General features: G+C 37.2%; 6 protein-coding genes across 10 annotated transcripts; 2 read left to right on the top strand and 4 right to left on the bottom strand.

Annotated features, from left to right (window-relative positions):
- Positions 1-49,929: 49,929 nt before the first annotated feature.
- Positions 49,930-57,176, bottom strand: cep76 (centrosomal protein 76). The gene is made up of 12 exons (XM_079445032.1): positions 56,757-57,176; positions 55,873-56,031; positions 55,665-55,746; positions 54,915-55,139; positions 54,643-54,828; positions 54,190-54,287; positions 53,594-53,722; positions 53,274-53,462; positions 52,993-53,159; positions 51,410-51,743; positions 50,500-50,717; positions 49,930-50,335 (listed from the first exon to the last, which is right to left on the bottom strand). The coding sequence occupies exons 1-12, from the start codon at positions 56,817-56,819 to the stop codon at positions 50,197-50,199; spliced, it is 1,989 nt and encodes a 662-aa protein (XP_079301158.1). The 5' UTR covers positions 56,820-57,176; the 3' UTR covers positions 49,930-50,196.
- A 2,082-nt stretch (positions 57,177-59,258) lies between these two features.
- LOC306887757 (tyrosine-protein phosphatase non-receptor type 2-like) lies at positions 59,259-65,081 on the bottom strand. 4 transcript variants are annotated; one of them, XM_079445764.1, is made up of 9 exons: positions 64,816-65,081; positions 63,747-63,837; positions 63,233-63,333; positions 62,844-62,942; positions 61,758-61,895; positions 61,462-61,671; positions 61,136-61,309; positions 60,465-60,649; positions 59,259-60,184 (listed from the first exon to the last, which is right to left on the bottom strand). In XM_079445764.1, exons 1-9 carry the CDS (start codon positions 64,870-64,872, stop codon positions 59,992-59,994), a joined length of 1,248 nt encoding a protein of 415 aa, XP_079301890.1. In that variant the 5' UTR covers positions 64,873-65,081; the 3' UTR covers positions 59,259-59,991. The 4 variants fall into 4 exon arrangements, with proteins under 4 accessions (XP_079301890.1, XP_079301891.1, XP_079301889.1 ...); XM_079445765.1 differs by having other exon boundaries at positions 59,265-60,184; positions 60,465-60,646; positions 64,816-65,074; XM_079445763.1 differs by having other exon boundaries at positions 59,265-60,184; positions 63,732-63,837; positions 64,816-65,062.
- Positions 65,082-67,154: 2,073 nt separating this feature from the next.
- Positions 67,155-72,323, top strand: LOC306887450 (nucleoporin SEH1-like). Of its 2 annotated transcripts, none has more exons than XM_079445175.1 (8): positions 67,155-67,371; positions 67,512-67,562; positions 68,539-68,685; positions 69,017-69,228; positions 69,620-69,718; positions 70,337-70,477; positions 70,746-70,900; positions 70,989-72,323. In XM_079445175.1, exons 1-8 carry the CDS (start codon positions 67,261-67,263, stop codon positions 71,126-71,128), a joined length of 1,056 nt encoding a protein of 351 aa, XP_079301301.1. In that variant the 5' UTR covers positions 67,155-67,260; the 3' UTR covers positions 71,129-72,323. The 2 variants fall into 2 exon arrangements, with proteins under 2 accessions (XP_079301301.1, XP_079301300.1); XM_079445174.1 differs by having other exon boundaries at positions 67,512-67,634.
- A 186-nt stretch (positions 72,324-72,509) lies between these two features.
- On the top strand, positions 72,510-101,276 carry LOC306887303 (centrosomal protein of 192 kDa-like). The gene is made up of 48 exons (XM_079444936.1): positions 72,510-72,648; positions 73,419-73,634; positions 75,128-75,238; positions 75,679-75,833; positions 76,008-76,069; positions 79,143-79,287; positions 79,396-79,508; positions 79,588-79,662; positions 79,837-79,986; positions 80,095-80,248; positions 80,349-80,557; positions 80,882-81,001; positions 81,075-81,474; positions 81,603-81,755; positions 82,147-82,211; positions 82,340-82,558; positions 83,098-83,239; positions 83,320-83,411; positions 83,497-84,610; positions 84,770-84,887; positions 85,109-85,268; positions 86,164-86,887; positions 86,974-87,122; positions 87,411-87,641; positions 87,817-87,942; positions 88,993-89,136; positions 89,211-89,274; positions 89,503-89,642; positions 89,777-89,869; positions 90,609-90,727; positions 91,525-91,710; positions 91,785-91,875; positions 92,591-92,770; positions 92,848-93,108; positions 93,202-93,323; positions 95,669-95,778; positions 95,864-96,026; positions 96,116-96,285; positions 96,425-96,548; positions 96,686-96,791; positions 97,894-98,101; positions 98,220-98,296; positions 98,389-98,484; positions 98,573-98,692; positions 98,845-98,954; positions 99,057-99,186; positions 100,101-100,159; positions 100,608-101,276. The coding sequence occupies exons 2-48, from the start codon at positions 73,450-73,452 to the stop codon at positions 100,738-100,740; spliced, it is 8,178 nt and encodes a 2,725-aa protein (XP_079301062.1). The 5' UTR covers positions 72,510-72,648; positions 73,419-73,449; the 3' UTR covers positions 100,741-101,276.
- A 161-nt stretch (positions 101,277-101,437) lies between these two features.
- LOC306887406 (uncharacterized protein) lies at positions 101,438-105,028 on the bottom strand. The gene is made up of 3 exons (XM_079445101.1): positions 104,647-105,028; positions 102,947-103,063; positions 101,438-102,014 (listed from the first exon to the last, which is right to left on the bottom strand). Exons 1-3 carry the CDS (start codon positions 104,861-104,863, stop codon positions 101,797-101,799), a joined length of 552 nt encoding a protein of 183 aa, XP_079301227.1. The 5' UTR covers positions 104,864-105,028; the 3' UTR covers positions 101,438-101,796.
- A 968-nt stretch (positions 105,029-105,996) lies between these two features.
- On the bottom strand, positions 105,997-115,363 carry LOC306887405 (lipid scramblase CLPTM1L-like; the record flags this gene model as incomplete). The annotated part of the gene is made up of 17 exons (XM_079445100.1): positions 105,997-106,081; positions 107,162-107,277; positions 107,968-108,012; positions 108,119-108,174; positions 108,304-108,338; positions 108,844-108,926; positions 111,058-111,108; positions 111,202-111,246; positions 111,353-111,456; positions 111,558-111,642; positions 111,757-111,851; positions 111,958-112,075; positions 112,170-112,257; positions 112,354-112,475; positions 113,562-113,710; positions 114,964-115,075; positions 115,163-115,363. The coding sequence occupies 17 exons, from the start codon at positions 115,361-115,363 to the stop codon at positions 105,997-105,999; spliced, it is 1,590 nt and encodes a 529-aa protein (XP_079301226.1).
- Positions 115,364-144,179: the final 28,816 nt, after the last annotated feature.

Genomic DNA, 144,179 nt, shown 5'->3' with positions numbered 1-144,179 from the left:
ATGTATATCCTACACATACACTTATATCATGCACGCACATGCAAATATATCTTACCCTACTAACCTAGTTGGATATTCGCATATGCTAATATGGTAATAGTGCATTAATAATTGATGGTCATATAAAACGCACTTCGGCGTGCTGAATCAGCTGAAACAGAAAGGCTGCAGGAAATGATTCATCTCAGCCGTCTCTGCTACGGCTTCAAAATTCATACACACAACTCTCTTTTTTTCTGAGAATAGACAGCTGCTGGATCTAGAAGGCTGATAATATAACAGGCTATGGTAGGCACTCGATAGAGAAATGCAATATAGCAAGATCTACATGCAGATCTTCTACACATGGACTTTTAGATATAATCAGGACAAACCTCACATACAGGAAACACTCACAGGACCATTTTTATTTATTTCCTGTTGGGAAACAAAATGCAAATGAGCATTAACATTTCTTTTATATCCAAGTTGGTTTTTCATAGACCAATGATTTCCAACCAGGTTAACTTAAGCAGCTTCTATAGGGGTACTTGGAAAGATTTCCGAGTCCTAATTATGATAAATCTCATGACTTTTTTTAGTTAAGTAATGAAAACAAAATATGTGGACCCTAGTAAAAAAGTCATATATTTAAAATAAATGTATTTCTTACTAAATATAGTTAAAATCTATTATCATATTTACTGACATATTGCTTGAGACCTAATTATATAAATTCATAATTAAACTTTATTTGGAGTACTACTTGTGTACAATGCACTTTTTAAAAAATATTAAGCCTAAAATATGTTTTAATATCACTATTAAGGAGGATTGTATGATCTTTGAATAATATCAGTCTTTAATTGTTATATATTTAAAGTGTACCTGAAGTATACTTGCAATAGTTCCGCTTAAGCACAATCAAATATACTTCAGTAAATCTTAAGTTGGACTTCAACACTACTTCCGCACAGTTAAATTGCATTAAGCATGAAATTCATTGTTCCAATTTAGCAGACTTTAGCATTTTAGTATACTAAAAGTACAACTGCATTAAGTACATAAATATGTAAAGGTATTTTTAGTATACTTAGCATGAAATAAATGTATTTTATACATTTTAGTATATTTATTTTTGCAAGTTTTTGAAAATTTTTAATGGATGCCACTCATGGCCAAATGGTCACATGTTAGTATATACTTATATAAATTATACTTGGTGACTCTGTTTTTTTTTTTTTTTTCAAATAATCTTTTTTTTAATAACACTAAATGTCATTTTGCTTCACATTTTTTATATATAAATTAAATAAAGTAACTATATTCACATTAATTTTATAACTCTGCACTCTACATTTCTTCTCATTTGTGAGAACTGTTAGAAGAAACATCTTAGACAAAGTAGATGTACAATAACCTTTACTCAGAACTGCTTTAAAAGGAACTGTCTCTCAAAAATGAAAATGAAAATTCAGTCATCATTTACTCACCTGTCAGCATGTCGTTCCAAACCAGTATGACTCACGTTCTTCCATGGAACTTAAAAGAATAATGTTTTGAACTGTTTGGTTACCAACATTCTTCAAAATATCTTCTATTGTTTTCTGAAGAAGAAGTAATACAGATTTAGAACGATAGAATTATAGATGAACAATCTACTGTATTTCCTATAGTGTTAGAAACTCTTTAACAAACATATCAAGTGATGCACGTAATGTACATTTTGAGGCATGTATCATCATAAAAAAAATAAATGCTGAATATGAAAATAGACTTTTTTGCACGATCATTATGGTCATGTCTGACTCTGCGAGTTGCACCTGAGACCTTTGTTTGCTTTATCTTACTAATTTGGAATGCAGAAAACGCTGAATCCAAGCCCAAAGGATTTTTATACTGGAAAGTTCCAGGCCACCAACTTTTATTAATTGTGAGTGTTGTTTATTCTGTTCTTAAAGGAGAACGGCTAATTGGAACACCTGCTCTGTTTCCTGCTGAAGAAGCTCGCTCCACCTCATTTTACCTTTTTCCCATGACCACAGAAGCTGTCTAGAGGTGAGCCTGCGGTTACAGGTACAGTTTCAAGTGCTTCAGACCACACACACACATAGCCACACTAGCACCTGCAAACACTTATACATTAGATGCAAAACAAATGACCACTTGTCTTTGTTATGCGTAATAACGTCAGGGTTTGTTTTTGCTGGTGAAGCGGTTTTAACGTTCACGGCTCTTCTATCTTTTTATTTGCATCGCTTAAATGAAGTTTCACACCTAAGCAAAGCTGTAAGTTCAACCCAGAGTGAGAACAAACCTGTTCTTCAGCTCAGAGAATGAAATGAATCTGTCAGCACTTCGGTGTGCTTCACAAACACAGCTGTGTTACAACTGGAAACTTGCAGAGCTAATAAACTTTCATTTTCGGGTCACTGGTATGCTATTTTGATTGTCTGCATCTAATAATTTATTTAAAATAAACTTTAAAAGCAAAAAATGCAATTAATACATTTTTGATTTTTTTTACATTTTTAATTACTTAAAGTATTTTGGTATAAAAAGTATTATTGCAACAAATTCATGTCTTTCATGGTTTATTGATATTTGGTTAGTTTGAATATGAGAATATTCAACATGCAGAAAAAAAGATAAAACAGTAAAAGATCCTACAGAGCCTCATTATCGTGTATTAAATCAGTTAAAATATCAGATCCTTTATGACAATGTTATAGAATGTTATGTGGTATGACTTCCCAAAAATATAATGCTTTTTATGAATTATTAAATCAAAACATTAAAAACTAAAATGCTTATTATATTGAAAAACATTTTTAAATATTATTAAATTTTTCACATCTGGAAGGTGTAAGGAAAATCACAGTTTTTCTTGGGATAACAACTGTCAAAGCCAACATGAATACAAACATTACATTCTTAGAAGTAGCCAACACAAACTAGATTTTTAAAGGATTTTTTACTTTTTTTAATGTGGACATTCTTATTAGTCAGTGACTGTTTCACATGACCGTTTCTTTCAAAGTTCATATTGGTAACAGCCAAGACACATACAGACTCTGCACAAATACGCATTCACAATCATGCTCACACACGCACAAATGCACATACAGATGCTGTCCCATGGGCAACGTCCCAAAAAAAGCTTTAGACAAGTTCTAAAATACATTGAGCTGTCAACGGTCAGGACTGAGCTTACTCTGTGCCTGGGAATTTCCGTTCTTTTATTTTATATGCTCTGATAAGAACACATTCTGATCTATAGCACAATAAAATACCAGTTATATGATCCAGTGACCCATAAAAGTATTCGGAAACTGAAGCCACACATATAGTAATCTAATCATGAAGCATCTGCAAAAAATAAAGCTAAACCAACGCTATCTCACGACCAATTCGTACATATTTTACGAGGTGGCTAATTCGTACGACCTCACTCGTACGATTTTGTACGATTTATCTAAACCCCGGTGACGGGTAGGTTTAGGGGCGGGGTTAGGTGTAGGTCATTCGTACAAATTCATACGAACGTAGAATTTAGCAAAAATCGTATGAATTTGTACCAGTCAGGTCGTACAATTAGTACGAATTAGCCACCTCGTAAAATATGTACGAATTGCCGTGAGATCGGGCTGGCTAAACCATTTATCAAAACTCATGATTATGAGCCATTATTTTAGTTGTTGCATGGTAATTTTAATGCATGTATGAAGTCAGTTTGCCAAAAATCCACACAGACTTTCAAAATTTGAAAGTTTCAAATACTTTTTTTTCTTATTATTATTCTTTTAACGTGCACTGATGTTAAAAAGTTTGAGCTCAGTAAGACTTTCTGAAAAACAAAAAAGTTATTTTTTCAGCAAAGACACATTTATAAATGCTCTAAAAGATATTTCTATTTCAAATGAATGTTGTTCTTTTGAACTTCTATTTCATGAGGAAAAAGTATCATGGCTTCCACAAAAATATGCAGCAGCACAACTGTTTTCAACACTGATAATAATATTAAATTTGACTTAAATCAGTAAATCAGCATATTAGAATGATTTCAGAAGGATCGTGTCACATTGAAGATTGCAGTCATGAGTGCTAAAAATAAATGACATTTTAAAATATTAAGAGAAAAATTCACTATTTTATTGATTATTATTATTAAGTAGTACTAATCATTTATTGTAATTATTTTTATAATAATATTTCACAATATAAAATTTTTTCACTGTATTTTTGATTAAATAAATGCAACCCCACATTTTTAAAAAGTAGTGTATTTTTGAACATTAATGTTTTAATTGAAAAGTGCTGATTCTAAAGTTATAGTTCATCTAAAGTGAAAAGTCTGTCATTATTTCCTGAACCCACATAGTTTCCAACCCATATTACGTTCTCTCTTTCTTTCTTTTTTCCATGGAACAAAGCATCAGATATTTGCCAGAATATATTTGATACATTGACATGACCAATAAGCTCCAAACATGTGAAAATTCTTCGGAAATGTTCCTGTTATGTTCCGCGGAAATAATAACACCATACGGGTTTGAAATGACATGAGGATGAGTAAATGAAAACCGAATTTTCATTTTTAATAAATAAATGTCACTTGGCTTGATATTTTGTCATTTAATCTAATGCCATACATATTTAAGTCTGGCTTAAGTGTCCAAATACGTTTTATTAAGCAAATGTCCAGAGAGATTAAAAACTAAAATTGCGCTGAAAATAAGCCAAAGACAGACAAGTGCATTCCCAATGACCTGCTAATACCATCTCAAATATCCAACAGCATAGTGTGTCAGCCAGCATTATTAGTTCAAATATACAACAGGAAGGAGTGAAAGTGATATAACCTTACATTATACATACTAGATTGGAAGGTGGGAGACTAAATCTGTACATTGAGAAAGGATGAGGAAAGGCCCCTTCATGTCACAAGTCGCTTTAAAGCACAAACCCTGTTGCAAAGCTATTGCATCATTCATCACACGGAAATATGCAATACTCAAAGTCAAAAATGGAAGAAAATCAAGGACTCACTGGGTTTGATCACAAGGGAATGTGAAATGTACCACGGTTTTGTTGATCCAGGCTGTGCATTTATTCTCAGGGCCTCTCTCTGTCTCACTCGCACATAGAGAAGCATGTGGCTAATAGAGACATCCATACCTGACTGGGAGCTGGCAGGGTACATGTCTAGGTGGCACTGGGAGCCGACTCATGCCTGGCATCATTAGGAGCTGTGCCAAGCCTCTTGGCTGGCAGCCCCAATCTGCTTCACAGCCTGTTTTCTCGTTCTCTCTCACCCTCTCAGTCAGTATGAATGTGTGAAAAAGGGCTCAATTCATGCTTTTACAGATGAAAACACTTGTGCGATTCCCAGCGTAATTCATTCGGTCCTAGCCTGTAGGCAGTGTGCTCTTGGCACAGTTCTGTTCAACATACCTACAATTATATTGTTATATTGACACTGTTCTACATATTGAGTCATGTTAAATATGAATCATGAGATGCATTAGAATAAATAAATGATATGACAGCCAACATTTTTACTATTTTTTTATGATATTTTAGAACTTATTTGAAAAAAAGTCAGATATAATGATGTTAGTCATCAGTTACTGTATAAAGTGTTTCAGAATGCCCTGAAAATTGGTTGATCAACTTGCTTTATTGAAATGAGTTAATTCTTGATCACTTAACTGCACGCAAAGGAACTGAGCATGCTCAGAAGTGTTATTACTAGCTAGTAGCCAGCTAGTGGAGGTTAATGATATAACTGAGTAATATATATATATATATAGTCACACTTTAGTTTGGGGACAAATTCTCACTATTAACTAAGTATTAACTATGACGTTTGCCTCAATAAACTCCTAATTTGCTGCTTATTATTTGTTATTAATAGCATTAATATGTGCTTTATAAATATTCATAAACAGACAATAAGCTAATATGCATGCTAATGTAATAGGCATGCTAATAAGCAACTAATTAATAGTGATAATTGGTCCCTAAACTAAAGTGTTACCATATTTGTGTGTGTGTGTGTGTGTGTGTGTGTGTGTTTGTGTGTGTGTGTGTGTAAGTGTAATTTCGGGGACACATCATTAGATCATTTAGAGTCTTTTTGAAAATAACTTTATTCCATTATATTGAATTTACGTTGAACATGTTAAGTTCCAACAAAGAATGTTTGAGCTAAACCAAGACCAAAATTTTTTTTATTATATTGATGCACCAAATATACATTTGCCATCATTAAAGTGTCTAATTTTTGTGTCACTAGTGTCATCAAAAATTGTTTCAACCAGATCTCATGGCAATTCGTACATATTTGACAAAGTGGCTAATTCATACAGGTTCGTATGACCTCGAAAAATGGAACGTATTTTACGAGGTGGCAAATTCGTAGGAATTCCGGTAACACTTTATTTTAGGGTCTCTTAACTAGTTGCTAATTAGCATGCATATTAATAGAATATTAGCCATTTATTAGTAGTAATTAATCACATATCAATGCCTTATTCTACATTACCTTATTCTACATCCCTAATCCTGCCCAATACCTAAACTTAACAACTACCTTACTAACTATTAATAAGCAGCAAATTAGGAGTTTATTGAGGGAAAAGTCATAGTTAATAGTTAATAAGTGTTCCCTTTTCTAAAGTGTTACCGAATTCCATAAACTCCCCACCCCTAAACTTAACTGTCACAGAAATTGTACAAAATTGTACAAGTGAGGTCGTACGAATTCGTATGAATTAACCACCTCTGAAAATACATACGAATTGGCCATGAGATAGCGTTGGATGTTTTTTTGAGCACTCCCTCTGTCTACCATTGGTCAGGCAATCAGGTAGCTCTGCCCCAAGTTGAAGCCATTGGCTGATTAATGTCTCTGTGTTGGGCTGTTTGAGATATTCAAACAAACAGCAATGTTCTCAAAGTAGCCACAGGGCTCTAACTGGAACAGAAGTAAGTAATTTAACATCAAAGAAAATATATACATTTCAAGGTTAAAACCAACAGGCAACCCATGCAAAACTCCAAAAATATGTCTACACATACAATTCACTGAGGTTTGCAGTGAAAATGAACACTTGTGTGAGTAAAAACATCAACAACTTTTATTTCTTTTCACACAAATTATGATTACAGAGGCAGATTATTGATAGATGTTGATTGCAATACTATATTATGACCTCAAAACTCATTTTTTTTCAATTTCGCATCACGTAACCAGCTCCAAATTAATGGCTTTTCTGACAGAGTAAACTTGCTCGGTAGCTCACCTGGTACAGCTATGCACTTGCTATGCGGAGCTCTCAGATACGAATCCTGTGAAACAAGAATTACAATTAAACAGCGTAAAGACTTGTAGAATCAAGCTAAAATTGCGTGGTTGCATCAGGAAATGTGTTACATATATTTAAAAAAAAAATACATAATATACTTTTATTGTTAACATTATCAGAAATTTTGCCATGGACACATTTTCCCAATGAACCACAGTTGGTTAAATCACTAAGAAAGTAAATCTAACACAGCATGAGCATCTTTGCATCCTCTGTCTCCTTAATGTAAACAGAATGAATGAACATAAGAGACATTAATAATGATAATAGTGATAATAATTTAGAAACAGGGGATACACATATTTTGTCAGGCAATCAGTGCTCCATCTGTGAGAGTGTTAATATTGAAAAGATACTGATGGTGGAAGAAGCACGGCACCTGAATCAGTAATGAGACAAGAGCCCATAACAAACATCTCTTTTATGTAGAATAGTATTATTTATTAACACCCTGCCTTAAATATTAATCATCAGATAAATGGCCTCCTCTGTTTTGCGATTTTATTCTCAACAGACCAAGAGGAGAGAGAGGAAATGAAAGAAAGAGAGAGCGAGAAAGTGTATGAGCTACGATGCTGCGTGTGAATTGAAGAGCAAATCACTCTTTTCATTCTTTTCAAGAGACAGATCAGAATCACAAGCGCATGATGAATTATGTAGAGAGCTATGAGGAAATTAAAAGTCGAGAGGTTGTTTTTCATTTTTAATTTTAGTGCTTAGGTAAATGTTAAAGCACAAGGAGCCACTCTCCCTGAATAAATAACATTCATCTCTGAAGTATTGCAGTAGTATAAGGCTCACATGTACTGCACAGCCAAAGATGCAATCATATATACTGCCAAATTACATTTAGTCAAACGTTTTTTGTCAAATGTTAAACAAATGTTTACCATTCTGAGACCTGGTCACATCTTAAGCTCCTACCCCATGACCCAAATCTCTCACCTTGATATAATGATATTAATAAAAATATATTTTGATGTTGTTTTGGGTAATTTAGCCCTCTACAATACTTTCTCTCTACAATCTCTTTATTTTTCCCCGAAAATGTGAATTTGGTGGAATTTTGGAGTTCAGATGAATGCAAAAAAAAAAAAAAAACAACTTCCCGTGTTGCGGGAAGGACGCAGGAGACTTGGGGTAAGGAAATGTTCTTCGTTTTAGTAAATCAATAACGTAGTACAACAAAGACTCAAGACTTATAAACACATGGGAAGTAATTAAGGAGAACTGAAACAGGTGCTAGGAATAATCAAATTAACTTAACAAGAACAGGAAAATAACCAAATAAGGAAACTCAGGAAGGACAGGGGAAGAAACAAGGAACAAAGAGTCCAGAACCCTGACATTATCCACCCCTCCCAATAGGCGCGTCCCGTGCCGTAACATATCCATCGGGGAGGGGGGGTGGGCGCCCTGGAGACTAGTCCAGGACGGAGACAAGGGAGGCCTCCAGGGTGAAGCAGAGAGCTCGGGCAGCTATGACAGGTCCGGGGACTCGGGGCACCATGGCGGATCAAGGAGTCCGTGGCTTTGGCCCTCGGCCCAACCACTATGGCCATGATGATATGGCCCCTCTCCCAGAAATTTTCTTGGGGAAGTCTATAACATCTGGAGGGCGCTCTGGAGGCGCTGGCACTTGGGAGACTGGCCCTGGAGGAGCGGGCTCTGGAGTGTGCTGGCGAGGAACGGGTTCTGGAGGAGCGGGCATTGGAGGGTTTTGTCGTGGAGCGGGCTCTGGAGCTGGGCTCCAGCTCATACCCTCATATGCCACCAGTAATCCCAGGGGCACATGTGCATCCGTTGGCGGGTCTTGCCATTGGGACTGCCGGCGGGTTTGCTTTGGCTGCGGACAGTGGCGTTAATTTCCCCGCAAATGGCGGTGGGCTTGCGTTGGCCGCGAACAGTGGTGGGCTTGACTTCGGAGCCGAGGACGGCGAACAGCGGCACGGTTCTGAGGACACAGGTGGATCTCCGGAGAATCAGGGGGTGTTTGGATTTGGGCAGGCAGTCTGAACCGTTCCAGCGGGAGCGGGAGGGAAAAGGACGAGATCAATATACTCGAGGAAATCCTTCACATACCGTTCCAACCTCCGACCAGCCTGCCGCAAACCCCACAGTGCGTCCTCAGCTACAGTCATTCTTCTGTAAAGGAGTCCGTTCATCTGTCACGGTTGTGTGTAGCAGGAAGGACGCAGAAGACTTGAGGTAAGGAAATGTTCTTCATTTGAATAAATCAATAACATTTTACAGGAAACACAACGTAAATGAACGAGTGAACGGACAAAGACTCAGGGAGAACTCAGGACTTATAAACACATGGGAAGTAATTAAGGAGAACTGAAACAGGTGCTATGAATAATCAAATTAACTTAACAAGATCAGGAAAATAACCAAATAAGGAAACTCAGGAAGGACAGGGGAAAAACAAGGAACCAAGAGTCCAGGGCCCGTATTCGTGAAAAATCTTAGTACTAAGAGTTGCTCCTAGTAACAAAATTCTAAGAAAATTCTTAGAAATGTGGGTGTTTTCCTCTTAAAATTAAAGAAAAGATCCCAGTAAAGAACAAAGTAATTCAGAAAGCATCTTAACCCTTAAAAGAGGTCTTAAGGTCCAAAATTGTTAGGAGTACGGACGAGGACTTTTAAGGGGCTTAAGAGTTTCTTTAGCAGTGGAGAAAATGGATGAAACATGAAGAGGGAGAAGAAATGTGTTGCACACCATGAATGAGTTAATAAGACGCTACACATTAGATCATGCAGGGATCATGTTTGTGACCGATCTTATTAAAGACATGCTAACATCTCAGACACCACGCTGAAATGCCATAGCGCCAGAAATGGACGTAATCACTCCATTAACATTTTTGGCAACTGGAAAAATGCAACTATGCAGCAGTGATGATTTGGGTCTGTTACAGCACTTATTAGGCTATGTCTCTGTTAATTTCCTATACAACACGGTAAGTATAACAGCATGGTAAATAAAAAATAAAGAATATATATACATATATCATGTGTGTGTGTGTGTGTGTGTGTGTGAGAAAGAGAGAGAGAGCGAGTATGGTAAAACAGGAAATATTACGCCTGTAATTTCAAAGTGAAGGCTTATAATATACCCTAGTCTTAAAAGCGCTCTTTTATTTCCTTCTTGATAACCAAGCAATCACAGTCTTCAAAAGAATGTGTCATAGCTAGCAACGGGGCCTCCTCACTATGATAAAAGTTTTTGTCTTTTCCTCGCTCAGAGTTGCTCTCAGATTGGTCCTGAATCACTTTTAAGCTAAGACTCCTAGTTAGAAATTTTTCAGCTAAATTAGGAGCTCTCTAAAAGGATTCTTAGAAGCTTTAGGAATACGGGCCCAGAAGCCTGACAGTACCATTATATCAAGTGTTTTGTGAATATGTGAATTCTGGAAAGAAACGCAATCATCATTTTTGCTGTGGACAGTATCATACTGCTAAAGTAATATTTCTTATTATCACCAATGTTGAAAACAGTCTTGTTGCTTAAAAATTTTGAAACCATGATACATTTTTTTTTTCAGGATTCTTTGATGAATAATAATTTAAGAACAGCTTTTGTTTGAAATTCTCTAATTTTATTTTATAATAATTAAATTGTATGCATCCTAGCAAAACAGTACTAAATATATATTCACTTAGTCATACTTTTCCTGTGTCAACTTTTTCTGCAGTTTGCAAAATTATACATTAAATTATACATATATTGCATTGTAAGTGACAAGAGTTCCTAGAGTGTTTGGAGATCACTAAACCTTGATTAGAAAAATTCCAGTGCATAATCACTTCATGTCTTGCATTTCTTTGCTCAAGTCTATCATTACCATCTCATTCTTTCCCCAGGATGATTTCTGTCTTTCTCTCACTCGCAGGAGTGGAAACGCTTCAGCGAGATCGCGTCACTGCAGCGGTTATAGAGATAAGTAAAATAGCATGGCGTAAGAAAAGACCATCTCACTCTGTCAGTCGTTTTCTTTCTCTATTGTTAGCAGCTGCATGCCTCACCGCACTGCAAATTTTCCCTGTCACACTCCAATAAGCCTAATTGTCCAAAATAAATGAGCTAATTTCAAAAGTTGCGTGATGATTGATTGGGGGTTTAATTCGTTTTCCTTACATTTTGAATGTCTGTGACTGAAGGGTAAATGTGAGTGCGTTTTCTTTTGTGTGTGATTCTCAATATGGATTAATTTGGCTCCTGATATTCTTCCATGTTAAGAAAACGGGATTGGGACCTCAGGTGGGATGTTGGGAGCTCTAGGAAGGGGGAATGTCCCAGTGGACTAGAGCGAAGTGCCCACAAAATCTTATTAAAAGTGTCATTTATGGCAGGTATCCACAGATGAGCCAAAGAGGTTTTCAGTATAAAAAGACAGCATAAATTAATCATAAGCTGAAAATGGAGAGAGGCTTAGGCCGATGGATGAAGTTCATATGAAGTTGTTATTGTGATGGAATGCATTTTGTCAACATTTATGATATGCCAAGCAGCCCTGAGCATATTATACTGATTCTACGTAGTTGTGAAAGAAATTGAAATTAAAATTCATGCCAAATTTAAAATTAATTCATCAATTTCTCACCCTCATGCCATTCTAAACTTGTATGACTTTAAGATGAATACTTATGATTTAATAATAACAAACCGCATTGGTTGTTACATGCCCTGTGACTTAATGTCATTACATCATGACATGCATTATTAAGGTTTGATGTTATTAATGTACCAAATTTGATTTGGGCTCTCTATACACAAGTCAATTATTTGATTTGAGGGTGAATAACCAAAGTTATTCTGCAAAGGTTTTTTTCAACATTTTTGAAGCTTAAAACATTTGGAGACCATTGACTTTCATTGTATGGACAAAAACAGCTGAAATATTCTTCAAAATCATAGTTTGATATGACATGAGTGTCAGTAAATGATGACAGGATTTTCATTTTAGGTGGACTATTTCTTTAAGGGAGTTATGTATGTGTATAAACTCTGTTGCACTTGCATTTAACTATATTGCCAGAAATACAGTATTTCCTCTGTCCTTACCATGTGGCTTACAGCTCTGCAGGATAAACATGAACTGTCTCTTGAAAGACATAAAAGACAGCATTCAAGCAACAATACAATTTCATAATAAAGCCAGGTCTATGAATTATGCAGTATGAGTTGTAGGGGAAAACTCATTTTAAGTGTTTTTAATTCAATCTTTATAGGACCTGAGTGGCAGGGGATTGTGGGATTGACAAGTGGAGCACATAATGAGAGCATCAAAAAGTTGAAGCAAACAAGCTCAAATCCACATTTCCAAATATGATTCTTTCCCTATTCCCAATTCAGCTTGTCGAGGTGTTTATTTCATATAAAAATTATGAAAACGTGAAAATAAAGTGCCTAACTGGTAATGCATCTAATTACTATTTACTCTCAGTGCAAAGCAATTACTGCTATTTTCACCCTCATACCCTCTGCCATATATATTTGTACATTCTAAATTTTTGTTTAATTTTAGTACAATATGACATTGTAATTTAAAGTTAGCATTTTCCCCACTGTAACTGTGAATATATAAACTGTGAATCTGTCTTTATTGTCACTGTATTGAAAGCTTTTCACACAGCATAATGAAAACAAGCACACACTCTGTACTGTACTGTATATTTCACAGAAGCACTTCTAAAGTGACAGATTTGGCATTTTGGGCGGTATCGAACAGATTTCTTCTGTGGGAACGGACACATAGGGTAAGAGAAACAGATTGTGGGCCCTCTACTGACACCGAATGATATGAGGAATAAGCCACGTCATGTATTAGGTGGCCTGGTGCCACTTTATATGTGTGTATGTGTGGAAAGAGAAGGGTGTGGGATGGTTGTGTGGTGTTAGGGGGAGGGGGTGATGGGACTCAGACAGCCAGACACTGCAAAGGTCATTTTCATGAATTATTCTGGACCTGCGCCCAGATGCTACTGCACAGCTATCTTTCAGGTACGGGTTCTTTTTAGCTGACTCATCATGGCCTCCCATCTGCGGTGCACCAAAGAGAAGCACCCTGGGATTGAGAAGGTTATAGCAGAATGAGCATATGACTGTCAGCTCCGTGTTTCGTACATAAAATGCGACAAAGAGAGAGAGACAGAAAGAGAAGACGGTGTAAGAGAGAGAGAGTAGGCTTATCGTTCTCTTTGACCCATGCCAGCTGTTGCTCAGCGGTGCATCGAGGGCAAATACTCATTCATTTCCTCTCAGTCATACATCTCAATTTACAGTCTAGTCTAGTGGGCTTAGAAGGACACAATGAGGCCTCGCAGACACAAGCATATTGATCTGACCCTCTGATCAATTCATCCGGAAAGAGGAAGAGAACTGCATGACAAATAGCATTAAAAGAGAGCCACTTCATTTAGCCTAGCGGTCAATGAACCACTTGTGTGCTCCGAGCATTATTCTTTGGCACCACAGGGACAGATATTCTGTAATATTTCTGAGGCAATTTCCTGTTTTAGTGTGTTCATCGAAAAGTCTTAACAATCAATGCTGGGAAGTAGCTAACTAGCTACAGTTTTTCACTAGCGTGACAGTCGCTAAGCTGTTTTTAAAAGTGTAGCTTTTAGTAGCAAGAACTGTAGCGTAGCTTTTGCAGTAATTAGCTATTTTTTTTTCACAATGACAAAATGTTTTCACGCATTATATGGCATCAGAGCTATACTGTTAAGCAAGCAGACAACAAGTCTTCAGTAATGAAAACTAAATTACGCTTGGTTATGTTACACTACTACAATTTGCTTAAGATGTGATTAGTAGCTAGTTTTGTGATCCAGATGCTGCAACCCTAAAGGTCATTGCACACTGAGTCACATATACTTGCACATATACTTGCACACATATACTTTATTTTAAAAAAATTTACTTGCAGATAATATAATATTAATTAAATAAAGATCTACTTAAGCGCACTTAAGAGTACACTTTCATGACTATGCTACTTAACACACTTAAGTATACTTTTAAGTTTTGTAATAAGGTTAAAAAATTTTTTTACTGTAAAGTACATTTAAAATCATTATGTTGACTGACATGCTAAAGCAATGCAAAGTACTTGAATATAATTTTAAATTGGTGTGTTATTCGATATTACATTTAAAGTTAGTGTTTTAAATGTACTAAATTGCTTTCCTTGCTTAACTTCATCATTACAAATGTGTAATTACAAAATAGTTTCAATAGAAACTATATTTTAGTTTACCACAAATGCTTTTCAGTATATTTGGCAGTACACTTATATTTGCATTTCAAAGACAATTGTGTTAGTTTTTCATTTATATATAAAGATGTTTTTAAGTAACGCTAAGTTTAGCTAACTGTATAAATATAAAATAGAATTCATTTTCATTTAATTGCAATTAACATGCAATTAGGTGCCTGAAACATTACATTCAGTTTGCACTTAAGCATATTATTTTAAAATATATTATTTCTGTAATTAAGTACTTTTAAAAATGCTGAAATGTACTTCAGTTTCACTTCAAGGAGTAGCTTGGCTACTTACAGAAATTAGCAGTAGCCATAACTATAATGCCAAATTTGTGTCTCCAAAACTATCCACACAGCAGATGCAACAGCAGATAGTTTCCTTCTCAACAGTTTTGAACATATTTCCACAAAACATTGACAAAGAACACATTTTTTTCCTTGATTTTCATTCCTACAGAGGATGTTGGACAGTCGGTGCGCATTTATGAGTCATACAAACACACATGCTCATACACAGACACATAGACTAAGAGGAACCAAGGCCTGCCATCTGCTCCAGGCTAAATGAGGAGTAAATGGAGGAGGTGGTGAGAGGAGTCACACCATCAGGCAAGCTCAAATCTCATCTAACCACACACACACACACACACACACACAGCTCCGCTCTCCTATGTGTATCATCCTGGCACTTTATAGCTGTTACATGTCTCACATAATCTCCTACCCATCAAGTGCCTGACTGGAGTTTAAAGAGACGAGGGTTTGCCCATGTGGACTAGCAATTACACACCCAGAGACTGTGCCTTTGGTTTGATGCGTTATTGATGTGTTATTTCAAAACGAAGTACGGATTTGTCACACTGGATCTCTTTTTATTTAAAAAAATCAATACTAGATGTGTTCTGAAGAATTTCTAAATTTATTTCAGACCAGCCACAACCAATCAGATTTGGCTTCGCTTCAGACTTCAGAAAACCAGTGAAACGCCCCAAATGACATGCTTCAAACTGTGGCTGCTTTGTCATGATGATGATGATGATGATGATGGCATCTCCTTGGAGAACTAACATCTCTATTACCCCAGAGAATTCTAGAATTTTTTTCTGCCCCCCTCTCCTTTTGTTAAAAACTACATCCTAATTGCTATATCAATTGCTTTTCAGTCTTTTGTGTCCCCTGTCAGTCTTTTGAAACCTTTTTTAATAAAGACTTGCTTGACCTTGGGTCATGAACTTTAATCTGTTTGATAACTTAATTACACCTCTATTCAAAGACCCTGTCCTACACGAGAAGACTGACATGCAGTCAGATATGTTTGTCCCACAATGACACCCACAGAGAGAGAGAAACATTTTATTGCTTTAACTCAAATCTTTAGTTTAACAACAACAACAAAAAATCCATGATTATAGTGAAAACACAATAAAAAAACATTGTGGAAATTAATGACCAAAATATTTGTTTGAAAAGTGTTTTGCTTGTTTTCCATTAATGATAAAGATAAAAAGTGCATCATGATTAGTATTAAACAACTGTAATTAAAACATAAAAACAACATGAAGGACCATATTGATTAATGAAAGCTAATCTTCATTGTCTTTGCCATTATATAAATGTTTTATCGTGAGCTATATTTGGAGTTTACAATGAAAACTGAATTGCTTTACTAACAGGTTAATAACTCAAACATGCCCTATTCATATGATTAATCTGATATATTCACATCATAAATGTAATACACAATATGAAAAAATAAACACAATATGACATGAATGTACAAGTAAACTTAAATCTACATGCTAGTCAGAATCTGTAAGTCATATTGTTTCTGCATCTACTTTATTAATTTAAAGTACTGACATTGTTATAACAATGTTAGTAATATGTTATTACAACATTATGCATAATATAATTCACATTGTTTAATATTAATATATGTTTAAATATATAATACGATTAGCATAATTTTACACATTTTTACTATAAATTTTAACTAACAATGCATATCACAAGAAGCTGGTTACGTGCAATAAAATAAATAATCAATCAAGAAAATCAAAAATATTCTGGAGTAAATCGTTCAAGATTGTTACTACCCTCAGTATACAGAGAGTTGTCATGTTTCTGATTATCTTCACATTCTCTCAAAGTCAACAAGGTCTCAAACACCCTTGCAAGTCCTTATCTGACTTTGACAAGCACCAAATTCAAGAACAAGCAAAGTGGGTCAATGTTCAAAGGCACCAGAAGTCAGGTCCATGTTAGACATCGGCCTGACAGCCCACCTATGGTGCCATGCTGGGCAACACGGTCAAATTCAGCAGGTTCACACTCCCCGAGCCATTCCTGGGCCAAGCGAAGCTCTCCGCTGGGCCAACAGATGGAGAGGCATCCGGTGTTGACAACCAAATGCTCTCGTGGCGGTTGCTAGGTCAGTGCGGTTACAGGCGCAGGTGTGAGTTCTTGTGTGTGCCGATGGCACATGCATCTCTCATTCTCACCTGGTAGGCTGGCAGATCATATCACTACGGGTTATGACCAGGAATACTGCTTTTTTTGGAGGTGCTAAACTGGGGGAAGTGCAGAATTTAAATAATTGAGAGAAAAGAGTCATTAGTTTACATGAATAAACTTTACATGGTCTGCAGGCATCAAACCAGGATTAGAAAAATTAACAGGTACATGATCCAAAAATCAAATTGAACAAAACTGACCCCCAAATTCAAGAAAATGGCAATGTCCATGCACAATTAAAATAAAAAATCAGATTTACTTTTACAATTTTTTGCAACATTGTGCATTATAACCAATCACACGTTTTTGTTGAGCTTATGAATGCAATAGCCATTGAGAGACATTTAGATTAGTCACCGATGAAAGCAGTCCTGAAAGCATTTGAGTTTTGTTCACTTAGCCTACTGCATTCTGCACTCTCACAAACTCTCTCATCGTAAACAACAAAATGCAGAACTTATGCTAGACTGAAGTCATGGACTGCTTCAGTGACGAGGAACGTTCTTTGCACAATTTGTATACTTTATAGGCTATTTAAATTACGCAATTGTGTAAAAACATGTATGCTACCTTTAAGCAGCATTTAACTGTCTTCTGTTCCACCTTTGTAGTGTCTTGCAGTATCTGACTTTTGCTGATAAAATTTAATGGGTAACAGTCTATAGTATTATGATTAAATGTAAGTAATTGGTTAAATTTAAATATTTGACATCAAAGACAGTACACATACAATGAGGTGATTATAAAAATTGCCCTTACAAATATATGCCCATTTCCTGAGGACAAATATTCATTCCTTTCTGACCCTGCATCAAAAGCAATGTCCTTGTTAGAGAAGCTCTTTGTAGCCAAATCCACAGGAGGGGCGGTTTTCTGCAGGGCATGACCTGTGTGCAGACAGCAGGTGAAATGTCTGCCGCGTGTTCATCTTCACATGCCATCCACGCATGGATTTATGAACATGTCAAGAGCAGTTGAAACCATGCAGGTCAGGTTGAAGGTCCAGTGTGGGCAGATTGAGGTGTGCTGACCACCTACTGATGCACAGATGCACCAGAGAACAATAGGACTGATGAGAATCCGCAACAACCTCCAAGGCATGATTGTAGGACACAAAACAAGACTCAATTATGAATCACAATTAGTGAATATGCCACAGTCGTAAGAGAGGAGGAAAGAACTAAAGACAAGCCAAGGTCTTTGAAATGGCCATCGGTACAAACCCAATGTTTCAATGTAGACATTTGTCACTTTGCTGCAGAAATGAATTATCCAGTGGCATTGAACTTCTGCTGGAGGCGGTTTGAAATGAAGTTCATAATAGCTGTTCTGCCCAGTGAGTCTTAATGACCCATGTTAGCCACCGGTGTAATAGATAAGTGTTTGAATATGGGTGGATAGGAATTAAATTCTTAACAAAGGCAAAGGATTTGTAGGGAAGAACATTCTTCTTTGTGTTGAATATTGAATCGAAAATGACAAATTGGTATTTTGCCATTGATTAGTCTTATTGAGGGTAATGTTTGAAATCCAATATTTTTTATATAGCTAAACTATAATAAACTGTGCTGCTAGCAATGCTAACATCATGAGCTTGGCTAACCAGGATGCAGATACTGATACCTTGAAGAAAGTTTATCATTGCTTTTAAGGTCACCATAAAATTGTCCGCCTGTTCTTATGAAGAGCTGACTGGTCAATGTTATTCCAAAGAAAAAACAACATCATCAAAATATAATAACTTGCTTCACCTTTGGCATTATCAAGGCTTCTTGTTTTTCATCCCCTCATCTTTAACCACCATATAGTGTAAAGTACACTGTAAAAAGTATGGTTAAAACTGTAAATTTAATCATATTATATGTAATTGTACTGTAAAATACTGTCGAATGTATATTTTGGCAAGGAAAAGCTATGAATTACCATATAATTTATGGTGAAAGACAGTGAAATGACATTCCCTGAAGTCTCTGTGACACATCACATATTATTATAATTTTACATTATTATTATTATTTGTCATCAGTATCGCACAAGAGAGTGTTTTGTGATCCATTTTCTGTTCCATTATTTTAGTTACACTGATGGTGTTTTGTCTTTATTGTGCATGTTTATTGACATTTTAGGGTTAAAAAGATTTTGGATTATAATAGTACAGATTGGAATAATAACATTATTTAATTTAGTTATAAGTTAAACTATGAAACATTGTCACTGTTTTTTTTACTTTGAATTTCTTGCAACATTTTATATAAAATCTTAATTGAACAGGATATTTTTTACATTGATGTTGTATTTGTGTACACTGTATATTGCACATGGATATTGACTGTCTGCCAAATAATGCATTTAAAAGTAAAAATCTGTATTTTGTACAATGGAAATACAGTTAATGTTTTGGATTTTTGTGGGTCTAAATCTGTGTCACAAGTTAAGAGGTCGGAAAAATCCATCTGACCCATCAGTCTGGCCTTCACAAACAGAAATGACTAATGCAAGCTGACACGAAGAGGAAAATCAAGGCCCTTCAACTATGTTGCACAACTAGAGGAATCCAGCCTGGGAAAAAGAACAGAGAATTGACACTCAAAGACAGAAGCCAGCACTCTTCAGATGAGAGCCCTTTCTGAATGCATTGTGCTCGCTCTGTGTGTGCACGTCTGTGTGTGTGTGTGTTTGGGGGGTCTTTAAGCTGAGGGGCAGTGTTTGGCTCACTTGCTGGGAAACAACACTTCAGCCCCACAGCTGCAAGCACAAGAGAACTCCAGCGCTCTGACATAGAGTTCAATAGCAGAGCGCTGGCAGCTAGAGATATGCTTTCACTGCAGGGATCACACACACTGGGAAGAATGTATTTTAAACTCTCGCTCTTCATCCTATTCTCTCTCGCTCAGCATCTCCCCGTGCATAAACTTGAATAAACAGCCCTTGCTTTGTGGCTTGTTCTCTCTTTTAATTCTCTGAATGAAATGCCATCACCAGGCGTTTTATCGCTGTGGTAACTGAGAATTTCAGCCATGTTGATCCGATGAGGAGACAATAGCACAGGCTGTGCTTGATTGCCAATTAATGAAATCATTCTTTATGGGACTGGTAAGAAATACAGCGAATGTCCGGATCGTTATTTACTTCAAGGAGTAGTTCACACAAAAACTGAAAAAAAAGGTAAAATAGTAAAGTGCATGCAAAACTGTTATTTTGCATTTCAAGTTAATATTTTAAATGTAATTTCATCATTACAAATGACATTTTGAAAATATGTAAATGCATGATATAGCCTGTGTTTCAAAAGAAAACACATTAGAGTTTCCCATACTATATTTTAAGATAAATGGGTGGTGAAAAAGCAAACTCTAAATTATCTTCTGTGTTTAGCAGAAGAGGATGAAGATGATTAAACAATGATAGAATAATCTTTTTTTTTAATTGTCCCTTTAAATGTAAAATGTAATGTAAATATGTATGTGCAAACCAAACATCCATCAAACAAAGCTACCAGGAATTGTTTTCATCTGCATATTTGTTTGTCAGAAAATGAATATGTGAAAAATTACAGGCTTATGCCTTGTGATTCAACCCTACATTAGCAAGCATTTAAAACGCAGCTCTTGGAATGAAATATGGGTAATATAGTTCTCCCATCAGTGTTCCAATATCATTTAAGCAGCATAATCAAACTGTCTTCGTGCCTTAGAACCGAACGCTTTAACTGAACAACAATATGCCACTTGTACACACATGAACTGAGACAGACACTGTTCCTCTTGAGGTTTGCTTAAAAAACATGAATCTAATTTTGAATTATTTCTGTCTCACTTGCTCTCTTTGTCTCTCTCTCGCTCTCTCACTTAGCTTTGCCATTAGAGCCATTTGCATGTAGCTGAGAAGCCATTAGAATTTTAATGAGGCTGACCCTGGAGGCAGGCCTTTACTGGGTCCTCAAAAACACACACACACACACACACAGCCCTGAGGCAGCAGCACTCAGTGCTCTCATACACACACATTTACACACATCTATCCTTATAATCAGTATCACAGAATAGAAATGTAGAAATGTTTGTGCAACGGTCACTATTCACAACATTCCTTTGTTTTACATTATTCTGAAATTCCACTGATCATCTCCTCCTGTACCAGCAAAAACCTCTCAACGTACACAAACCCATACCCATAATACGGACCTTCAAAGTCAATATTGTCTTTTTCATAGCCCCAGCATTACTGTCCACATATTTAGTGAAAAATGAACATCGTTTTCATTTGGAGGGGCTGCACTAATGTGCCTGATTTTCTGTCTCATTATAACATTAATCTTCAAACCTCTCTTATGTGCTAATTATTCATTTTTGAAGGCTAAAATAATAAAAATTTAATTGCTTATTGCAGCACAGAGTTGGAGGTTTTTGTTGTCTGAGCTCCGGAGAGACAGAAGCAGCTCTCGCTGTCTAATTAGGATCCAGGGACTGAATGGTGGATGTGTGTCAAGTGAGTTTTGGTTATTTGACTCTGAAGACTGGTTATTAAAAACAGGTCATATGGTTACGTCAGCGGGATTTGGCTGCTGTTTGTTTCTTGGTATGTTATGCAACACTGTTATTGGGAAGTTTGACCTCTTTGAGAAGAGTCTTGGTTAACAGTGGCGGGTTAACTGAACATACTGACCTAATAACACAACATACACTCGGTGTACAAGGTCAGAGAACTTATTTTGTGACCCTTTGAAACAAGATGTTTGATGTCAAGGAGGTTTTCACTAAACCCTTGTGAAAAAGAAGTGTGCTTAATTGTACTGAATATGCACTTGTAGTGTACTTCAAATCTTAAGAGCATATATATATGTATGTATATATATGTGTGTGTGTGTGTGTGTGTGTGTGTGTGTGTGTATACTGTACTTGCATATAATATTAAAGAAATAAAAGGCCACTTAAGTGCAGACTTTCAAGACTGTTTCTTAACACACTTAAGTGCACTTTTAAAAAGTACTTGTTTTAATAATCTGTCGTGCTTTAAAGAAGCACACTTATTATTGTATGTTGACTAACATACTGAAGCACATGTGAATTACTTGATTTATCATTTTAACTGTAGTGTGTTATTTTGCATTTAAATTTAATATAATTTAAATGTCCTTAATTGCAACTGAATTAATATATTTAAATGTGTGACATAAGCTTCAATAGAATTGACATTATAGTATTATATATTATATAAATATTTTACCATAAATGCTTGTCAGTAATTCGTCAACACACTTTAACCATATTTCAAAAAGAATAGAAATAATTATGAAATGACAAATAAAAATGTATTTAAAGGGATAGTTCATCCAAAAATGAAAATTCTGTCATAATTTACTCACCCTCAAGTTGTTCCAAACCTTTATGAATTTCTTTCTGCTGTTGAACTCAAAAAAATATGTTTTGAATGTTGAAGAATGTTGGTAAACCAAACTATTGATGGTAGCCATTGATTTCCATAGTATGGGAAAAAAATACTATGGAAGTCAATGGCTACCAGTAACTGTTTGGTTACCAACATTCTTCAAAACGCCTTCTTTTGTGCTCAACAGAAGCAATAAAAGATGTTTGGAATAACTTGAGGGTGATTGACATAATTCTCATTTTTGGATGAACTATCCCTTTAAGTGAGTCAAAACGCTCTAAAGTTCACTCTACTTGCATTTTAAACCAATACATTTAACATTCTTCTTTATTATAAGCACTTCATTCATATTGTAGTATATTTCAAGCATTTAAATGAACTTAAATAAAAAAGCAGCTGTTTAGTCCACTGTTGTGTACAAGGTAGATGTAAGCTAAGCAGCCGTGCTAAAATATGAATGACATGGGGCTGAGATATGCCGGGCCGCGAAATGAAGACGTCTCAGGAATAAAGCCAGAAGGAAACAGAACATAACACTTAGCACTCGTGTGTGTATCTGGTTTACGGCAGCATATGTACATACATAGTCGGCTGTCTCTGCGTGAGTGAGTCTGCGCTTGCATATCTGCGTGTGCGTTGCTGTTTCAGCTTCAGGCAGAGAGATGATTGGCTCCCCCCTGAGGGCCTCTCTCTCCCTGCAGCATGTGGAAACCATGGCGCGTTGCCAGGATACAAGCCCCCAGTCTGTACTGACAAGTAGACATGAAGAGCAAAGATTAATTATTTACAAGCACACCCCTGTACGCTGTGACGACTTGGCACTTTTCCTGCACTAAATGTCACTATCTATGAAGCCATCACCCTTATTACTTATTTTATTTGGGTATTAATTCTGACCTCCAAACAGCGGCTTTGTAATCGAGCGCTGAATGCAGACAAACAGTTTTATGTTTACAGAGATAGAATTTTATATAATCTGGGGCTATTACTGCTACTAGTACTACTATAGATGATGATTATGATAATAATTGTTATAATAATAGCAGTTCTGAATATAGCGTAATCATATCAGTCTACTCCAATCTCCAGTGTTCATATATAATTCATGCCTTTCCTCTCTCCAATTTAAGAGATGTCCCTTCAGATCCATATTTACCAAGCACATGAAAAAGTTTAACAGTATTTGATGTGCCTTTCCTGCACACCAGCTGTCTAGTGAGCCATATAAAGGCTTTTGTAGTACAGATAATGGTCAAACACACACACACACACACAGGTCTCGGCAGGTTTCGTGCTCCGTTCGCCCTGTGATGATTCTGGGAAGTGATGGCATCCGTGCTTCTGATGCTTAGTGTGAGCCTTTCCTTTGTTATCCTCTTCCTCAGAGGCCTTAAGCGTGCAGCGGTGAAGCAGTTTATTTGCATTCGCTCTCATACATATTCATGCGCGCGGGGTCAGCTCACGTGGAGGGGAGAGATTTAATTGGGCTTTGGACGGAGAGGTTCCTGAGTGACAGGTGGAGGAGGAGGTGGAGTCCCGCTGCTTGCGGCATTACTGACCCTGGGCTGCTTTTCCTTTGTTTGAGTCTTTCTATGTAGAATTAGAAATCCTTTCATCTCAGATAATACGTGAAATAATGGAATATCAATTTGCAGCACGTGTGGGACCGCTGACAGATGTGCAAACTCATATATGCAAATACTGTATGTATATATAGAGAGAGAAAAAATATATATGCACAATAAATATAAAAATAACGGTGATTAAAAGGTTCTTCGCAGCGATGCCATAGAAGAACCATTTTTGGTTCCACAAAGAAGCATTCAATGGAAGGTTCTTGAAAGAACCATCTCTTTCTGAACTTTTTATAATCTGAAGAACCTTCTTTCACCACAAAGAGCCTTTTGTGAAACAGAAAGGTTCTTCAGATGTTAAAGGTTTTTTATGGAACCATTTAGACAAAAAGGTTATTCTACTGCATCGTGAAGCCCCTTTATTTTTGAGTGTATATATAAGTAATACAACACAAAATAAGAATAAAATGTAATAAAATGTCTGAGCTGCTCTTTTCCATACACTGAAACTGAATGGGGCCCAGTGCTTGTCAGATTCAACCACAATGTTGTTACAACTAATAAAAAAAATCTGTTAATTAAAATAAAGCAAACAAACAAAAAAACAATACAAATATTAGATAAAAAATCAACAACAACAAAAATTTGAATTAAAAACGCTGCCAACTAACTGAAATAAAATCTGTTTAAATTAAAGTACTATAAAATTACTAAACCTATATGCTTGAAATATATATATATATATATTTTTAAATAACAAAAATGACAAAAGAACATAACAAAATTACTGGAATTAAAACAAGGGAATATATATATATATATATATATATATATTGTAAAGTAATATCAAAAAATATAATGGGTACTATAATAGTACATGAACAATACTAAAATGGCATTGCTCAAAAATGAAAAACAAAACAGCATAATAAAAGTTTTATAAGACTTTTGTGCTACACTCAAGCCTTCTTAAATCAAATGGTATGTTTGTGTGAAGAACAGACAGAAAATAAAGTCATTATTTACTGAAAATCTAATCTTGTTTGACAACCGTGGTCACCATTCTTCGTTCATCATATTTCATTGCATGGAGAGAAAAAAAAAACATTATACAGCTTATACAGTCTGCTGGAAATATCTCCTTTCATGTCCCATGGAAGAAAGTAAGTCACACTCGTTCTTCATACACATGAAGAGTGAACTTCATCATCATCAGAGTGAATAAATGATGACAGAAATATCATTTTTGGGTGAACTGTTCCTTTAAAGTCTATTCAAAACAATGCTTCGCTATGACATTTCAAAGGCTCATCCATCTCAATATCTCATATGATCTCACACATGAAACAAACTGTCTATGCAGTCAGATACAAAGCTGACACCTCTGACCTTTCTGATTGTGTGCGTGTCTATATGAGCATGTGTATAGTTAAGTAGGCCAAATGCGAAAGAGACAGTCTATATTCTGACTTCAGGGATGTTGTTAGGAAGAAGCATGCGGTATTGCTCTGGTGTGTAGACGGCTTCTGATTACTGGCCTCTTGTATTTTGTCAGCCCCCCGTTTCCCAGCAGAGATGTAATTGCACTGTTCTTGGCGAAGGACATGAGGCGGTCAGAGAAATGTGCTGTTTATCAGGTCCTCGATTGTTCGGAATAATTGAAATTCATGTTGTGAGTCTAGTTTCAATAACATTGCAAGGCTGCAATTTGCAGTTCCAGTGGTTAGTCCTGAGCACTTATTTGTGAAACAATCACCAGTACTACCCACAATTAGAACGATTGTGTTCATAATTACTGACATTTCTGATTGAGCAAATCTGTGCTGAAATAATGCTTCACAAATTCAGAAACACGGTTAAAAAAAATAACACAAATGACAAAAAAAGTCAATGTGACTATCAGGGGTTTAGAAGGTATTGTTCACCTAAAAATGAGAATTCTGTTCAATTCTGTTTATATATGTATTATGAACAATATCAAGTCAATGAGGTGCAAAACAACATTGGATGGAACATACTTTAATTATATGGACAAAAAACACTGAGATGTTAGAAAATATCCAAATCATTTATATTCCAAAGATGAAAGTAATACATACAAGTTTGAAATGACATAATTCAACAGTATTTTAAAGCATATTTTTTTGTTACATTCTAAAGATCCACGGTGCAATCTGAATCACATTTGAGTTGGTCTGTACCTTGAAGTGTTCTCTTTCTCGTCTCAAAATATGAAAAATCTCCTGGACCTGTCATACATTTCCTGTCTATAGTTTGCAGTATTATGATACAGACGCAAGGTAATTTCATCTGCCCACTTCCATTCAGGCTCACACAATTAGCGGCCGGCTCTGATGAAAGAAAGATCTTTAAGGAGCGATTATAGCGATGGAATTTTATATTGGTTTTTAAAATCCAATTAACTTTTGAAAGCGTGTGACTTTTGGACAAATGATGTGTCGCCGCAGTATTGTTGAGAAACGCTGGGCGCAGTGATAATTGGCAGCTGTACAAAAAGCCTCTGACAGCTTCAGAAACATCTCTGTGAGCAATCAAGTGCCCGGCGAACAGAAACATGAGCTAGCAATCTAGCCTTTTTTTTGTGTGCCATTGGTAAAGACTTGTGGATTTATTATTGACAGCAATCATTTTTGTTCCTGATTATTCAAATACCAGTATTTATGTAGTTGAATTGATGCCTGGAATGGCTCTGCGTTTCAGCATTCAAGAGCCTTGAGAGCTGCAGTGCATTTTATGCTGTAGACCAGAGATGTCAAAGCTATTATACAGTACTATATAAATACTGCACTACAATAACTTAACAAAATAGTTTCAAATAACTTAATATTTGAATAGTCCCTTGTGAAAAAGATGTGCTTAACTGTATTGAATGTGCACTTCAAATCTTAAAAATATATTTAAAAAAAAAACCTATACTTTGAGATAATAAAGTAACGAGTTATATGACTGTTTCTTAACACACTTTACTACACTTTTAGAGTGCAATTTGTTACGTCAAATAAAAAAGTTTTATTTTAAAATATGGTTACACTTTATTTTAAAGTGTCCTTGTTACAGTGTAATTATACATATATGGTTAGGGTTACTTGCATGTAATTATCCATCATTTATTGTTATTATAATAGTAAGTATATGTAATGTGTAACAAGGACACCTTAAAATAAAGTGTTACCTAAAATACATATTAAATCTTGTTTTAATAATCTTTTGATGTGCTGACTAACAATGCATAACTGATTATAATTTGAACTGTAGTTTTATTTGATGCTCTATGCAAATTTATTATAATTGTAACTTCACTGCAAATGTGTAATTATACATGAAATGCAAGTTTTAATAAAAATGGCATTAAAGTATATTTTAGTTTACCTTAAATGCCTGTTAGTACATATAGCCTTCACTTTAACCATATTATAAATTAATATTGTTCTTTGTTATTTTATGTTCATTATCCAATGTACAACTTAAAAATACGTAAGTATATAGAACTTTTTTTATTTTTACTTTGAATTATTATAACGAAATGTATTATTCCTGTATGTGGAGGAGATGATTACAAATAAAAATATATATATCTGCAGTTAACTGCAGGTCACTTTGGATAAAAGCGTCTGTCAAATGCATAAAATGTAAAAAAAAAAAAATGTCAGTGTACAACTGTATAATTATTCTTAAATGATTGTTCCAAAGCGCTCTCTTCCAGTAAGCCTGTTGAAATTGAAAAGCTTAAGTGAATCATCGCTGCACATTGTTCAAATGTACCATCATGATGGGGAATTGTGGATGAGTTTCCGGAATGCATTAGTTATGAATGCCATAGATCCATTTTCTGTGTTAGACAAAAGATCATATCTCTTACTAAAAACTGATGATGTGTGACCTAGTTAGAAGGTGTCATAAAGGATGTGATTCAGAAACAATAAAAATGCGTATTTTACCCGTCAGCTCGACATCAATTTCAACACAATTAATTCTGCAACCAAACCTAATTGAGGTTTTTCAAACGTAAAAGAAGTCTGGTGACCTTAATGAACAACACAAAGTTTTGATGAAAGAGCGGCAAGGACATGAAAGCTGTAATATTTTTTGTTCGGCTCGATCTCTTCTCTTTGACTGCCTCTTTCATCACGCCATTACAAAGGAAGTCAGTGAAGAAAAACAACACATCAATAAAAAATATCAGTCGTAAAAAACAGCTAATTACTACAGCCTTGCAGTTGTACTCTCTGGTGTTGTGCTGTCAGATTTCAGCAAGTTCACCCCAAGGCATGAACACTAACATCAAGAATAAACCTTTAATTTCCCCTGCAAACAAGCTCAAAAGTTTTGTTTTTAAAAATCTGCATTATTGCCAGCATTTTGCATTTTGAGGGACCTAATACCCGATGCAAGATAAATACATTAAGAGAATGAACGTGTAAAAATACACCATTACCACCAATATACCATTTGTGAATAATTACAATAAACAGATTATATGTTTTTAGTAACAGATTTATGGATTTATGAAATATAGATTTATGTACAAGATATATATATACATACATACATACATATATATATATATATATATATATACATATATAATTAATTTTTTTTTTTTTTTATATTTTAATATATAAATTTGAATAAAAAATACTGGTGTAGAAACAATTTGCACTGAGTAAATTTCACAAACATTTACAAATAAATGGCAAGTAACACATTGATTTTTTTTTTTTATTTTGTAGTAAAAAAAAAAAAAATCTGTAGTGGTTTCTTGAGCAACATACTCCAATAATGTTTATTTTATTTGCAATTTTTTTAATAAATTATAGTATATAAATAAATAAGATAAAATACAGTGTAATTGTGAAATAAACCTCCAATTCACTGCTTATTACAATGTAATTACATAGTTACTAATCATGCTGATTTAAAGAGTTTCTTTTGGAATGAAGAAAATCGTCTTTTTGGCTTGCAGCAGTGATGTGAGCGCTGAATCAATGTCCCGAACCACCATCATAATGGGGGGGGAAACAGGCGTGTGTGTTGGGAACGGGGCAGGAGCACAAGCCAGCCCAGGACTGCATTAGCATACTCCCAAACAGGCTGTTAGCTGAAGAGGATTTTAATTAGCTATTTTCCCGCTAGCAAATGAGGAAATTATCGACCGAGCAAAACAAGCCAGAGACAACTGGCCCACCACCAATAAACACATGGGCTGGTACACACACGCACACAAACACATGCACTTAACATGCACGGCGAGCGCGTGCGGCAGGCCTGCACATGCACATTAATGCCTCATACACTCATACAATCATAATAAATGGCTCAGATGATGAGAGAAAAACTATCATTCCATTTTTCTAAAGTCTCTCTCTATCTCCCTCTATAAACTTTATATTAAAGTGTTGCACTAATGCTCTCTCCAAGTGTTTAATGGCTACTTCAGGTGCACAGATCTCCCCATAAACATAAACAGGAACAACAACATTTAAAACGTGTTTATTTACTAACACATTCCCTCTTTGTAGCAAGACTTATCAAAGGCTTATTTAGGTTATAATTGCATCCTCGTCATGCTTGCTTACTTCAGTGGAGGCATTAATATTTAAATGAAAAGGCCCATGTTTGCCCTACGGCCTGCTGAGGAAGTGAAATCTCTTCTCTTTACTCTGGAGACTGGAAGACTCACAGCTCCTGAATCTCAACTGGTGCACTGCCAGAATTTAGCGTGAATTTATTGTATATTGCTGGCCACTATAGTTGATGTATTTGCACAGTAACGTTTACAGTAGTACTGTAAACACATACAATTAAATGACCTATATTACTGTATAAAAGATATAATAATGCTATTATTAATTTTATTATATTATCTTGGTACCTGTTGCTATTAAACTTCTGTCAAACGATTAATCGTGATTAATCGCATCCAAAATAAAAGTTTTTGTTTACATAATATAATGTGTACGGAAGCGTATTGCATTCACTTGAGGAAAAAAATCTACTCTGTTTTTCTGAATTAACGAGTTAATTATCTCAGAATTACAAGATAATTAAGTCATTAATTCAGAAAAACAGAGCAAAAAATTTTTTCATGAAAAATTATCTCGTAATTCTGAGATAATTAAGTCGTTAATTCAGAAAAACAGAGCAAAAACGTTTTTTCATGAAAAATTATCTCGTAATTCTGAGATAATTAAGTCGTTAATTCAGAAAAACAGAGCAAAAACTTTTTTTTTTCATGAAAAATTATCTCGTAATTCTGAGATAATTAAGTCGTTAATTCAGAAAAACAGAGCAAAAACGTTTTTTTTCATGAAAAATTATCTCGTAATTCTGAGATAATTAAGTCGTTAATTCAGAAAAACAGAGCAAAAACGTTTTTTCATGAAAAATTATCTCGTAATTCTGAGATAATTAAGTCGTTAATTCAGAAAAACAGAGCAAAAACGTTTTTTTTCATGAAAAATTATCTCGTAATTCTGAGATAATTAAGTCGTTAATTCAGAAAAACAGAGCAAAAACGTTTTTTTCATGAAAAATTATCTCGTAATTCTGAGATAATTAACTCGTTAATTCCGAAAAACAGAGCAAAAACGTTTTTTTCATGAAAAATTATCTCGTAATTCTGAGATAATTAAGTCGTTAATTCAGAAAAACAGAGCAAAAACGTTTTTTTCATGAAAAATTTTCTCGTAATTCTGAGATAATTAACTCGTTAATTCCGAAAAACAGAGTAGATTTTTTTTCCTCAAGTGAATGCAATACGCTTCCGTAAATGTGTGTGTAATGTGTTTAATTTTTATGTATATATAAATACACACACATACAGCATATATTTTGAAAATATTTACATGTTATTTTATATTCATATTATATATAAATATATATAAAATATAAACCTAACATTTTTCTTAAATATATATATATATATATATATACATGTGTTTGTATTTATTTATTTATATATATATACATATATTATGTAAAACAAAAACGTTTATTTTGGATGCGATTAATCACGATTAATCGTTTGACAGCACTAGTTGCTCTATATAATGTATATTGCAATTATGATCAAACTTAAAAGTAAATTTTATCTACTAGACAAAGAAGTGTGCTTAATTGTACTAAAAAAATGCATTTAAATGAATTAAAAAAATTATATAATATATCCCAGTACATTTATTTCAATAACAATAAAAGCTAAATAAAATATAAATTTAAACTAATATGCTTTAAATTACTTGCAATTAACATGCAATAAAATGTCTGAAGACATTAAAATACTTAACTTAAATATTGTCTTTCAAAGTATGTTATTTCTATATTAAGCATTAAAAATATGCTAAAGTGTTTTATTTATTTATTTGTTTATTTATTTTTGAGAGAGGGAGAGAGAGAATGAATGAATAAAATTTTTTTTAATAATGTTCAACATCAGTGGAAACACTTTAAATGAAACACAACTATTGTTGACTGTTATCCCACAATGCAGCACTTTTCACATGTTTTTAAGTGTCATTAATGTGTTGTTATGGCAGAAAATTGAAAGTTCTGAATACTTTATTGTACGAAAACTGGAAGTTTCTTTTTACAATGGAGTCTAATGACAAGAAACATCAAAATAGGCCAAAATAACAACAACTGTGGAACTTGCAGTAACATTTTAGCTCAAATATTCTGTAGACTTTTCTAGGACATTGTTAAAATGTTTTCTGTAAATCTTCCAGCCGACTATTACTGACAGATATAGTGGGGCTGTTATTCTGCCGCTTGTATATTTCAGAAGACCCAGAAATATCCAAAAGGAAAACATGCCACTTCATTCCAATGAGACCTCGTCATGTTTAATATTTCACAACCTTTCTTTTCCCCTCCACCGATCCTGAAAATCTTTGTCTTGTTTCTGTCTCCCTGTGTCTTTAGGGAGGCCTTTTCTGGCATGTTTTCAAGGAGGATGAGAGGAGAGAGGAAGACAGAGAGAGATGCATGAGTTCCATCAGTAATTGGAGACTGGGCTGGAACTGCGAGCACCGAGAACTCGGGCAAGGCCTTCACTCCTCCGTGTATCCCATCAGCACTGACCTACAAACTGCCCGCCTTTCCCTCCCTGGACGCGAGCCAGAGTTCACCTGCTTCACTTCATTCCCATCCCCCCTTCCGTGCTCGAGGATCTGTGACTTATCAGAGGGGGTTTAAGGAAGGCAGAGGAGTGCAGTGGCACCCGCTTCATCCAAAGAATCCCCGGAAAGGTGAGGGAGTAGAAAGAGAGATAAGTATGAAAAAGAAAAGGCTAGGGGGTTTTCAGCTGTGAAACTTTGACTTTCATTTGGTTAAAGAAATGAGTAAATAAATAAAACAAAACAATTCATATTTTTCGTCATTTACTAACCCCGCTGTCATTCCAACATAGCAATATTTTCTCTTTTTACTAAACAAAAATTAGGTAAAGCACCATAACAGTATTGTAAAATGCTTCTAAAAATATCACCCATAATCATGTGACACACATAAACGGTCACTAAATGATCAAATTCATCCAAAAGCACCACAGGTACCACAATAAAATTAGAATATCAATGCAAGATTATTTATATAGCACATTTCATACACAAAGGTAATTCAAAGTGCTTTACATAGCCTAAAAATGAATTAATTAATCACAACCAATACACGAGAAATAGAAAATAAAATTATTAAAATTATTTTAAATGAATTTTTAAAAAATAAAATAAAGTGGAGCAGCTTAAATTTCATTTTGGTCCACACACATATGTAATATGGGCTAATTTATTATACTTTAATGTTGCTTTTATGTTCTTTTTCTGAGCTTTGCCGTAATATATATATATAAAAAAACTAACTTTTCTAATCTTTTTGTATTCTATCTATTTGTTTTCGTTTTATTTATTATACAATCAACAAAAGCAAAACAAAAAAGCCTCTAACACAAGCTTGCTCTATTCTTTTTCTATTCTATCTGTTTTATTTTTATTTATTATATATATATTTTTTTAAATGCTACGTGTACTGTGTTAAGCTAACTGAGACTTGGTATTGCAATTTAATATTATTGCTCTTTTCTTGATTTTGATTGCTTCCATCGCCCTCATTTGTAAGTTACTTTGGATAAAAGCATTTGCTAAATGACTAAATGTAACATTAACCCCCCCCACCACCACTGTCATTATGGCTTGGATATTCTGCTTAATATCATATTTTCTATTTGCCAGAACAAAAATGCTGTAAATGCTGACAATTTTTTATTTGGGGGGAAATATTTGAGATAGATGAAACTCAAATGAGTTTTACTGTATAAACAATTTTAACTTTTTTCTTTAAAGCTCTAAAAACATTTACATTAACATTTCAAAGCTCTAAAAACCTTTAAATTGTCACATGACCAGAGCAGTTTATTTCCTGTTTGCACCTTGAGCAGATGATGGATGCATCAAAGCTCCAGAACAAAAGGCAACATAAAGATATGACAAAGATTTTTGGTACACATTATCTTTAATGTGTCTAGTATTAATATATGAATTCACATATATTCAGTTTTGTTGATTGTGGTCATAGAATGAGTAAACATGTTGATGGTCACAATAGTTACCGGTGAGATAACAGTGAACTTAGGTATACAATATAAATCCAATTGCAGTTGTTAGTGAAAGTTACACTAAAATGTTGCAATGACAAAATATCGCACTAAATAAAAAATTCAAATGTTACAAAAAATTTTACAATATTGATGTTGTAATACTGGTAGCACTAAAATAAATATTTAATGTTATATTTTACAAAAAAGTAACAATTTTGAAATGCATTGATGTTTTTTTTTTTTTTTTTATCTCAGTGTGTTCCTATCAATGTTATATGTTTTTTTTTTTAGGAATAATAGTAACCCCAGAATGTGATCAAACAGTTGAAATTATTAAATTGATTAATGATTAAATGTTAATATGGAGTAAATCTAATACATTTTCACCAAACTTGATCTTTGGAACACAGCGAAATGTGAAACTTCTTCAAATGAATGGAAGTCTCATCTAAATGAGATGTTATGACTTTCAAATCACTTCAACTGTATTTATTTCAAAAGGAGAGTTTAAAGGTTTGGCAAAAGTAAGATCTCTTTTTACAATACTGTAATTGGTCGTATGTAGCACTGAATCACTTGTGATCAAAAGAAATGTAGGACAAGAGAAAGGTATTTGCTTTGGTCTTGCTGAACAATCTTGAATTCTTTGGGTAATCAGACAGCAGAATATATATGTGCCTCCTCTTCTGCTTAGTTTTAATTAGCAGAGCCAGACAGGAGAGAGAAGGCCAGCAGAACAGCTTCCATTAGAGAGAAAAGAAGAGGAGTGATACAAAGAAAAAGGAAGGGATGGAGGAAAGGAAAATAAAAGAGAGAGAACTGCCGCTGTGCTTCCCCTGGTCAATTAGTGTTGCCAGAATAAGAGAGAGAGAGAGAGACTGGGAAGAGAGTGCTGGTGAGGGAGAGGCAGCGTATCGGCCCCATAACTATCTCCTGCATTTTAATTAGCTGAGTGAACAGTCCTCCACGGGATACTCCACATACCGACCCATCACCATGACAGCCACAGAACAGCGTTCCGGGTAGCCAGACACGGCAGGAATATTTAGCGAACAAATTTAGTGCCAGGCTGAGTGTTTGACTCCATCTGAAGGCTGTGTTTTCCCTCCAGTTAATGACCAATCGGACTAAAAAGAGACCCAGACTGTTTGAGAAGCTTCCAAAACCATCATTGCGCTGTGCCAATGTGGAAGTCGTTTAGTAACTAAATAGAAGACTCTTTCCTCTAATGGCATTGTAAGTTTGTATACATGTTTATCATTTCAGATCACTTTTTAGTAGGATGAAACTATGTAATAAAAACTTGTATTTTTATTAGAAATGATACAAAATTATTTTTATATATATAAATGATTTATGAATATTTACTGAATTAATGGATTGATAATTGTTTATTATTTTTTTTTATTATTATTATATTCATATTTATTGTAATCTTTCAGCCTGGCACACACTACCATACAAAAATTAGCTGTTTTTGACTGGTCTAAATTGAGAAAAAGGTGCATTTATTTAATCAAAAATAAATAAGAAATAGTGACAGGTGCTATTCGCACAAAGTACTGTATAAATAGAAGTTAAATATGTGACCAATGGTGAGTTGAGTCAGTGTAAATAGTCTTTTGCTCTCAGTATATACAGACATATATATCATTATAAAATGCAGTATTCATTGATAAGACTGTCTGTGTATTTTGGAACTGATACTTGGCTTCATGACTTGTTAATCAGCCAAATCTCATATAGTTACCGGCCAATGCAACCACAAAATGACTAGCTGGATAGGAGTCTACCACTAGTACGTTCATTAGCTTTTCTCTCCGTTAAGAAAATGTTCCATTTTCTTAACCTATTTACAAAAACAGTCCCAGTGGATCAGTGAAGCCAATTCCCTTTTGTTCTCTTCTTTTCTTCTTGTAGCAGGTGTGTCAGGTGCTACCTGTCAGACAACGTCCCACTGTTCTGTCCTGTCTTTCCCATTTCCGTGCTTTACAGCTTCCACATTAATCACTGCTCTGTCTCTTCTCTCACCCGTCGTCATTTGTTCACGTCCCTATCTCCTCCTTTGCCACAAATCACTGCTAATTGGGTTCTCCTGGTTTGTGCTCTTAGAGCAGTGTATCTCCTCTCTGCAGAGACCTTCGTTTGAAGACTTCAAGCTGGAAATGGGTGCTGACGGTAAAGGTGTAAATACAGTTTTACGTTTTTCTGCACAGATTTTCAAGCAGCTCACCCAAAATTAAAATTATTAATTAATCTCCTCACATTGTTCCAAAACCACACTCTTAACTCTTTCCTCACCATTGACGAAATTTGACATAATTTATGAGACAACACTTCCCTTCCACTGACTAAATTTTCTGTCATTTATGAGATGCTTCCCTGCCAATGATGGAATTTTCCGTCATTTATGAGACAACTCTTCCCTGACATTGACAAAATTTTTCATCATTTATGAGACAACGCTTCCCCACCATTGACGCCATTTTCCATCATTTATGAGACAACGCTTCTCTGCCATTGACAAACTTTTCTATCATTTATGAGATACTTCCTTGCCAATGATGGAATTTTCGATCATTTATGAAACAGCTCTTTCCACTCCACTGATGAAATTTTCTGTCATTTATGAGATACTTCCTTGCCAATGATGGAATTTTCGATCATTTATGAAACAGCTCTTTCCACTCCACTGATGAAATTTTCTGTCATTTATAAGACAATGCTTCCCCATCATTGACAGAATTTTCCAACAGTTATGAGAAAACTCTTCCCTCTCATTGACAAAATGTTCTATCATTTATGATATGCTTCCTTGCCAATGATGGAATTTTCCATAATTTTTGAGACAACTTCTCCCTGTCATTGATGAAATTTTCTGTCATTTATGGGATGCTTCCCCGCCAATGATGGAATTTTCCATCATTTATGAAACAACTCTCTCCACGCCATTGACAAAATTTTCTGTCATTTTTGAGACAATGCTTCCCTGCCTCTAACAGAAGTTTTCTGTCATTTATGAGATGCTTCCCCGCCAATGATGGAATTTTCCATCATTTATGAGACAACTCTTCCCCGCCATTTATGTAATTTTTTGTAATTTATGAGACAATGCTTCACCGCCTCTTACGGAATTTTCCATCATTTATGAAACAACTCTTCCCTGCCATAGACAGAGTTTCATGTCATTTATGAGACAATGCTTCTCTGCTAGTGACAGAATTTTCTGTCATTTATGAGACAATAAGGAATTTTATGGTATTCAGTGTTTTCACTGTTATATGGTAGGAGCCGCTATTAAACATCTTCTGAAAGACTATTGAATCCCTAGGTCAAGACATGGCAAAGAAGAAGAAGCAAGCCGCCGCATACGTAAGCAGATGCATATGTAAAATAACACAATTGTCAAGCATTAAACAGCATGTAAATCAAAACGTTTCCAAATGAAATGTCGACCCAGGCAATGGTTTAGGACTGTTAAGCTTTAGGGGTGTTGAGGGAAGCGCTCTACTCCATCTATGTTTTGATCATCATTCTGAATCCGATCCATCCGTAGTCTTTGACAGAAAGGTAGTTTGGGGAAGTTGTGGCCTAATGGTTAGACAGTCGGATTCGTAATCCGAAGGTTGCGGGTTCGAGTCTTGGGCCGGCAGGGATTGTAGGTGGGGGAGTTAATGTCCAGTGCTCTCTCCACCCTTCAATACCACGACTGAGGTGCCCTTGAGCAAGGCACCAAACCCCCAACTGCTCCCCGGGCGCCGCAGCATAAATGGCTGCCCACTGCTCTGGGTGTGTGTTCACGGTGTGTATGTGTGTTCACTGCTGTGTGTGTGCACGTTGGATGGGTTAAATGCAGAGCACGAATTCCGAGTATGGGTCACCATACATGGCAGTATGTCACTTCACTTCTCAAATTTTTGTTCAAAATATTGCTTTTTATACTTACCCACATTCAAGTGTTAATAAAAAAAAGAATGCATGAAGCTAGAATAAAACTTGTTTGTTTGTTTGTTTAAAAGCAGAGGTTCTGTTCTTTCCTTTGATATATTGCATGTTCAGATGTTCATACAACAAAATATTCTGGAGGCCATGAACATTTTGTGAAAATTATCTAAAATGCTGGTGGTGGCTGGCAACTTAAAAAAAAAAAAAAAAAACCCCGCTGGCAAGGCAAGAGTTCAAAACAAATGGTTCCTTATTGGCATCTATGGTTCCATGAAAAATCATTAACATGCGCAACACCTTACCATTTCACAAAAAGGTCTATATAATGTAGTGATTTGTTTTTAAAACTTGAATCCAGATGAATCATAGATCCAACCCCACAGAATTATTTGTTCTTGAATGGACCATTGCAATCATTCTTTTTTAAATAGAGCATTTCTTTGATTAATGACAATCTGGTTTAAATTATTTACATTTGCAGCTTATGAATTGCATTATAAAATGGCACGAATGTAATTTATGTCTAAGCCCCAAGTTTAATTAAATCACTTATAATTAAAAAAGAGGAATCTGACCATTTCAAGGATCTTGTAAATCATCCTATGTAACATCATTTGTGGACACACACCACAAACCCCTCTGACATGATATCTAAACACGTATTTTTGACAAAGGAATCACAGCGGTTTACTATCATTGCCTTTCACAAGTCAGTATCAAACAATGGCTCTGGCCCACTGCCCAGGTAACCCTCAGGGACCGGAGCAGAACGCAGCGGGGTTCTGGAGTGGTTCTGGAGGTTAGAGGCTATTCATATTCAATACGGCCTGAGCCTCTGTTCTACAGAACCCCCCTGGATCAGACTCACCAGCTCCAGATGGCAGGGATTCTATTACTAAGGACCCCACTGTGAGGGTCCAACCCTCCAGCATCTTTAGAAAGAGATTAACCAATATCAACATACGCCAGGGTAGGCATTCCTTCAGAGATACACAAAACACTAATGGGCTCAAAATGTTAAATTGAGAACATTTTTAAATAGCTTGTCAAAATGTATTATACGAGAGGTCGTGCTAGTCAAGTGCAGTAGGGCAGGGTCTTGGTTCTATGCACTGGTTGTTAATGTCAAGCTTGCAGTTGATTATAAGAAAGATTTTAAGTGGACTAAATGATTAGAATGATGAAATCTGCCCTGCGTCCCAGTGTGTATACTTTCCACCCTATCTGCCCTAAATAATATTGAAAATGACTAATATCACATAGAATTTAGGATGGATAGTACGCACATTGGGACGCAGGCCTGGTGTTTTAACAAATCGGGTCCTTCATCAAAATCAAGGCTCCATTAGGACCCCAGAAGATGCCATTGGCTCAAAGAAGTTTTATAGGTACTCTATTTAGTGCCAGATTACAAATACTACAAAATGACATTATTAGCTAAATGATAGTTAATGTCTGTTTAGTTTGCTTATGTATTAGCATGGAATACAAATGCCAGATTAAAAAGAACAATGTAATTATGTTCGTTTTTATTATTATTATTATAATTAACTCTCTATCAAGTGAAAAAATAGCATTGTTTTTTTATTATAATGTACTGTGTATAGCAATCAATTATGTACATATTTTAAATGAATATTGTTTGTGTGCACTAGGTTTAACTGGTAACTGATGGAGAGCCGATTTCGATGAAGGGTTTGTCCCGACACCGGTTTATATCACTAGAGAGAAGTCTGATGTTTCACCAGAAGGTCCAGTTATGACATTTTGATTAAAAATTATGAGGTCTAAATAAATATATAAATAAACAAACAAATGTGGATGAACTTTAAAATATACAGACCTTATTTTTTTTATATAAAAACTACACTGTAAAAAAAATTTAAAATAAAATAAAAAGTTGAGCAAACTTAAAAAGTTTAAGGCAACCAGCTTCAGCAGATTTTTGAGTTTTCTCAACTTGTTGTGTTTATTCAACAAAAAGTTGAGAAACCTGACAAATCTCCTACACAAAATAAGTTGAGAGAACTCAAAAATCTGCTGAAGCTGGTTGCCTTAAACTTTTAAGTTTGCTCAACTTTTTTTTTTTTTTTTTTTACAGTGATACTGTATATAAAACTTTAAGACAACAAACACACCCACACACATCTATATACTGATACATTTAGACTATACACACACACACACTCACATACATATCTATATATAGTCTTAAATACAAAATATAGCCTGTTTTAATATATATGTATATATTCAAATGATTATATTATTTTACTTATTTCTATATTTGAATAATATTTAAATATATAACAACATTACGTTATGTGTGATCTTCAGGGACAGTATGTGAACAGGTGTTTCATATGATACATGTTTCTATATCATCTATGTTAGAACAGATGGAACACTGTATCAACCAATGAACAGTTTTATATTTAATAATAATAATCGTTCTTCAGTATCACAAGTGTTGCTTCATTACAATGACAAATTGACAATACCTCTAAATCTCTGCAAAACATTACAAATAATGTATCCCAGTCACCAGAGATGATATTTATCTTCCTTTAACATGCCTAAAACTGTTATACCATAAACATGTGTTTTGAATCCTCTGTCACAACATCAAGCAACCCGAGCGGAGAACTGCGAATGCTGCTTTGTTTCCGTCAAGCTCGACTTCATTTCCTCCCAGCGTTTCTAAGTCAGTTAGTAATTGAGTGCATTGCAGTGCACAAATATAAGCCCTTTCTTCATTTACAGACTCTGCTGCTTATTTCCCCTCTCCCCGTCCTCAGCAGCATCTGAGGGTGATAAATTATTTACACAGGGTATGGATCTACAAGCACTCAATCCACTGCAGTCACTCAGCCATATTGCCCCGGGGAGAAGAGTGTGGCCAGGCATTTTACGAAAGAGCAAGCAAGCGTGGCGATAATGCACCGGCCCGATAAAGGTCAGCATCCCCCCTCTGGGTCTCCTGTGATATTTTCATTATTGAAGGGAAGAGGCTGCTGTACGCCAGCACTCACTGCACCAACCACACTAAGACTGAGGGATAGATAGAACTGTGAAATGAGAGAACAAGAGAAAGAACGGTTAAGTATGGAAAGTGATTATATTAAAGCTTAAACCAATAAAAAAAATAGTCCATTAGAATGCACAAACATTCAACCAAGAAACAAGATTAAGATCCAACAATATTATGCTAAAACTAAGTGCTATCATTAACTGAATGCAGCCGATTAGAATCAAGTATTCTAAAAAGCACTGTACAAATTTCCAAGTAACCTTCAATTTAAAAAAAAAAGTGTGCTTAATTGTATTAAATGTGCACATATAGTGTTCTTCGAATCTTTAAAGTATATAAAACTGTACTGGGAAATAATATTATTTAAAATATTATTATTTTTATTAAAAAGATAGATTCATATGAATTAAAAGGTAACATTAATATTGAATAAAATGTGATATTTTAAACCATTTTTATTCAAAATGCTTATTCAATAATTTATATGCAATTATACAATTACAGCCACATGTAAATAAGAATAGTATTAATAAATTAAATTTGAATCTTTATGAAATTACAAATAAAGATTGTAATAAAAAAAAAGAAATGAAAAAAGAAAAAATTAAGCTAATTGCATTTAATAATTCTATTAAACTAATACCAAAACATTAAACTATTAAATATACAAATATTTTCAAGTGAAAGTTGTTTATTCATCCTCATGTTGTTTCAAACCCATAGTCTATTATGTTTTTCCACAACACAAGAGGAGAACTTTCAAATAATTTTCAAAAAACATTCTTATGGTTACACAATGTCACTTTTTACAGTGAAAGCTCTCTTAAATAGATCAGCTGAACTAATGTGAGATCCAGGAACTGTTTTACAAAATCATTTCATGTACAAATATGACCCAAGTGCTGATGTAATACAAATATTTAATTACATTTTGTCATAAAAAAGGCTTTAAGTTAGTGTCTTTTTTCATTTTCTATGGCCTGGCCCCGATGCTGTCACTGCTAAATGATGGATGTTTAGATTGAAATTAGCTTTCTGTGCTGTCAGCAGTGATTGTGCTGCTAGTGTAAGAGAAGCTGAGCCCAAGAAACAGAGTTTTGCTTCTTAATATCAACGCGTATACCTCACAGAACCTCAAAAGGGGGCTGTGTTTCCTGAGAGGATCTCTGAAGTCTATTTTAGTGACCCAAGGGCCCTCTTAAGGATGGGTGAGAGTGTGTACCAGTGTGTCTTCAACCAACAGTCTGGACAGAATATAGTGTATCAATAGTGTTTTCTTTATTATAAAGCATTATATGCAGCAGTGCATTATTTATTTAATTATTTATGTACAATAAATGTCTTGCATTATATTAAATTACAACATTATTATACTAGTCTATATTTAAGTATTTGTCTAAATACCTTCAATTTAATCCGTTAAATCTCCATGTCTTAGATTTCAAAATGTGAGTTATTTTAAATGAGCAACGCAAGTCTGCAACTATATAAAGCGAACAACAGAGCACTGTATTATTTAGTGCTGTTTTCTTATGCAGGTTTAGTAGTTCGATGATCTGCTGGGAAGTGTAATGCTGAAATGTGTGCAGAATGTCAGTCAACTCAAAATACAAACCAGCAGAGACCCATTGCTAATTCAACAGATAACATTCTTTTAATGGAATTTTTCATTCTTTTGAAATTACTTCCTTGCCCAAGTGTGATCACCATCCCATAACTATTAAACATTAAATGGAAGTATCACTCTGCAGCCACTAAATGACTAATGTTCAATTCGTTTGTAGCCGCATTACATAAATGCAGAAGTCTGATGTCGAATTAGATTAACTCCCCAGCGTTCTGCCATGTTTAAAGTACAATCACAAAGTTACACACGCTCTGTGGATATGAAAATGCGGTGGGCTATTAGGACTTGACTTGTGCCTGAAGCGAACACGCCACTCTTGCTTCCCTCCTGAGATGTACACAATGGAGCACAATGCAGGTGGAATTGAAGTTGCGTGAGGTCACCACCGCTCCTGTGAGAGGCATATCAATAGTGCTGCTATAGTCAGAGAGCTGATGAAGTGCAGAACAGCCTGTCAAATAAAGAAAATTCCTTGATTGGGAAATTAAAAATGCCTGCATCATTCAGACCTGGACTACCTGAACTACTGTCAATGTAACATAATAAAATGATCAAGTGGATGTAAAACAGATCTAATCACATGCTAATCACATACTAGAAAACTTGCATAAGCAATGTAGAGCATTAATGTTGTTAGGTATTATTCTTCTCATATCAATGCAAATCTTTTAGTCTAGTTTTCATTTCATTTCGCAGCTAGTTATTTAAACATTAGTGTACCACTGCATTGTCATAGTTCACTTTTTGTGTTATTGAAATTTGGTATGTGGCCCACTATTTTGTTATGCACTTCTTAATTTGACAGTTGCTCTTAAGCTGAAGTCATGCATGCTTTGAGCTACTTAATTGGGATTGTTGCAATTTACGCATAATGCAGTACAACATCACTAGGTCAAGTTTCCTCTAAAATAAAGTTTGATCGTTCATCTTGCATAACTATCTATGCAAAACTAAAAAGTGGCTGTTGTTATCTAATTAGGCCATATGCCTGAATTAACCTGGCTTGCTTGCATTCAATCAAAATAAACATGAACATAAGGGGGAAAAAATGTTACAAATAGTTGAAGTTTTAACAAATCCTTAATTAACTAAAATATAAATAGCTCAAACAATAGAGCATGATGCTAGCAACACAAAGATCATGGGTTTGATTCCCAAAGAATGCATGAACTAATAAAATGTATACCTCAAATGCAATGTAAGTATTGGATAAAAGCATCTGCCAAATGCAGAAATACTAACATTTCAATAAAATCTATAAGTTTGATTAAGAAAAGACCAGACCTGTCTAGTTTATCATTGTAAAAGCAGTGACATTTATAAATGAAATGAGTTCCATTCATTTAAATATGGAATTCATTTAAATTTATGTGAACTTAATTATTTTTTCATCATATTTTCTCACTGTAATTTTGATCTTTTAAATCGAAATGGTTCATTCTTAAGTTAAGTTTCAGCTGCGTATTGTATCTGTATAAAGTTTAGTTATTAAATATTTTTTACAAATCCTGGACTCAAATGTAATTAGTTCATAAATATTGAATTTTAAACTCAATCTGCAATCTCAAGCGAAGTGTGGTAAATCATTGGGTTTAACTGGGAAAATTGATATTTTATATGTGTATTAAGTGATGTAAGTTCTTATTATACAACATATATAGAGTGCTTTAGCTAATAATTATAATTACAGTGTTATTAAATATTAGTTACAATTAATATAATCTTATTACCAATATTGCCTGAACTTGTAATTTATCATTTCATCAAAATGAATTCTCTGTCATATTTTAATATGCAGCTCTGGCAAGGTTTTTGCCACTGAATTTTAAGCAGCTTAAATTAAAGCAATAAGGAAGCCCCTGTCAAGCAAGCAGCACGTTTTGACAAGTGAATGCAGGCATCTGTTATCCTGGTGGTCTTTTCCGAATGTGACCACCATCTCGGCTCTGAATTGTCATGATCGACAGGTCCAGGTTGCCGTACCCTGTCAGTCAACATGACGTGCCTGTAAAATGTCTGCGCCGCTGTCACTCAAAACAAGAGCTCTGGACGCGCTCACAAAAGATGGGGAGGCAGGATGAAGGACACGGCTGATACAGCGGGCAAATCAGAAGGGCTACAAGATCTATCTGTTGTCATCCGCTGTCCCCTGACTTTGCCATCGAGGGAAAGAGAGCTCCCTGACCTTGTCCTCTGAGAGAAAATGGCATGAAGCAATCTTCCACAAAGCCCTCTCGAGAGATACAGGTTGCCTCTATTAAACGGGGAAATAAAGCAAAGCCCGTGGCAATTTGGAGTCTTCAAGCAAAGCATGATGGGTCAGTCCTTTCGATGTTTTTCGCTGTAGTTTTCTTTCCCTCGCCATGCTCGCCTTTCACAACAAGCTCATTAAAACCGTGCATCAACTGACATTTTACCCCTCTCGCTCTTGCTCTAGTTGTGGATCATTAGTTAGCATCGTGTGGCTCCGAGGAAGCGCAGTCTTTGAGATGTGTGTGTGTGTGTGTGTGTGTGGTTTGATGAGCATGTCACCCCCTCACCCCCAAAGATGTCTCATTAAGAGTTCAGTAGAAGCACCTCTCTGTCCCCCCAATCCGTTGTTCCCTCCCTCCGTGCTCATTCCCTCTCTTTTCGTCTGCTAATTAGCTGGCATTTTCGCCTCTTCTGTGCGTCCCCAGTTACATCTGAGAAGGAGACGGATATGATTTTTCTTTAACCCAAAGGCCAACTTAATCAGCTGAATTAATGACTTTATTACCCATACTGCCCTGGGCAATGCAGCATGTTTCTCCTGTACCCCACATTCTCTTTTTTTTTATGTCACATCATTTTTTTTCTGCACACCCATACACATCACATAATATTTACGTATTTAAAATAAAAATACACACAGATGAAAGATGGACATGAAAAATTGGTACAAAAACCATCTGTGGAAGATACCTTGGCACAGAGATTTTTTTTTTTTGCCCTGCTTTGGTTGTAAAAATCACTATTCATTATTATATATTAATTCTACACTATCAATTATATATATATATATATATATATATGAGAGAGAGAGAGAGACAGACTTTATTATTTGATTAAAAATACAGTAAAAAATGAAATTACTGTGAAATATGAAATTTAAGATAACTAGTTTCTTCAGTTTTTTTTAAGCATGTGATGGCAAAGCTTAAGTTTCAACAGTCTTTGGTGTCATTTCCTTCAAAAATCATATGTGGTGCTCAATTTTTTCTTATCAGAGTTGAAAACAGTTTATATGAATATATTTTTGTAACCGTTTATTTGATTTGTTTTTTGCAACGTGACAATATTTACTGTCACTTTTGTTGATTAAAAGTATTATTTTCCTACAAAAGTCTTACTGATCCCAAACTTTAGTGTATATTGTATTCTTTATTTATTATATTTAACCTTTTTACGCTATCTAAAATATTTACATTATCATATACATAGCAAACATCTTTAAATGTTTATTTTCAAAAAGTATATGTGCACAGTCTGTAATATAGCTAAAATAGTTTAAAAAAAAACATGAATAATACCATTTATGGCTTAATAAGTGTAAATTTCCATGGTCTGGTATCAGAAAACATTAACAAGACAGAGGGCACTGGGGGGCTTATTTGCTTACACCGGTTTTGTGGAACAGGTGTTCACAGAAATTCAATTTATTTGAGCATTTAATATCTTTAAATATTGTTTTCACATGTCGGTTCTATAATTGCCTTTGTTCCATTAATGAGAAGAAAAAGAAGGGTTACAGGTATTTGTTTCATTAGGTCTTTCTTGCATTAGATAATTGAAGCCATTTTACCTTTTATGCTTTTTCACTCTGAAGTATCTCATTTGCCATTTACAGTGTATGTAATTGGATAAATGCATGCTGTGTAATTACAAACTGGCACAATTTTTTACTCTGTTGTAAATATTCATGTTTCATCATGATATTTTTGAACATATTTGTAAATGATCTGTGGATGAGTTCAAGTAATTCATGAAAATATCAATGACATGTTTGTTGAAGATATCAGTTTGAAAACAGCCACTTTTGTCAGTGTTTTTGTCACTGGTCTGGTGAGATGATGTTTCTGTCCCTACAGACCCATTAGAATATTGCACCTGCAGACTTTTCATATGCAGTGAAGACAATACTTGTTTGGCAGCATCAAACACTTCCTCTCCCAGACAGGAAATGTGATTAGAAGTGAAGGTGGGATTCAGTCAAAAAGGAACTATTCATTAACCTAAATCACCCTTTCCACAACTTCAACCCCCAATGCCATACACACTCCTTGTCCTCGACACGTTCAGTAGATGAACGCACAATAATTGTTAACGAGAGATGGGAAAGACGGATATAATTGGATGTCACCGTTTCCACAAAGTTCACAAGTTATTTGTAATGTGCAAGTGGATTAAACAGCAAAAAGAAAATGAAACAAAAGATAAGCAAAGCCATTCGGTGCATTTTGAGGCTCTATGACTAGCAATGTCTTGTTCATACTAAGAATCTTATTGAGTCACACTAACTAATTGAGTTATCTAACTACGTGTCAAAAATCCACGTAACTACGTTTCATGGCCATATCCACTTAGCGCAATGTGCTATTTTTATTTGAGAAGCTGTATGCCTATTACATTTTCTATATACATGGTTAAATGTATCTTGATCAGCATAAATGAATTCTAATAACTTGCACAATAATTACTCATCAGACCACATTTCAAGATTTAAACGAAATAGCATCTGTTTGTAAAAGCATATTTGTTTCAGTGTAAAACACAAATTTGCTTCCATTCCAAGTGGAACTGGGTGGCAGCCATGGCAACTAGTACCTGTTAATTAGAAGCTTATGGAGGAGACAATGATGTAACCTTAGAGAGATAAATAATGAATTGATCATGTGCACTTGTGGTCTAGTGTGGGTTCTCTGAATACTTGGCCAGATTTGCTAATGATTCTTAATACCACAAAAGGAACACGATCACAAAGGTCATCTTAAAGAGAAATCAAGCTCATCTCTGCTCTGGTTTTAATAAATGTGCTGTATCTATTATCTATAGGATCAAATCTACAATTGTGCAATTTTTTTTTTTTTTTTTTTGTAAGAGTATGTTGCCATCTCCTGGCCAAAAACTGCATAGACATACCGGTATTTGTTGTTTTCACTTGTATTTTTATTCTCTAAAAAGCCTTGACAGTTTCATTTACCACTGTTCATTAAAGTGCCTGTTTACATTTACAAATATATATATTTTTTAAACTGTCATTAGGAAAAAATATATATTAAAAATGAAATCAAATACATTTTAACATTTAAATACAGTACATTGGGGTGCCACTAACAAGGTGAAAATACTTTGGTTTAATACATATTTTCAGCTGATAAAACCCAGTGCTAAGAAGCTGAAGCTCAACTAGTATTTTTGAACCAACTTCTTCTGATGTAATATGAAAAATGTGCTGCTTAATATTTTTATGAAAGGCATGATACCCCAAACTTTTGAATTGTAGTGCAAGTAAGATTTAAAAATCAAAAATCTTTGATCTTGACAAAACTAGAACAATCAGCAACCAGTTCTCAACTCCGCAGGACCTCCGATCACCCACATCCACCGCTCTAGCTCCCATCTTCTCCTTCTGTCACCTCACCGAGGCAGAAGTATCCAAACTTCTCCTCTCCAGCCATCCTACAACATGTCCTCTCGACCCGATCCCCTCACATCTTCTCCAAACAATCTCTCACACACTCTTACCGGCACTCACACACATTATCAACACATCTCTCCTCACAGGCGTCTTCCCCAAAGCATTCAAGCAGGCTCGGGTAACCCCACTGATCAAAAAACCTACATTAAATGCTTCTCTTTTGGATAACTACAGACCTGTCTCTCTCCTTCCATTTGTAGGGAAAACACTCGAACGAGCTGTCTTCAACCAGCTCTCGCGGTTTCTTTCACAGTACAACAAGCTGGATGCTAAACAGTCAGGTTTCAGGAGTGGCCATTCAACAGAGACTGCGCTACTCTCAGTCACTGAAGCCCTGCGAACTGCAAAGGCTGATTCCAAATCGTCAGTCCTCATTCTGCTGGATCTCTCTGCTGCTTTTGACACTGTCAATCATCAGATTCTCCTGTCTACCCTCTCTTCACTGGGCATCACTGGAATTCCACTTCGCTGGTTTGAATCCTATCTCACCGGTAGATCCTTCAGGGTGACCTGGGGAGGGGAGGTATCCAAACCACATCAACTGATCACTGGAGTTCCTCAGGGATCGGTTCTTGGACCCCTCCTCTTCTCCACGTACACTACATCGCTGGGTCCCATCATACATGCACATGGCTTCTCCTATCACTGCTACGCCGATGACACGCAGCTCTATCTCTCTTTTCAACCTGATGACCCAACGGTAGCTGCACGGATCTCAGGCTGCCTGGCGGACATCTCGGCGTGGATGAAAGAACATCACCTACAGCTCAACCTGGCAAAGACGGAACTTCTGGTCTTCCCTGCCACTCCGACTCTACGGCATGACTTCACGATTCAGTTCGGCTCATCAATGATTACCCCATCAACTTCAGTCAGAAATCTTGGTGTAATCTTTGATGACCAGCTGACCTTCAAAGAGCACATTGCAAAGACTGCTCGTTCCTGCAGGTTTGCACTACACAACATCAGAAAGATCAGGCCCTTTCTGACAGAGCATGCTGCGCAACTTCTTGTCCAGGCCCTGGTTGTTTCTAGACTGGACTACTGCAATGCTCTTCTGGCTGGTCTGCCATCAAACGCACTCAAACCTCTACAAATGATTCAGAATGCAGCGGCACGACTGATCTTCAACGAGCCCAAAAGAGCGCATGTTACACCTCTCTTCATCTCCTTGCACTGGCTACCAGTGGCAGCTCGCATCCAGTTCAAGTCACTGATGCTTGCGTACAGATCTACCACAGGCTCTGCACCCTCCTACTTCCACTCACTATTACGAACCTACATCCCCTCCAGAAGTTTGAGATCTGCTAGTGAGCGACGCCTTGTGGTACCATCACAGAGAGGCTCAAAATCACTCTCCAGAACATTCTCGTTCACCATTCCTGGCTGGTGGAACAATCTTCCCACCCCTATCCGGAACGCCGGATCTCTGGCAACCTTCAAGCAACAACTGAAAACTCATCTCTTTCGGCAGTACTTGACTTCATCCTAAACTCAAAAAAAATAAAAAAAAACTTTCCCTCTATCTTTCTCTCCACCTACTAGCTTGTACTTATTTGAACAATGACTGAGACTTGGTGTTACGAGCACTTCCTCTGTCTGACTGCCTCTTCAAGATGAATCGCTTTTTGTATTCCCCAATTGTAAGTCGCTTTGGATAAAAGCGTCTGCCAAATGACTAAATGTAAAATGTAAATGTAAAAGAAAAATTAATTAATACTTATTTATAGATAAATTGACAGTAAAGATATTTATGATGTTACAAAAGATTTCGGTTTCAAATAAATTCCAGCCATCAAAGAATCCTGAATGAATTAAAATGAATGAATGAATGAATCTGACAAATTGGTAAGTTAAATGGCACAAGAGAATGGAAACCATGCCAAGGACAAATAAAGGCATTGTAAAAGTGATTTATTTACAAAAATATATCCATAAATACCATTTTAAAAGCCTCCAACTGACAGACACACACACACACATACTGTACATGTAAAACAATTGTAATTGTACTGCACAAATATGAGCAGCATCGATTTAAATGGCATACAAGTAGTGGCAAAACTCATAATAATAGCCCAAACCCAGCAGATTAGATTAAGGAGCTGTAAAGGAGATTTGTGAATTCTATAAACCTGAGGTGAATGGTCATACTGCTTTCTGTCACAGCACTGATCTGTACTTGCAAGCAAACATGATCCACACAGCACAAGCCGACTCTGGATAGGCAAACACACGAACCCTCACTGCCAGTCGCACATGATCCCCTCGGCAGCAAACAATCTCTTCACAGAACGGTGACCTGTGATACATAAGAAAACAAGTTATTTTAGTCGCTTGTCTAAAACTGCAGTGTGACTTTTGACCCCTGACAGCACTGAACAAAATTGCTCATTTTTTGCTACTTCTTTAAACTTCTTTAAAAAAAAAGGCATTAAAGGTAGCTCTGTTTGTTTGTGTAGGTACCTGAGGCAGGTAGCGAATGCCCTGCGTGCATTACGATGCAAGAAATGAATAGGGAAGCCTTTAAAAGTGTGTCCGTCAGGCACCGCTCTTCTCACAGCATCCTGAAACTCTTCGTTTCCACACGACACACCAGTACAGCGCTCTAGTTCATACGCCGACAGCGCTGCTGACAGCAGGTATGACAGGTGATCATCCCACACCGTTGCCAGACCGAGATCCTACAGACAAAAGCATGTTGAAAAGTATCCAAGTACGAGTTTCTGTCAAATATTTTCAATGGCAAGAAACTAGACTTGTATATTTGTGGAAAACTCAGATTTTACATTTTCAAAAATTAGACAAACATTCATGTTGCTTACCCGAAGTCACTTTTTTTCTTTGAAATAATATTAAATATTGAATATTGAACTGGGTATTTTAAGTTTCAAAATTACAAAAAGCATAATATAAGTGGTCCATGATATTTCAAGTTTAATACAATACTTTTTTCTAGGAGGAATAGACTACTAGAAAATAACTTATGTTGAAATTGACTACAAGAGTTGTAACTTCTATTCAGCAAGGATGCATTAAACTGATAAAAAGTGACAGTAAAGCCTTACTTTACAAAAAAATGTTTTAATGCTAAATTTTCTATTCATCAAGGATTCTGAATTAAAAAAACTGCATCAAAGTTTTCACAAAAATATTAAGCAGCTCAACTGTTTTCAACATTGCAAAAAAAAAAAAAAAAAAGGTTCTTAAGCACCAAATCAACATTTTAGAATGATTTCTGAAGATTTCTGAATGATGTGACACTAAAGACTGGAGTAATGGCTGTTAAAAATTTCAGCTTTGTCATGACAGGAATAAGCTGTATTCCGAAATGCACTTTACATACGTTGTTTTTGGGTGGGAGGTTGCTTGTTACCTTTCTATGCTCTGCTAAAAGGTAGCGCATTTCCAGCTCAAGTTGATTGCTGGCCTCATTAGGCACTACAGAAGAAGAGCAGAGAGGAGGAGTCGGTGGGAGAGAGGAGGTGGAGCCGGGTGCACATACAGACCTCACGGCCTCCTCGCTCATGGCCTTCCAGCGGGAGCCATCTGTGAAGTCAAACACACACAGCTCCACAGCATCTGACGGCTGACAGTTCGCCAGGAACATCTTGTGGTTGAAGACGCAGCCGAGCGTCCGGTAAGGGTGGGTGGGTTTTGGTTGGGGAACCATGGGGGGAGCATCTGGGTCTATTGGACGGTGGAGGTATCTAGTACAGAAAATAAAACAGGAAGGTTGGTCTTAAAGCAAGATATTAAACATTATTAACAACAACAACGAAATCAGTGTGATGTCTGATTTGTGAACAAATTACTCTTATGGTACTTTAATGAATCAGTCAACAAGATTCATGAAACAGCCTCAAACTCAGTGGTTTAAATCACTCACTTACAATCACTGACTGTGATTTACTGAATTTGTGATTGACTTTCTTTCTTAACTGTGAATTTTTTCATTCATGTCTGATTCCAAAAGAACCAGGAAATGTACGTGTAATTAAAGTAGTTCTGTCAAACGATTAATCGTGATTAATCGCATCCAAAATAAAAGTGTGTGTTTACATAATGTGTGTGTACTTTGTATATTTATGTATATAAATACACACACATACAGTATTATATTTGGAAAATATTTACATGCATTTATTTATATTCATAGAACTTATATTATATAAAAATATCTTTAATATATAAAGAAAAATGTTCTGTAATATATACACATGCATGTGTGCATTTATATATACACGTAATAAATATACACAGTACACACATATATTATGTAAACAAAAACTTTTATTTTGGATACGATTAATCGTTTGACAGCACTAAATTAAAGATATTCACAACCAGTTTTGCTATAGGTAATGAAAATTAAAACTAAAACTATTAAAAATAATTTTTGTTAATTCAAATAAATCTGAAATAAAACAGAATAGAAATATATGTAAAAAAAAATGAAATTAGAAATGTTGCAATGTCAACTAACTAAAATAAGTACTAAAATTACTAAAACTTAAACAAAATAAAATGAACTGAAAATATAAAAATAAAAGCCAATTCAAAATATTAATAAATAGAAATTTAGTATAAATACTAGTATATAAATTGTTTTGTTGCAAAAAAAATAATTAAAAATTCCAAAAACCTTCAAATATTTCACAAAGCCTGTTTTTGTTAATTGTTTAGCATAGTGCGATCCAACTGTAATGTTTAATCAATTGCAAGAGAAACTTTGTTTGGAAGTAGAACTGTAAGGTGGGTGACATTTCGTAATCAATCAATACAATCATTTTTTTTTTTTTTTTAACAGTCAGAAATATTGCCAAAACCATTAAGGAATTTTTTTTTAAGTGGTTAACTAACAAAAACTAACATTTGGCTCATAAATGTATACATCGGAGAAATTTTAGGGGCAGTTGAGAAAATAACTAAGAACAATTAGAATGTATGAATATTTACCTGTGTGCAGTGAAACTTTCCCAAAAGGTGATGGAGCAGTCTGTACCGCAGGTCATGACCCAGGTGTGTGGAATATTTTTGGCTTTGGTGCCCACACATACATAAGCATCCAGTCCAAATCCCAACAGCAGACTACACAGCAGTGTGGCATGATCCTCACAGTCTCCCTGACAACAAAAAATCAACGTTCATAAAAACACATATGAATTCTAATGTTTTACTCTAGCTTATATTTAGGTTCAGTGCTTAGTGTTAAATCAGTATTTAATAGGGTGTCTTACCTTGTTTCTGCACAGAAAGGCCATCATAGAGCACCACTGCTCCTGACGGACTCCTCCGCCTACCATAGGTGCTCTCTCCTGAGCTAACAGGCTAACGAACCGCGCCGCCTGTCGCGGACTCTCCAGCAACCTGCCGGCACGCAATACCCGTACATATGAACACACAGGCCGGTTCACACCATTTTCATCCTGGAAAACACACAAGTTGTATAGAACATCTGATGCAAATACAGTTACTAACAAGCATGAATCGCCAATCACCAATATCTAGTTATATATAGCAACATTCAACAGTACATTGCTCAGTAACATCAGGTCACCTGTGCAAAGATCTTCACTAGTTTGGACTGGTGTGAGGGTCGAATTTCCAAGAACTCCTGCCACCACTGTTTGGCATATACCAAAAACAGCCTCTCCTTCTCTGCTGTTTTCTGCCTTTCCAGGGATTGCTGGAAGAAGCAAGATCCCGAGTTTTTGTTTTAGGCAAGCTGTTTTTACAATGCAATGTTACTGAGACAAATAATAGAGAAATTATGAGAATGAGAAAGCTTTGTTTTGAAGACTTATCATCCCCCTTTTTGTAACAAATGATGCTTAGAGAATAACAACTCCTTTAAAGAAATGTTCTGGGTTCAAAGTAAAAAAAAATGGTGGCCAGATAAAATGGCTAACTGGAAAAGTGTATAGGTGTGGTTCGTTCAAAAGCTCATTACATGGTTATGACTGGAGCTGAAAAATTGAAAACAATGATCAACGCATAAACACAAAGAACATCAAAAAAAGGGATGAGTCTAAATTATTTTTTTCATGCTACCAGTAGAGCTTTACTTGTACTCAACCTCAAACATTCCTTTGAATGTTATACAGAATGACTTAATTTTAAATAAACTGAAGCATTTATATAATAATGATTTACCTGGGTGGTGATGACATCAGGGCTCAAGGTCTCAGTAAGAGGAGGGTACAGTTCCAATTTCAGATTCAGAACCCCGACAGCTACTTTACATTCACTGCCTGAGAAAAAAATAAATACATGCACACATGCCCATTAACTATTGTTACGGCTTAACACCCTTTAATGTGTCCTTTACAACTTAAATGTATAGTTTAAATCTCCAAAAGAAGGTACTTTGAAGAATGCTGCAATTGTTTTTGTTCATAAAATGAAAGGTACTTGGGTCCAAAGTTGTTTGAGACCCTATCAATGTTGAAACATTAGTAAAAATATCTTCTTTTATGTTCCACAGAAGAGAACAAGTCATACAGGAATATCATAATGAGAGACAAACATTCATATAATTTGTATTTTGGGTAAACTGCGTGTTATGAAAGAAAAATGTTCACCTTTAGTAATATGACATTTGCTTACCCACTCCCAGCAGTTCTGCTGAGACATTGGTTTTCCCGTTGGGAGCACTGAGAACTCTCCGCCAGTCAAGAAAATAAGAAGAAATGAGTGTTGTGTCCCCAGACGTGTCGGTTTTAATCAGCACCATGTGCACTGGATCACAGATGGACAGCATGGTGGTAGCATCAGCCATCTTGCTAGCATCTCCTGTGCCATAACAAAAACACATGACAGGTTCTTGAAATGAAATGGAGTACATTAGACTGCTAAAAAAGTAGGGTTGCTTAAGACACCTGGGCCATCTCTGTGGACTTCCAGAAGAAAGCCCTCCTGTAGGTCTGGTTCACAGGCACATGGGACTGGTTTGGAGCGGAAGCGCTGGTTGCGGAAGTGGAGATGAAGGGTGAAGGTAGAGCACACCTGACCAGGTAAAGGTTCTGGCTCCTGCAAGTGTTCCAGGAAGGCCTTACCGCCCAGAACTTGTAGGTAGAGGTATCTCCTTAGTGGACTGATGTTGGCTGGTGAAATGTTTTTTAAAGGGTTAGTTCACTAAAAAAAATTACAATTTAATAATTAATTTGGGACACAAAGGATGTTCAACAGAAGGTTTATGCTTCTCTTTTTCCTATCATGAAAGTCATGTTGTTCCAAACCCATAAGACTTTAGTTCATCTTCGAAACACAAATGAAGATATTTTTAATGAAACCTGATTTTCAATTAAATCTCCCACTCCATTGAAAGTCTATTCCACCAAAACTTTAAAACATCATATGATAAAAGGTAATCCATAAGGACCAAGCGGTTTAATCCAAGTCTTCTGAAGAAATACAGTCACTTTATATATGAACAATGATGAACAGGCTTGAACAGATGCATATTCCCATATAAACGTTGATCAGCGCACATACATGCAGCACATCAAATATGGCAAATAATGCACTTACGCTGAAAGCACAGGAAATGTCTTCATTTGTGTTTTAAAGATGAACAAAATGATGGTTTTAGAATGATATGAGGATAAAAATGATTAACAATCACTCACTTGTCTTCAGCTGTGTGATGTTCTTGTCCACAAAACGAGTTGCAGACTTGTTCACAGATTCAGCTTCAGTGTGAGAAACATCCTGATGGGAAACCAACTTGTCTTTTAAAGCGATACAACATATCTATGCTTTGGGAAAAAGATGCATTCATTTTGCAATCTCAATGTATGCAAAGCATCAATATATAATCAAAATGCTCTTAGTTACCACATTTGTGAAGTGGAGATCTTTCATCACATCATCCACGATTCCTCTCCGCTGGAGAGCATGTATGAAATCCTCTTCAGAGAGAGAGCGCTGTCCATACTGCCCATCACCCCTCACAGTCTCCGCTAAAACATCACGAATTTTACTATGGATATCCATCTGAAAACGGGTTAGTTGACAAATAACAGCATTAGGAGATTTTCAATATCAAGATGTAGGTTAGGTTAGGTCATTTTTTGAAAGAAGTCCCTTATGCTCACAAAAGATGCATTTATTTGATTAAAAATAGAGAAGAAACAGCAATATTGTGAAATATGATTACAATTTAAAAGCACTGTTTTCTATCTTAATACATTTAAAAATGTAGTTTATAGCTGTGATTTGTCAGCAGCCATTACTCCAGTGTCACGTGATCCTTCAGAAATCATTCTAATATGCTGAATACAATTCAAAATATATTCAAATAAAAATAAATAATTTTAAATTGTAAGAATAGTTAGCAATATCATTGTTTAACGTTACTCTATTTATTATTATTTTTTAATCAAATGAATGCAGCCTTGCTGAGAATAAGATTTAAAAACAACAACAATAACAAAAAACATTAAATACATAAATAAAAACTGCTTTGCACAAAAATTTTACGATATAAAAGCATTGCATGTGTGGTTGGTTGTCATGTCAACCACCTAAATAAACCAGTAAAAACAACAACTACAACATTATTTGAATCATATAAAATGATGTAAAACAGGAATATAATGGTTTCTGACATAAATAATTTGCTCGAAGTACACACATGCAAAGTCTATTGCACTAAAGGCAATGAATAGTCATGATTTGCGAGTAACGTTAACAACAGATCATTAAATTACTTAGTTTACCTTGATTAAATGGTCATGGATTATTTGTTTTAATTCAGTTGCTTTTTCTGGCGGCAGGGACATGTTTCCGAGCGTGAAAATGCCACAAGTGTTTAAAATGTAAAAGTCAAAACATTTGAAGTCAGCGACTGCATTAAACACAGGTTTTCAACATAAGTTACTCATATTGTTTATGTTCTTCTGTTGCTGGACGCGTTTTAAATCCTGGCGGAAAGGTAAGCGGGAGTCTGTCGCCACAGCGCCTGTGTATTCTCGCTGTTGCGGTTTTAAAATACACTCAATGCTGAAAAACAAAAACCTAACTACATTACGTTTAACGAACAGTAGTCTTTATTAGCTTTAATACTTTACGATTTTGGAGATAAATATTAAACTATGGTTTAAAACAGGCACAGCGTCTTCATACTTAGGAAATGACGTGATCAAATGCAGCCCCTGGATCTTGTAGTTCTTCTCGTTTATTATAAACACTGTACTTTGTACTTACTCACTTATACTGTGGTGGTGGTGTACCATACCGAAATCTATACATGAAAATATTCAGTGTTCCTCTCTGAAGTCATTATTGGCACCCTTGGTAAATATGATCAAAGACGGCTCTGAAAATAAACCTGCATTATTAATCCTTTTGATATTTTATTAAAAAATCTAACCTTTCATTGAACTAAAACAATTGAAAATGGGGGAAAATCTCATTATGAAATAAATGTTTTTCTCAAATACACAGACACATTTATTGGTACCCCTAGAAATTCTTATGAGTAAAATATCTCTGAAGTATATTTTCCCATTTATATTCACAATTTTGAGCACTCCAGGGTGATTATGGACATGAAATTATCCAGACATGACTTCCTGTTCCACAGAAATATAAACAGGAGGGAAAACAAAGCCCAAATTCCCTTAATCATCCATCACAATGAGAAAAACTAAAGAATATATTTTTGATGTGCAGCAAAAGATAATTGAGCTTCACAAATTAGTGAAGTGGCTTTAAGAAAAGAGCTAGAGCAGTGAAAATTCCCATCAGGACAATAATTAAGAATTTCCCATCAACAGAAAATGTTACGAAACTGCCTGGAAGAGGACGTGTGTCTATATCATCCTAATGCGTGGTGAGAAGGAGAGTTTGAGTGGCTAAAGACTCTCTGAGGACCACAGCTGGAGAATTGCAGAAAATAGTTCAGTCTCGGGGTCAGAACACCTTAAAAAAAATTATTCTAATGGGACTGGCTTCTATGGTCAGATGAAACTAAAAAATGAGCTTTCTAGAAGCAAACACTCAAGATGGGTTTGGTGAACACAGGGATAAAAAGTACCCCCTGTGTACAATGAAATATACTGCTGTATTTTTGATGTTGTGGGCCTATATTTCTGCTAGAGGTCCTGGACATTTTGTTTAGACACATGGCATCATGGATTCTACCAACAGATAAAAAATCAACAAGTGACTGACTCTTAGAAATCTTATAATGGATCTTCAAACCGTACAATAATGCAAACACAAACCTCAAAAACAACACAAAAATGGGTCACTGAGCACAAAACCAAGCTTCTGCTATGGCCATTCCAGTACTCTGGCCTGAACCCTGTAGAAAATGAGTGAGGTGAACTGAAGAGAAGAAGCACCGTCATGGAGATGTGAATCTGAAGGATCTGGAGTGATTCTGGGTCTCTGGTCTCTTGTCAGGTGTTCTCTAACCTCATCAGGCATTATAGGAGAAAATTTAGAGCTGTTAAACTGGAAAATGGAGGTTTAAAAAGTATTGAATAAAAGGGTACCATTAATTGTGGCCAATGTGTATTAGAGAAAAACATTTATTTCATAATGATATTTTCCCCCATTTTAAATTCTTATTATCCAATGAAAGGTTAGATTTTTGTGTTTTTAAAAAAAAATAAAAGATCAAAAGGATTAACAATGCAGATTAATTTTCATAGCCTTCTTTGATCATATTTACCAAGGGTGCCAATAATTCTGACCACGACCATATATAGATCTTATTTAATACAATTAAATATATTTTCAGAGCTTTAGTGTATCAGAAGAATGAGTTCAACAGCTTTTTATATTCAATTATTAAACCAGATGTCACTTATATTTGCAAAGCATGTTGGGAACAGCTTTCTCATATCTTTGAAAAATGTTATTAGCTCCTAAAAGGTCATCCCTTAAACACAGCTTTTTCCCGTACTTGTGACAACAGACCGCTGAGAGGAAAAAGGATTGTTCTTTCCCGGTTGGTCACTTGGCTAGATGGAATGAAATTACCACTCCACCATTAGCCACTTCTGGAAATATTGGATCAATTCCTGGAACCATGGCAGGAAGAGACATCTAATTTGACTCCCATTGATTCTGCTAAGTAATTGGCATTAAACCCACAATGAAATCCTACAGTGTGAGGTAACGGCGACTGGAAACAAAAACAAATCTCTAGGGTTAGTTTAGCATCCATTGTCGAAAAATTAAACATAACAGACCTGACACTGCACTGATGTAGCCATCTGTAAATATGCAATCTGTCACAATCTGCATTTATTTACACTCATACATCAGTTTTACCCCACGTGCATCGATGAAATGAGAGATACCGTTTTATGGATGCAAATAAGCTTGAGAAACCAGAAAAGCATATGCACAGAAGATGCCGGAGACAAAAATAATGCAAACAAAAACAGCAATTTTTCTTCTTTAGTAAAGAGTTTACTATGTACATTTTTAAAAGTGGAAACCAGACCACTTATTACATTTGGCTGAATCTACAGTCAGTTTATTACTAGAAGATCCTGAGATGTGCATGTACGGAAACTCACTGGGCTTTGACCTACTGAAACAAATGAGTCACCCTATGAATATCCATGCCGAAATTTTGCAAAACAGACGCATTTAATAAACTGACTTGGACGGACCGGCGAGGGTCTATTTAACATTGCTCTGCATATAAACAAAATACTGTACAGTGAAAGTTGTTAGGCCGCGAGAACTTACCCTAATGGAATTACAATAGTAGTTACAATGTAACTACATCATTCGTTACACTGTAATAACTACATGACGACAAACATTCAATAAATCGTGAAGAACATCCAGGTATGAATGCTTGTAAACACGATCATTCTACATTTTTTGTCCCTTATATAGAAACATCCAAGCACCTACTAATATGAGTACCATAATTTGGGTCCCTGGGCAAACAAAGACAAGAAGAGGAATCTGTAGGATAAAACGGCATTACTGGGACAGAAAGGCCCAGCACATGCACAGTCCCAGTACTACAGCTGCACCAGCACCGACATTTAGGAGAATTGGTTTCCAGAAAAGCCACTTCTCTTTCTTCTTCTCCGAATCGCTCAGTTTCAGCTTCATTTGCTGCACCTTCTGTGCAGTGCTGGCTATCCGTTCATCGCGGTTCCGCTTGCGAAGGCTGGAAGTAATAACACACACATGGTTGATTACTTCAGATTTTTTATTAGGCAAAAAAAGTGAGCTATTTTCCTGGTATTAGCATAATTACATCACTTAATGCACGTCCTTTTTCTAAATATATTTTCTCAAAGTAATGGTTATGAAAAGTCATATTGTGAAATATTATTGCAATTCAATTTAAAAGAACTGTTTTCTATTTGAATATATTACAAAAGATTGCTATGATGGCAAAGCTATCAGTTAACAAGATTAAACAATATTTTTTCATTTTATCTTACCTTAATGTTTTTAACTCTGTATGCTCTTCGTTTTGTGAATGTATGCTGTCTCGTTCCCTTCCTGGATCATGTGGCTCTGTACAAGAGTCAGACTGTCCGTTGAGTTTCTCTGAATTCAGGATAGAGCTCTGAGAAGATGAAACCAAATAAGCTTCTGGCTCCTGCCACTCTTCAGGCTGCTTCTGCTGTCAATGCAAAAGCTTCAGGGTTAGAGACACATAAACAGTACATTAAATACTTTTGGGAAGCAAACGTGTACTTTGCAATATATGTGAATAGTTGATGTGTAACATGTCGATAAAAAAAAAAAAAAAAAAAAAGGGGCACAATTACTATGGTTTTGATAAACCATAGTAATTGTGCACAAAAGCACAATTACTATGGTTTATCAAAAGTAACACAAACAAAAATAAATAAATTTAGTGTTTCAAAGTTCAAAATTCATTATTAATGTCTCTACTGTCCCTTTTGAACATTATGAATGTTCAAGTATAAATCTATTTAATCTACTATAAATCTAAAATAAATCTACTGTCCCCAAAGTTTGCAACAGTGATGTAGTTTTTTTTTTTTTTTTACAATATAATGCAAATAAATGCAATACAATTTTTTTAAAGCAACTCTGGTTATTAATAACCTACTCAAAATCAAATGTAATAATGCAATCGCACCATGCTTGACACCTGTACAGCCGAGTCTCCCAGGATGCTGTTTGCTCCCTCCATGACTGCCATATATGAAAATCGAAGCTGATCTGGAGTTTGGATGAGGCCCATTCGATACTCTCTCATATCCAACAAAACCTTTTGAATGTCCACAGACGAAGGGTCTTTCCTCTTGTCCATCTATAAATACAAAACGACAATGAAATATCAGTTCAACAAAACATTCTATTGTACATGAAAAAACTACTACATTTTCACATAATGCATGTAATAAATGCTGATGAGCTGTAAAACCTTTAGAATTATTAAATATTTTGTAACAGCAGTCTCACCAATACAAGGCAGGTGTCAACCAATGAAAAAGTCCCAGATCTCCCTATTCCTGCACTGCAGTGGACCACCGCAGGTCCGTTCTCTGGCCCCAATGAGCCAGACTCTCGAACCTTGAAAAGGAAGTTGAGGAATGATGCTGGGGACTCTGGCACACCAAAATCAGGCCACGTTGTGTAATTAAAATGGTAGATCTCTCTGGTTTCTCCGGTCTAAAAATAAGGGACAATTTAAACATTTATTTTTTATGTTTTGTTTAGAGAACTATTCAGTGACAATGATTTAACATTACGTTCACCTTGCCATTTTTGAGTTCTAATAATCTGATTGTGTAATTCGGTTTGACATCCTCAGACACCAGAGTCACTACAAACCCAGTGTCACTGAAATACATGTCTCGCTCCTCATTTGTTGGCCAGTACTGCGCACACTTCTCCTGTTAAGAAAAAAAAATAAAAACAGATCTTAAGACAATTATTTGAAATAATAATGTGTAAGATACACTGCCCTCCAAAAGTATGGAAACGCCCTAGAAAAGTGGGGTTTTGGACAATATTGGCATGAATCCTTTTTAATTTGTGATAATTTTGCACTGATAAGGGACAACACAAACTACGAAAACATTTTATTACATAAACAGTTTATACATAGAAAAAAAATTAAATTTTCGATTCATCAAAATATCCACCATTAGCAGCTATTACAGCTCTGCGTAATCTGGGCATCCGAGCTGTCAGTTTATTCAAACATTGACTTAATACTGTATATTACTCCAAGCCTCCTGAAGGATTGCCCAAAGATGATTCACACTGGTTGGACACTTCTTACGGACATCATGGTCCAATTGGGTTGAGGTCGGGCGATTGGGGAGGCCATTCCATGACAGACAAGATGCCAGCTGACTGTTTACTCTCCAAATAGGATTTGCACAGCTTGGAAGTGTGCTTGGGGTCATTGTCTTGTTGGAATGTGAAGCCAAAACCACACTTTGCCAGGGGTGTTTCCAAACTTTTGGAGGGCAGTGTATATACTACCATTCAAAAGTTTGGACTCAGCATTTATTATACAGTTTGAAACAGTACATATTAAAGTTAAGTTTATTCCAGTGATGGCAAAGATGAATTTTCAGTAGCCATTACACCAGTCTTCAGAATCATTCTAAAATGCTGATTTGGTGCTCAAGCAATATTGCTTAATATTATCAATGTTGGAAACAGTTGTGCTGCTTTCCATCAACTAATGCATCCTTGATAAATAAATGTAGTAATATTTACAATATATAACAACTTGCAGACCACAAGTGGTTTCTTTCTTTTAAATTAAAATGTTAATAAATGTAAAAACAAAGCAAGGCAAAGAACAAACAATGTTTGTGTTCACTCACCGAGCCTTTTTCTATAACTCTGTTAAGCATAATAACTGCTTTGCAACGTTGTTCCCAAATCATTTGCCAGAAGTGACCACAAGTGTTCCTCAGTGGGCCCTGCAGAAAGCGAAAAGTGTCTGCAATTACATTAGAGAATACACAAACAAGCTGGTCAATGCATGCTCCATTAAACTACAATCTTCCAGACATTCTTTGTTCTAAAAAGGCTGTTAAAAAGACAGGTTTCATGGTGCTAAACACAAATTCAATAAAAACAGGGGAAACATGTCAATCAAATTTGTTGGTATAGAAGAACCACATGTAAATGTGTATTGAGGTCACTTGAGACATCAATGCAAGTCAGCTAAATGCAAACAGCGGACTTACTTTTTCCATTACTGCCATACCTGTGTCAATATGTACTTTCTCTGGGCCTCCTCCACGGTAATTAGGCTCGCATTTATGTAGTCATTCTCTGAATTTTCTAATCTCACCCGACTGTGATCATCTTAACACAAAAATTCAGGTTATTCAGGGCGATTTTAGCAATTAGTGTTAAATTAATCTGAAATCAAGATTCATTTTACAGAAAAAAAGCTTGTAAGGACTATTTTAATAAAACAATTGTCATCGTTGTCATTCAAATCTGTATGGCTGTCTTACACATTAAGTCACTATTGACTTTCACTACATTTTTCCTTTATACAATGAAAGTGAATGGTGACTGAGGCTGTTATCCCGAGGCTATAACATTTCCTATTTTGGTTCACAGACAAAGAACAAAAAAAAAGAAAGTCATACAGATGTGAAACAACGATGTTGGCTAATTAATGATACGAGTTTAAGTAAACTGTCCTTTTCAGGGCAAGGTTACAAAATGAGTGAAACATTGTTAAAATGGTTTACATGGAAGAAACGTACAGGGACTGACGTCTCTATATCTATTCCTATTGCGATTTTCTGGGAACTTTGCCACTTTGTAGGGACACTCCTGAGACTGGTTACGGATTTCCTAGAAAGAGATTACAAAATAACCAACATTAGTGTGAAAACCCTAAGTGCCATCCCTCAAAAAACAAATAAATAAATAAACACTCCTCTCTCATATATGTCATGACATGTAAAACCTGCATAAGAAATGTTCAATATGACGAAAGGAGGAGGGAGTGTTATTAAAATATGAATAAAGAACAAATAACACAGTCAGAATAAAATATATTCAGCCAAATAAGGGCATGTTGGACTATCTGGCTGAGTTATAGAGAACTGACAGCTTCGGTTCTTCAGTTCTTGGGAAGTGCTCGTCAGTTCTCAGAAACCATATCAGTGCATGGATGGAGGTGTGTCAAAACCTAGCGAGCTCCCTAACTTGACAGCATTTTCGAGTATCACACATGCACGCGGGGGTTTTAGAAAGCGGCAGAGATCAGATGATATTTAGGGTGATAGGACTTGGAACTCAAACGGTGCCTAAAACAAACTAAGGTGAAACTGAGAGGTCTTGAAATGCTGTCTAGGTAGATAGCTCACAAGGTGTTGAGACGCAGCCCGCGTGTTGGCAGGAAGCTGCTCTAATGCACCGCACTGACATGACCGCTCACGCACTTCACATTGCTGGCATTTACTCCGTGTAAACAAGTTATTTTAATTCGCTGTATGGTTTTATTCGTTTTGCTTCTTGACAAGAATTAAAAATAATAAACCGTTTGAGTTGTAAAACCATTTCCACTCACGTTCGCGTTTACCCGAGCTGAAACGATTCACAAAACAAGATTATTTTAGATGTAGCTGCGGGCAGTAAATTCATGTGGACCATATTTCTCGGTATTACGCGCATGCGCTGTAACGCAAAGCTGAATTACCCATCCGTTCTCACGGCCCGAGTACTTACATAGGAGCATTAGATAAACATTACAAATCAGCAGGTGTCCCAAGCGTTCATTCTAATAACGGCTCAAATTTAATCATTCAGAAGAACCGTATGACTTACATTATAAAGGTTTTGCCACTGTCCAGATGAATCGATGTTCTCAAACTCCTGATGCATTTTCTTCCGAAGCGGGGTTAATCAAATGGGAAATGGTTCAATCATATGTCGTCTGAGCTCATTCCATTGTTAAAAATGGTCATGATCCCGTAAAAACGGCAAGGAACGGTGCAGTGCGATGTTAACCCTCATCAAAGAGGATAAAATTACCAGCACTTTCAGCACCCCCATCGACTACTTCCGTGTGCCCGTGGAGCGCGACAAACAGCGCCCTCTGTCGACAAGACTCCACATGGCCCACCTCCATTACTTCCAGGTGCTGCTGGAGACTCATACAAGTGTCGAATCTTTTGAATCATTTCACCAAAACCGTTCATTCACTGACTCTTAGAGAAGGCTACCAAGTTTGTGCAATGAGTGGGTCATTCACTCAAGTCGTTCACCAACAAAATGTCACGATCTTTTACTAAATTTCCTCATTTACAAATCAAGTTTTTCCACATATGGTCAATACTAAGCGTTTTTCCCCCCGCCATCTTCATTAGAGCATGACTTTTCAAGCTATAGCAAAAAGACAATATTAAGCATAAACAATAGTTGCATAAATAAAGCACACTGGCATAAAACATTATAAGGCAGACGTATTAAAGAGTACTAATTAGTACGTAATTAATTAGTAGAATTAAGCGAATTTTGTTCAAACTAAAGATTCTTTTAAATTCAATTCACAAATGACACAATACTTCCAGGAAAATGATTGAAAGGATCTCTACGTCCTTTTAATTTATTGATATTCTTTTTTCTTGTTGTCTTTTGGTGTAATTAATTAAATGTATCATTAGGCTACATATATTGTCAATTTAAATAATTTGATTACATTGAATTTCGATTGAGAAAGGATGTGTCTGAACGTGCACGTGACACATTTAAGGTTTTCTAGCGGTGCACGTGCTAAACAGCTGCTTCTTATTAATGGCTAATAAGATCATGCTTTTATCCCCCTCACACCTTGTCGTGCATTATGCAGCAATCCCCATTGTCACACACGATTATATAGACTGGCTGTTTGTTTGATAGTATCCAGCTCGAGGTGTTGCTTCCATATTATGGCCTTATCTACTTTCAAGACTCACTTAAACATGAGAGGAACTATCTTTACTGCCTGTGTGATGGTGATGTCTTTGTTTTGTTTGGGTAAGTCAATAATTTCCATGGAATTTGAGAAGTAGCCTATTGTGCTATATCGTTTTATTGTAACGCATGTTTTTTTTTAAACCATTTATTTCTAATCAGCTCAAATGAATAAATCTATTTCTATAGATTACTACTACATTTTAAGTAGAACCAATGTGATTTAAGTCCCTTTTGTATATGCAATATGAGTTTTTTTTTTTTTTTTTTTTAATAGCTTTAATGGCATTTGGAAATCCAGTTAACAACACAAAACGCAACCACACTATAGGCTACACCTGTTTGTTCCATTGGAGAATAATGCACTTTAATTTCCCTTTGCTTGCAGGACAAACACTTGAGTGCTTCCGGTGTGAGCTAGGATTCTGGGATGTGTGTTACACTACCAAGACAAACTGCAGTGGTGATGAGTTGTGTTATGTGGGAATTGGTAAAGCAGGTAAATGGTTTTTTTTTTTTTTAAATAAACCTATCTATCTTTGTTACTCAGCAATCCTTTTCCTTTGTTTTTTTTTTTTAGCTTCTGTCCTGGATATAAAGGTGATGGGTTGTCTTCCCATGGAGGAGTGCAACAAGACAACAGATGTAGAGTTCCTTGCCAATAAGACCTTATACACCTTGAAGACCACCTGTTGTGAGGAAGACTTTTGCAACGCTGGCCCTTCCCTTCAGTTATCCCTTGCTCCTCTTTTGCTTCCCATACTTCTCATTGCTGAGATGATGGGTGTGTTTTGACTTCTAAATTCTAATTTTTGTATAAGGGATTGAAGATTCTTCATATTTACACTGTTCACGTCCTATTCCTGTTTTACTGTTGTTGAATGATCTAAAGCAGCTGCCTTTTTATATAGCAGAGCACCCTTTGGATGCTCCTTTTCTAGCCAGCTGATTTTGTTCATCCAAACGAGTAAAGATTGACGTTCTCATATGTTCTTAACACAAACATGTTTTACTGTTCAATAAATGCAAATATCAAACATCCGTGGTTTCCTGTCTTGTGCACGGTTACTATTGCATGCAATAGAGGGCGCTGTTTAACTAATATGCGAGGCGGCTTTACTGCGCATGCTCAGATTTCCGCTGATCTTCACGTGAACCTCTTAAATAGTTTATCCGATCTTGTATTATAAAGATCTGGGATACATGCTTTTCAAGTCCAACGTGATTGGACCGCTTGCAACCAAAAGTAGGGAAGTGCACAAGTTCGTGTTTACTTCCCGCGTGCGATTATCAAGAAGTGTCGATAATAAAAACGGGATGTTTGTTGCGCGCAGCATCGCAGCCGATCATAAAGATCTGATCCACGATGTTTCTTATGATTTTCACGGGCGGAGAATGGCGACGTGCTCTAGCGACCAAAGCATTAAGGTAAATGGTTTATCATCCCATGGCGTGCTAGGGTTTGTTTGCAATGCATGCAACATATGTGGTTAACGAGCATGCGGTTTAAATTAAAAGCACGTGAATATGAAAGTGTGCAAATTAGATTTTTTTTTTTCCTTTCTTAGGTGTGGGATAAGGGTGATGATGGAGAATGGAGCTGCACAGCCAGCTGGAAAGTAGGTCTTACCATAAAACAGTGGTTCTCAACCAGGAGTCCAGGGCCCAGTAGAGGACATCAGGATGAATCGGTTATTTATCAATTATAATTCTAATCTGATTAAAAACACACAAAATAAAGTTTGTAATCACATTCTCCCCCAAACCCCCTGTAAGGGTGCTGGATGATGTAGTGTTTAAATTAGTAGTAGTAGTAGTAGTATATTGAAAGTAATGTAATTCTAATATGAATAAAAATGCTAAAAACACACAAACATCAAGATTGGAGTCATATTTCATACCCCTTATGGATCTAAATGATTGATTTTTTTTTTTTGCCAAAAAGCATTAGTACATTAAGTAAAGACCATGGTCCATGAAGATATTTTGTTAATTTCCTACTGTAAATATATCTCAACTTAAATTTGGATTAGTAATATGCATTGCTAAGAACTTCATTTGGACAACTTTAAAGGCGATTTTTCTCAATATTATGATTTTTTGCACCCTCAAGTTCCAGATTTCCAAATAGTTGTATCTCAGCCATATATTACACTATCCTAACAAACCATACATCAATTAAAGGCTTATTTATTCAGCTTTTAGATGTATAAATCTCAATTTCGAAAAATTGACCCTTATGACTGGTTTTGTGGTACACGGTCACATATGAGAGGGTCTTTCAAAATATTGTGTTGGAGAACAGTGGGTCAAGAAGGCTGAGAACCACTGCCATAAGATCCCAAAATCCACTTTAAACCGACATGTTGTATATGGAGCAAGTGGGGGGGGGGGGGGATATGATATGGGAGGGAAAAATCAATAAAAAAATTTTTTTTGTGAGAACTTTATCTCCGATCTCAACATGTAGTTCTCTCATTCAGATGGTTTACCCGTTTTGGTTATCATTGACTGGTGTAGACTCACAGTGTTGGTCATCATAATCAGGTGTCATGAGTTTTGTGTTGTACTCTGACATAAACTTGTGTTTTGTAGACTCACAGTGGCTCAGTTTGGAGAGTGACCTGGGCCCATCCAGAGTTTGGACAAGTGTTGGCATCCTGCTCCTTTGATCGTACTGCTATAGTATGGGAGGAGATTGTTGGAGAGTCTAATGACAAACAACGAGGACAAAGCCACTGGGTAAGAGATCCTTTCTAGCATGTGCATTTGCCCTAAAAAAGTTGGCTTTGGTTAGGGTTCATACATGGTTGTGAAAGGAGGCTTCCTAAATAGGAGTGGCTGCAATGCTAAGTGTACTCTTCTTTGTCTAGTGCTATTTTTTTTTAAGTCTTACATTATGCTGCACTGCATATATTTGGAAGTATACTGTATATATTGCACAGAAAGCAGTTATTCTATGCCAAATGTATATATTGCACAGAAAGCAGTTATTCTATGCCAAACATAGCCTGTGCATAACTTTTATACATTACAACAGTCAACATTTATGTCTCCCCTGGTCTCACATCAGATAAAGAGAACCACACTTGTGGACAGTCGGACATCTGTGACCGACGTGAAGTTTGCCCCAAAGCACATGGGCTTGATGCTGACCACATGTTCTGCAGACGGGGTGGTGCGAATCTACGAGGCCCCTGACGTGATGAACCTGAGCCAGTGGTCCCTGCAGCATGAGATCTCATCCAAACTCTCCTGCTCCTGCATCTCCTGGAACCCTTCCAGGTGAAAATTCACAAATGATAGATAAACACATCTACATGTGAATAGATTTAAGCATGTACACCTGCACAGTTGTGGATTTAATTGCAGATCTACTTTGCAGATGTGCACGTTTTGTAATTTAATATATCCTGAATCTGAAGATCTCAGATAATTGAGATAAAGTTTGAAATAGACTGTGTTCTCATTAGATCTGTGACTGCAAATAGCACAGATATTTTGCATGTTTGTCAGCATCGAACAGTGAGGCCAGATGCAAGAGATGTTAGAAAACATTTCCAAGTCTTTGACTTTCAAGGCATCTCCGACCACTTTTAAGACTATATTGTCTTAATAAACTGAATCAATAAATGCACCTGTTTAATTAATACAAATATATTTTTTGTCTTCACAGTTCACGAGCTCATGCACCTATGATTGCAGTGGGTAGTGATGACAGCAATGTAACATATGGCGGCAGAGTTCAGATATATGAGTATAACGATGTTACAAGGTTTGCCTTCAATTCTCTTTATCCTTTTATAGGCTAGTTCACACTCATCCAGGGGGGGAAAAAAGGAACATCAACATTTTAGACATTCTGAAGTTGAATTTAGTCATTTAGCACACAAACATTTCACACATATCTTTTATACACATTTTAAATATTTAAATATGTGACCCTAGACCACAAAACCAGTCTTAGCAATAGCCAAAAATACATTGTATGGGTCAAAATGATCAATTTTTCTTTTATCCCAAAAACCATTAGGATATTAAGTAAAGATCATGTTCCATGAAGATATTTAGTACATTTCTTACTGTAAATGTATCAAAACTTCATTTTTGATTAGTAATATGCATTGCTAAGAGCTTCATTTGGACAACTTTAAAGGCAATTTTCTCAATATTTAGATTTTTTTGCACCCTCAGATTCCAGCTTTTCAAATAGTTGTACCTCAGCCAAATAACAAACCATACATCAACGGAAAGCTTATTTATTCAGCTTTCAGATGATGTAGAAATCTCAATTTAAACACTTAAGACTGGTTTTGTGGTCCAGGGTCACATATGTGTTTTAACCTTCATAGGTTGAATATTTATTTTTTTGACTTTATTTTCATGGTTGTAGGAAATATGCCAAAGCAGAGACACTGATGACTGTTACAGATGCTGTGCATGATATTGCATTTGCTCCAAATCTGGGACGGTCTTTCCATGTACTTGCTATTGCAACCAAAGACGTGCGCATCTTCAAACTGGTTCCACTTCGGTGAGCAAAATGAACCAAATGTACAGTAGAATGGGATTAATATAAGTTGTGTAGTGGTGCCATGTATTTGTCTTTACTGTTTAACCTTGTACATCACTGTATCTAAACATTTAATTATATTACCTTTATTACAATATTCAGTAATGTTAGGGTTCTTTAATAATGCAAGCTTTTTTGTGTAAAGCTTAAAATTCAGAGATATTTGGTTAAATTCTAATTAGATGCCAATAGATTTACTTGAATTTGCTTGCTTCTTTTTGACTAACAGAAAGGACAGCTCTTCTTCAGCACCCACTAAATTTGAGGTGCAGGTGCTGGCCCAGTTTGACAGTCATAACTCTCAGGTGTGGCGGGTAAGCTGGAACATCACCAGTACACTTCTGGCTTCCTCTGGTGACGATGGTTGTGTGAGACTCTGGAAAGGTGAGGCTTTGTAATAACGATCATCAAAAAATGCACCTACTGAAGTGTTATGAATTATTAATTTATTGTAATTTGACCATTTCTCCAGCAAACTATATGGACAATTGGAAGTGCACAGGTATTCTAAAGGGAGATGGTAGTCCAGCATCTGGTCAGCCTGGTGCTCTGAGCGGCGTCCTGGGATCTGCTACTGCACAGAGTGCTCTAAACGGGGCCACTGGAAGATAGATGCCATATGACAGGACCACCCTGAGGAAACCTGGAGCTGAGCACTTCTTTGATGCTGGACTTTACACTGAGACCAACTGATTGTGCTTTCTGGACATGCAAGAAGACTGGCACTTACCATGGGTCCATTATTATTATAAATTGCATTCTTTAAATTGACTTTTCTTTCAGTCTAAAGAATTATGTTTTACTCTGGAAACAGACTGTGAAAAATACATGGCCTTTGTGCCCATTTCTGTATTTTGAAACGAGTCATGTTTAAATGGATGTTCTGATCCCGAAAAGATACCATATAAGAGTGTTTTATTTTAATTATGTTTTGTTGACATGATTGAGGAACAAAGTTGCTGCCATTACAAAGCTGCGGAATATTGGTCTAATTGACTACACACTCGTGTTATTATATGAGAATCATAAAGGTTAAGATTTATGCAGCTGGTATGTATGAAGTATTCAGAAATATTTGAGCTTGTTTTAATTGAATCATGCATTTTTACTTTATTAGTAAAATAGGCGATAACAGTATAATAATCCTTGCTAGGTTACTTTTGATAGATGATTTGATGTACATGTATGGCCAAAAGTTCCTGTGAAGAAAAAGGGAAGTTGTATTAAATGCCATTTTCTTTTATTATTTATAAAATAGTGGATTGAATATAAAAATCTGACTGAGCCTGAAAAAAAACTAGAAATGTTCTTACCACCACCGTCTAATAATGGATGGTGTTCATGTTTTGAAGTAGTGACATTAAAACATTTTCTGTATTTTTAGTGGTTCAATAAGCAATATTTTCTACAATTGTGTATGAATACACATATCTTGTCCTGCACTCTGGATTTTTGTGTATGGTCTTAAATTAGAATAATTGTTATTTCTAGTCTAAATTTGATCAAACAGTCCAAATGTGCGGTTAGATGAATTACAACGAATGTGTTCAGTTAGCAACTGTTAGGGATCCCACAGCTGCCAGACTCGGCTGCTCTGTGGATCATATTTCACCATCTCGTGGTTTATAAGGAATGTCATTTGTAATTTCGAAAATTATAATTACATAATCATTTAAAATGTTTGATCGTAAGATCTGTACAACCATTTAAAGTCATCATGCATTCCGAATTTTTCTGCTGTAAGTACTAACTGTAAAATATACAAAAAGCAACGCTATTTAGAACCAATTTATGTAAAAATGTTTCCAACAAACAGCTTCTTCATTCAAAACACACAACAACGTGATTGACACATGATTTAGCCACTCTCTGAAAGTATATCGAAACGGATTGTCCAATGAAATTTGCCGTTATGTCGAAGCCCCGCCCACGCAAAGAGAAACCTAGAGGCGGGATTCTGTCGTAATGGCTTCACTTCGTCTTTACACTTCGACAAACTCTTCTCAAAAACCGGGGAGGCCGTTGTAACAGCAACGTTTTTTAGCATTACACGGATTATCGGTGCTGTATTTGCATGAAATAGTTGAATAAACTACGTTTATTTAGGCACAAGTGCCGCTTTTCCCCTCATGGTAAGTTGTCTTCGAAACAGATTCCTCTCAGCTGTTGCTAATCTTTTCCAGAGTTGTTCACTGTTTAGTTTCATTCAACAACTGGCCAAAAAAAAAGCAAGCCCGAGCCAGGAAAAGGGTCGTTTATTGTTTAAGTGATATTTTGAGTGTTACTTTTGTCTTTGGTGAACTGTTGAAGTTGTGTGGTTGAAGTGTTTGTGTCTTGGCCTTGATTAAGTTAACGTTAGTCTCCATTGAACGGCGTTTATTTGAGTTAAACAGCCCGTTAACCTTATTTGTTTAGTTTTTATTCAGTTCACCCAAAAAGACTGTTATTCTGCTATCTATCAGAAACATCCTACAGAGGTTAATGTGCAGTTAAAGTTGTTGTTTATTGAACTGATAAAGCTAGTCTGCTAACTACAAACGAAAGACGCCGATTCTAGTTCGCGAGGTTGCTAAATGTCGTTTTTATTCAGTGTAAAGTGTTAAAATGTGCTTTGGCATTTCTTAATAATGAAGCAAAATGCAACAGGAACTAGCAGTCATATCAGCTCTGTTTAACAGTATGAGTTATAAAACATCCCGTTATGTCTGATTTAACACTGTTCAAGAGAAATAACATTGTCCAGCTTTGTATTAAGTTGACTTGATGTAGATGTTTACAGATTCATGGCAGTCTGCCATGTCCAGTAAACACCCAAGTACAGTATGGCAGTATAATTTATCACTGGTTTCCTATAGGAACTCATGATGTGGCCTGTTCACACTCTTCTGTTTTTGTTTTATAGGTCACTCCTCATGTGTTGAAGCCCTGTGTCAATGAGTCACACAGACATGGAGAACTTCCAAAACATTGAGGATGAGCCGTTTCCCAGCTTCCTTTCAAGCGCCTCGCTGGGCAGTGGTGGCCGCGCCACTCTCAGCAACTTGACACTGGGCTCCACGCTCGGGATGCCCATGGCTGCCTCTACCGTGGCTAAAATTAGACCTCCAGTAGACAACAGGTGGGAGACTCCTGCATGTAATCTCATGAATAATATTGTGACTGCGTATCTGTCCTAACTAGGGGAGCATTTTGATTTCCTCAGTTTCTTTGGTGAATCTTTGAAAAGGGTCATTTCATCTAATTTGGTCCAAAAATTATAAAGTTTGTTGCCTGCCAGATTTTATTTTCCTCACTTTTTTTGAGTGATTACCTCTATATAACCATATATAAGCAATATTACCTCTATTTAACCATAGCATAGATCTGTCTTTGTGTCACGGCCCCTAACAAACGTTTACGAAAACCTCAATATCTCATCTCAGAGTGGTCTGAGCTTCTTGGAACAAGGAGAATCTGTAATGCACATTTACTGGAACATATTTAAATATTTTACACATTCTCGTTCCTTATAACTTGAGTCGTATGTAATGGTCAAGATTGCTTTCTGGTTTTAGTTTAGTTTAATCAGGGGTGAGGGTGTGCTGCTACTATTTTTTTTAATTTTTTTTTTGCAGCCAGGCCTCATTGATGAGCATAAACTTGTATTTCAATCATAAACACATTTCCTAAAATACTGTTCTTTTTATATTCGTGATGCACCAACATTTTTACAGGAACACTGTAACTGAAATTAAATATTTCCTATAACAAAAATGCTCCTCCTAGAGTTATTTTTCCCTATTGCTTACAAATGAGCTGTGAACATTGACTGACTGTCTTCCCTGAGTTAAATGTAACACAAGCTTTTTTTATTGACGCCTTTCCACAATTGAAATGCTAATTGAGCAATTACTAGAGGCATGAAACACTTCAGTAAGTCCGTGCTCTTTCTTTTAAGAATATGAGTGTGGAAATGGCATTTATTGTTTGAATTTCACTGAATTTTATTATTCAGGAGCGTAATGTTTTTTTTGAGTATCATATTTGTTTATATAGGAGAATGTGGAGCTCACACATGAATTTTGTTATAAATTTGACAGAATGTGAAAGTTCAGACTTTTTCATATTACAGTTACAAAACCCAGAGCTTATTGTATTTATTGGATGAAAGGCATGCTACAAATAATGTTTAGTGAAGTTTTGTTTGCACATTAACAGCCTAAAAAATCTGTTCATCAAAACAAAGATCGACCCTAACCTGACCTTAAGATCATTGCATTTGGACTTAAGTTGTAAATCTAAGGAACAAAAATGTGCAAAATCACATGAAGTAATCGCTCAAAAAAACTAGCAATTAAATTTAAATTAAAAATGGTCTCACAACCTCCTTTGGACCACTTTAGACAGACCCAAAGTTGTTCTTTCAAAGAGGGAGAACATTTATTTTATATGTGAGTTGTTGGTCAAAACACTGGTGCTTTTATTTATTTTATTTATTGATTGGTTGGTTAGAAATTGAGATTGAAATGGTTCGCTAGGCTAGCTCATGTAACATGCTTTACTTGTATTGCTGCTAATTTTGTCTGTGTTTATTGGAAGTATTGTGTTATGAGTACTTTTTGTCTTTTACAGAGTAACTGATGTCCAAGCATCATATTTAGAGGAAGGACAGTTTTCACTCATGCATTCCCAGGGGTCAGATGGAGGCAGGGAAAAATTTGTTCTCAGCCTCAAAGAAGATTTGTAAGTGTTCAGCAGTTGTTTAATTTCATTTTTTCCATCTGTAAGTGTTTTACAAATCAGTGTGACCTTCAATTCTTTTCTGGTAAATTTTTTAGTACTTGTACTTACTAGTCATTGTGCTTGTAATAGTTATAGACTATTTGCTCTAGTATACATAATCAGCCGATATTTGCCAGTTTTAAGATTAATGTCATTTACAGAACTGCTAGTTTCTTATTTTATCTACAAACAATCTTATCAATACGTCAACTTTTTTTCTTCAGCTGTGTGAAATGTGATGTTCATGTGACTTCAGCTATTTTCTCTTGTTTTCCTTCATTAAGTTATGTTATGTAGGTTTGCATTTTAACATTTTATCGGCCATCAGCCAGATCTGTATTATTGGAAAAACCTGTGTTGGTTGACCGAGTGTGTTCTTTCATTACTTTGTTTTTGTGTAGAGACGATGTAGGTGACTTCATTGCTGCAAATCGGTTCTCTGACCTGCTGGTGAATGTTAATTTGGATGAAACGCAATCTACTTCTGTTTCCAAAACATCATCAGGAGGTGTGGCTGCTCCTTTTGTGTCAGGTTCTGTTCCTCATCGGACTACTGGTATGTAATCTGTTTTCTTTAGTTTTATTTAATTAAAGCTTGTTGTTCTTAATTTTATGGTAAAACTAATGTGTCTTTCTGATAATGCATGATCAACAATTATTTACAAAATAGCGAATAACATGTATGAACTGAAAAATATATTTAACTGAAATATGTTTGATCTTTCCTTAGACCTCTCAACTGGTCTTCTGTCATTCTCTCATATTGGAGACAAAGATACATTGGCAGCTCAGGTAATTTTTGTACTCGTTGACATGTTTTATTCTGTAAAGCCTGACATGAAATAGCAGTCAGAAAAACTTTATATCATATTTATGCCCAGAAAGTAAGATGAAATTCTGATAGCTTATTAATCAGTGAGATTTTTGTAACAAGGCAGCAGACTACTTGAGGGATGCACGATGTTATCGGATGAATATCTGAATCAGCCGATGATGGCTTTAAATGTAAATATCGGCTTCGGCCTGATATGAAGAATTATGCCGATATGTCTTGCCGATAAGAGGAATACATTAACTCTCATGTGCTCAGGGTGTGCTAGCGATTAGATCATGCCAGCATTGTGGCTCATCAGCACAGCAAAGTTTTGCCTGAATGGTTGAGAAATGGAACAGAATTCACTGTTTTGGATCACTGTATTTAAATTGAGAATGCACTTACAGAATGAGGCGTTCTGTGTATGATAGAGTAAACCATAATAGCAGGTGCAGCAGCAGCAGCCTCCCCCGGGGTCCTAATGCCCACTCGGTAGGAGTTTTAATTCTGTAGGGGGCGCTGTTGGCCTATTTCTAATAAAAGGAAAGCAAATACACATTTAGGCTGTGTTTCTGATCAAATAAAGCTGTTATTGATGCTATAAAATCATGAGTATGTTTTGATTTAAAGGCCAGAAGCTATAGCTTACATGAAAAAAAAATCACAAACATGACGCTTAAATAAAATTTTATATATGTAAGGGATAATCAACGGCTCCTTTACTGCACGACGTGGAGGCAAAGAACCGCCCGACGCGAAGCGGAATATTTGACCGGGAGGGTAAAAATGACGGTTATTTTCGTCAGTTATGGCTTGTTAGTGTTAGCATTCTGCCAGCTTCAAATCAGACACAGAGATGAAATAGTGCAGTAAGACTACATTTATTTGAACAAATTATAACATGTATTTCAATTAATTACCGATTGAGAGAGATGATAGTTGTGTGTACCTGCTTGCTGCGTGTCTCTCTCTACAAACAATTACTTCAAAAACAGCGATTTTATCACCTCGTTGCTGTGTGCACGAGCGAGTGATGTGTGTTGGTTAGTGTGCCTCAATTAAAGCAGCGCATTAATATGGAACGGTGATTAAACTGACCTGTGCAGTTAAACTAATTTAATCAACACCTAACAGCCAATCAGCATAGAGTATTCAGACAGACCATGGAATAAACTGATTTATTCATTGTGTAATATTGTAATATGTGTTATTTTTTAAACAAATTAGGAGCTCTAAAATATTTTCAGAATTTTTACAACTCTTTTGCTTTAGGCCATTTACAAATGTTAAATCATAAAATAAAATGTTACGGTTACCACTGCATCTTTCTGAAAAAAACAATGCAGCGATTGATGTATAGTTTATTTATAGTCATTTTCAAATCTTCAATGTACTGTCATTATAAAAGGCCTTCATTATTGTTTATTTAATTCTAACAAATAAGTTCTTGTTAAAAAGTAACCAAAATGAAAAATAATTATTAGTGCTGTCAAACGATTAATCGCATCCGTAATAAAAGTTTTTGTTTACATGTGTCTATACTGTGTATATTTATGTATATATAAATACAAACACATGCATGTATATATTTAAAAAATATATTATTTTAAAATATTAAATATATTTATGTAATATAAAATATAACAATGAATATATAAAAGTATAAACATGTAAATATTTTCAAAATGTATACTGTATGTGTTTGTATTTTTATATATATATATATATATATATATATATATATATACACACAGTACATGTACATGTATAATGTAAACAAACTTTTATTTTCGATGCGATTAATCGTTTGACAGTACTAATAATTATATATCGGCTATCGGCCAAAATGAGTTGTAAATTATCGGATATCGGCAAAAATCCAATATCGTGCATCCCTAGACTACTTGCATAAAATGCATATAAATATCAGTTGTCTCTGTATCTGCTAGTAATGTCTTAGTAAGATGATGATAAAATATTTTTTTTTAAAATAAAAGCTCTAGTTTTTAATGTGGGGCGAAACATAAAATGCAAGGCAAAATATGAATGGCAGATGTACAAACAAACAGTATCATATTTTATGCTTCTATATTTAATACTCGCATTTTAACATGATTTAAAAAAAAAAATGATATAAGGACTTTAAGGTAAACTTAAAGGAACATTCTACTTTTTTAAAAAAATAGGCTCACAACTCCCCTAGAGTTAAACGGTTGAGTTTTACCGTTTTTGAATCCATATAGCCGATCTCCGGGTCAGGCGGTAGCACTTTTAGCTTCGCTTAGCATAGATCATTGAATCGGATTAGACGGATTAGCATTGCGCTCAAAAATGACCAAAGAGTTTCTATATTTTTCCTATTTAAAGCTTGACTCTTCTGTAGTTACATCGTGTACCAAGACATGAAAAGTTGCGAATTTCTTTTTTTTTTCTAGGCCGATATGGCTAGGAACTATACTCTCGTTCCGGCATAGTAATAATCAAGGAACTTTGCTGCCGTACCATGGGTGCAGCAGGCACAATGATATTACGCAGCGCCTGAAAGTAGTCCCCAGCTAGGTAACTAGTTATGATATAGCTGGGGACTACTTTCAGGCGCTGCGTAATGTCATTACGCAGAGTGCTAAAAGTGCTACCGCCAGACCTGGAGATCGGCTGAATGGATTCAAAAACGGTAAAACTCAACTGTTTAACTCTAGGGGAGTTGTGAGCCTATTTTCAAAAAAAGTGGAGTGTTCCTTTAAGTTGCTTCAGTCCAGTAAATGTTTCTTGAAATATTAATAACAGCACAAAATAAATGTACAAACAAGTTTTATAAAAATCAGTAAAGATTTCAAAGCAAAAAGACGTGTATCACAACCTGAAGATAGACATTTTTGTAATTATACTAGGCCTTTGACTTGCTAAAAAAGTAAAAACTCAGTTAGTTGATAAAAGGCATGTAGTAGACTGTGTACAACAGGCTATTAGAAAAAAGTTTTGATAATTTAGAGGCCTTAGAAATTTGCATATAAAATATCATGGGGTTAAGCTCTCTTTTATTCTTCTTAGGCCACTGTGCTCCCAGTGATGATGGAGGAAGAGGAGGGTTCCAACAGTGAAGGGACAGACAGTGAACGGTGCAGTGGCAGCATCGCCAGCTTCCTGGCCAATGAGAAACTGATGTCTCTGGACAGCATGAACAGTGATATGACAGGTTGGTTACTTTAAAAAAAAAAAAAAAAAAAAAAAACATATGTTCCAAAAGAATAAGCTCTAAAGGACCAAGATAAGCCTGGCAATAATTGAACTTTGTGTTCTCTAGATGATGACATTGATGTGAACCAGCTCCACGATGAGGAACTGGAGCTGTATTTCAATAAGCTGATGCCACCTGCAATGCAGAGAGGCCGAGTCGAAGGACAAGAAATCCCTGTTGTGAGTTCTCTCTTGCTGTTTGTTTACCAAAGCTTACCTTTTTTTTTTCTTTTAATAATATGATCTGTTCCTGTTGTAGGAGTTACCATCCAGTTCATCTCAACCCCACTCCACTGAACAAGATAGGAACAGACACCATGATGACTATGACCAAGTACGAGTTAATGTTCCTAAAATCAAAATTAACCTCATTTACTTTCTTAATGCATGCAGTTTTCACACATGCATATTGTTATAAAGACAATATTTATATTTATTTATTTATTTATTTATTTCTGTGTTCTGAAACTTTTCAGCTAATGTTTGCTTTTACTGTTTCACACCACAGATGGACTTTCACATGCCTGATGTGCGTCTGGCAGCCACAGGTATGGATTCTTGTCCTGCAAGTGATGAAGAGGATACGGAGGATGAACTAGAAGCATCACAGAACCGGGGCAGAGCAAGATTCCTCCTACCCAGCACCTCCAGACAACCGGTTAGTCTTAATCTGCTGTCTGCTCTTATTGTTATCTGTGATTTTACTTTTTGCCCGATATTTGTTTTAATTTTTGTAATTCACTTTCAGTTATTTGTATATGATCAGGTTGGGGAGAGCCATCGGCCCCATTTTCGACCAGGTTTGGAAGGAGGAAGCTCTGATGATGAGCTACAGATGGGGGGAAGGAACCCTGACATCAGGACAGGCATTGAGCACCGCCGCTCAGCAGAGGGACAGGTCATCAACTTGCCTATTACTGGTAAAGGGGTGTTTATTAAATAAAATTAAATTTTACTTGAGGGTTTAAACGTTTAGACTGGCAGGAACTAAGTCTTATCACTGTTTCTCTGTGTCATCAGGTGATGGAGGAGGAGGAGGAGATGGGAGCAGTGGCAGTGACGAGGAAGGAAATGGAGGCGTATCTACCATTCCTTTGCCTCCCACCACAGTCCAGAGCACCTATGATGTGCTTCGTGGTCTTGGCATCGTGGGTGGAAGTGGACAGATGGGAGATGATGATCAGCTTCAATCTTTGCTCAGCAGATCAGGCATGATTATGCATGGCCAGGTAATGTTAGTGTCTCATGAGGAATTAATAATGAACAATGTAAAATTTTTATGTTTTTAAACAACAGTAACATGCCATTCAGATTTGGGGTACTTGCTTTAAAACGGGAAGGTTAGATAGACACAGCTTTAAAGTTAGACTACAAGCTAACTAAAAATTTCTAACTGCATACATATGATCATCTCTTAAAAAGCTTGGAGGATAATTCAAAATGTGTATGTTATTGTTTATTTATTTATTGTAATTTTTAGCATATTCTAGCATAATTATACAAAGCACAGCACAATTACAGATCGTATTTTAATTTCTTTTTGGTCTCTTCAGATGGGTGACCGTGTTGGTCCAGTTGGCACAGGGGAGGCTGGTCATGCTATTGTGGCATCTGGACTTGCCAGTCGATGCCCAGTTAATTGGAGCATGAGTCTGGATCGACAGGAGGCTCTTGTAAGTCTTTGTCCGTATTTTATACTGTAGAAAAAATTGTTGATGTTACCCTTAACACTTTTCCCCTTAACAGGATGCAATGGATAACACCGCAGAAGTTCACCTGGATTCTGTATACTTGAGGGCAGGTGCTGGTCATAACCCTCAGGACATTTCTTCTACAGTCAGCCCCTTCCTTCAGGGCACCCAGAGCAGTTTCCACCTCTCTCAGGTACTTCAGGAATCGCATAGTAGAACAGAACAAGGGATCGACCTGTGCCACACTGTGGATCTTGGTGCCCTGGGCTTGCGTTGTGGCCCTTGTGGGGATTCTCCAGTTCTCTATGAGCAGCAGAGCACCAGCAGTAAAGATGATCAACCTGGAGAGTCTCTGGATGCTAGGTACCTTTGCCAGAGCTTTGATGAGAATCGTGAGGAACATAATGATATTTGGAATCGCCAGCCTGACAATGTGGAGCTTGAGTTACAGCAAGGTAACTGACTTTTTTCCATTTCTAATGTAGTGATGTCAACGTGTTTCTCTGACATTTGTAGTATTACATGAAGTATTAAAAGTATTTGTATTTTATAATTTAGAAATTAATGTTAAGTATTTCCTTAGGCGCAAATGCCACTCATAGTGTCGTCTACCAGAATGAAGAGGGAAAGTGGGTCACTGATTTGGCCTATTACTCTTCCTTCGAGAAGGAAATGGATGCCAATATGCCTGAGGAAGTTGCTGTGCAGTTTCAGTCTGAGGATTTTGTTGCTGGAAGTAAGTGAAATGTTCTCATGCTTAATGAAAATTAGATTTTGGGTGTGCCATTTCTCAACTGACTCAACCTCGTGTTGACTTTCTTCTGCTGAACATGCAAAAAATGTGCATTTTTGAAGATTGTCACTTTTTTTTTCTTCTTCAATTTAATGAAAGTGAATGCAGAATAAAAACATTTTATAGCTCAACCGGCTATCACAAGCAATACCAATACATTGTAATTGTCTGGCAGTTATTTAGTGTCTCCTGTTGTGTTTGACTGGTGAAAGGCAGTCATGAAAGGCAGTCATGTGTGTTTGTAACAACATTAAGATGAGTAAATTGACACATTGAATGAGTTAATACATTAAATTACTACTTTGAATTCATTGCTTTTATTGTCTAACCTTAGGCCAGGCCATGGACAAGATAATTGAGGATCAGGAGGAGTTTGAAAAGGAGCACCAGTTTATGCAGGTATGACTGGTTCCCAGGTACTTTGAGTTCAACCAACCTAGATCCTAGACCTAGAAGTATATTGTACACATATGCTCTTAGATGTGATTCAGCAACCAAAAATGTGTTTTTCTTTTGCCTTCTGGTAGGAAGAGCAGATTCAAGATGTAAATATGAGTGAAGTGCTGGGAAACACATCTTGGAAAATCCCAAGTAGTAGCAACATCCTCATGAGGGCCTCCCAGGTCTCCTCTGTACTTGAGCCTGAGAACCAAAGTTATCTGCGTATTTCACTGGGGGAGTTTTTTCAGAGGCGCTCTGAAGCTCTGGGGTGCCTTGGGAGCAGTGAAGAGGACAATGTTAAAAGGGTGAGGACTCTCCCCAAGCAGGTATCTTGTAAGATAACATCCTCACTTAAATCTATCCTCAAAGTTGTCTCATTTGGAGCACTCTGTGTGCTACACAAACGACTCCAGTCATGTGAAGTGCACTAGCAACCTGATCGCAATTGCAAAACCCTTCCTCTAGATCAGATTAGTATGGCACCAGCAACGCAAAGATTGAGATCACTTCCCATGATATGCATGAACTCAGTGTGTGTCTTGAATGCAATGCAAGTCAATGCTGGTATCAAATTTGGCCAGACTATACATTAACAACCTTCCCATCAGGAATGCGCCTCGAATGCCGTAGGGCATTCAGTTCTGTTCCTGGATGGTCAATGTCCAGCTCAAACCTACCAAAACACACCTGCCTGGATGTTTCTAGTAATTCTGAAGACATTGATTTGCTGTTTCAGATGTTTAGCTATTATTATAGCTAAACTCTGATGGAAGGTAGCCCTTCACAACCAAACTTAAGTGACCGTTATTCAACCATTTATTATTTGTTGTTTTTTTTTTTTTAGCCATCTTTTGGATACTTCATTACATCTCCTGAGAAGAGGGAACCTGTTGCGTTACTTCGACCCTCAGATTTGTTCTCCAGAGGAAGCTCCATGAACATTGAGACCGTTCCGCAAAGTGATGCTGATGAGACACTTAATCCAGGTGCGTTCAACATAAATTAGTTATTTATTTAATAACTGTTTTTGCTTAAAAGTCATTTTGATGTCCTTTGTTAACTACAGAGGATCTAGATAAGACTCTTGAGCCCAACACAGCTGAAACCACACATGAGAATAATGTGCAACTGCAAAGAACTGAGGGACAGGCTTCCCAGGTATTGATAACATCTAGCTTTGGTCTGCTGTCATATAGTCTTTTAAAGATTAGCAAAAATGACACTTTTTGTCTAATTTGATTAGATCTCTGCACAATATGGAGATAAGGAGAGTTCTGGCCATTCAGAATCACCCAACTCAAGCAGCAATCTTCTGCTCAGCATCAGTACAATTGCATCTGCAATTGCTGATGCCTCCATCAGCTCAGATCCAGCACAGCTTGCTGCCATGATCATGGAGCTGTCCAAACGGAGCCGCTCTAAAAGCCGTCAGCAGGTAGCAGAAGAGTCGATTATGAGTCCTGATTCTGTAGCAGCCTCAAATCATAATGGTCTGCTGGAGCATCTGCAGAAGACCACATCAGTGAGTGACCTTAGTACTCCTGACATGGAGAAATATCTGAAGAGGGCTGAGGTCTCAAGTAGCGACAGTGATGGATCCACCTCACAGTCCTGCTTGGACATCCTCACTTTGGCTGATAGTTTGGCCAGTTCTAACAAGTTGACTCAACAGCAGTTGGCGCCTCTGGAAAATGGATCCATCCATAAAAATGAAGAGTGTTCAGTTATGGAAGAGCAAGCAGTAGGCAAAAAATGTCAAAATCTGGCAGGTAATGCATCTAAACAAACAGAGGGTACTTATGTTGTGTCGCCAAATCCAAGGTCAGATGTCAAACGAAGTGCAATTCCTCGACCAAAGTCAAGCTGTTTACCAATTGCCACTACTACTGCGCATCCAGCCAAAAGATCTTTAGGTTCTGGGCAGTCATCATCATCTTCCACATCCTTCAAATCAAAACCTGTTGATTTCAAATCTGGCATTGAGAAAAACAAAAATGACTATCGTGCAGCACCTTCCACCAATAAAAGTGTCCCTGAATCCAAGATCAAAATAGGAACTGCTCGACCACAAGTGTCCAGTACTTCCACCACAGGTAACCGCCGGTCTCTGAAAGGTGAAGGGACCATGTCAACTCCTACTTCTGCCCCAAAGACCTCACCTGGCCTTCGCCGTTCAGAAGTATCGTCGTTGAAGACCTCCCCACACAAACCCAAGACAACAGGAAGCCGGACAGACAAACCTGCCTTTAGCCAGGCACAATCACCCAGAAGCCCTAAAGCCACTCAGTCAGTTTCAAAAGAGAAAATTACAGCCGTTGATCATCAGGATCCCCTGCCAACAACACAGGAAAAATTTGGTATCTATTTTTTTTATTATTTTTAAACCAATACAAAACCAGCAGTATAACAGTTTTATCATGTTAAAATCATCATGAAATTTTGCTTAATGTGCTTGAACATCATGCAAGCTTCAGAAAATTAGGGACATCAACTTTATTTGCTACTTTTTATTGAAGGCTCACCTGAGAGCAGTGCCCCTGGTGTTGTGGAGGTCACCCATTGTAATTTCAGACCATCCACTTCCCCTCTTACCCACTCCAGTCCAAGCCAGACCTCCATTCCAAGTGGATATGGGTAAATAATTGTTTCTGGACATGATATCCAAGAGAATTGTATATGGCCTTTTTTGTGGTGTAAGCCACTTTTATTTGTGAGGAGGGGAGATGATTTTTTTTTTTTTTGATTATTGTTAATCAACCATAAGTTATTGTGTAATGTGTTTTAAATATCTTTGTGGTTCAGTACATGAATAAATAATGGCCTTGTTTGACACTTTCCTTGTGTTTTGGAAATAGAGAGATGTCTCCATGTTCCCCCAGTAGTGGAAAGGCTCAGAGGAGTCCTGCTGGTGATCCAGGTTCCCCTCAGTCCCATTGTTCAAGCCCATCTCTCAGTAGACTGACTTATCTCTCCATTAATGAGAATACTTGCATGCCCACACCTGATCACCATAAGGTGAGTGTTTAACCCCATTTTAGTTTTATGTGGATTGCAATATAAACCAATTAGCTATTTAGGAAGTAAATTTGTTGCTGTTCCTCAAAAGCCTGATGTTTTAGAATTGATCCTAGAGCTGGGCGATATAACGATAATTATTGTAATATAAATTTTGAAACAATAGTTTCTGCTATTTTTAATGAGTGATAAAGATATTTATTTTGTTAATGACTGAAAAAGTGCCCCTTTGATTGGCGGTGCAAAAGTGCCCTTTTGGTCCTATCATGGTGCCCCCAGAACCCCCATAATCCGATTTTCTACTAAGAGTGACACCCCAACCCCTGTGCACACCAGTGCATTAAAGTGTTAGTTTGGTTTGCATAAATTATAACTTCTAATATATCTAGATTTATCTTAGAACTGTTTTGATTATTGTTAACACTATAAGGTGTTTTAAGAGAGATTGTGTTGTGAATAATAGTTTATACAAAAATAAGTCTTATGTCTTACATTTTTTGTTCTATATCCATGACTTACAAAAGGAGATATTAGGCAAACTAATTAATCAGTTTATTAGGCAAACAATTTTTCATGCAGTTTATTAAATGGTGAATGAGAATTTTGCCAAATATATTTTTGTAAAAAAAAAAAATTAATTGTAGTAGAAATATAAATGACATTTTCAAAAGCTGACGCGATAACCTTGTTTTACTTATGCATAACTAATAATCGATCCAATCCTACTGATTAATTAATTAATCAACGACCATTAGACTAGATTATCAAAAAAAATCATTTGTTGCAGCCCTATTTGAAGTCCATGTTGTTTGACCATTATTTGATATTGGTAGTAATGCTGCTGATTTACTTTATGGTTTGAATGTACAAATTAATCTCTTTTATTATTCTCCAGAAAAACGCCTCGATGGCTCTAAGCACCACTATAATCAGAGCCAGTCCAACTCCTCCAGTGGAACCGTTTGATAACGCAAATGTTCTGAGTTCTTCAAAGAGTCCAGTGCCTCTTTGCCACTCTGAAATTCCAGGCCCCAAAAAAAAGACCTCTGAACTGGGCTCACATAGCCAAAGTGACTTCCATAAAGACTATGGAAATGAATACTCTAAGGGCAACCACCAGTCAGAGCCTGGGCCGAGGTTGTACACTCAAGGGGATTCTGGGTACTCAAGCAAGCGTCCATCTGGGACAGCCTCAGAACAGGCACGCCAAGTTCTGCCTCATGTCTTGGGGTCTGGATCTTATTTTGGGGCTGCGGATGACTTGACATATGGGTCAGTACCCAGCTACACCTCTCAAGGTGCCCTGCCAAACCTTCCCAACCTCTTAACAGGGCGTTACCTCTTCAGTTCCCAACTGGCACAGCAGTATCTGAGCTCAGAGGGGCCTCTACATGCTCCTCCCTATCAGATTGGAGGGCCATCTGGTTTGTATGGAGTATCGGCTGCAGTGCCTGCTGCAAACCCGTCTATGGGACATATGCATGTACCTGGGCATACAAGTCTTCAGTCTGGTTACCTGAACTCCGGTCAACAACATCCACCTCAGTATCCAGTCAGCAAGACCTATGGACAGCCAAGTGCTGGGTCATGGGCTGCACGAGATCTTGCAGACCTTAGAAGTAAGTGGAAATTCACTTGGATGGATGAATGGATGTTCATGTATTTTAAAGACATTGGTGGTATGAAGGAATTTGTTTTTCTTCAGCTCAAGTGATGGTTCCAAATGAGCTGAAGTTTCCCAGTTCTTGCTGTGTGGGAATTGCCTCTCAGACGTCCCTCAACCTCTTCAATCCCTCTGAGCGCTGGCAGCAAGTTTCAATCTCCATCACAAGCCTATCCATTGATGGAGAGAAGGTTTGAAATCTGTCAGATATAGTCTAGATCAGTGGTTCTCAACAATCTGGCTTCAGCACACTTCCTCAAGATGACTTGGATGTTCAGAAAGTTTTAGATCTTTGGTTGTGCACAAAAATGTTAAAGCTTGTTTTGTGTTATTTGAAATCATTTAAGGTTTTTTTGGGTGGGGGGGTCAGCAGGGGTCCTTGCTGTCAGAAAGGTTGAGAACCACTGATCTAATGGAGACCGGTCTTATTCATTCATTCCACTTTTGTGTGCAGTATTATAATTGTCATTTCATTACAGGTGGAGTCTCTCCCATTCCAGTGGCTGATAGTAAAGAATAAGACCATAATTGGACCCAAATGTACAGAGGAACAGAAGGTTTTGTTTATAGCACCAAGGGCTGGACTGTATCAGTATACTCTCAGTGTGTCATCCTGGCCTGCGTCTGCAGAGTCAGAGACTGTGGCGCATGCAGAAGTCTTTGCTAAGAAAGTGGTGCTCATTGCTGTGGCTGAGAACCCTATGATCGAGGTTAGAGATTCTTTTGCTGCATGTCATTTTTTTTATGCATAGGCTTAATAGTATGGCAGTTTTATCCTTGAAATTGTTTAATATTTTTCTGTAGGTTTCTTTTAGAAGTTATTTAATCCATGTGACGTGCAAAAATAAAGAACACTTTTTTTTTTTCTTTCTTTTTAATAAATAGATTGATGTTGGAAAGACAGGCTGTTTGGACTTTGGGGACATGCCGGGGGGCAGTACCAAGGCCCTGCCGCTCAAGCTGGTCAACAGGACTCATGCCACTGTGCCTGTTCGACTAGTTATCAGTGCGGTCAGTCAGATCTGTCTGTTTGGATTTGAAATATATTGAACATTAGTTGCGTATGATGTATTTCTGTTAGTGGTCGACCGATATATCAGCCGATATTTGGCATTTTTCAAATATCGGCCATTAAGGTTTTTTCTGTTTGGCCGATACGTTCGAGGTGGGACTTTTTATTTTGACGGTGCTGAGAACGGCAGCGCCTGAGCACATAGTGCTCACATTCTCCCTTTTGTTCGCTGTTGTCTTTAACAGTTCTGTCTAACACGGATATAAGTCTGTCTAATAGTCAGAACTGTTAAACAAAGGAATTAAAATGTATACAAAAAGTATTATATTGATTGCTTTTATATTATTAGTAATAGAAAGGCAAACATTATAATACTTTCTCGTTTGCCGTCAGCATTCAGCAAATACGCATTTATATCATTTAAACAAATCTTTGAATGTCTAATGAACATTTAATTTCTCAAACCTTGCAAACTTAGTCAGATCCAGCTGTGAGATCTTAAGTGTGCATTTGTCGTGAATACGGACAGTAGGAGAATTTAGCTTCACTGGAGACACGCAATTGACCAACTTTAAGCTCATGATTTCAAACTATGCTGCACTTTATGCATTTGCCCACTGTCATGTCATTTTCACTGTGCGCTGTATGTAAAAGGAGTGTTACCTTGGCTTTATTTGAAAAAAAAAAAAAAAAGATTCCCAATGCACACAAACTTCCCAGAATACTGAGTGCCCTGTTGGCTACAGCGTTTACTTTTTTTAATTATATTTTTATTAAACATTTATTTATTTGTGAAATACTTTGTCATCAAAAGTATAAGAGTTTATTTTACACACTTATTTTTTTTTATCCATTTTCAAATTTCTGAAATATTAATTCAAATAAATTTATATCGGCCACCCTGCTTTCCAAGGCATCGGCTGTCAAAAAAACAATATCAGTCGACCACTAATTTCTGTATGTGTATGAGACTTGTGTATGTCTGAAAGCTGTCTGAATCCAATGACATGTTTCTACAAATTCACGGACAAAGGTTTTGTCTCTCACAGAATGCATCAGCATGGCATTGTTTTGGCTTCTCTAAGAGCCCAGTTGCCATGACCACGGATGGTTCCCTTCATACTGGCTCAAATCTGACCTCGCTTTCAACTTCTTCAGTCATAAACCATGTGCTGCATGCCAGTTATGCAGAGGTGAATATTTCTTTAAATATCTTTCTGATTTGATGGCAGTTTTGACTTTAAATACACTTTTATTCTTTCTTCAGAATCAAGAAAGCTTCTTGGTGTGGGTTCATTTCAGTGCACCTCAGAAGTACATTTCAAGTTCAGGTATGCATGTAAACCTTAACACTGATACAGGTTGAACATTTCTCAACTGGTGTCTAGTTTTATTATAGTATCGAGATGTATCTAAAACTGTAGTATTTTGTTTTTTAAACTAAATTTTTTTTATTTTTAGTTAACTAATAGCAACCCTGCCCTCTATATAGTAAAATGGATCACAGACTGAACATGAGATGCTGTATTTTGTTTTTTTATTATTTTTTTTTTATCCAGGTGAGTTGGGGCCAGCTGATGAATACAGTGCACGGGTGGATATTGAGGTGGACAGTCCAGGCCCCAGTCATGTGATTCAGAGTGTAGCTCTGAGGGCAAGGTCAGGCACTCCCAGAGTGCATGCACCCAAAGACCTACAGGTAATGGATAAAACGTGTCGCTACAAGACGCTTAGCTTTTTGAGGTTATGAAATGTCTTCAATTTTATCTTTTTATTAATTTATTCAATCATTTACTTGATTGTCGCTTATTTACTATCTTAATATCTGTACAGACGGTGTGTCTTCAGGCTCCTTTGGGACAGACAACCAAGCAGACACTTCCTTTAAAGAATGCAGGCAACATTGATGTTCTACTCAGACTAAAGGTACCTGATTGTGAGCTTTACTTTTTTTTTTTTTACTTTTTTTTTTTACATACACAATTGTATGTTTCATTCATTGACTGACTATAAATAGCCTAGAATGTGCCTTACATCAACACCACAGTGTTAATCTAATGGCGCTTTTCCACTGCATGATAAGGTTCAGTATGGTTCACTTTTGGGGGGTTTTCCACTGAATACAGTACCTAGTACTTTTTTTTTTTTTTTTTTTTTTTTTTTTTTTTTTTTTTTTTTTTAGTACCACCTAAGCCCAGGTTCCAAGCGAGCCGTACCGTTACCAAAACATGACGTGTAAACTCTGCTGATCACTGATTGGCCGGAGAAAATCATCACTGCCTGGGTCATTGAACGAGACACAACAGACCCGCTAGATTTAAATCAGCACAGCCAGCGAAGGATCGAACGCAACTATTTTGAGTGAGCGCACCTTTTTTAAACAACCAAAAAAATGGAAGTACAGATGATTCTCTCGTTGATAGCCGAGGAGCGACGCGGAATTAAAAAGTTTTTCAGGAGTCACGGCAGTAGAGGCGGTGCAACTATAACGACACGTGAATAATCCCACCCACTCTAAAGTGGTACTAAACTCCAGTGGAAACGCAAACCGTGCCGTGCCGTGCAGTACTGAGCCGTGCCGAGTCGTACCACGCAGTGGAAAAGCGCCATATGTAGCTTAGCCTTTGCTGTGGATTCACTCCTTGTCTTTCTGGCTATTTTTCAGAGAACAGATGGAGACAGCTGCTTCACTGTGAGGCCAGAGGAACTGACTCTGAAAGCTGGAGAGGAGCAGGGTGTAGTGGTCTCCTTCACTGCCCAGGACAAACAGAAACTCAGGGAGAGGCATGTTCACTTTTTTTTGTTTGTGTCTTTTGGTTTTTACTTGTATTAATTGCTCTACAGTTCAGATTGTCTGAAATCTAGTTTGACTATTTAGAGAGGGAAGTGTATTTATTATTTTTTTTATATATATTCTTGCTACTTCATAATGGGGGCTTTCGTGCCGCATAGTTCTAGGAACTAGCCAGCATGGTGGTTCCTAGAGAACCAGTTTGCCCTTGGGGCCGTTTTCCTGATTCCATGCATACCGGCAATGGGAACTCTGAAGCAGCCGCCAGCGACGTCTTTATCTTTAATTGGTGAATGGAGGACAACGTGATCAGAGCTGTGATTGTTGTGTGTGTCGTGGGATTTGTGATGATGGGGATGGAATGTGAACACAATTTATGCTATTGAAAGAGCGCGAAAATCTGATTAAATCTCCTACGACAACTTGAAGTGTTACATATCATCAAGGCTGAGAAAAGAACGTTATCAGAAGCTGCAGACAACAGGTTGCTAAAGGCCGTTATTGCTGTTTTCCATGGTTGTGGAATAAATACTTTTACATGGCTTTTTAAAAATGTGTTTGGCCAATCAGCGTACACTTGCATCATTGGTAGTACCCTGCTCTGAAGTATGAGCTAATTTAGTTTCCCCAAACGAAGTTCATAGAACTAAATATGTTCCTACTTACTGCAGTGCGAAAACAGCAAAAAGCGTGTACTTTCGCCAATAGTTCTAGGAACTATAAAAAGTCTCCTCCGGTGCGAAAGCCCCTAATGTTGTACTTTCAAGTAACATTTGATTTCTTTTCTCAGCATGTTGACGATTTTGGTTCTACCCAGCGGACCTCAGTATGAGGTGATGCTGAAAGGAGAGACGGTCCAAGGAGTTTCTGGGAAAGTAGTATCTGCGCCTGCTGTGTTATCACAGGCTGAGGTCCCACCCATCCTCTCCAACAAACAGTTCATGGCATGGGGAGGGGTTACCCTGGGCAGAGCAGTGTGAGTTTACATAGCCATAGAAACTGCCATTCATAAAAGTGACTTGGATGGAGATGATGCTTCTGTGTTTGTAGGCAACAGAAACTGGTGCTAAGGAACAATTCACCCATTACATCACAGCAACTCAGACTGCTCATTAGGGGCCAAGACCAAGACTGTTTCCAGGTAAGCTAACACATTGAAAAATGTATATTTAGACACTGAGCTCTATAATTTATGGGGCTCCAAAGGGGACATGATGAAAGAATATGAAGTGTTGTAAAAATGATTACTAATTGATATGAAATACTTTATTTTATAGTATAGTAGTATTTTGCCATATGAGTAATTATGGGTAATGTATGAACATGCATTCTGTCCCAAGAATGGTGTAGGTCAGAGGTCTTCAACCCTGCTCCTGGGGACCCACTCTCCTAGAAAGTTTATTTCCAACCTGCTTCAGCACACCTGCCTGCAATTTTCAAGCAGACTTGAGGAGCTTGATTGGCCGCTTCAGGTGTGTTTGTTTAGGGTTGTAGCTTACGGCCCCGTCCACACGAAGATGGGTTTCTCTGTATACGCATACATTTTTTACCGTATAGGCGTTTCGTCCACACGAAACCGGCGTTTTCGAAGAGTGAAACCGATCATTTTTGAAACCGGGTCCCAGGGTGGATAAATTTGAAAACGCCATTTTCATGTTTTCGTGTGGACGGCGAATAACTCTTCAGGATAGTGAGTCCCCAGGAACAGGGTTGAAGACCTCTGGTGTAGGTACAGTATTCATCAGCAGCCAGCCAACCAGCTCATTGGTTTTGTAGAGCCAGTGGCAGTATATTCACGTGTCTATCCATTCATCCTTTCTCCCACTTGTTTGTTTTTATGAATCTCAACCTTGCAGCTGCAAAGCTCATTTGGCCCAGATGAGCGACTGACACGTAACCGAGAGCTGTCAATCAAACCCAAAGAGGATGTGACCGTTCATCTGCTCTTTGCTCCCACCCGTGTTGCATCCATGCTGGCCAAACTGGAGATCAAGCAGTCTGCTGCACGTGCCTCCCAGCCTGGGGTCAAGTTCACTGTGAGTTTATTACTAATCCCTCATAAACGGCAATATTGTTGTAAAAAGTTTGTTACATTTTAGCGTGGTGTTCTCAGATCCCTCTGTCAGGCTATGGCGGCACGAGTAACGTGATCCTGGAGGAGTTGAGGAAGCGTTCTGAAGGCTATGTGGCCACGCTGAGTGGAGTGCAGGCAGGACGTGTCAGTAAGCTCTGTGTGTGCGTGCGAAACACGGGTTCACGTGCTGCCTTTGTGAAAGCGGTACCCTACAGCAGTCTTCAAAATCGAGCTGTCATGGACTCAACCGTTATTAGCTTGTCCCCTTCACAGTTTGTCCTGAAAGAGCGAACACAGGAGGTGAGCCAAGTGCATGTTGTTTTTTAAAAAAAATGTTAAAAATTTATAATGCCTTTTATATGCTTGGGAGATTTATCAGTGCTGTTTCTGCAGGTGATCACAATAGCGATGAAGGCTTCACGCAGAGAGCAGGCTCTCTGTCAGTCTGGTGCAGCTCTTCTTGCCACTGTCTGCCTCTTCTGTGGGGACGAGGTCTCTCGACAACAGTTCAGGAAGTCAGTGGCAGTTCTCATTTGACTTGAATTCTCAGCTTAAATGAGGAATATTTTAAAAACATTTTAGTGTTAAGATAGGAGTTTATTTCTTTCTTTTACGTCTGAAGTCTGAATCAAAAAAGTAGATGACACGTTTGAGTAATTTACGTACTTTTGCAGTTTTTGAACCCCCCCCCCCCCCATGCATAGTTCACTATAGACCTTTTGAGAAATGAAGCAATTACTAGTAGGGGTGTAACAGCACACAAACACGACGGTTTGGTACGTACCTTAGTTTTGGCATCACGGTTCGGTATGATTTCGGTACAGCAGGAAGAAAAAAAACTAAAGGTAAATTGTTTTGTTTTTTTATACAGTGGTTTACTGAACTATTGCTCTTTCTTATTCAATTATAATTGAAATTTTCTTGGGGATAAAAATCTACCGCCGCTTCTGCTCTAAACTATAGGGAGCCCTTTTACATGACTATAAGGTTCCAATTAACACCAGAGCCCAAACTTAAATTCAATTACTATTTATTTTTAACTATAGTAATCAAGACTCAAATTAAAAAAAAAATGTATGCAAACTAGGGGTGTGCGATATTGGAAAAAAAAATTTGGGGGGGATTTTTTTCGATACCGATAATTAGACTATATTTTGCCGAGAGTGTGTTATTGTGCTGAGATCTGACTACCGTGGATGGCTGCAGTTTTTGATATTCTGCGTGATCAGTTCACATCAGTTTCATACAAGTTTACATTTTTTTTACCTTTTATGGGCAACTTTACCTTTTAAAGCCTTTTTTTTTTTTTTTTTTTTTTTGTGTGCATCTTTTTAGTCAAATTGTTACATTTAATCAGTCAATTAGAATAAGACATTTAGGCTGTTACCAAACAAATGAAACCAGTATCAACAAATTACTGTTTAATGTAGCTCAGAGGGACATGGAATGCTTTAACCTGCAGTTACAAATGCATAATCTTTTGATATTTTATACATAAAACATTGACTACTGATATTTGAAATGATTTTAAAATGAAAAGATGCTTTGAATGGGAAATTAAAACCGCCCGTCACTGTTAATAAGTGAGTCATTGCGACTGAACCGAATCATTTAAACGGTTGATTCATTCAGGAGAGAATCATATCGTCATGTTGCAAAGAGACGCAAAACTGTGCTGTAACCAACCGTTTGGAATTATTTTTTTGTTTGTGAAATGGAGCAAAAACAGGCAATATGGTGTCTAAAACGTAAGTCTCTTAATATTAACTTTATACAACGGTTCAATAAACAATATCACATTTGTAATCATGCTTATTTTTGAAGAAAAATCTGCACTCTTTGTGTGATATTAACTATATGAAATGAGTTTTTTTTTTTTTTTTTTTTTTTTTTTTTCTGCCCCATATCTTGAGTTTTGAGATCATTCTTAAAAGTGTATTTTGTTAGACTGAATAATGCAGTGAAAGAACGCACTCTAAATGCACACGTGCTCTGGTCTAGACTTCATCACGTATGCAAGTGTGCAGTCCGTAAGTGTTTTGTTTGGTTTTTGCAAAATACTCTATAATGTCAAATTACATATCGTTAAAACAACAATTACGATGTTATCGCAGACGATATATATCGCACACCCCTAACGCAAATGTTAATTTTTTTTTAATTAACTTCTAAATTATATAATTCCTATTTGTTGTTAAATCTAATAATTTAAATAAGTCATAACTTGTTTCATAAAATATTTACTTAAGCATATACATTAAGACCACTAACAGGTAAAGTAAATATATTGAAGTATAGTCTAATATTTTGCAAAATGCTCTTCAGACTTCATTTCTCTAGCAAATAATGAGCTGTAGACACTGATGACTTGTCTGAGGTAAATGAAGTGCTACGTGAGATTTCGTTTACAAGCTGTTTTAATGATGCCTTTCTGCAGTTGAGAAACTAATTGAGCGATTGAGTGCGAGGGCTGAAATGTTCATTCATGTATATTTCACATTAAAACTAGTAATAAAGAGGAAGGGATGATCACCCTCACTTGCGATCCGCGCTCTTGTTAGAACTAAGGCGATATGTCGTGCCACATCGAAGAGCGTCAAAAAACAGCATTTATTGTCTGAATTTCCTGAAAAAAATCAAACAATTTGTTCGGTACACATCCGAAAAACTCAAATACGTTACACCCCTAATTACTAGTATATGATTCACGCTTACCAGCTAGAGATATGACCTCCCTGATATTCTTATTACATGTGAACTTAATCTGTGAGAGGACAGTTCAGTTGATTTTTACATATTCTGTGGTGTATAAAAACATTTTGTAATTTTTTTTTAAATTTTTTTATCATCCATTTTCAAGGTTACTACAAATCAAACCAGAAGCAGGGAATAAAGTACTGTCTGAGAACAGCTTATTAAAAAATATCCCCTTTGATGAAATGTTCCTTGGAGAGGAGCAGGTTCAGGAGGGTAAGATGGCAAGAATTTGCTCAATTAATTAACTTTTAATCAATTAACTGACCCTGGTTGTGATTGTGGCTTTATTTATTTTCAGCCTATGATCTGCCTCAAAGGCCAAATGAAGCCCAGATTTTCTATGGCAACATGAGCAAAGTTATGCTGTCGCTATTTGGCACTATGGTAATGTCAGACTCTGGAGAGAGTGACCATATGGAGTCCATCAGACCTTCACAACGGCACACTTCTGAATCAGACAGGTAAACATCCTCGAACGACACACTGAACAGAAATGAATGCTTTCAGATTTCAGCATGCTGATGAAGTTAATGTGTAGTTCTCCACACAGCGGTTTGGGGTCATCGGGCCGCTACATCAGCAATGTTTCCCTGGATGTGCTACCAGTCAAAGGTCCTCCATTAAGTCCATCAGAACCTGTGCTGAAACAAACAGAGCTGAACCTAGAGAACACCTGGAGCATCAAGCCTGAACAACTGGTTCTCACAGCACCCACTATCAGTAAGACACATTTGAGTTAAAAAATGTATATTAAAAATGAGCTCAGGTGGTTTAATAAATGTTGTTAATAGTAGTTATATGCACTTAGCAAGTGAATGCTTCCCCCTCCAAATCTTGTCTTTTGCTTGTTTATTTGCAGACAGTGCAGCTGACACCAGGCATGTGCAGATACTGAACCGCTCAAACAGAGAGCTGAGCTTTGAGCTGTCCTGGCCAGCTCACTGCCTTACCATCACCCCACAGCACGGAGTCATTGAACCTCAGTATGAGACTCGCATATAAACAAACATCGGGAAAATCAATGACTTCACATTTTGTTCTCATTTTTAATTGAAAGTACATAGCTTGTATAAATGTTTACCATTTAACAATCTATAGCCGTATTTTATTATTTTTTCAGGAGCCACTTGCAAATACTCATCAGTCCCAATCCTTCTCTGGCAACCAAATCCTCCATGCTGCCCTGGAGTGGACAGATCTATGTACAGTGTGATAATCAACAGAAGGTATTCATTTCTGGAGATTTGTGTGCTATGTCTGACTGAAGAGGGCATGTACAAGTTTTCTAGGATTGTTTTTAAGCTCAAGACGAGGCATTCATAACATGGTTAAATTTACAGTAATGAACTTGCATATGGCACAACACATTCCAGTTCTTTTTGTATTTTTTTGTAATATTTCAAAGAAACTCCGATTATGTGAATTCTTCTGTACAAAATGGAGATAGACAATACTGTGCCATTCAAATGTTTGGGATCAGTAAGATTTTTAATTTATTTTTTAAAGTTTGTGCATCGAGGCTGGATTTATTTTCACAACAATAGTGAAATCTTATTGTAATTTAAAATAGCAGTTTTCTATTTTGATGTACTTATAAAATGTAATATATTCCTGTGAAGCAAAGCTGAATTCAGTGAGTCTTCAGTGTCACATGATCCTCCCAAAATCACTCTAATATGCTGATTTATTATCAGTGGAAACAGTTGTTCTGCTTAATATTTTTTGGGACCTGTGATGCTTTTTTCAGGATTATAATTTTAGTGTTTATTCAAAAGAATTTGTTACAATATACACTACAAATCAAAAGTTTGGGGTCAGTACATTTTTTTTATTTATTTTTTTTATTAAAGAAATTAACTTTTATTCAGCAAGTTATTGCTAGAAAATATTTCTATTTTGAATAAATGCTGTTCTTTTTAACTTTCTATTCATCAAAGAATCAAAGAAAAATGTATCGCAGGTTCCAAAAAAGTAAGCAGCACGACAGTTTCAACACTGATAATAAATTGCATATTGGAATGATTTCTGAATGATCATGTGACACTGAAGACTGGAGTAATGGCTGATGACAATTCAGTGGTGCATCACAGAAATAAACTGTTTTAAAGTATATTAAAATTGGAAACCAATATTAGAAATTGCAATATCATTTTACAATACTACTGTTGTTCTGTATTTTTGATCAAATAAATACAGCCTTGATGAGCATAAGAGACTCCATTAAAAATCTTACTGATTCCAAACTTTTGAACGACAGTGTAGGTGAAAATTAAACCTTGTGGTGTTGCGCTCTCTGTAACACCCATCCTTATGTCTCTTTCTCTAAAGTCCATTAAAGTTCAGATCCGGCAGGATCTGGCCATGGATGTTTCTGCTACTAGCTGCGCCATGGACCGCTCTTTATGCCCACTGCCACCTCAGGCTGAGACCCCTACAGTACCAGGACAGAAACCTCAAAGCAGCAGCACCCAGCCTCAGGTTGAGATCAAGAACCGAACTCTGGTCTTCCCTCCCACAGCTTCTGGAGAGTCATCAGGTAAGTACAGAACCTGTCAAGTGAATATTTTATTTTATTTGTACAGTAACAAGCTTTTGATTGATTTGAGACAGACTTTCCATAGGATTCTGAAACCTTGGCCTATTTTTTTGTGCAGAATGTTCTCTGGAGGTGGAGAATCATGGAGAAGAGGTCAGATGGTATCTCTCTTCATTTGCTCCTCCATATGTAAAGGTGTGTGATGTTAGCACTTATGTAAGAATTTTGAAAGCTTTCATTCCTGTGGGATTTATTGATTTTGACTTCACTGTTGTCCGTTGGATCAGGGTGTCGATAGTAGTGGAGATGTTTATCGTGCTACATACTCTGCCTTCAGATGTGAGAAGGTATCTGGGACTCTGGGGATTCAAGAGAGGATGCAGGTAGGGGTGTGGATGTCAAACATCATCTAGTCTCTGACAGATCTACAATTTTCTTTTAACTGATTTAAGTTTTCTGTTTTGTAAAAAGGTTCCATTCGCTTTCCTTCCACGTGACCGGGGAGATTATGCCCAGTTTTGGGATTTGGAATGTCACCCAACAGCCAAACCTCAACACAAGAGCCGTGTTCGCTTCCAGTTATGCGGCACTGTGAGTCTAATAAATGCTGAGTCCTACTTTTTTGTGTATGCTAAAAGTGCCATTTCAGCCATAAATTACGCAAAGCGAAAAATAAAATGACACTAATGCAAAAGGTGGAATGGTAGTACTTCCCTGTTGAGTGTATTGATTCATGCGTGCAGGGCATAAGAGCAGGAGAAGCATTGAGTGTTAAAGAAAATTGCTCCTTGGTGAGAACAGAAGCCACTGTGAAGAACAGGAAGAGACTGGATTCTGCAGGCTCAAAGTCTGGGTAAGGGTTGTATTCCTGTTAGAAATCTGACCTATAGAGGAAGACTTCTTTCACTGCTAAATTGTCATGGTATATTTTGCTGTTTATTTCTAATTCATTCAGATCTTCAATTGAGACACAAAAGAGGGGCGTGTATGCACCTCAAAGTCTATACACATTTCCTGCCACACGAGTGGGCGCCACCAGCACACTGAAGGTTAACTTCAGAAATAACTCCTCCAACACACATGAGGTGAGAATGTAGGGCTGCACTAGTCACAACACACTAAATAAGTCGGATGACATTTGTAAAGCGACAGCAGCTAATCAATAGTCACTTTACAGTTGTTTAAAGTCCTGTTTCTATGTGAAAAACACATTAAAGCAATAGTTAACCCATGAATGAAAATGTACTTGCATTTAGATGTAGTTTTTTTTTTTTTTCTCATTGGAATAGATTTGGAGAAATTTAGCATTACATTACTTGCACACCAAAGGATCCTCTGCAGTGAATGGGTGCCGTCAGAATAAGAGTCCAAACAGCTGATAAAAGCATCACTACAATTCACACTAATGTACAATGCACCATCAATTAATGTCTTGTGAAGTGAAAAGCTGTGTTTGTAAATTCATCAAGTCCTCAATATTATTGATTTCTCCAGTAAAGTAATTGATTTCATTTGATTCAGGAGAGAAATATGCAGAGATCAAGCCCTGTCCAAAACCAATTTAAAAAATGTTTATATCAACAAATATTGATTATTTACTGACATTTTGAACATTAACTGATGAACTGGAGTCGTGTGTTTTACTGTGATGCTTTTATCAGCTGTTTGAACTCTCATTCTGACGGCACCCATTCACTACAGAAGATCCATTAGTGAGCAAGTGATGTAATGCTAAATTTCTCCATCCATTCTGATTAAGAAACAAATTGATCTACATCTCGGATGGCCTGAGGGTCAGTACATTTCCAGGAAATTTTCACTTTTGGGTGAGCTATTCCTTTAAGAGGTCACAGAGCAACCATTTAAATATAAAATGCTTTCAAATCTAACACATTCAGTCACTAAATGGTCCTTGCATGTTGATGTGTGCAGTGTTATTACTGCTTCTCGTAAATGTCTGGCATGAAACTTAATTTGAGGTTTTCTAATTGACTTGCAGCTAAAATTCATAAGTCCTAAAGAGCCTTTCCACATCAAGCATTCAAATTATTCTCTAAGGTGAGTTACATTCTCTATTGCTTACGCTTTCTCTAGTAGTAGAAAGTCTTTCTGTTAAACTTTGCACAAGCCAGTTTAAGAAATAATAGCAAGTAGAAAGATTTTATTGAAGCGTTCCATGTCACTTCCTGCTGCCAATGCCTGATGTGAAGGCTCTGATTCAGAGCTCAGCCACAGGTCAGATTTTTGTTTGTGGCAAAATATGCATGTATTTGTGTACTAAATGTGTGGTGTGTTAAATCATTTTTAGTTTAATTTTAAACTGTCAAATTTCTTCCACTATTTTGTTATTCGTACTATATCAGTTGGCGAGATATTGTGGAAATGTTTTTGGCGTTTTGATGTGAAATTCACTTTCTTACCATTAACTTTTTTTGCTCTGTAGCTAGTTTGGTTTACTATATCTGCATATTTTATTGCCTGATCCTTTTTCCGTGTGCTTTCCTAGATCACAACACTACATCAACCTCCCTGTTCAGTTCGTGCCGGCCGCTGCGGGCCAGTTTTCCGGCACGCTACTCGTACAGACAGACACAGACGCTAAACTGGCCGTAGAGCTCAGTGGAGAAGCCTTGCCATGAAGACCGGCTCAACACAGCCACTCACCGCCAGCAGAGGACGCTGCAGGACGAAGCTAATAATGAAGAGACATTACTTGAAATTTTTCGTCTAAATGCTTTGCAAAAGAATGTCTGAGTTTGTTTTCCGCCACCCAAATTTTTGTGATTGTTGACAGCTATCATCATATAGTTACGGCCTTTTGGATAAGCACCATACAGTATAGATATTATATATCCAGAGTCTCAGATTTGTTTTCATTTTTGGTATTTTTCCACCGTTTATCACCTTTGTATCACTGGTGTAAAAGAGATCAGTTTTTGTCGTTTTCTCGGATTTGTTTCCTTTTTGTGTAACTGTTAATATGAGCTCACCTGTTGACAGAAGTGTTATCACATAATGAAGCTATACGAATATTTTTAAGAAAGATCTGCATCACCATTAGTTGAAAATTGCACATGCTTTATACAGCACAAAAATCATTGTTGTTTTTCTTTTTTTGTGTGTCCTGTGTATTTATTTTAAATCAGTTCTTGATAAATAAAAAATTCTTAATTTTATTTATTTGTAAGTTGTCTTTGTCTTCCACTAATGTGTATCCTACCTTTTTAATATTTAATTTATCCTATTATTTTATTAGGCAATCAACATTTTTAAAACACACTTGGTTATTTATAATCCATTCTTTTTTTTTTGCATTCAAGACAAGAAATATATTTTAGAATTTTGTTAGAATTGTAATTTTTATTTTCAGTAAAATGAAAAGGCATTAAAACAAATTTTAAATATCCATAAGTCTGAATATATACATATCTACTGCCTATATTCATGTGCAACACAGTTATGTTATAATTTGATTATATTCATTCTCCAGTTTACCCAGGCTTCCTTCAAAAATGTTCATACAATTACTTCATATGTTCAGATTTCTGGAATACATGATCCGTTTAACAGACTGTACACATTGTTACCAAACAGGTAATGAAGCAAGGGAAGTTAGCTCACTAGGGTTTTCAATAAGAAGACCGTTATAGTCCATGATGGCATGTAATGCACCCATACCCAGAGTGTTTAACATTTCAAGTGTGCAGTCTGAAGAGGAGGGTGATGAGGAGCAGCGGTAGCACCAGCAGCCATCTGTGCAGTGTGACGCTCGCAGCTCCGCTGTAGTTGCACAGATAGCTGTTACAGCACGTCACCTGCACACCATTTCCATCACTGTCCACCGAGGCAGAGCCTGCAGCGCTTGCGCAGATTTTTGAATTAGAGCACGTCTTCACAATGCCAGTAAAACTTCCTGAAAATACAAAATTCAAAGTTTATCTAGTTTTATATCTGCTTTATTGAGCAGTTTATTACTGATGCAGCAGCTTTTTGGGAACTGAATAATCTGACCAATATATCAATATGAATGATAAAAAGCCTGACTGATTAAATATGATAATCAACAAAGAAAAAAAGCATGCAAACTTTTTTTTTAGATTATCTCTACTATCTGTAATAGTAACATATTTTGGCAGCAGAAGAATTATTAATAAGCCTATGTTTGCCAATATGATTTGTGCTTATAATAAAACATCAATGCCATGTTCGGATATTCTGTATATGTTGTTGGTTTCTGAAGATGTTGAATAGGCTATTATAGTAAAGTTAGCACATATTTGATTAATTAATTTTAATTATAGCATATTGTTGGATGCTACATTTTGATGTAATAATAATACTTGCAGAAATGAAGATGTATACTATTTTTCAGTGCAGATACAGATTTGTTATAGGCTATATTGCAAGTAAAACTTATAGACACAAACCCAAGTTTCAATCACTTTTTTTTTAAATGTTCAAAATAAAATTGAATAGATAATTTTATAATGCAGAGATATTTCCCCTCTAAACTAGTCAAAAATTTTACTTGAGGCATTTATAAAAACAAACAAACAAACTTTTGAAAAGCATATTAATGCACACAAAACATGATTTGTGTGTATTATAAACACTAGAGCCATGTGCGGTCTTTAATAATTCTGATCAGTAGCTAATGTTCTAAAGAAAGACGCTTTGTAGGACGATCAGCTGATTTCTGATATTCAGAATTAGAACAAGTGGCTGTTGTTGTTGCTCTGTCCTTTCTATTCCCATTTGAACTCACTATTGATCACTTCCGTAATGTATCCATAGATTTCCCCATATCAGAGTTGAGCTGCTTTAACGTAAAAGGCATTCGCTCACCTAGCGTGCCTACAGTGGTCATGCAGGTGTCCAGAGGAGCCTGACAGTCCTGAAGGTTTTTGTTACATTCTTCATTTGATGGTACGGAGCCACACACGTAACACTTCAGCGCATTTACTACAAAAAAAAAAAAAAACAAGTAGTCTGGTTATTCAAGAATGAATGATGCCGTTTATATTGAATGTGATAATATGTATCATGCAATCGAACAAGCAGGTAATTCAAAATAACCGACATTCACAATAGAGGACACTGTATACTAAAATTTTGTGCTGGAAAATAATGTTGTTTACACAACACACACAGTTGGTTAAATATTCACTTACTTACAATGTCATGGAAAGGGTTAGATTCCATGCTTAGAAAGTAGCACATAACCAAATAAATATAGCACTGTTCAAAAGTGTGGGGTTAGGGTTTATATATATATATATATATACACATTATATTGCCAAAAGTATTGGGTCACCCCCTTCTAATCAACGTTTGACTACTTTAGTAATTTCTATGAGTACAAATCTTAATGTTTAAGCATATAATGATATTCTAAGGAATTCTGTGCTTCTAATTTTATTGCAACAGTTTGGAAAGATCCCTTTTCTATTAACATGACAATGCCTCTGTATATAAGACACGGTTCAAAAAGACATGATTGATTCAGTCAGTGTGGAAGAACTTGACTGGTCTGCAGAAAGCAAAGTCCTGATCCCAGCTGAACTCCTCTGGTGTGACTTTAAATGCAGACCATGAGCCTAAAACTCATCACCAAACACCAATGACTTGTACATAAGGGTACTGTCATTTTAGACACTTTCAAAACTGTTTCAACAGAGGTGGAAATACAAGTTTTAAATACATGAACTACGTTTCCATCTTTGTTGCCACAGTTTTGTTAGTGCCTTTTACTGTTCTAAAGAAGGGGGTGTCTCAATACTTTTGTCCTTATAGTGTCTATACAAGTCATTGGTGTTTGGTGACACTCAAATATTTTAATCTCAAATATTAAAATAGAAAACAGTTATTTAAAATTTACAGTTATTTCTGTTTTTTTTTCCGAAACTTTTTATTATTTTCATACAACCTTGTGAAGCATATAAGTTACTCATAACATTAAATAATTCTCAAACTTTTGAAAAGTGTATATATAGTGTATATAGAAATTCATATAAATATATATATATATACTAGTGCTGTCAAACGATTAATTGTGATTAATCGTGTACAAAATAAAAGTTTTTGTTTGCATAATGTGTGTTCTGTGTATATTTATTATGTATATATACGTAAATACACACATACATATATATTTAGAAAATATTTACATGTCTATATTTATATTCATATAATTTATATTACAAATAAATATATTTCATATAAAAACATATATTTTTTTCTGAAATATATACATGCATGTGTGTGTATTTATATATACACATAATAAATATACACAGCACACATACATATATTTTGTTAACAAAAACATTTATTTTGGATGCGATTAATCGTTTGACAGCACTAATATATACATTTACAGTTTCAATTTAAGTCATGTAAATATGCCTGCATTTTCTATCACCCGAAACTGAGAAACATATTAGAGAACTGCTGTTTCAAACTAGATTACAAACAATCAGCATGGAAGCATGTTAACAATCCAAAACATATGAAAGCAATTCAAGCGAGCGAATCAGAAGCCATACCTGAGTGTACAGTTAGAAGTAAAAAGATCAGACTAGAAAGAGTCGCCATGCTGCTGAAGCACTGACTGCATGTGTGGGAGAGTTCACTGGGTGTCAACATACTGAAACTCACTGTCTTCTCAAAGATCCACCCAGCAGACATTCTTTCACATCTCCCATGAAAAGACGAGTGAAAGAAGGCACACACCAGCACAGCTGGCATTCCCTCATCCCTCATACTTTTGGACTGGTGTCACAACGTGCCTATCACATTCTAACATGATGACGCTTAGATGTGAATTTTACAAAAACAGAGGAGTTTGTATGTAGCTATGTTGCGGGTGATGCCACATCCTTCCAGTGCGTTTTACAACTGAGACATACTTTAAAAAAAATTCAGACTCTAACTTGAGCTTGTATAATGGTTTGTTTTATCTGATGTCATCATCCCTCATGAGTCCAGACTGACAGGTCCGACTGCTTCCACTAATGGGTGAAACTGCCAAAACAAATATATAATCACTTCCTGTTTTGTCTGAGTTTTTTCAGGTTTTGTTTAATGCCAACAAGGTGAAAAAGCCAGAAGAAAAGAATTCTATCATCAAACTTCAATTAAAACATGTTTTAGAAGACAAATGAAACCTAGATATAGTCAAACAGACATGTATTTGACATTTCTTTCATGAAAAATTATACTTTCATAATAATGCACATGCCAAAATAATACTCTTCAAACATTCTGAATAAATACTGTACTGAAGCTTGCTATTTCAGCAAATTAAAGTTAGTAATTTCTCAAATTAATTTCCTGTTGTATCCGCAGCAGAGGCCTACATGTCAGGAATATCTGCATTGCGGTTCAAATGCAAATCCAAGATAAATGCAAACCAGTTAACACAAAATGTGTTTCCAAATCTGTGGAAAGTACTTTTCTATTCAAAACAACTAGTGGGAGTTATTCGGAATGTTTGAAAACAGTAGTGTAGATCGATGCAGTAATCATAGGTATTGCCATAGCCGTCATTCTTTCAAAGGTTATAAAAGCACAGGTGGGTGTGGCTGTAGTTTCGTTCAGAGCTTACATCACTTTCTAATTGTTGGTTGGATTGGCCTGAGTGAATATTACACACGGATTTAGTCTAAAGCAGGTGTGCGCTGCTAATCTCTTCAGGTCTGGCTTGTTCAAGTAGAAATGAGTGTACTGTAAGTGTAGCTCTGTCGGATTTCGCAGCAGACAGCAGGAGGCAGGCTCATTACAAGGATACACAAAGAGAACTTTCAGCGACTGTAATGCCCTTCTTCAATTTTTGTAGCGTTTCTCCTGTATTACATGCATGGAGAGCGCAAGCTGTCAGAGAACGCCATGGAGGGTTAGTCTTCATGTGGCTTTCCTTTGGGTTTCTTCCTGTGTGATGCCCCGTGATCACGTGACCTGGACTTGCTCCCTGGGTAAATCCTGAAGACAGAAATGAACAACATTTGAGCCATTCCACTGACTAATTGTACTCTCAACAAGGAATGGGAAACTACTTTGTAACTGTAGTTTGTAAAGCTAAAAGATAATGGTAATTTGAACTACAGTGAAGTTTGTTTGTGTATAAACTTTATACATTTATGTAATATTTGTGTGCAAGTTCTGGTATATATTTACGGTGGCCAAGAGAGCTCAACGCACAACAAATGAAAACAAAACATGCAAATTGAAAAAAACACTAGCAAATTAAGAAAACATCTTCATCCGTTTGACAACACATATGCTGGAAATACTCACAACACAATCAAATACTTGCAACACATCCAAAAATGAAAATGTGCTGCAAATACAGAAACGCGCTGCTAATACTCACAACACAATAAATTACAGAAATGCACTGCAAATACCCTCGCAACACATCCAAAAACGAAAATGTGCTGCAAAAACATAAATGCGCTGCAAATACTCACAACATATCTAAATACAGAAACGTGGTGCAAATACAGAAATGCGTTGCAAATACAAAAACATGCTGCAAATATTCACAACACAACCAAATAAGAAAACGCGCTGCAAAAACATGAACGCGCTGCAAATACTCACAACACAACCAAATACAGAAATGCGCTGCAAATTCTCACAACACAACCAAATACAGAAATGCGCTGCAAATACAAAAATGTGCTGCAAATATTCACAACACAACCAAATACGAAAATGCGCTGCAAAAACATAAACGCGCTGCAAATACTCACAACACAACCAAATACAGAAACGCACTGCATGTACTCGCAACACAACAATCAAAAACAGAAATGCACAGCAAATACTCACAACACAAACAAATACAGAAAAATGCTGCAAATACTCGCAACACAACCAAATTTGTATTGTGTTGTCAAACCGATGTTTTCATAATTTACTGGTGCTTTTTCTGTTTGCGTGCGTTTTCTTAAGCTGCAGCACAATGAGCTCTCTTGGCCACCGTATATATGGTTTATGAGGACAAATGGGTAAAATGACTTGTCCACTCCACATGCACCAATTGAATGTTTTCCCCACCTGCGCTGATAGAGGTAGATGAGGAAGACCACATCATCTCTGAAGCACGCCAACTGATGGGGTCCAGGAGTGGTTATTATTCCACTGAATACATCGCTGATGAATGTGTTCAAGCCCTGAGAAGCAAAGGCAAGTTGCATTGTAACTCTACTCTGATAAGACATTTTTGTCTTCATCTATTTTGGAAAGGGTCTGAAGTCATCTTAATTTACGGACAATGAACTAAATGATCAGTTACCCAACTAAAAATGAGCATCAGCCCTCCTGAAGGATATGCAGAGGTGTAGGTGCTACACACAGCTGAGAACCAGTCTGATGACCATTGACACATTTAAAAATTCAGTTCTTATTATTAATAATCTTAATAACTTCCTCCTCATTATCTTACTGTGACTGTGCAGGGAAGTTTCTGAACACTAAATAGGTGTTGTTGAAGTGTTAATGTGGGTGCTCATGTGTTAATGTATTAGAAGTTTCAATAGCTTAGAAGCCTTTCAGACACAACACAGTTTTGCGTATTTGTGAGAGGCCGGGGAGTAGAATGGAAAAAAATGTGTCATGCAAAAACAAAAAAACTGCAAAAGATGCAATACGTGAGAATACTGATCAAAGACGTCTGTCAAGCTTATGTTAACATAGAAAAGCAATGGAAAAGCAGCACAGTGGAATGCGAAAATGTGTTCTATGTGAAAGACCACTTAGTTTTAATGGTCTATTTGGACTAGGGGAAAAGTTGTGAGTTCCTGAAAGTTTTAATATATGTTTTCATAAAATTAAAATTGATTTCTCATTAAACTGCAACATACCTTATACATAAAGATGGACACCTGCAGATGGGCCACTGATTTTAACTGTGGAGAAAAGCAAAAGACACAATTAAGGAACATTCAGAGTAAACAGTACAGAAAAAAGATAACTGTAGTTGAACTGTATTTTACGACTGGTCTATAAACAAACCTTATAATTGATGAACAACTGAGGAACCATTGACAGAAATCCAAACGCATAAACACCTTGATGTTTAAAAAGAAGATGAACTATTATTTTCCCTTCTTTTGTACAGAAAGCAATACAGTGTGCATTAACAACTCCTATATACTTTTAATAATTCTTTAATACTTTTTTATTATTAAAGCTCTTACCACTAATAAGGCCATTGGTTATCCAAGAGTACCAACTATTTAGAGTAGACAACACAATGAAACATAAATACATATATTTATATAAAAATTACAGTGGCATAACATTTAAACCTTTGTGAACCCTTTTTGTGAATTTTCTGTATAAATATGACCTATATAAACAAATGAATCCAAAATAGAACTTACTGATTAAAATGAGTGTTGTTAGTAGGAATAGGCCAAAATTCTTCCAAGCTAACATACAGGACTGATTCACAGTTACTTAACATACTGCATGGTTGCTGTTATTGCTGCTCAAGGGCGTTACACCAGATAATAGCAAAAATATTCACAATAAATAAGTAAAAAAATACATTGTTTTTGAGTTATTAGTTTAGCTGGATTTGTATATATGTAGTTACAGGTAGAGCCAGCATCAATGTAGGTCAAATTTACAGAAGACACTCAAGGGTTCACAAAATCTTTCCAAACCCCACTGTATTTTAATAATAAAAAAAATAATGTGTAATGTGATTATAGTTAATTAATGAAAAATGTTACCTTTTATTTTGGAGATATAAATACGAGTATATGGCCCCACTGATACACAACGGATACATCAGATATGACAAGAACTTCATGGCCTGTGCAAGTAAAGAGAATGTCCATGTAAAACTACTTGAACAGTTTGGTCAGATTGAAAACTCATATTGTCAGGGGTCCGGGCACTGTGTTTCTCCCTCTCCCCCACATAGGTCGCCGTCTCCCTTCCTTCTGGACTCAATTCCCTGGACTCCACTCACCTGTCACTCATTACACCTTCAGTTGTTCCCCATTGTCTGCACATGGTGTTTGTTTTGTTATTTGCGCCATGTGCTCATGTCTATTCTCTCACTCCTCTCCTCTCATTACCTCATCATTGATTAATTTGCCCCAGCTGTTTTCCTGATTACCTTTCCCTATTTAGGCTCCCTGTGTTTTCTGTTCTGGGCTTGTTCGTCTCACAAATGTACCTGGTTATGCCTGTGATCTCCGTCTACCCTGTGCCAAGTTTATGTCCTGTCTTTAGTATTCATCTCTCCCCACCCGTGACAGAACGAACAAGCCACTTGAAGACTCAGTGGCGATGGGAATCTTTTTATTCCCAGCTCCCGGACGACAGAGGAACCAGACCCCAGCCAGTGTGCCGCATCCCTGTCCACAAGACAATCGCCCCTTTGGGCGGTACGCCGAAGACCTCTTCTATGCAGGCCAGAGGCTAGGGATTGGAGAGAGCACCCTCATCCACCTGTTTCTAGTGGGCCTGGACGAGCCTGTCAACTGGGAGGAGCTGGGGGTGCTAGATACGTGGTCCTATTGGGAGATGGTCGACCACGTCATCTATTTGAAGGAGGTGGAACTGCTGGAGGGTGCCCCCCTCCCAGTCTGGGCTGTCGTTCCAGAACCTCCTCAGATCATGCTTGCCACTTCCAGATTCTTAGGTTCGTTCTTTGGGCGTCCCGGGCTGAGACGCAGCGTGGAGGAGCCTCTGCTGATGTCGGTGAGGGAGGCGGTGGCCGCTCACGGTCCACCCAAGGTGGCAGTGCCCGCTCACAATCCTCCCGGGGCAGTGGTGTCCGTGCATGATCCTCCCAAGGAGGTGGTGCCCGCTCACAATCCTCCTGAGGCGGCGGTGCCCGCTCTTGAAGTGGCGGTGCCTGCACACGATCCTACCAAGACGGCGGTGCCCGCACACGATCCTCCCAAGACGGCGGTGCCCACTCACAATATTCTCGAAGTGGCGGTGCCCGCACACTATCCTCCCAAGGCAGCTGTGTCCGCTCACGATCCTCCCGAGGGGACGGTACCCACTCACAATCCTCCTGAGGGGGCGGTGTCCGCTCACAATCCTCCCGAGGCGGCAGTGCCCGCTCACTGTGTTCCCGAGGCGGCGGTGCCCACTCACGATGTTCTCGAAGCGGCGGTGCCCGCACACAATCTTTCTGCTCTGCCGGCATCACCCTGGCACCCTTGTCTACCTCTGTTTCCAGGCCTTCTTCCACTACATGGGCCAGGCCCGTCATCCCTCCCCCAGGTCCACCTCATTTCCACCTCCCTCCTGACTTTTGGGTTTTTTGGTGGAACGTCTGGAAGCCGTTTCTTAGAGGAGGGGTTCTGTCAGGGGTCCGGGCCCTGTGTTTCTCCCCCCCCCACCCCCCACCCACCCAGAGGTCACAGTCTCCCTTCCTTCTGGACTCAATTCTCTGGACTCCACTCACCTGTCACTCATTACGCCCTCAGTTGTTCCCCATTGTCTGCATATGGTGTTTGTTTTGTTATTTGCGCCATGTGCTCATGTCTATTCTCTCACTCCTCTCATTACCTCATCATAGATTAATTTGCCCCAGCTGTTTTCCTGATTGCCTTTCCCTATTTAGGCTCCCTGTGTTTTCTGTTCTGGGCTTGTTTGTCTCACATATGTACCTGGTTATGCCTGTGATCTCCGTCTACCCTGTGCCAAGTTTATGTCCTGTTTTCAGTAGTTGTTACTCTGGCTTTTTCACCTTTGGGGTGGTTTCATTTGTGTTTTTGTTTATTTTGTGATTTATAAATAAAAGAAACACCATTTGCCAGCATTTGAGTCTTCGTCTCTCCCCACCCGTGACACATATTTCCAGGCAAATCAATAGTGTCAGAATGAGATGAATACGGGAACTGGAGGAAAGAGGGGTTATATAGAACACAATGATTCAATAAGCAAAATAAAACTGGTTTAAAAAAAGAATTCGCTCATACCTTAGAATCATAGTCTTCTGTTGCTCGCTCGAAATCATCCATTCTTTCATCCTTCAAGAAAACCACTTAGAATGAGTAAGAAGTGTAGCATATTCCTCAAAAAGACCATACTGTGCTTACTGAGTATAAGTGATAAACACTTACATGGAATTTGGGTGAAAGCACTAAGACCTTTTTCACTCTCCATAACTACAAATTCAATAATAGTAGAGGAAGATTCATATTGAGTTAATTTGGTTTTAACAGAAATAAATGCCAGCAGTCCAAAATGAGCACATTTAATCTATTTTTATACCTCAATTAGAGCTGAGATCCCAGTGGGAAGTAGAATCAGCCAGCTGGATTGTTCTTCTAGTAGATGGAGGAATATTACGATGGTGCTGAAACATCTCCACACAACTGCAGAGACAGAGAAACAGAATTTTACAGCCACATTTTTGCCAGCTGTGACATTATTTTGACACCAACGTACACCAGGTCTAGGTATGAAGAATCAGTACCAGATCTTCTAGAAATGCCAGCTAAACTCTTCTTTTCTCGCCAGAACCTTATGTCGTTCTTGAAAGCAAAGAATTCAAATGATAGCTGCAAAACAGTATATTCCACTGATGGTAAGATAATTATATACTATTGGTCAAATATACACATAATCAACAGATTGAGCACATCAAAATAAGCAGTTTTATAATGTATTTTTACATGGAATGCAGGTACTAGAACGGACAAAGCCAAGACATGCAGCCCACTCTCAACAAACATGGCTTTAATTTCATCAAGATTCTGCTCCGCAAATCCTGTAAGATAAAGTAAATAAACATCCTTATGATTAATACGGAATTAAATATTAAACCTGAGTTATCTCAGTGTATGACTTATAATTTATGATTGAATGTCACTCACCAAAATGTTTGAGTGAGTATATGACAGCTTGTATGTGGATCCATATTCTGAACTTGCGTAAGGTAATGGTGTCGTATGATATTGTCAGAGGGACTGCTGTTGTGGTGCTGTTCATCTCCTGTGTAATTTAACATGCAAAAGTGCATTCATAAATCAAACTCATTATAAATCTCAAAACTGTAATTTTATACATTTTAATAGTTTTTACATACAATTAAGTCATTTAATCTGCTTCTTAGTTCATCAACCAGTAGCAGTGGCAGATAAAATTCCTTTTTTTCCTTTTTTCCATCTTCAACTCTGAGAAAATAAAATGAAAGTAAAACAAAAAGTGTTGGATGTCTAAATAAGATATTACACACAGATATGTTATCTAGGTTTCAGATAATAACCCACATTTTCATATAGCGGCGAAGATCGCTGGGCACCGCAGCACTGTTGAAGGTGAAATCCTCATTCATTACATTCAAGCTAAGTCGTGATCTCCAGTAAGTAACAATCTGCTGCTCTTCTGGTGCCTTTACACAGTGAAAGATCCACATTTACAGGAAGTTATTCACATCTATCATAATGCATTTGCATGAGCTGACTTGAAATAGAGAAAATATTCATGTAGTAAATGTTTTCATGGACTAATGATAAAGTAATATTATTATAATGTATAAGCTTTTATGCAGGGTGAATTAAAAATAGTGCTTTTGTTTCATGCAAAAATAGCATGGTATCAACACATCTCATGAAAAAGAAGTGCACTTGATGTACTGAAAGTTTTGACTTCAAATCATAAAAGTATATTAAAAAATGTATTTGCAGATATCCATTTAATTAATTTTATATTAATTAAATAAAAAGCCACTTGAGTGTAGTTAAAAAGAGTACACTTTCATGACTATGCTCCCTAAGCTTACTTTTAAAAAGTGTAATAATTTCAAATTAAGTTTTAAAGTAAATTTTAAATCATTATGTTGTGTCAAAAAATATACTTTTTTGGTGTGTTGACTAATATACTAATGCAAAGAACTTGTTTTAATTTTTACTGTAGTGTGTTATTATATATTACATTTACAGAAAATGTATTTAAAATGAAAAAAAAAACTTCATAATTAAGAATTTGTAATTACAAATATATTTAAATACATGACAAGTTTAAATTGAAATTACATTTAAGTATATTTTAGTTTTAAAGACAACAGATTTAATTGTGAAATACATAAAGACATACTTAAGTTCTACTTAAGTGGGTCAAAAAACAACAACAACTAATGTTCAACTAATTGCATTTACTAAATATTTAAACTAAAGTATTTTGTCATTTAATCACACATAACATGGTTAATTGTCTGAAAACAATACTTTCAATTTGCATTTAAGTATATTCTTTAAATACATTTACTTAAGTACATTATTTCCGTAATAAGTATTCTTTTTAAAGTAGGCTAAAGTGTACTTCTTTTTCACTTGGGCAATAGAGTGCCAATAAGCTGCCACAAGAATTTACATAAACTGATATTTTTCTGAAGATTTGAAGTGTTTTAAACTTGTCTGAATACAATAAAGATAGTGATTGCTGAAGGAGTGCTGGCATTAATAAATGGCCACAATACCTCACGGTTGCCAGACTGAAGAGGGACCATTTGAGAGGTAAGACGGGCCACAAGCCGCACATGTCTACTGTCTTTCCAAGGCAAAACTCCACTCTTGTGCACAAACACTACAGCATGGACTGTCCCATTGCTATGGGTCATCTCAGGAACTGGGACACTCACCTTCCTTTAATCACAACACAGTATACTAGATGAATTAAACATGCTATCTGAGGAAAAACTAAACAAAACAAAACTGCACTTTCAGTATTCGCATACAATAAAATTGGTCAAAACCACATTAAAATATGTTTTTCCATCTTGTCAGTTTTCACCATATGTTTCTGAGCTATAGTGCACTTTCTGTGAAATGTAAATGGTAAATGAGATTGTCATGTAGCCCTAAAAATAACCTGTGGTGACAATAGTAATGGTATCACATGGTAAATATTTTAGGTTACTTTGACACACAAGTCGTCACTTAAGCAACACTTTAAAAAATTCTGAATGTCAATAAATTATTATACAATGTAGGAATGTTCTCACCAATAGCAGAACTACAGCAGTTTAATTTTTTTTTTTAATGCTATATGGTTTAAACTTGCTCATCCAACAAATCTAATCTTGTGAAAAGTGTGCTTTTTTGTACTGAATGTGCACTAAAAGTAGCCTATAGGCCTATAAAAAAACTGTACCTGTACATAATATAGAATTGTGAAGTAAAAGTTTGCTTAAGTGTATAGTATGGCTATGTTTCTCAACACACTTAAGTACACTTTTAAAAAGTATAGGCCTATAAAAAAAAAAAAACTGTACCTGCAGATAATATAGAATTGTGAAGTAAAAGTTTGCTTAAGTGTATAGTATGGCTATGTTTCTCAACATACTTAAGTACACTTTTAAAAAGTATAGGCCTATAAAAAAACTAAAAAAAACTGTACCTGCAGATAATATAGAATTGTGAAGTAAAAGTTTGCTTAAGTGTATCATATGGCTTTGTTTCTCAACACACTTAAGTACACTTAAAAAGTGCACTTTATAATAATGTCATAAGTTTTATTTTAAAGCACATTTTAAATCATTGTTTTAATCACTTGTAATTTATAGAAGTACACTTATTGATGTGTTGACTACACTACTAAAGCACATGCACATATAGCCAATGTAATATATTTTAAATGTACTAAATTGCAACATCATTACAAATGTCTAAGTGTGCAAATAGGCCAATATAAATTTAAATCCATGTCATACAAGTTTCAATAGGAATGGCATTAAAGTGTATGTTACATAAATGCTTGTCAGTACATTTAGAACATACTTTAATGAGACATACAAAATAATTATGAAATGTAAATGTTTATTATGAAATGCTTTATAATAAAATCATGCTAAAGTGTACTTCTTTTCCACAAAGAACCACACAAAAGGTCAGCTTGCCTTTCAAACTTGGTGTTAATGTCAAATTTGTCCACTTTGAACAGTAGGTTGTATCCAGTTTCATCACTGGCGTCCAGAGCGGAATAGATACTGAGCTGTTGAGACATGCAATAACTGCAACGTTATGAAGCAATGCGCTACTGACAATACATTTGACAAAGACAGAGATGAGCTCTTCTCACCTGAAGTCGAGGCTTGACAGTGAGGTAAGATGTAACGCAGCTGTCCCCTTTAGCGCTGTCACAGGGTTTGGTGTGAAAGAAGCCGTACATGGCCCAGCACGTATGGAGGACATACACCACCAACACCCCAAAAATCACTTTAGTGTAAGACATCTTGAACTGAGACCCATTTTTGGGCTTGGAATAGCACGACGGGAACATCTCAACGCCACGCCAAGTTCGTTATTGTAAGTGGACAAATACAGAACAAAAGCTGTTAGCGTTACAGCATCACTTGCCTCGTTCATTCCTTCATTGCGCGCTCGCGGATGGGAAATGATGCAGTGTCTTTATTCCAGGCGCATCAGTGCAGCAGCAGCGATGTGGTTTCAGTGGATGACAGGAGGCCACAGACTAGAGCTGAGATGATAATTTACATGCAACCGTACGATAAAATGAACAACCAGCATCTCAGAATACTGTCTCTGTGGGCAGGTTATGCGGAGAGCGCCACCCTGCGGCCGCAATGACAATCTGCGCTGGTGACTTTTTATGCTCATGAGCAGCATCGCTATGATCTACAGTGATAATGTCAAAAATGACCACTCAAAATTTATTTATTTACAAATGACGCAGATTTTTTTCCCTCCCCCAAAATTGACAAATAGCAGTTAATGCACAAGCAAAATACACAAGTAACTATATATTTATATTAAAGAATACGTTTATAAAGATCATATTAAAGGTCATATATTACATTTGTCAATTAAAATGCACATGCAGCTTTTTAACGATTTCTCAAGTAACATAAATCCTAGTACAAAACAAATGAAGTTTGTAATTTAATATAAGGAAACAATTAAATAAATATTAACAAAATATAGCATGAAAGATTCTGCTCAAAAATATTTTACATTATTACAAACAAAATTAAATGAGTCAGAGTTTCTTTACAAAAAAAGTACAAGAATTATGACAACATATTAACAACATAAGTTTATGGAGGGCCAAGTTACTCAAAATTAAATAATTAAATAAACGTTGAAATGTATAAATAAATCATTAAATACATAATTGAATACATTAATAAATACATAAATATTTATTGATTTGTTTAATTTTAAGGGTTAAGGGTATGGAGAAATTTCAACAGTAGAAGAATGAATGAATAACGTTGATTTTGAAAAAGGGTATCAATGTTTTTATTAATGAATTTATTTTCAAGTCAAGTTTGATCAAGCGTGCCTCTTTTTTTATTAGGAACATGTAAACAACATTATTACAGAAAAACAGGCATCAAAAACAGAAGCTCTAAAGATGGTTGGACAAAAAAGGAAGAAAAAAAAAGACATTCACAAGATGTCAAATACAGATTTGTAATATCTTACAATAGACGTAGCTTTTACATTTTTCACAACTTTAAGAGACTTCATTAACAATGTGAGTTCGTCAGAGAAAACATTGTATAAAGGAGGAGATTTTGGCAATCTACATTTATGAATGAAAACTTTGCCATTCAGGATGATAAAATGTACAAAATTGGCGATACTAGGAACATAGTTGTGATGATACTACCTTTTCTAATATATTTGACACAAAAGGGAGATTCGAGATCGTTCTGTAATTAATTAATTCTAAGGCGTCAAGTTGGGGTATTTTAATGAGAGGCTTAATAACAGCCAGTTTGAAGGTTTTTGGGACATACTGTATCCTAATGACAATGATGAGATAGAGATATTCGGAAGAGGATCTATTACTTCTGGAAGCACCTCTTTTAGGAGCTTAGAAGGGACAGGGTCTAACATACAGGTTGTTGGTTTAGATGATTTAACAAGTTTATACAATTCTTCATTTCCAATAGAAGAGAATGAGTGGAACTGTTCCTCAGTATCGCATCAGATAGTACACTATAGATCCTCTATGGCTGACAGCTGCATAGTTACAATTTTCTCTCTAATAGTTTCGATCTTGGAAGCAAAGTAGTTCATAAAGTCATTACTACTGTGCTGCTGGGTAATGTCTGCACCTGCTTAGGTTATATTTTTTTGCTAATTTAGCCACTGTATTGAACCTGGCTCCCGGTAAACATTAGACTATGGTGGCTGGTGTCTCTATTTTCACGTTCCGTACAATAGAATCGCCAATAACTAGAGCACTTTCATCTGGTTTCTCAGTGGGTGCATCACTGAGTCGGGAGAACCTGTTTGATGTTCTGATAGGAACAGAAGAACGGTGTTTTGATGCCGCCTCGTAGTCACCCAGTCGCCCTGCTGCGGAGGCACTTAAACCGGAACCGAACAATGTACGGGACTCCCTCAGCTAGTCGCATCCAAAGCAGTATCTACAGCTCTCACATTCTTACGGTCCTCAACTAAAGGTTGGATGCGTGCTAATTCTGAAATCTCCTCTGTCAGCCTAACTATTTCCCTGCATTTATCACATGTGAATCCCTCGCTGCTGACAGAGACAGATAAACTGTACATGTGGCATGTGGTGCCGGTGACAATGCAAGGAGAAGCCATTACTTTTACCATTACATATTGATTGTAGAGTAATTCCGACTCACCACAGTTGATTGATGGACTCGTAAAAAAAAGGAGCGAGAGAGAAAGGAAACAGAGCTAGAGAGAGAGAGGAGTAGTGGTAGAAAATGTGAATGGAGATGCGATTGACAAGCTAATAGGCTAACGGAATGGTAATGCTTGCGGTTTAGATTAAGAGATTAAAGGCGGATTATGTCAAATTAGTTTTAAATCAGAAATAAGGTGGGAAGTAAATTATACTTTAGCGAATTATACAAACAGCAGCACGGCAGGCAGGAACAGGAAGCGATCTCTTTATCTCTGTGAGCTAAACATCTTTGTGCATTCACGATGCCAAACCATAAAGAATTTAAAAATAAAGCATGTCATGGTTAAGTCTTAAAATGAAAATAAACACTCTAATAAACAAAACAATGGACCATTACGCTCAACCCTACCGGCTGCTACATGAACAGCTCTGGAAACATCACCGGCACATCACATTAAGATAGTTTTGATGAAATCTGTGAGCTTTCTGACCCTCCATAGACAGCAACGCAACTACCACATTCAAGGCCCAGAAAGGTAGTTGCATTGCTGTCTATGCAGGGTCAGAAAGCTCTCGATTTAATAAAAAACATCTTAATTTGTGTTCTGAAGATGGACAAAGGTCTTACAGTAGTGATGGGAGAAACAAACCTTTCCGAAGCTTCGAACCAGTTGAACCAATTGCTTCGCAAAATTATTCGCTGACTACGTTTACATGGACATCAGTAATCTAATTATTTACCTTCAAATGCATTTACATTATTTGTAAGTGCATACAGACGATGGCAGTGTTGCAGCTCTTTTATTTGCTGTCAAACGGTCGACCACTGGCGTGTGTGTATCCTGTTGTAAAATGCGACGAAAAGTCCTATGATATGATGTTTTATTAAAAAGGTTTGGGAGGAGCACTATCAGATAATCAGTCTGGCCCAGGTGGAGCTCATCAGCTAATCACATTAACAAGCACATCGGATATATATATATATATATATATATATATATATATATATATATATATATATATATATATATATATATATACAGCCAATATACAGTCTCCTTCTGACCACGAGCTAGCCACTCCCAACGCGAGCCACTGGCTTGAAGACGGTGTGCCTCGAAGGCACTTGCCTCGCAAGCAACCGGAGAAAAAGCACCTCCTTCTCGGCTAAATGACGCCGCCGAGCCCCGCACCTCAGCATGCGGACGCCAGTCTGCAAGATCAACAGCTCACACACCGAGTCATCGAAGACTTCGTTCACCTCCACCAAGACAACCAGCACCATCCTCAGCATCATCTTACGTCTCCGCTTCACTGTCCATTCCTCCCATAGCAAAATGGACCATAGCAGGTTTAAGACAAGCTCTGGCCAATTCAGAAGTCTGGTTTTCGCGACGGATGAGTAAAGCCGAGCTCTACAGCCTTTCGTCTCCCTGGAACACACCAACACCCCTTCAAAGACAAGTAGAGTCCGTAAGAATAAAACCTCACATGTTTCTGGCACTTCCTCTTCCAGGTCCAGTTCCAGCCCCCCATGGTCGAAGAGAAACAGCAGGCCATCAGCAAGCTGGGGCCGCGCCCCAGACTCCACCTGTTCCGCCTCACTCCCTGGCTCAACCAGATGCTGCAGCCCCTTCAGGCACCGCGCTGCCTGCTGCATCGCATGCTAACCTATACCCCATCACCCCTTTTCTTAGACGCTAGCGTGAGGATGCCTCCGCTAGCCGCTCAAGCCCAGCTACCCTAACACTTCTCCTCTTCAACCTCTGCTCCCTTTTTCTTTCAGTGGCCTGCAGCCCCCACCGTAGATGCTGGCTCAGGACTACACCAGCCAGCAATGCAAACTAACTGGTCTCCTCCCTCTTTTCCTTCAACTTCTTCTCATCCCCTACATCAAGCTTCAGGGGCTAGTGCAAGCATGAGGCTGCCTCCGCCTTCAGTCACTGACCCCATTTCCCTCCCTTCCAGTTCTGCTCTCCTTTCTAGAACTCAGTTCACTTTACTATCTGCTACATCGCTTCCCACTCCACCAAATGCTATTGCTTCAGAACCACCTCCCGTGACCCACAACATCAGGTCTCAGATCCTCGCAGGTACAGATATTGATCTCTCATCTCTGCTTTCTCTCCTTCCCGCTGCCGAAACTAATCGGCAAAAAGATTGCGGGAATTTCTCTGTCACTCTAAAAAATCCCGCACCTATCTCTTCAAATTAAAAACTATAAACCATCTAATGTTCTTAAAATATAAAAATCAGAAATGACAACTTTGTAAATACTTAACAACTAATATTTCAACTAAATACATGTTTAGATATTTAGAAGGGAAAACAAAGATATACTACAATATTTCAAGGGGCTGTGCCGTTGAATACAGTAACTTCATGCCACATTGTTTTAGTAAAAGTGGATCGATTCTGAAGACAATCATGACAACACACAGCTGCTATTGTGCGTGTTTCCCCAGGATCAAACATTTTGGTCAGATGAATACCTAAAACATGTGTCTGCATGCTGGTGCAGACCAACTAAAACGGTCAAAAACATGCACCTTTCAATGAATTAACTACATGACATCTGTGATTTATTTTATTAAAGTCATGTTTAGAGACGTGTGTAAAGAAAATAGTGTTTCCACACTATCTTCAACTTGTAATGTGCAACTTTGTGTGAAATAGGTGTACACGTAACAGAGAAACAGTATCGAGGGGCTTGTGTCTCGTGGCCGCTTTGTAGACAGACCAGAAATCAACATTAAAACTTTAACAATATTTTAGAAGAGAGGATTTCAGTATTAGGTATTTGTTATACTGATACATATTTCTGTTGTGCAAACATATTTCCTGTATAAACTACTATGTCTATAACCTTTTCAAAGGGAATGTAGTATAATGTTATGGTTTTCTGTGATAATATGATAATTTTCTTAGTGACTTGGACTCTTTGAGTTACATAGGGAGAACAAAAACAATTCCTTTATTTTGTGTCTGTAGCCTTTTCAGGACTGTGTACAACCTCAAACTTTACTGAATGTGTAGCTTTGAGCACAATGGTTAGACATGTTTCAGTTGTGAGTGTAAAACAATAGTCACAATAGATCAAGAGAAGGATTTCTGTATTCTGTATGCATTACAGCAATTTTTCTTAAATGATGTATACGCTTGGCATTTCGTAATTCAATGGTTTTTAATCAATTTGTTTTGTGCAAAGATAATTCCTATGCAAAGATTATGTTTGAATTCTTTCTATAACCTTTACAAATGCGTGGAACATCATAGTTCTCAAAATATGCTTGCATTACATCAAATAAATATAACAGAAGTGGAGAAACAGAGATGTTTAGCATATGCACACATTGTAGATGCTTATGTACACCAGAGATGTTGCTTTATTTGAGTCAAAGAAGATGGTTATAGTGACTGATAACATTCTTTAATGTTTAATGTCGTTGTGTTGAAAAAGATTCTGTGGACAAACACCTCAAGGGAAATAATTTGAAATGGAGGTTTGTCAAAATAATAAAAAGTTCAGTCAAATGTTCAGTAATTTTCTTAAATAAGTATGTGCTCGTCATGCTCTCTTTCTCATGTAAGGATTAGCATGAACTTGCGGAGGAGTCTTAAAACAAATGCAGCCAAACAAACAAAATGTGAATTGTGTCATCTGCTATCTGAGCAAGATGACTAAATCCAGTGGAGTAATAAAAATATAATTTACAAATCCGCGTTTAATAAACTTTCACAATTGTTTATGAAACATATTTTCTGAATTCTATATGCATTATAAACATTTTCTTGTCTATACTCTCTTAGTGATTTTGTCTCTTGAATGTACGAAAGGGTATGAATGAAATTTATCAATACTCTTTACATGAGTGTAGAACTTTTAACATGTTCAAACTTAAATGAATGTGCAGCTTTCAGTGCAATAGTTTGATTTGTTTCAGTTGCAATAGTTTTAAGGGTAAAACAGCAAGACTTAATTTTCGTGTTGATGCTTCATGCTTCAAAGCTGCACTAAAAGAAATATCTCAAAGAGAAAAGAGTGTTACTTAATTTCTTAATTTTCATTTATACCTATTATGATGACAGCTCACAAAGAGGTGTCTTCACCTAAAAACATACACAGTCCAACAAACAATTTGTGAACGGCCATCTGAAATCTTGATAATATGACTAAAACTAGAGGTGTAAGAAAAATGTCATTTACAAAAGATTGTGATTCTTAGATGCGACACATCCCTAACAAAATCTGTTGGCATGCAAAAAATACTCATAAATGTTTTAGCACAGCTATTTACACACATAGTATGAGAACTGTACATTGTATCACTTGCCATAGAAAATTAATTACCAGTTTATTAGGGTCAAAAAGAAATGACGATAATAGTTGAAACATCCTTGTACATCTCTTTCATGTTGAAAACACAGGTGCTTTAATCTTTTAGTAAAACATTTCAAATGACAAGATACCTACAAAATAGTCAAAATGTACAAGTTTTGTGTTCTAGGTGAGAAATTTACACCAATAAAGGTTTCATGAACATTAGAAAACAACATGTTTTCCCTCTGGCTGTTAAACACCACGGGTAAATAATAACTAATTTGAAACGTAGGTCTGTCAAATGAGAAAAGTTCAGTCATACAGTAAAAAATTATGTGTTTGTCACAGACACATCCAAAGAGTTTTCTACTCATGTGAGAAAAGCACTTAGGTGCATTAGCATCAGGCTGTTTTAAAGAAATTAAAGAATAAAACTAAAGTTTCATTTAAAGACAATGGACAGCATGATTTGCTTTAGTGACACACAATGTGTTTAAAACTGTAGGTGTAGAAGTTTTAAGTGAAATGTATATTTGTTCTTTTACAGTACACATCTACAGGCTAGATCAAAATGAAAACATTTCTTAAATAACAACAATAAAGTAAACACAACATATACGATTTTGCTCATATTTAAAATTGAACATACTCAGATTTGTGTGTGTGTGTGGCTCAGGTATACCCTACGTTATGGGGGACAAAGATGGCAATATCCAAAATCCTTGTCCTTTTTGTCCCCATGAGGAACCAAGCTTATAAATGATACAGAATGTAGTTTTCTGAAAATCTTAAAACGCGCAAAGTTTTCTGTAAGGGGGTAGGTTTATGTGTAAGTTTGGTGTAGGGTGATGGAAAATTCAGTTTGTACAGTATAAAAACCATTACGTGTGTGTGTGTGTTCATTGTCTAAAGCAGGTCTTATTTAAAATGTTTATTTGCTTTGTCTTGTCATATCCTGTAATGTACTTTGATTTCTTTTAAACGATATTGTTCAGCACAATGGTCAACCATTGTTGTTTTATAGTGCTTTATAAATAAAATGAACTGAACTGGACTAAGGCATGATGCGCATATATATGAGGTGGATGTTTAAAGCCATTAACACAAGCACATAGAGGATATCCGCTGTCAGTTAGACACCTTCACTGTTAGAAGGAAATTGATAGGTGAGGTGGACTTGGTGGATAGTTGGTGGTTTGAATCATTTTTAACCTAAGACTCCTCCTTATAAGTTTACCTAATCAGCCTACAGATTAGGCTGTACTGATCCTACAGAGGGGTTAGCATACACACATCGAGATGAGGTAGAAAGAACATGCCCGGACATAGCATACTTTCTATATGCGTCTGAAAAAGGTGCTGTGTAATTGTCAAGCAGTAGACTTTTGGCAGGGTCTACTGCGGGTGTGTTAAGGCTCAAAAAGGGAGAAAAAGGATGGCTCAACCCGCAAGTACTCGTTAGAGTATGTTGATGTTTATTTACATGTGCACCGAAAAGTCCAATAGTCCAGCCGTGAAAATTATTTACAAGTGAGCAATCCCAACAATAACACACATAAAAAAGAACAAAATAAATCAAAGATATTTAAGTGTCTGAATATATACTAAAGTATCCACACTATACAAAATAGGATTTTCAGCTCACGGCCCCGCAGTAGCACGCTTGCTTTGACTTGGTGAACAAGCCCCCAACTGGGGTGCTTCTCAATTCTTATTTGTGCATCCTCGTTTCCTTTCCTTGCGTCCTTTCCTCGCATCTTAGCTCCACCCCTTCAGGATACAAGGGAAGGATGCACATAAAAGACGCGAGGATGGAGGAATTGAATCAAGTGAAATGATATATCCTCGCTCCCTTTAGCATCACTTTAGAGCGTCATCAGCTGCGCAAAATGGATCTGCCCTTATGTTGTTAAAGTTTGTTTTTTAAGACTTTCAAAATAAACATTAATAAAGCAAGATGCCCTGTTGAAATATATGACATGTATGGTTTATTTAAATTGCAAAGGTAAAATATAAATTAAAAATTATTACAACAGATGAGAAGGGGGAGGAGAATTTACACGTGCGTCAGGTTTTTCGATGAAAAAGACTTCCGCATAGGATACACCTGTGTATCCTCGCTCATAGCTCCTTTGGAAGGCTCCTCACTCCTCGTTCCTCGCCTCCTCACGGTGCAATTAGAGAATTGAGATGTCCTTCAAGATGGCTAAGCTCGATCGGTTTCCGGGTCATAGGATGGAGGACGGAGGAGTGAGGAAGCGAGGAGGGATATTGAGAAGCACCCCTGGAGTCTGGGTGAGGCTTATAAAGGCCAGACTCCACCCCCTTTCCGGGCACACCATAAAAAGGTATGTTTTCCAGGTACATTGTTTTCTACCTTAAGTTAATTCATAATAATGTAACCTTGAAAAGAAACAAACATTATACAAACAAATTCCCTTAAATACAACCATAATAAAACCAACATCAATAACACAATCTAACTCCTTTTGTAAGTTAGAACTCTGACACCCCCACATAAAGACAGGACATGGTTTCACCGGATCCCTGTCCAATGCGCCTGCGCCGTGCAATATGATGATGTCATAAGGGTTCGCCGCCCTCTGCTCGTGTTCACCGGCACCGCTCTCAGGAACCCGGTTTTACCAACAAATACCACAGACAATTACCAACAAAACATAAAACAAATGATCAGTGAGTATGTGTGATATGTCCAGGGGGATAATGGAAGGAGAGTATGAAATGTGGATGCTTGACCATGTGCTATCAGGTTGCGTGTGCACCCGCTTCCCAAACAGCATTACGAGGTAACGGATGGGTGCGTGTGGTGAATGAATGTGTGTGTGAGTGCGTATACATGAGCGCCAGTGCTGCCGCTTGCAGCGGTGAAGAAGGTCACTTCTTCACAGTAATGATCTTGAAGAATTCTTTAATTTTATATTTCGGTTTTTAGGTGCTTATTGGCACAAGTAATATTTGTACATTCGTATTGCCAGAGCATTTCAGTATTGTTGCAAACAGTGATGTCTTAGCTATCCACATTTAGCCTATACATCAAGCAGAATTAAACAGTTTAGGGGTTTAACATTAGACACGTGTTTGGATGTCTTCCAATACCCAAACAAAGCACATTCCCGTTAACAAACATATTAAAACATTAACATTATATCGGACACCGACTACATCACGGTGGGAAACAGATTGGGGAGAAGCTTTGGGCTCTGATGTCTAGACACCAATCCACCAAAGTTATTGACCTAAAACACCCTTTTGCTCAGCCATTTTTCCACAGTCAGGAAGAACCCCTGTCTAGGCATTAACATAGGCCTATACCATACAGATGAAATAAACATAAGGTGTCAATACACACCCCTTTGCTCATCCATTTTTCCACAATCAGGAAGAACCCAACACCTCCAGACTGGAAGCTAGCTATAGCTCAGGAAGGAACACCATAAAAACGGCACGGCACAGGTGAGAGGTAAAAACATAATAAATCCACTCATAAATCCATCAAAAGTCAAATCTAACATCTGTTTTGATCTTTTGATTTACACACCCTACTGTCATGTCAGTGAGGGGTTACAGGACCCCGTGACGTGACAGGGTGACAGAGGGGGTCATATAGCCATAAATCAGGTCATAAATCTACCCATGTACACATTTGACATATGACAACCTATCAATCAACGCTGACATAACGCTGTCAGCGTTTATCTTCCAAAATCACGGATTAAAAAAAAAAAACATTAGGCTGATGCAAATTACATTTTTTATTTGGAACCTGTCACAAGGAGACAAGACTATTTACAACGGTAGTTATAACCAATACCATGTGTCAGATTGGTGATTTATGACAGCGTTGGACCGCGTCGGACCAGCGTTGGACCAGCGTTGGCGAGAGAACGCAAACATCTTTGCGAGAGAACACAAAGTTTTGCGAGGGAACGCAAAAGATTTGAAAAATATTTTTTCCTCCCACCCCGATTTTTTTTCACCCACCCCGAACTTTTTCCACCACCATGAGCTCTAAGGGGCTCCGTAGCTTACACACACAAACTCGACATTTTCATAAGTATTCATAACATGTTTCTAATTGCTGAAGCATTATTAGCGATTCAGAAATTCTGTTTAAATGTTTCTTTTTTGACCACAAACGCAATAAACGAGTAGGCCTAAAAAGACAAAGTAAAGCTTACCTCTTTTCAGCGTCTACATCACGTTGCGTTTCAGAAAATATCTTCACCCACTAACACACACACACACACACACACACACACAAACAAAACAACACAACAAGTGTTCATTGATGGTAAAATGCCAAAATCTAATATTATACTAAGTTTATTATAAAAGTTAAGCTTACCCCTCCTCACTGTCTTCACAAAATGGCTTGTTGGCTGGAAACAGCATTTGCATGTCACGTGGCTCACAGTCAAATACTTAAAGTTCTATGCTAGATTTACTTAATTTTAACGTTATTGTAATATTAGTTACGTGATTTATGTTTTTTTCATTGTATTTATGCATACACTTAAGTTCACCTTGTAACTTATATTTTTTTGCGTTACACACACTATATATGTTAAGTAGACAATGAAAAGTTATGACTACTACGTTTTTTGTGTTTAATATATTTACTTTTAGAAGTAATGGTTGTTCAGACAACGAATCATTTTTTTTCAGTGTGGTAGTGTAATATTTCCTATAGTTTTCTCTCCGTTTTGGCCTTCCATCCACACTGAGACAGCGTTTTTGTCAAGGGAAACTTTTTCAAATCTAACTTTGCTGCAGTTGGAATTGAACTGCTGGTTCGCCTGGTCAGAGGAGAACTGGCCCCCTGACTGAGCCTGGTTTCTCCCAAGGTTTTTTTCTCCATTCTGTCACCGATGCAGTTTTGGTTCCTTGCCGCTGTCGCCTCTGGCTTGCTTAGTTGGGGACACTTAATTTACAATGATATTGTCGACTTGATTGCACAGATACTATTTAAACTGAACTGAGCTGGACGATGACATCATTGAATTCAATAACGAATCTGATCATTGAATGTTTAATCTTGTCATTTTACATTATTGACACTATTTTCCTATTTTGATATTGGAAAGTTGCTTTGACAAAATCTGTATGGTTAAAAGCGCTATATAAATTAAGTTGACTTGACTTAAAGGAGAGGATGTGACGTGTGGCCAAGTGGATTCCCATTCTTTGTGTCTCTGCATTTCACCCATCCAAGTGCACACACACCCAGAGCATTGGGCAGCCATTTTTGTAGTTAAGGGTTTAGTGTCTTGCTCAAGTCCAACTCTCTAAACATTAGGCCACAACTAGTTTATAGAGTGATTTATTATACATGAAAATGATTATATTCAGTGGGTTCTCCTGGCTTTTCTTAGTGATATATATTTAGCGTGAGTTAATCAGGAAGTAAGGATTTTAATAATAATAATAATAATAATAATAATTTGTTACATTTATATAGGCCTTTTCTAGACACTCAAAGCCCTTTACATTATAAGGGGGGATCTCCTCATCCACCACCAAAGTGCAGCATCCATGTGGATGATGCGACGGCAGCCATAGTGCGCCAGAACGCCCACCACACACCAGCTTACTGGTGGTGTCTCTTTGGCATGCTGATATTCCAATTTTGTGCACAAGTTTAATTTGCTATTGGATGGAAATATAGCTAGTGAGTAATGCGATATTATGCTAATAAAAGGTTCATTCCAGAAGAATAGCATGAGAACTTTGTTATATCTACTCTCTCTGCATCATCTTTGAATTGAAAGGGATGGAAGGAAACATTTAAAGGGGTGGTTGACTCTTTTTTCTAGGCTTGATTGTGTTCATGGGGTGCTGTCTAACATGTGTTCATGCTTCGTGTTAAAATTGACCTTTATTCTACACTGCTCTGTCCCTTTTCTGATAAACGTGCTGATCATTTTCTGATTTTATAAAGCCCCTCCCTCAGAAATACGCAATGGGCTCAGATTGGTTAGCTGGACCAATTGGACCAATCAGATGTGAGCAAGTAGACACATGTCTGACACAAAAGTCACTCCCCCAATTTGTCTTGCTCCAAATTAAAAGTCACTTGTACTAAAAAAAATGTCTGGCTTTAATGATAGGCCTACGTGACCTTACATTTGAGTCTCTTTCGCTGTATATTTCCAACTAACTTAACAAGTTTCACTTGAGACTGCACTGATAAAGCAAGATAATTTTTTTATTTGTTCTCTTTCATGAACAAGTAATTTTTTTCATTGTAAATGAAAAAATTACAATTAAAAAAATTTAATTCATCATATTCTTCGATCCTTTAACCTTTCGCAAAACCTTTAACCTTTAATCAAGGCTTGTGATTGGCTGTTTGGCAGTGATGTCTCACATTCATGTATACGTGCTCCACAAACTCAGGATCAAAGCCTGAGTTGACAAAGAAAGTTGATGATCAGCATCATGGTACCAACAAAGCCAGATTGGAGTGGTTTGGTTTTGTCAACTCGAAACTAATCCTGTAGCTCTGAATTTGTTCTACCATCATGGTACAGGCCCCAGGTTACTTCTGATATGAAACAAGATTTCAGGACCCTCAGCTTTTAAATTGAGTCATTTTTAAAGAAATTAAAACAATAAATACCACTTTGTGGCTCTTCAATGTGTCGTGACAGATCACTGTATTGCCTGAGTTCAAACACATGAACCGATCGTCTTTTCATATTTACATAAAGCACGAAATGAACATGAATAAACATCAGAAAGTATTTTATGTCAACCGCGGAACACACTATTTTTCAAGTTTAAGTCCACCGAAGTTAATGTACTCTTCTGTCTGATTAGTCGTTAAGGCTGGTAGGGATACAGCTGCGGTTACTGGGGATGCACATTTACATATTTTCCGAGCCAACAATATAAACCTATGAAAATGGTTTAAAGCATGGTGCCGTAGTTTCACCACTTTACAATATCGCAGTGACCGTCTTTTTGCAGTGATTGATGTGTTTAATGAGTGGGAAGATGACATGAAGCGATGCGAGAAGAGCTGCATTGAAAACAGATGAGCGCACATCTATAAAGCTCCTGATCGGGGCGAAGTTCATAGGATTTTGTCCACAGAATGATTAGAGCACACGTTTTAACATATTATTTTATTATTTAACACTCAGTATTTAACTTAAGTGCTGCAAGCCATGCACACAGCGCCGGTGTCCTGACAGTTTATCCTACCCGTCAGATTTTCCGACTGGGGCTTACTGCGCATGCTCACATCAATATTTCGTCCTTTTTCTCACGCTGAACAACAATATTTAATGTTTCCGGTAGCTGTATCCATTCTAGCCACAATTGCGAATATAACACATAATTACTGTATTTGCATTACTGTAAGAGTAGGTTTAGGGTTGTGGCAGGTGTAGACATTAATAAATCATAATTTAACAGGTAGCATTTTTCGTTGTCGAATTGTACTACCTACTGTTTTAATGGGAGGTAGCAACATCTGACAGGGTAGCACACATTGACAGAACACTGGACATTACAAATTTTCTGGTACGCAAAACAAGTATTTAAAGGATTACCTTAGCTTATTACCGTTACAGTGGCAGCCAACAACAGCACAGCTTAACCCTCTGCACATTTTTAGATTTACTTATATTAAAGTTTCAATTCAGTCGTTCTTTTTTACCCTGTTTTAACATGGATTTCTATGGAGACAGGCCGTAGCTGTCGGGCAAGATGGCGGATAGCAGTGACAGCATATAATATATGCGCTCTGATTGGTCAGATCGCCTGTCAATCAAGCTCTTTGCGAACGGTCAGTTACGTCAATTGTAAATCACTCATTCTGAAGCATTTCATGATTCTTATCAAATATTCTGGCAAAAACTAAAACATGAAATTATGGCACAGGTTACAAAAGAATTAGACACATACTGTGCATATTAGATGCTCAAAGAATTTATTTAGTCAGAAAAAAGATTGAATTAAAGTCAAATTTAAAATGGTCTCATTCATCAGAAAAAAAAACACTGATAGAAAGACATTTATGTGTAAGATCTACAGTATGATTGGTGATATTGGCAAATATGCAGTATGAAGGCAAGGCTGATAACAGATGAGAGGAAAACAGAAACGTGCATTGCAGTTTGGAGCAGTTCTGTGATAAGCAGTTTGCAGTGAAACTGGCATCGATGAGCTTTAAAAGCAATCTTCACTGGAAATTAAAGAGACTTCATCGTGTAACTGGCATGTAAGGTCATTTTCGAAGAATCTTCAGAGCTACAATACACCTCACACTGCAGAGAGATAAACAAACCACAGAGAATGAGAGAATGTACAGTGTGAGGCTACAATCTAATATCTACAATCTAAAATAAAATGCTGCATTCTTTGTCAAACAGAAATGCACATTTTACAATAAAACATTTTGAGATAGGATGCAGTAAATTAAATTTTACTGCTATCAACAACAAAAACATTTGTAAGTTGTAAGTTGTTTTTGAATGACTGAATTAAATTACTGAATTCAATTTTTTACTTAATTCATTAAAACTAAACAGTTAAACTGAAGAGAGCTTTGTACTTAATTACAATATTTTTTGTTAAAATATTGCAATTAATTAAATATTGTATAAATTGCTCTTTTGTTAAATTATCCTTTCTTATTGTCCTAATGAAAAGCTACTATAGTTGTCGTCCCTTACAAAAATTAACAATGGTTTTACTACAAAAAAACCCCACAAATAAATCTGTTGTGTAAAAGGAATTTCACATTCCCAGATGTGTGTGTTATAGCTGTATATGATTACACACAGATTTACAGCCACAACACACTCTTGTTCATGTGAAATCGCTTTATGTGTTGTGTGTGTATTACTGTGGTGACTCACAGATAGTGCAACATCTCTGTGTCTAGCCTCGTGGTCCTGAACCTGAATTGAGTACACATAATATAATCAATCATCAGTCAAAGAAGTGTGTTGTTAATTAGCCCTTTCACACATACAGACTTTTCCGGAAAATTACCAGTAAATTGCCGTAAAGAGATCATGTGTGAACAGGACCTTTTCAAAAATACCGGTAAATTGATGCACAAATGTGTATAACTGTATCAAATCTGTGAGAGAGAATCTTACTTGGAGGCAGTTGGCTTAAGTCGACGAATTGTGGAAGGTCCGTGCTTGGATGGTTCCTTATAGTGTTTGTAATCCAGTCCTGATATTGTGAGACGCGGGTGTACACACCGGGGGAATTGGGCCGACCACAGCCAAGACCCCAGCTGGTGATACCATGCTGAACCCAGCAAGTATTATGCCGACTCATCAGTGGACCTCCAGAGTCCCCCTGCAGACAGCAAGAGATTGTGATTTTTTTTCAGTTACCTGTTTTGCTTTTTCATGCTAACAAACATCAAACAGAAAAGAAAAAATCAAGTATTAGATGTATAAAGATACAGTAAATATTGACAGGCATTCAGGCAGACATGGTCTGTATACAGTAATGAGTAACAATAGTCTTGTTGTTTTACTTGGACTGTGTCTACGCCACCACAAGAAAAGCCAGCACAAATCATGTTGTTGGTGACTCGGTTATATGTTAGTTGCAGATTAAATCTGTTTCTCCAATAGTTCTCTTCATTAATCTGTGCCATCAGCTGGTTATAGCACAGAGTATGGTTCACCACAGGAACTACAGCTTGCTGCAGAGTCCCAGGATAAGGCAGGTTTTCTGGACACAGACACACACAACACACATTATCATGATGCCTTTATATTAATAAATTTGTCAAATCTAGTTACTGACAGGAACTTTGTACCTCCAGATAACGTTCTCCCCCAGCCTATGATCGAACAATTGGTGCCAGGAGGGAAATCACTGCCCCTGGCCGTCAGACACACTGGACGAAAACGAGCATTAGTGACGGGAGAAGACAAGTGCAGCAGAGCGATGTCGTTGTCTTCATAGTCAGACCTTGTATCGTACAAGTTGTGCATGTAGATTCGGTCCACAGTCATCATTAATTCATTCCTATTTTCTCCACGCTGCGTCAACTTTCCCAGGTACACACGTATGTTGTTGCCAGAAACATTGTATCTAGGCATATTAAATAAAAATAGTGCAAGAGCAATCACAAAAGGCAAGTGTTTTAGGGTGCTTTCACATTTCTACCCCCATACAATGGCACTTGTATGGTGGTAGAATTGTTGCTTTATTCCAAATAAATAGATTATGATCCACAGGGCTCTACGCTTATGTAACAGACGTAGGCAAGTAAGTGCTGGTGCGTGTAAACCTCACTCCCCTGATCTCAAAAAGAGGCGCTCTGGCAACTGACATAGAGGCAGTGGCCTTTAGCCTCCTTGTTAGAGCGCCCACTTCCCGCGCCGGACACTGCGGTTCGAATCCCGCTCGGAGCGAGTGGAGTAGAACCGGTTACACTTACTTTTCTGTTTAGCGCTTGTGCTCCTAATTTAAACAATTTAGGAGCACGGCCAAAAATTTAGGAGCACCTTTAAATCAATAATCAAAAATTCTGATCAAAAATGAACCTTGCCATTACCAGGTGATATTTGACTCCTTAAAGTGATTTACAGGGAATTTTGTTTGTCAAAATTTCAAAACAATATATTTATAATATAAGATTTTTATAATTTCTAATTAAAACAAGAACAGAACAGAATAAAAACAAGTAGAATAAGAAGTAGAATAAGATACCAATCATGTTGAGGTTAATGTTTTAATGCAATTTTGAATGTAGAAATAGGCCTATTAAATTATTTAAATAACAGAAAACATACGTTAAAAATTAAACTACACTGCTGGTAGGTGGCGGGTATGTCACTGATTTGATCACTGAATCATTCATTTAATTGATTAGTTCGAACGGCTGATTCATTCAGGAATGAAGTACATGACTCTCTTTATGAATGGGTTAATTGAATCATTGACTCACTAGATTCGTTTAAAAACGCAGTTCATTCATAAACGAAACACCGCTGTGTTTGAATGGAGATGCGCATCGGCTCAGCTGGGACTTTGTTTGAAACTATTTTCGTTTATGAAATAGAGCAAAATAAGGCTATATAAGCCAATTAGTATTAACTTCTTGTTTAATGAAGTGTTATTAAATGAATATAACATTTTTAAACTCCCTTAATAATCATTAAAAGCTGTCACTCATCTTAGTTCATTGCGATCTCACAAAACTCCATTATAATCAACGAAGCTCCTTACACTGCACAATGAATTTCCTATTTACACTCTGTGTACACTTTTTTTGTTTTAATGAGAGAATATGTCTATGATACATTACTCAATGCTGCAAAAACACGCAAGTAGGTTAGAAACCTTTAAAGCTTCCTCAGCAATATGCTGATCGGGTCAGTCGCACTGGTGCTCCTAAATATTTTTTCATAGTCGCACACAGTAGTTTTTAGTCGCAAATGCGTCTGAAAAATCGTAAAAATCATCATCGGAGGGTGTGCACGGACATCCACGTGCTTCCCATTTTTTGTGTCAGTAGGTTGTTAGGCTACAAAAGCACCAACTGCGCATGCGCAGGCTGTGATGCTCGTTACTACCCGCACTTCTATAATCTGTCGATAAAACAATATGAAGACAGCCAGATGTGCAATAACTCTAGGCAACTGTTTGTACACATGTTTGTTTACCGTTCAAGCGATCTACTGTGCATGTATGGAACATGTCCGCGGAGAGGACCACCAGTGCACGCTTTTGGTAGTATAACTACAAGCAGTTCACATCCGCGCTGCCTGTGTGTTAGTCCAGATTGCACCAGACTGTTTCACACAACTTATCCATGTTGGCTTTTGCTTGAATATGCTTGTGTCATCTTCGCTTGTTTTCATGATTGTCGTTGCCATGGTTGTGTAAGTAGGTGTGGCGGAGATTTCAAAATCGTGATCCCCCCGCCTCCCCTGTATATAAATGTACATTATACTGTACATAAATTGCGGGTATCAGGGAGCCGCTATAATGCCTGCCATTGAAACTGCTTTTGAATGCCTGATCCTTTAAGTTTCACTTTCACTTTCGAGATTTGCGATCGCACGTACTGGAGCGGCAGTACTTACCACACATTTTACAAGATTGGATGATTGTCAGTGGTGCTCAGGATCAGCAAATCATTCGCCATCGTCCTCAGTCATCCCTCCTTACCATTTATGTAGTAAGTGAAATTTTATGTACTGTAATGTAACCGGCAACTGTTAGCAATTGTTATTTGTTTTCCATGCCTTTCTGAATACGGATTCACGCTTCAGGCACCCCCCGCTAACTGTCCCCCCCAGTTAAAAAAATCACATCTGCGCCCCTGTGGAGTGGACACTGGCGAGACATGGATCCCCGTTCACCGTCTGTCCCGAGGGGGATCTGCCACTCCCGACCCAGAGCCCAGCCCACCATCTCCCCTTGGTCAGGTGTCAACCTCAGGACTCCGCTCCCCCAGCTGCACCTCATCGCACCATCCCACCGGCTCCGTTGGGCTCCTTCCTCACGCCAGCTCCACCTTGGTCCTCAGTCGCTCCGGCTCCGCCACGGATCTCCACTTCCGCCTCGGTCGCCAGAGCCCTCGGCTCCACCCTGGCCCCCCAGATCCTCGGCATCCCCCTGGCTTGTTGGCTCTCTGTCTCCGCCTCGGGCACCTCCACCACCTAATCCACCACCGTTGGCCAGCCACCTGGAGTCGGCGGCCATTCCTCCTCCATGGCTCCTCCCTCCATCGGCTCCACCATGGGTCAACATTATGGCTGTGGTCTGTGTCCAGCTAGGCTCCTCCTGCTCCGAGTCCTTCCAATCTCCTCCCTGGCTCCTTCGTCGCCGCCCTGGTCTCTGTCTGCCCACTCCCCTTTCCCCGGTGAAGTTGTTACGGCACGCCTTCCGGGAGGGGGGAGTAATGTTACGCCCCTGAACTGTTTTTGTTGTGTACCTCCTACAGTACTACACTACTTGTGCACTCATAATTCTGTAACGGGACAATTTACTCAGGCCGATGACTTGTTTTTTTTTGTATGATATTGAAATAATTTTTAGAATAATTGTACTTAAATAGGTTAAGCAAAACAAATGTGATTATTTCTGAGAACTTTTTAACTGCAGGCAGATATGAGAGCAAAAAATAATAGATTAAAAAATGTATAATAGAAATCGCAAAGGCTGCACTGAAAAGGCCAGTAAAAAAAAAAAGCTGTCGAAAAATACAATGAATTACAAGGCGGTAGAGAACGGTTGCAGACTTATAGACCCTTTTTCTGTTAGTAAACATTGTGACGTTTTTCCGTGGGTGGAGCTTAGCTAGAGGCAGAAAGATTCCCCTGACTGCTTCACTAATGCTAGATATGAAGTTTGTTAGATTGCTTTTCAAGAATAACTGGAGAAATTCCAATTTTACCTGCATATGTAAGGTCACACACTGTCCAGGACTGTGATTGTTACTTGAAAAGGTTAACTTTAATGGACGAAACCAGATTGGCCGAACTGTACACACTCACTCAAAGCTTGGACGAACTGACAGTATGGTTGAGTGACTCACATCTAACCTGTATAGTAAAGACAATCTCACCATGTCTATCTAGACTTGAAGATGTATATATTTCAATTTCAATAGGCAACTATTTTTACAGCTACATTTTTATTCCAGCCACAATTAATCACAACTATGTATATACAATTACAAATGATTAAGCATATAAATCATCAGTTTGTTGTTTTACACACATGTACACAGACATAATTTCATACTCGACATAGTGATGCATAAAAAATCTTTAGACGCGCACATAACAAAAGACAATACTTTATTTAACCTTTTCTGATAAGAAGAGTGCACTGCCAACATGAGCATTTTTGACGATCGTTTCTGTCCAGTCCGCTCGTTTTATCGCATTTAACCACAGCTGTCATCTGTTTTTTGTCAGGCGGAGGCAGGTATGTGTTAAAATTTATAATTGAAGCCTCTACTGTATTGATTCTGGCACCCAACATCACAACAATATGATATTTTAAGCTCCTTATGTAGCCAAATCTGCTTTGGTTTGAATGGACCACGTCCAGTTTTCGCTTTGTTTTTCCTCCAGCTAGCGCTCTGATGTCGGCCCTAAAAGGGTCTATATACTGAGGTTTTAATTACATTATTGTAGTAGCTATAGTCAGTCATGAACTAAAGTGGGCCGGTCTAAGGCATGAAACTCCAGGGCTGAAAATGAGTCCCACTCCGGCCCTGAATGAAACCATTAGAGAAACAGGGAATGAAGCTATGAAAAGAAGTCAGTTAACCTTTGAGTGAAACCATCAGCGCCGTTTTACAACGGGGTCTACAGCTTATACTAAACCTCTGTTTCGTTTAGTTAAATGTACGATACTTGCATTGCCTTGGCTGTTGAACGAGCATCCAGATGCAGTCTCGGATGAAAGTCTTGATGGTTTGAAGCATTGGTGGTGTTGGAATCACAATTACATTCTTCCGGGTTTGAAGAGTGATGAACTCCAAAGATGTTCTTCTGACTCGGTGGTGATTGGGAGTTTCTTACCAGGTGGAAAGTGAAGAGAGAAGAGCGCTGAGCTCGAGAGACATCAGCTGAAATCTGAGGATCTTTGGTGAATGGAAAGACAAGGCTGCAGCCTAGCACAGACTTTGGGGTCCAGAGGAGTTCTAACACAGCATCCCAATCTTCTCAGTATCTTTAAGAAGCTAGACTGGGGCGGTCACTGATGTGAGGCTTTTTAAGTTCTGTCAAGGTCACACCTCTGGTGGGATCAAAAAACCAGTGGAGATCTACACTTTTGGAGGGAAAGTTTATAACTCTTTGTCTTCGAGCATTGTAATTTGCATGTGTAATTGGATTGGGTGTTCATGAAAAACTACTAAAGATTCTTAGAACACTAATGTGTTGCATAGGTATCAACATATTCATCAGAAGACGAATTCAAAGAGATCAAACATGGTATTACATGAACGAGTGGTTCTATCATAAGCATGCATAAAACAGTATACAATAACAGTATACTGGAGGTCATTCACAGAAATCTAGGCACAGAGTGAGGGGATTTACTGGATTATTCATTAAATATAATGAATAAATGTGTGTCTGATTAGTCCAAACGCTACATTTGCAAATAAAAAGCATATTCACAAATATCTTTGTGAATATGTGAAATATCTACAAATGCACAGGACGTGATTCACGGATGAATGCAAGGCAAAGTTGTGTTTGTGACATAAGATATTTGTGAATATGTTTTTTATTTGCAAATCTCATTTTATTTATTTGTGAATTTAATTCATATTTGTGAAACATTAAGATTTATTTGTGGATCTCATTCTATTTATTTGTCTATATCTTTCATTTTTGTTAATCTCTTTACATTTATTTGTGGATCATAATCTATGTATTTGGAATAATGCAACAATTCTACCCCCATACGAACCGACCCAGAGTTCAGGCGGTCTCGGAAAGATTATCTTGGTGCGGAGCCGAGTGCGATTACCGTGTTCACATATGCCTAAACAAAGTCAAGGGAGAAATGCGCCAGGTTCCGAAACAAACGCTCAGGTGTGAAAGCATCCTTAGAGTTTATATTTACCACATGTTTTGATAAATTGATAAGGCTTTAGTCTAACCCAGTGAAACAATGAGCTGCCGACAGCACCCATCCACTGCTGATGAGGGAACCTCCACAAAAATGGCATGTGGGGTTATGCAAACTAACAATCCATGGCCACGCATTGTCTTGGGCATCAACACCACCCCCAATACGAGGACGCATAGGGCCATGTGCACGAACTGTAAGAAAAAGAGAGAGACTTCTCAGAGACAGTTATATTGCAAAGGCTCCAGATGACAAAAGCATTTCTTTTAGAAAACCATGGGCCTTCTTATTAAAGGTGCTGTACGATGTTAAATGTTTTGATAACTGGACAGCTGGACCTCCTTCTGTCTACAAAATCCACCCTCCAAAGACATGCCAATCATGTAAGACGTGTGATATTTCAGGACACCTTTTTAGTGATGAGTCAGGTAGTAAGGATATTTTTCCATGTTATTCCATAGGAAAATCACTTAAATATTGAGACAGAGAGGTTCTTTGTCCAACTTAAAAACAGAACCTGCCATAGAACCGAGTGGAAAAAGAGTGGTAAAGAAACAATATATCACACTGTCCTTGAAAGTAAGGGCTTACCTTGGATACATATGAGGAGCACCAAAGTCACACATGTTTTCCACATCTTTCACGCAGACTCTCTCTTCACTGGTAGGATGGATATCTACGGTAGCTCTCACAATTCCTTTAAATAATGTCTCATATCTCCAGTACATCTTATCACTCAGCTGCCCAGGCGTTTGTCACACCCCTTTTCTATTTCCACAGTCCTCTTTTATGCCTCATTTTCTATCCCTACTGTTCGCTGTCTCATTCAACAAATGCAGAGTTAATAATTAGCCATTGTTCTGTTAACAGATGCTGTGTTACTGCTGAAGCTTCTCAAAACATACTGACACAGTTGCCAAGTCCACGTATTATAAGCGACTTTGGGCTTCTTTTTTTGTAAAGTTGCATGAAAAAATCCCTGGTCACGGGTTGCGGTTTTTTGGGCTTGTTTAAAAAAAATATGGTTGCTTGTTAGGGAAATCTGACAAGCAACTTTGTTTCTTTATTTATGTTCGCCGTATTCTCCAATGAATTGATTGACACTCTGTCTGCCAACCAGAGCAATAACATAAAAGTGCCTTAGCGTAATTTGCCATAGGTTCCGCCCCCTCATTGGAGAAAAATCACATTCAAAATGAAGGTGCGTGACACTGTAATCCAAGCGATGATAGAAGTAGACGTAGAGAGGAGTGTGATGACTTATTTTTACAATGTATTAATTATAATGCACAAGGGCTTTTGCCGTGGTGTGGGCAGTCTGATTTCTGGTTGGCACTGCCACCGTGAAACGAGTGAACATGTCCGTTAAGACAAGGACATTTTCATATCCTACCATAGATTCCTCCAAGACACCATAATCCATAGCAAGGACTTCCAGTGGTGCAGTTACGTTGGTGCATGTCATTGGGGCTCGAATTTTAGGGAAAACATCCTTCGCGAGAGCACATCTCTTACATTCCTGGATCCAGCTTAGAACGTCCTTACTCATTGTCGGCCAGTAATAGCTCTGCCTCATGCGCTCCAGCGTGCTTCTTTCTCCAAGATGGCCACAATGATCATGCTGACTCTCGTACACTTAGTAACGCAAGGGTTCTGGAACCACTAGTTGACAAATTTCTTCTCCGTTCCGGGGATCGATGAGGGTCGATTTTTTTGTTGCTCTTCTATATCACTCCAGCTATATCCAGGGACTTTTCTTGTCACTGACACCTGGACCAAAGCTTGTACTTTCTGCTGCTGTTTGGCGACTGGCCATAAGCATGCACGCACTTCATCTGAATTCATCTTTATGAAGTCTTTAGTAGAGTCCTCTTGCTCAAGCTCCTCACATGATGGAATCCTCGACAACACATCTGCATTTGTGTTTTGTCGTCCTGGCTTGTAATACCTCAAAATCAAACTCCGACAACTGAGCCATCCACCGCTGTTCGACTGTTCCTAAATTTGCTGTCTCCAAGTAGTGCAAAGGGTTGTGACCTGTTATCACGGAGAACTTGGAGTAGATCAAGTATTCTTTGAACTTTTTGGTTACAGCCCATTTTAAGGCAAGTAGCTCTAGCTTGAAAGCACTGTAATTTTGGTCGTTCTTTTCTGACCCATGAAGACCTCGACTTGCATATGCGATCACATGCTCAGCAACTTCTTGTCATTGACTTAAGACGGCTCCAAGACCATGCAGGCTCCCATCGGTTGGGAGTACGAAAGACTGACTGAAATCTGGGTATGCAAGGACTGGCGCGGAGACATTAAACGCTGCTTGAGTTTGTCAAATGCAGTTTGACACTCTGTTGTCCAGTTAAGAGGTTCAACGATTTTCCCCTTCCCTCCTTTACCAACCAGGGCATGAAGAGGGCGGTCAAATGCAGTTTGACACTCTGTTGTCCAGTTAAGAGGTTCAACGATTTTCCCCTTCCCTCCTTTACCAACCAGGGCATGAAGAGGGCGGACTAACTGAGCAAAACCAGGAACAAATCTCCTGTAATAACTCATGAATCCAAGGACCTGTCTCAGCTCTTTGACATTCATGTGTGCAGGCCAGGATTCCAATGCCTGAGTTTTCCCTCCATCCACCTTTCACCCCAAATTAGGTGACCCAAGAATTTCACTTCGGGTTTCAAAAGGAAGCACTTGCTGGGTTTTAGTTTCAAACTATGCTGTCTCAATCGGTTGAACACAATTTTCAGCCTTTGACAATGGCTTTCGAAGTCTTTTGAAAAGACGATAATGTCATCAAGGTAGATGAGCAATATGTCAAATGTTAGATCACCGAGTACAACCCCCATCAGACGCTGAAATGTAGCAGGAGCATTGCAAAGTCTGAATGGCATCCTGGTCCATTCAAACAGTCCGAAGGGAGTGGTGACCGCTGTCTTTGCTCTATCTTGCTCACTCATCGCCACTTGAAAATAGCCGGAAGTAAGATCAAGGGTGGAGAACAGCTGCGCATTTCCCAAGGCATCCAGCGATTCCTCCATGCGAGGGAGAGGATAAGCATCTTTGCAGGTCACTTTATTCAACCTTCTGTAGTCGCAGCAAAAGAGAACGCTGTCATCCTTCTTAGTCACAATCACAGCTGGAGATGCCCACGGACTACAGCTTTCTCTGAGAATACCTTGAGACACCAAATCCTGAACATGTTTTTTCACTTCCTGAAACACCTGAGGTGGGATTCTACGATGTCTTTGCTTAATAGGAGGAGCATCTCCTGTTGGGACACTATGTGTGATGGTAGTCGTATAACCAAAGTCACAATTGTTCTTCGAAAACACATAACTGTGCTTAACCAGTAGGTCCTGAAGTTTGCGATGTTGAGTTTCTGTGAGGTTCTCTAAATTAATGTGCACTGGAACTGACAACTGCTCTGTGCCGCATACCTCCAATTTCACCTGACGTTGCTGCACAGCCTTAACATGCAAAGCACCCTCCTTCTCCTCAAACTCGACAAGCTCTTTTGGCACAACTTCCTGTGCCTTGGACAGCGCAGCAATCCTACATCGCGGTGGGAGTTTTACGGGCTTTTCACTAGAATTCAACACTCTGACTGGAACTTTACCATCGGCTGTATTGGCGAGTACATTAACGATCAGAACACTCTTAGGCAAGCTGACATCTGACGAGGCCTCCACCAGCACGACAACTCACTTTTTGTAGTATTCTGCAGCGTCCTTCCAAAAAACGGTCACTAAATGGAGGAATAGGGATTGCTTGCTTCCCAGCAACCTTCACGAAGCCAATATTGTCACTACAGCTCAGTGCCTCAGTCTGCATCTTAATGTTAGCCAACACTCGCTGGACCTTGACCTCCTTGAAACCATGACTATACCTGTCCATCTTCATGTCTTCAGTGCCCATGAATAGATCCTTAAGATCGCTCAACACATTCATCCCAACAACGCCAGGCAATCCTTTCAACTCTGTCGCGTTGGATTCACTCGCTTTGATCACAAACACGCATTTTCCATGTAGCGTCTTCGCCATACACTCTACGTCTGCCTCCAGACATCCTATGATAGGAATGTCTAGGCCATTTGCTGCTGTAAGACGGACCCAGTTGGCGGACGGCAGCACAAACTCTGCAAAGTGATTCTTAAAATGCGACTCTGTGATAGTAGTCACTTCTAACCCTGTGTCCAAGAGACAGATAGTACTGATACTCTCAAATTTCACTTCAATGGTCAGGCAATCTCCAAAAGCACTTTTACAAAGGGACTTCGAAACATTCTCTGTATTACAATCTGCAGTATGACTTCTAATAACGGCTGGGCCTGGACTCTCTAGCACTTAAGTGTCTCGGTCAGCTGTCTTTTCCATCTCTGCCGTGTAAGGTTGCACTCTACTTGAATTTTTTCTGCTCTGAGGACAACGTCGGCTTGTATGCCCTGGCTTACCACACATATAGCAGATGTATCTTCCTTCATTATCTTTTAAAGGTGCACTTTTTGTCTTGCTTTCCTTTGCAAGAGGTTTCCCTTTTTCTTTGCTGTTTACCATCTGAAACTGTTCTTTTTTCAGGCAGCTATCTGTTGAATAGCTTCGTGAAGTGACTCCAGGGTGAGAGGGGCTGAAGAGCTCTCTGTTGCAGTGGTAGCATGAACGACACCGCGTGAACGAGCACTACTTCTCAGATTGCTTGGAACTTGCACCTCCTCCTCTTCCGACCAAGTAATAGCTTCCTGCATAAGATGGATGAATGTCAGGTCCTTCTCAGCTTTAACTCTCCTCTTCATTTCACACTGTAGTGAATCATCTTTGAGGCCTAACACAAGCTGTTCCTTCAATACGCCATCAGCATCAGGAACTCTATACGGCTCTCTGCTCTGGATGATACTCAGCTTCTCCTGCAAGTCATAAGCATAAGAACGGATGGTTTCTCCAGGCATTTGTTTGCAGTCATAAAACTCTTTCAGTCTGCTACCAATGGGAAGTTTGTCCCCATAAGTCTGGTCCAAAGCATAGAAAATCTCATCCACTGACTTCTCCTTTCCGTTGAGCATGAACTTGACTGTCATCTTTGCCTTATCTTTTAAATACTGCTTAACAAATTTAATTCTGTCTTCTTCGGGAATTTTCCTCACCTTGAAGGCAGACTTCATTGAATTTATCCATTCTTCTATATTCAGCTCATCAGGCTTGGAACGACAACCACTGAACTCTGGAAGCTTCCGATCTCTTGGGATGTACACTGTAGATGGTGCTCTTTGAGCGGCAGCCTGCTGCTCAATAACAGTTTTAGCAAGGGAAAGTGCCTCTCTCTGTTCGGCTCTGGCTTGCTCTAACATGCCTGTCTGCTCACTGAACTGCCTTTGCATCTCTTCAAACTGTCTCTTTAATTCCTCCAGTTCAGCCATAGCGTCGACTCAAGGACCAGTAATGTGCACTAAATCCGGAATCAGGAATTGATCCTGTTCATGACGCCAATATGTGGCGGAGGGGAATATGCCACCGCCTTGTGGGGGATAATTTGCACTTAATCTAAGGAAGACTGAGTGAGAAACAAGATCCTAGTCCCCCCACCCAATGCTTTTAGTCTTTGTACAAGTGTCACTTGTATGTTGTGCCTATCGTGTTGCAATATATGAATACTCAAGATGTGGCAAGGTGGGCTTAAGAATTCATTTAGTACAAGGCAGCCACCTGAAGTGCATGTCTGTGCAGAAACTCAGGAATAAATGTAACTGTCTGCAAAAACCCACCCTGGGTGTGTTGTGGATGGGGTCTTTAAAACATGTCTATTCATTTATACTGTTATCACCACATGTTACTTTTTACTTTTAGTCATTTAGCAGGCGCTTTTGTCCAAAGCAACTTACAAATAAGAAATAGTAACTAAAACTAAAAGTTACAACTCTATAAATACTATATACCCACATATTTAAGAAAATAAAGAAATTAAATACAATTGACAAATGCATATAACAACATTTCAATAATAAACATATAAATGAAAAAAATAAAATAAAAAGCGATACTTCTATCCCTTGCCGGTGTCCCTGCCTGGTTGAGTCACACGGTTGAGTTGATGGTCTTTACACTCTTCGGTCTTCACACTAAGAGGGCTTCACTCGACGACTGCCGCGACCGCTGCCGCGGTATAATAACCTTTTTTATACCAATCCAACAAATCACCATTTCAATTCAGTTGGACCCACTTTCCTGTTTATCAACTAAAAATGGCCAAGCAAGTGCACACACTGACAAGATACGCGATACAGTACGAGACCACACGCGATTTCAGCAACTCAATTTTTCAGCAACAGAATTTTTGATGTACATTTGTCATAGAAAAAAAACAATAACTGAAGCTAGCTTAACATAAGGGCACAATCTGCTAGACTTTAAGCTTAATAAATCCTCTTCAAATCACTGAATCTTAACAGGTATTTGATATAACGGGTGACATTTTGGGTTATGGCAGCTTGACATTTTACGTTACGTTCGGTAAATTATTAGCCTACAGAGTGCAAATGTATGAATGTTGTT

The sequence above is a fragment of the Barbus barbus genome, assembly GCF_936440315.1.
Source record: "Barbus barbus genome assembly, chromosome: 21".
NCBI classification, from domain to species: Eukaryota; Metazoa; Chordata; class Actinopteri; order Cypriniformes; family Cyprinidae; genus Barbus; species Barbus barbus.
The sequence above is the reverse complement of the archived record's forward strand: the minus strand, read 5'-3'. Positions and strand labels throughout refer to the sequence as shown.

Coding starts and splice junctions, on each gene's coding strand:
- cep76 (XM_079445032.1), bottom strand. CDS start 56,819: ATGTCCCTGCCGCCAGAAAAAGCAACTGAATTAAAACAAATAATCCAT. Junction 55,140..55,664: donor CATCACACAGCTGAAGACAA/GTGAGTGATTGT, acceptor ACATTTCACCAG/CCAACATCAGTCCACTAAGG. Junction 54,288..54,642: donor AGCAGAACTGCTGGGAGTGG/GTAAGCAAATGT, acceptor TTTTTTTCTCAG/GCAGTGAATGTAAAGTAGCT.
- LOC306887757 (XM_079445763.1), bottom strand. CDS start 64,872: ATGCATCAGGAGTTTGAGAACATCGATTCATCTGGACAGTGGCAAAAC. Junction 61,310..61,461: donor TTGACACCTGCCTTGTATTG/GTGAGACTGCTG, acceptor TTGTATTTATAG/ATGGACAAGAGGAAAGACCC. Junction 60,185..60,464: donor ACAGAGTTAAAAACATTAAG/GTAAGATAAAAT, acceptor TATTACTTCCAG/CCTTCGCAAGCGGAACCGCG.
- LOC306887450 (XM_079445174.1), top strand. CDS start 67,261: ATGTTTGTTGCGCGCAGCATCGCAGCCGATCATAAAGATCTGATCCAC. Junction 70,478..70,745: donor TTCAAACTGGTTCCACTTCG/GTGAGCAAAATG, acceptor TTTGACTAACAG/AAAGGACAGCTCTTCTTCAG. Junction 70,901..70,988: donor TTGTGTGAGACTCTGGAAAG/GTGAGGCTTTGT, acceptor CCATTTCTCCAG/CAAACTATATGGACAATTGG.
- LOC306887303 (XM_079444936.1), top strand. CDS start 73,450: ATGAGTCACACAGACATGGAGAACTTCCAAAACATTGAGGATGAGCCG. Junction 87,642..87,816: donor CTGAGAACCCTATGATCGAG/GTTAGAGATTCT, acceptor TTTAATAAATAG/ATTGATGTTGGAAAGACAGG. Junction 89,275..89,502: donor GAAGTACATTTCAAGTTCAG/GTATGCATGTAA, acceptor TTTTTTATCCAG/GTGAGTTGGGGCCAGCTGAT.
- LOC306887406 (XM_079445101.1), bottom strand. CDS start 104,863: ATGAGGGATGAGGGAATGCCAGCTGTGCTGGTGTGTGCCTTCTTTCAC. Junction 103,064..104,646: donor ACTTCTAACTGTACACTCAG/GTATGGCTTCTG, acceptor TTTTTTTTGTAG/TAAATGCGCTGAAGTGTTAC. Junction 102,015..102,946: donor GACCACTGTAGGCACGCTAG/GTGAGCGAATGC, acceptor TTGTATTTTCAG/GAAGTTTTACTGGCATTGTG.